General features: G+C 36.1%; 3 protein-coding genes across 5 annotated transcripts in view; 2 read left to right on the top strand and 1 right to left on the bottom strand.

Moving 5' to 3' along the window:
• LOC140148104 (cytochrome c oxidase subunit 5B, mitochondrial-like) overlaps window positions 1–8,131 on the top strand; it is a 15,330-nt gene extending 7,199 nt beyond the window's left edge. Inside the window, exons 2-4 of the mRNA XM_072169961.1 lie at window positions 4,764–4,837; window positions 5,481–5,589; window positions 7,438–8,131. Of these exons, the coding sequence (XP_072026062.1) occupies window positions 4,764–4,837; window positions 5,481–5,589; window positions 7,438–7,547 (293 nt within the window). The 3' untranslated portion in view covers window positions 7,548–8,131. The remainder of the gene's footprint in view (window positions 1–4,763; window positions 4,838–5,480; window positions 5,590–7,437) is intronic.
• A 12,942-nt stretch (window positions 8,132–21,073) lies between these two features.
• On the bottom strand, window positions 21,074–97,606 carry LOC140148102 (focal adhesion kinase 1-like). Of its 3 annotated transcripts, none has more exons than XM_072169958.1 (25): window positions 97,473–97,606; window positions 93,988–94,075; window positions 91,955–92,097; window positions 90,718–90,772; window positions 89,007–89,147; window positions 87,937–88,014; window positions 86,642–86,746; window positions 85,583–85,700; window positions 68,428–68,470; window positions 51,485–51,561; window positions 41,053–41,207; window positions 39,552–39,636; window positions 38,647–38,747; window positions 36,891–37,006; window positions 34,168–34,268; window positions 33,426–33,515; window positions 33,088–33,292; window positions 30,717–30,819; window positions 29,417–29,572; window positions 27,675–27,821; window positions 26,712–26,768; window positions 25,944–26,040; window positions 25,257–25,357; window positions 23,715–23,849; window positions 21,074–22,631 (listed from the first exon to the last, which is right to left on the bottom strand). In XM_072169958.1, exons 2-25 carry the CDS (start codon window positions 94,030–94,032, stop codon window positions 22,341–22,343), a joined length of 2,745 nt encoding a protein of 914 aa, XP_072026059.1. In that variant the 5' UTR covers window positions 94,033–94,075; window positions 97,473–97,606; the 3' UTR covers window positions 21,074–22,340. The 3 variants fall into 3 exon arrangements, with proteins under 3 accessions (XP_072026059.1, XP_072026060.1, XP_072026061.1); XM_072169959.1 differs by having other exon boundaries at window positions 25,944–26,037; XM_072169960.1 differs by lacking the exons at window positions 85,583–85,700; window positions 86,642–86,746; window positions 87,937–88,014; ... (3 more) ...; window positions 93,988–94,075; window positions 97,473–97,606 and adding exons at window positions 71,330–71,395; window positions 72,562–72,648; window positions 73,249–73,266.
• A 24,794-nt stretch (window positions 97,607–122,400) lies between these two features.
• LOC140148101 (membrane progestin receptor beta-like) lies at window positions 122,401–136,311 on the top strand. Its single transcript, XM_072169957.1, has 2 exons — window positions 122,401–122,575; window positions 134,303–136,311. Exon 2 carries the CDS (start codon window positions 134,573–134,575, stop codon window positions 135,590–135,592), a length of 1,020 nt encoding a protein of 339 aa, XP_072026058.1. The 5' UTR covers window positions 122,401–122,575; window positions 134,303–134,572; the 3' UTR covers window positions 135,593–136,311.
• Window positions 136,312–142,672: the final 6,361 nt, after the last annotated feature.

Here is a 142,672-nt window from a genome sequence, read left to right as displayed (position 1 = left end):
AATTTTACACGGCCTAAGACTGTCCTTTTTCACATAACGCAGACAAAGTAGGGCCAACTTGCCTAGAAATGGTCAAATTTTGGCAAGAAATATCTCTGTGTAATCCTATGTAAGTCCCATATCACATCGTTATCGGCGATCGAGGTTTTTTTTTCTCTGAAGTTTGGTTGGTACCCACCAGCGTCATGCATGTGACATGACACAGCTAAAATAATCGACCTGGAATCGGGGATCGTTAAAACGTCAACAAATTTCAAAACACAGTAAGCAGTAAACTTAATGGCGAGCGGTCCGAATTTTGAGCCATACAAGTTTACGTGGTGAACTAGATCTTACTCAAGAACTCTAGCTTCGAATTTGCACACGATAGTAAGTTACGCATTCGATGCTAGAGTACCGTAGGCCTACCTTACTATGGCTTTTTGGTCGGACAGCGGTGCAATTTTTACACCGGATGTTATTTATTTTGTCAATGTTGAAATTTGGATGAAAGTTATTTCGATGTCGATGAATCAACTGTATCTTTTGATTTGAGCAAGATTTGCGTATTTTGGACAGTCTAAAATTTTGCTGAAGAGTAATTTTAGCAACATTTTTGATGTAATCGCCTGTCGTGATCGGCTGTGTTTACTTCTGAACTTCCATTGCTTTACACGGTGTCATGCTTCAGCGAATCCGACTAGATTTTGAATGCAATGGTCTCTAGCCTAGAATGTGAAGCTATCGGTGAGCAAATTCTTGGCTCGAGTTCTCGAGCAAGCATGATCGTCCTCCAGTGCAGTGTTTTCTATCAACATAAATTCATGATCAATCTTCATTTATTAACCAGGTTTAAACCGGTCAAAACCTTAACCTGATTTGTATTCTAGAGTTAAATGAAGTTGATGTATTGTATGTATCATAAACTATAATCACTGCTTGGATAACAATAGAATACTAGAAGGTTATATATTTGTACACAAATACGGCTATACCCGCATGTTATCGGTTTAAAAACTTAGTCCTTATTTGCTGAGGACTTAGGTTGCTGTTGTCAGTCTCTCTAATTCACAGTGAAGCTATGCAATTTGATAGATTGAAATTCATAATATGCAATTTGATTAGGGGAAGGCTATTCCAGAGGGAGCATGTAAATTAAATGGAACAGCCATTTCAGAGGGAGTATGTAAATTAAATAGAACAGCCTATGTATTTTGGGATCATGTCAGAGGGAGTATGTAAATTAAATGGAACAGCCAAAGGTATGTTATTTGAATGGAACAGCCTTAACGCTTCACACATGGCATTTCCAATTATCATCATCTATAATTATTATAGGCCTAATACGCTATTGAAATTCACAATATGCAATTTGATTAAGGGAAAGCTATTCCAGAAATAGTATGTAAATTAAATGGAACAGCCATTTCAGAGGGAGTATGTAAATTAAATGGAACAGCCTATTTTGTGGCCAGTTCAGAGGGAGTATGTAAATTAAATAGAACAGCCAATGGGTATGTAATTTAACTGGAACAGCCTTAACGTTTCTGTCATCTATATTATTATAATTACGCTATTGTCTGTGAATGGGGTGGGGTGGGTATTATTAACAATATAATTCTCAGGTGTAATCTGTGTACAAACTCTGAGCCCTGAAGCTGCTTTATTTGATGATAAGAACGACCCTTTTTAACATTTGGGGCCCCGCCCTGGGCCCATAATATTTGACTTATGAGGCTCATGTACACATGTTGAAGTATAATTCTCAAGTGCTATCAGTAGACTCAAGCTGGGCACTGTAGCTAATTTATTTACTGAGTAACGGCCGGCCCTATGTGTTAGAGTTTGGGGCCCTGGGGCCCATAATATTTGACTTATGGGGCACATGTGCATATGTTGAAATATAATTCTCAAGTGCTATCAGCAGACTCAAGCTGGACATTGTAGCTGCTTTATTTACTGAGTAACGGCCGGCCCTATGTTTTAGCGTTTGAGGCCCTGGGGCCCATATTATGTGACACATGGGGTTCATGTATACATATAACAATATAATGCTGAAGACCTATTGGTGTACCAAATCTAAATCCTGTAGCTACTTTATTTGCTGAGAAACGACCGGCCATTTTTTTTAACATTTGGGCCTCTGGGGCCCCTAGCCTAAACCATCTGGGGCCAAAATGGGCAAAAGGCACATTTACAACTTCGGGCCCATACATGTGCCACATATGAGCCCTAGTGTCCTTGTAGTTTTATACATGTAGCTAGCCTTGTCAATCTGTTGCCCCTTAGTTTAACATTTGGGGCCCTGGGGCCCATAATATATGACATATGGGGCTCATGTATACTTGTATATATACCCCTGGAGCTATCAGTGTACTAACTCTGGGCCCTGAGGCTGCTTCATTTGATGAGAAACAGCATGCTTTGTATTTTTACATTTGGGCCCCTGGGGCCTGTGACCTTTGACCTCTGGGGCCAAGATGTGCAAAAGAAAAATCTACGGGGGAGGGCCCATAAGTGTACCACATATGGGCCCTAGGGCCCTTGTAGTTTTAGCGTTGTCAATCTGTTGCCCCTTATTTTAACATTTGGGGCCCTGGGGCCCATAATATATGACACATGGGGCTCATGTATACTTATATATAGAGTACCCTGGAGCTATCAGTGTACTAACTCAGGGGCGTGAGGCTGCTTTATTTGATGAGAAACAACATGCTTTGTATTTATACATTTGGGCCCCTGGGGCCCGTGACCTTTGACCTCTGGGGTCAAGATGTGCAATAGATAAATCTACGGGGTAAGGCCCATAAGTGTACCACATATGGGCCCTGGTGCCTTTGTAGTTTTAGCGCTAGCTTTGTCAATCTGTTGCCCCTTATTTTAACATTTGGGGCCCTGGGGCCCATAATATATGACATATGGGGCTCATATATACTTGTATATATAGAGTACTACTAGAGCTATCAGTGTACCAACTCAGGGCCCTGAGGCTGCTTCATTTGATGAGAAACAGCATACTTTGTATTTTCACATTTGGGCCCCTGGGGCCCGTGACCTTTGACCTCTGGGGCCAGGATGTGCAAAGGATAAATCTACGGGGTAGGCCCCATAAGTGTACCACATATGGGCCCTGGGGCCCTTGTAGTTTTAGCGCTAGCCTTGACAGAATGATGTGTTTGATGGAGGAGGAAAAGGAGGAGAAGGAGAAGAAACCATAGGATGGCAATATACCCGTCCATGCTTCGCATGCGGTATAAATATGATTTATTTAATAATTTTAAAATAAATAAATAAATCATTACGTTAATTTAAAGAAAATAGATAAAAAAACCATCCCTTCAAAAGCCAAGTATTTACCAGGAAATGTTAATGAATGATATGAAAAATTACTAGTACTATTACCTCTTAATTAACATATTAAACAATGAGGGCTGTGAGGAGTTGGGTATATTTTACATGACACATTGATAATAAATATGCCAATATCTCAAAATCAATATTAGCAACATCCGATATAACCCTTAGCTTGATCGTGTCATAGTTTGAAGTTGCTATAGGCCCTATATATTATATATAAGGCCTATAGCAACTTCAAACTGCATTTTCTTTAACCAAGAAAAAGTCAATTTTCGGCCTTGAAAGGCGATCTTTGGGCTTGAATGACTCATGCGTGTAATTCGCAATTTTCAAATGATGCACCATCCGCGATAATCAACTTTTGAAAAGCACCCGAAACAAGGATTTAACCCTTGGCTAAAACAATACCCTAAACAGGGATTTTAATCCTTTGATCAAATGTCATACCCTAAATTTCCTTTCCGCGTATTAGCAAATTTTGCAATTTTGCTACCCTTTTTTCCAATATTTCATGTTTTTGACACCCTAAATTGCGTTACGCGTGTATCGTGCCTACCCACGAAAAACTACCCTTTTTACGCGTTTTCATTATCGCGGATGGTGTACAGGCCCCAATGGGAGTGACCCCCCGGGCCATAGACTGAGAAAAGAGAGATGGGAAAATATCATATTTTTGCCGCACATTTTCCGATCCTAGTCGGATGAGAGCTGAATGCGATGTGATATTTGGAAACGAAAACAAAGCCAACCTCTCCTAAAAAAGGCTTGCCATCATTGGCTAACGAGAAAACCAGAAGGAAACTGCCTTGTGATTGGGCCGCCTGCCTGTTGCGACCAGTGTTCGATTTACCTGGATTAGCATAGCAAAATGCTACTCACAATTTTGCAATTGCTACTCAAATCTAAAAGTGAGTAGCAGTTTTTGCTACACAAAAAAATATACGAAAATCGATCACTGGGCCCACTGCATTTGTCTACAAACTTGCAAGAGCGAGAAAAAAGATGATAGATACAGTTATGGCAGGAATTCCCCTGAAAGTAGGAATGTTTTGGCGATGGTAAAAGTTATACAAAAAAATCCACAAAATATAGTGAAAATAATTGCTACTCACAATTTTGGAATTGCTACTCAAATCTGAAAGTGAGTAGCAGTTTTTGCTACACAAAAAAATATACGAAAATCGATCACTGGTTGCGACACACGCCGATCGAAAACCGCATGGCAATGACCTCCCGAGTCATGACTTTAAAAGTCATCTTATTCTTACAGATGCGACCATTCTTGGCATGGTTTTACAAGACAAGCATTCAGAAACATTATTCTTTATGAAATTCTAGCCCTGAATTTTAAGCATTTTAATAATTACATTGTAGCTTCACTGCATACTTAATTATCTCTTCTGTTTTAATATTTTCATTAATTACAGCAACTATCCCAGGGGACTTTGAACATGCTACAGGTCTAGACAAGAAAGAACAAGAATTAAGAACAGCAGAAAGTGTAAGTACATGTATTGTATAGTCCACTTGACATCATTGTTTATCAACAAAGGCGAGGGACTGGTCTATCGATATGCTTGAATGAACCGCTACACTGTTCAATGGCAAATGGCTTTCTCGTACTATATGAAATGTGGTGGGCGATTTAAAATGCATGTGTCCTGAGCAAACTTTAATGCGTACGTACACTACAGGGCAAAGAACAATGGAAATTGCCATAATTTGCGTGCATACTTCCGGGCAATGACATCACATGTAAAAGTGGTCTATTAGTCTCATTTCCCTATGAAAAAGAAAGCCACTAATCACTCCAATAATGGTATTGGTATTGTGATTTTTGATCTTGATGGGCTATAGTAGGCAAGAAATGGGCCTGAAACAAGGCCCATAGCCCATTTATTTTGATCAACAGGGTGTGTAAAGTGTGCCAAAAGGGTCCATAATAACATCATTGAAGAGATTCATCAGTTCTTGGATCCTAGCTTAACTGCTGCCTCGGTCATGTGCTCCAGATACAACAGCCTTCATGGCTCTCATGTCAGCTTTACTGCCCCCTCCTCCTGTCATGGATTGGCAGTGTCATTGACAGACTCGATACAACCAATGCACCAATATTTGTCTTGTTTTATTTTTTTGTTCTACAGGATCCATTTAAGTTGCAAATACAGACGCCGCCATCATCAGTGGGTGCAAGTAAAACTAATCCTAATTTAATACCTTCAGCGTTCACAAAACGTATAGTAGGATGTATTTGTAAGTATACATTTAAAAAAAAAAATACAATTAAAACCAGAGAACCAAGACTCGATCACCATCTTACTGCATACATGGGGAAAAATTGGGGTATTTGTGCTTTGCTTGTGCGCGATACTAGATACACTGCATGTATTGACTGCATCTAAGGAGCGACACAGTGCGTTATTATAGTGTGACTATCACGCAGAGTAGTTTTTGTTCGTTTCTGCGTATTGTCGGTAAGGACCCAAAAACTCCCAATGTTTTCCCCATGACTGTGCTATTAATAGCACATAGCGGTATATATGGAGTCCTGGTACTCTATTATAGTGTGACTATCACGCAGAGTAGTTTTTGTTCGTTTCTGCGTATTGTCGGTGAGGACCCAAAAACTCCCAATGTTTTCCCCATGACTGTGCTATTAATAGCACATAGCGGTATATATGGAGTCCTGGTACTCTATTATAGTGTGACTATCACGCAGAGTAGTTTTTGTTCGTTTCTGCGTATTGTCGGTAAGGACCCAAAAACTCCCAATGTTTTCCCCATGACTGTGCTATTAATAGCACATAGCGGTATATATGGAGTCCTGGTACTCTATTATAGTGTGACTATCACGCAGAGTAGTTTTTGTTCGTTTCTGCGTATTGTCGGTAAGGACCCAAAAACTCCCAATGTTTTCCCCTTGACTGTGCTATTAATAGCACATAGCGGTATATATTTGGAGTCCTGGTACTCTATTATAGTGTGACTATCAGGCAGAGTAGTTTTTGTTCGTTTCTGCATATTGTCGGTAAGGACCCAAAAACTCCCAATGTTTTCCCCATGACTGCTATTGCACATAGCAGTATATATGGAGTCCTGGTACTCTGGTTTTAATTCTATGGTAGAAACTTTAGTAAAATGAGCTTTGTTCTCTAGTAGAATATGACTACAGATTGGATCAGTGAAGTGATTGACAATGACAGACTTGAATCAGTTTCAAACTACAGAGGTTATAAATGCTTGCAATCAGTGTAGGGCTAATCTCTTCAAATATATGCAACAATAATACAAGTGTTCATTAACCGTCAATGTTATGTAGTATTTTCTGATGTGAGTAAAAATTTAAATAACATTAGTTATCAATCAATACTCCCAGAAATGCAATTTAATTTCTTTCTTCTTTGGACATGGTTATGCATGTGACAGTTACACAAACAAGACGAATGAGTCATAATGTCATAGGCTAATTAATTAATCTTTGAGTTATTGATAAAAATTGGAGATCCATTCCTATGTGTTACTGTTACTTTAGTTGGAGAATCACTCATTAATTTTCACCAGAAGTTCCATTTTAATGGGGTTTAGAGCGGGTTCACACTAGGGTTTGAAAGTAAGGTGTTCTAGGTGGGTATGCACAAAACAAGTTAAACAAGTGGGTACTCTTTGCTTTACCTCATTGTTTTGACCAGGTATAAAATAAAGTTAGACTTGTTTTGTGCATACGGACCTTGATCTCGCTAGACCCCACACATTGTATTGCAACAGCATGTGTAACTTGTATTTGGCATGGATAACAATAACTCTCGGAATGGAAAGCCCTGAAAACTGCTTTGCTTCATCAATATAAATTTCTTGCTTGAAAATGGAAAAACATGCTAATTTATCGCGTAAAACACAAGTTAGTGCGAACCTTGGTTTAGAGTAGACAAACTTTAATAATAGCGTTTGCAAAGTGTGAATGAATAATGACCAAAAACCAAAATTAAAAGTTGTCAATGTTAGACTCATTCCTCTTAAGTTAGTGCTGCATACAAGAAAGTGTTAACTCTTTGGAAAAAAAATTGGTTAATGTTACATTATACTCTTTTCTTTGATTCTCAGGTGAAGATGAACAGACTTTCATCAAATGGATGTGGCTATACGACGGTGAACCGCAACGCTGCGACTGTGGTAGATGGTTTAAACTAACACAAGCCGAGCCGGTACAGTAACCCCGACTCTTGCTCCATAGGCTTTATATTAGTGTATCATATTTGGTTAAATATGATATAGTGTAATTTACCAAGTTGTTTTGTTTGCAATGAAATTGAAATAAGGGCTTGTGGGTTGTAAAGCTTGCTGGCTTTAAAAAAAACGTTCATAGATATATGCTGGAATTTATCAATGGCTTATAATGACTAGTTAGGCAGCCAATGAAAATTGTATTAATTTATCAGTATATTCATTGGCCGCACTAACTGGGGCACAGTATTTTCTTGCTACTTGCCAAGGTATTTGTTGATTAAGAAGTGAATCTGATCTTATTCAATTTACCTTCATTAGGAGTTACTTAATACATTGTGTTAATGTAGCCTTTATTCAGTTTTAAAATGCGTTCAATTGAGCCAGGAATATTGATGGCAGTTTGTTTTTACATAAATTTATCCGATCAGAAAACTTCTTGGTCAACAAATCAGCAAGTGTTTAGTAGCTTCATAAAAAAAATCCAGGGGTGTGAGTGTTGATGTGATGAACAGTTTATCAACTTCATGCGTATGTTATTCAGGTACCGATTTGTTTTATCTTTGTATCCTAGGATCATTAAATCAGATAAATAATTTGCTGAAGAAGTTAAATCCCAATCACACAAAACCGTTGTGTTATACATATATTTTGGTCATCACAAGAATTGATGGACTCTGTAACAGCATGAATGTGATGACTTTTCAAAAAGTGGTTATAAGTTTTGCACGTGCGTTCACCTCAAAATGATTGAAAGTAACACAAATATTATATATATATCCAGGTTTGTCTGATGTGACATGTTTGTTTCTCACATAGATTATTGAATGCAGGAAACACAAATGAATTCAGTCTAATATAGCAGTGTGTACTATGGCCCATTTGGCTTCTACTACATGTAGGCAGTGATGTCGGTGTGTGCTGCAGGGAGTACATTATTGACTGGCATATTTACACACATTATCAAAGGTTGATGTCACTGCCTAGAAGGAGCCAAATGGACTATAACTAATTTACAGCCCAAGAAAATATTGATATGTGCTGGCTTCCCAGAGTGTATACCAAATTGCCTCTTATGTATTCAGTTAAAAGTAATGGTATAATATTGTACTAGGTCCAATTTGGTGTGAGACCTTTAGTTTCCCCCTAGACTCCACTGAAAGAACCCTGTGTAGACTTCACAGTGGCTATTGGTTATTTTGTTATGGTGATCAATCGCTGATCATATCACATATTTGTACCTGAAATTCACATTCTTATTGGCAATAACAAGAGAATTCAGTAATACCATTGTATTGAGGGTTGATAGCCAGAAGCCTTAACTCACAAAGGATTCCTTTGTGATATAAGCCTTTCTGGTTCTCACCCCTCGATATTATGTATGATGCAACTTAACAGTTGCTTTAATTTTGTATTGTAGCTCAGATGAGATTTCACCGACATAGCTCACCATCTTTATGTACACAAGTGGCAGGTCTGTGGTCTTAAAATCATAGTCTGCATTATGTAAATCTCTCAGGGCATATTTTGATGATGAGTGTTTGGAAGAGTGATATGTTTTTCATGATAGTAAATGGGTGTGAGACTTAGATGGCCAACCTCTGCTTGATATTGAATGATATTCATTATAGTTTTGGGCAAGGTTCTTCAGTGGTCTGCCAATTTGGCGCTGTTTGCTGCGATAATCAAAAAGAGCAGTTGGACACCGCTGAAGGACCTTGCCGAATACTATAATAGTTACTGTGTCACCAAAGATTTTACCATTGCCTTGTGTATATAGTAAGGATCTATACCTTTGAATGATGTGTGTTAGTTTCATCTGTGTGCTGGAAGATATCAGGACAACATGTACATGTACTAGAGAGCATTAACTCAAATATATTGGAGGGCACCGTGGTAACATTCCCGAGAAAAATCGGGTAACAGAGAAATTATGTTTTCTTTGAACTAACAACGTATGTAGAGATTAATACATATTGCATCTATGAGATACTTGGACCAAACACAGACTGTACGGGAACTTTTATCATCCTATGTTGATATGAATATTTTTGGTGCTTACGCCTTGATTGTTAGCATGCAATGAAAGGGTGGGGAAATGTCAGCAGTGATATATCCAAGTCAAATTAACCCAAGTTGAGTGATCTGTATTAGGGCAATTGCAAAGAGTCGATACAATATTTTGACCTCATGTGGAATCAAACTACAACAATTTACATGCGTGTGATTTGAGACAGTTTTCATTGGGCTAAGTTGACTGAAATAATTAGTTGTCATGAAGGAAGGAAACAACAAAGGATGAAGCTCAATGTCAATTGTATCGACATGTGATATCAAATTCTTCATGAATAACCAAATCCACAAAATGTGAAAGAAAATATTGTATGTTTCTGTTTGCCTAAAATATTTGTGACCAGATCTGATCCAATCAGGCTAAAGTCGGCAATAATGAAACTAAGATATAGGCAAAATGTGAGGAGAAAAAACAAAAGAAATATAAGAAAATGGATTATGTAAAAGGTTCATAACTTTGCAAGTAAGTATTCAAGAGACTTGGGGAATCAACCTCAGTAAGTGTATGTATTGTGCAACCCGTGCAAGTTATTAATGGTAAAACTCAATTTTCAAAATTTCCGACTTTGGCCTCTGAGTGGATCAGATCAGGTTACATTTGTTATCGACTCTGTAACATTTCCTGAACAAGTTCAAATTATAAATTTATATTTAATGATCACTTTAAAGTTTGTTGTCAGTATCTTCTCAGTACTCTCACCCCAGTACGTTAGTCATTCATGTTAGTATGCACAAATAAACAAAAGAGATATTCAAATTTTACACTTATTGTAAGGTGTGTCCTACATTTGTATCAGGTTACTTTGTGCAATTTTATCATAAATTATACAGCCCCTTTGTACACGTATTAACAATGCAAAAGCTATATTACTGGAATACTTACCCTGTGATTAAGCCATGATTGGCAGATTTATGAACAGATTGTTCATCAGAATATTAAAATTGCAGATCAAAGTGCTTGTCTTGGTACAACAATACAGGGTGTATTAAAATGATTGGTACCCATCAGTTATTATGGACAAGACTACCACAACAAAATGCAACATAGGAGCTATGAAAGGTCATAAAACTATAAATCCTGGGCATTTCATGAGGATCCAATGTTGCATATTGAAGAAGCAGGCTTGTCATAAACACCAAAAACGATGGGTACCAAACATTTTGATACAGCCTGTATAATGGCATTTGTCAAGTTTTATAAAGCTTTATGTCACTGTCATACAAGTGAATCACATTCAAAGTTGTATCTCCTTTGCTTCTTCCTGTTTGTTCGTTTCCATTAAGAGGCTTTATTTAAGATAGATAAAAAAAGAACCCCCTGCTTGATTGATTACATTGTAACTAAATTACAGGATAAGAGATTGTTTCATGTGTTTCCAGAATCAGTTAATAAAAGGTGTTAGCACGATGTGATGAAAGTATCTGTGTAATGTGTTATTGATGGTAAGAGTCTCACAGAGTTAATGCAAACTGGTATAGGCTGGTTCTGTTTTGGAAAATTTGGGATGCATTTGGGATGCCTAGAAGTGGAGAACTGGCTTATATTGTTGAAACCAGGGTCAGAAATTCTCATCAACAAAATTGCAAGAATCTAACTGGATTCTCGTAAATATTTTATTTTATCATACAAAATTATATGGCGAGAATCAATGGATTCTTGTAAAATTCCACTAGAAGAATCCAATAAGATTCTCGCTCTTGGTTGTGAATTTCTGACCCTGGAAATGGTTACGCTGAATTTGAATCTGGCCACCCTAAAAAAGAAACCAAAGGGCTCCACAGGATCATACAGTGGGCAAAAATTGCTTTTATTCCAATAATTTCACTTTCAAGTGTACATGTCAAATTATTTGGCTGGTCTCATGGAGCTCAAAAATGTAAAAGTTTATGCATACAACCTATAAATACAATGTGAAAGGGCCAAGGGCAATTTACTTGTTGCACAATATTTTAAAATATTTTAAAATTGTGGCAAATAGCTCTCCAAGTAAGTTAAGAGGTTTCAGAAAAAAAGAAAGTTTATACCATCTGGATAGTATATGCCACACAGCAGGGTTAACAGCTCTTTAGGATTCAGTGGCCTTTTTTTGTATCTGAACTACACATCGCAGTAACTATTCTTTTCCTGATTCCCTTGAACTTGATTAACAATTTGCTTTAATTTTTACAAAAATCTGAGCAACCTTTGAAGCTGGTTAACTACAGGTCCAACAAGCACAATGTTACATTTTTTTAAATCTTAAAGATCTTAGTTTGATAGGTTTTGAGTGAATTTTGAGCATGTTTCATATTTGCCACCTTTCTGGTAATAGAGGGGTATTTGGGGGTCCTTTTTGAGGGTCAGCTTTTATGCAAACAGTTCATTAATTCTCGAAACCTAATGTTACACACTGCATGTTCAACATGTTGCTATGGTATATTGTTCATTTCTTTGTTGTATTTACCAATGCATTTGCCAGCACAGCACAGCAAGTTAGTATGAATAGATGCCAAGTACTAAATTGTATGATTAGTGACCTTGAACTAGCAAAGGAATATCATTGTTTGATGCCTGCAGGTTAACCAACTCACAGTTATAATGCCAAACAGACCCTATATTTCAATTGAATACAACATAGAATAGAAATAATAGAATTCTACACTTGATGCACACATGATGGTATGATATTGAAACCGGGTTTCTTACAGGAAAAAATGTTCAATGTAGCTGTAACCTTTCCTGATCAGCTATCCATATTCACACAAAATATTTAAAAAAAGTGCAACTGCAGCTGTCGGCAGTGGTGGTAACATAACTTTTTGCCAAGTGGGGGTTATTCATTTTTGTTTGGAGGGGGCCAAACTTGAAACATTAAATACATTTGACAGGGGGGCATTGGGGTATAATAATGTCCCCCTGGTGCCATCATGGACTGTCATATATGTAGACTGTTTTGCAGAAGATGAAAATGATGCATATTACATTGTGTAGTGACAAATTGTGACAATTTGTCACAAAAGTGACAATACCCAATCCCCCCTGTTCAAAAATATAAAAAAAGTCCCAAGGGATCATAGCGAGCTATAAAAACTGGGGGGGGTATGCTGTTTTGGTTAAAAGAGGTCCATACTTAAGAGGGTACACTTTTCACAACCCCCCTGATAAAAAGGTCCACTTCCCCTAAAAAATTCTGCATACGGGCCTGGCGTTATCAAAGTTACATGGTTAGTTGTATAGTTTATACACTTCCCTGGTGTTATAATACACAACTAAACAGGTTCAAGCTGCACGTGGCAGTGAATGAGCCCCATGTGTAATGACACATTATTGGCAGTGATCCAACATCAACTGTTAATAATGTGTATTACTTTAGCAGGAAACTGAGAATGTGTTTAGGAACATTAGGTCACATTGTCGGATCAAAAAGATAAATGTTAATTTGGCCCAAAATGAAAAATGTGGTGTTTCTCAGTGAGCATGATGAAATATTTGGTTTACTCCCATGAAGGGGGACATTGAAATCCCTTCTGTGGCTATGAAAGTATGTGTTCCATTGTATTTTTGTCCTGACAACATTCATACTGTTTACTTTATTGAAAGCCATATTCATTATTGTAACATTTACTGACGAGGACGCCCTCAATGGTTTTTTTTAATTCTGTTTTTACATGATTATAATGTGCTTTAGTAGACACCCTGCAAAAATCTAGACTTTAGGTGCTGTAGTTTTGTCAAAGGTTGTTCGGCTCAAAATTAAAAGAGGACATATCTGACAGTAAAAGCTAACATTTTATGGAAAAGAAATATTTATCTATTTTCATGGAAATGTTACAATATGGCTTTAAAAGGTGCCCCACAAATGTGTGCCAAAAATTGCTTTCCCCCTTTTTGGTTTGCCAAAATTTTTCCCCCTTTCTGCTTAAACCCTCCCCTGATTAAAAAAAATGTCAACATGCAACTTATGTAAGTGCTGAACAGATAGTTTATTGGGTTGCAGGCCGGGGGGCACTCAACACAAATGACCATACGGGTATGCTCCCCGGAAAGACCCCCTTTTGGATTTACGCAGCAAAAGACCCCTATATTTGACCAAAATAGAGCTCCGAAAGACCCATGATTTTGATAATTTCAGCTCTGAAAGGTTTATTCAGGCTATTTTCAACCAGAAAGCCAAGACAAGAAAGACCCTTGATTTGTACTGTTCGCAGCTCCAAAAGTCCCCCCATTTTACTTGTTCGTAGCTCCCAAAGACCCCGATGTGCCCCCCCTCCCCCGGGTTGCAGGTATGAGAATTGACTATTTAAACAGGAATTCCCATTTTTTTAGTCCAAATCTCTGCCTTTTTATTTTTTTTTTGCCCGTTTTGAGCAGTTTTGTGCACTTTTCCCTGTTTATTCATTGAAATGTATTCTCATGACCGGGTTGGGCCACAACAAATGTCTGGTGTACTAAAAGGAATTACCTCTTGTCTGCCTATATGTAACCAGTGGTGGCACTACAGGGGAGAGGTGTCACGGGGGACCTTTCCTGCAAATATTTTTTGCCCCTCCCCCACCTTTAAGGCAAAAAACTCAAAATTACCAAAAATGCCCACTTTTTTGCAGCAATTTTGTGCAAACTTTGTTGATTTCCCCCCTGAAATTTGACCCTGAACCCCCTCCCCAGAAAAATCCTGGCACCGCCTCTGTGTGTAACATAATCATTAAAAGTTTTCAGTGATTGAAACTAATATAGTTTTGTCCAAATCAGATTCAAATAAATATACAGTAACAAACAATTGTTTTCACATATTGTATTTTAATTCTAGCTGCTTATTAAGATTCTCATAAGAATATGAAAGTATGTGTTCCATTGTATTTTTGTCCTGACAACATTCATACTGTTTACTTTATTGAAAGCCATATTCATTATTGTAACATTTACTGACGAGGACGCCCTCAATGGGTTTTTTTAATTCTGTTTTTACATGATTATAATGTGCTTTAGTAGACACCCTGCAAAAATCTAGACTTTAGGTGCTGTAGTTTTGTCAAAGGTTGTTCGGCTCAAAATTAAAAGAGGACATATCTGACAGTAAAAGCTAACATTTTATGGAAAAGAAATACTAATCTATTTTCATGGAAATGTTACAATATGGCTTTAAAAGGTGCCCCACAAATTTGTGCCAAAAATTGCTTTCCCCCTTTTTGGTTTGCCAAAATTTTTCCCCCTTTCTGCTTAAACCCTCCCCTGATTAAAAAAAATGTCAACATGCAACTTATGTAAGTGCTGAACAGATAGTTTATTGGGTTGCAGGCCGGGGCACTCAACACAAATGACCATATGGGTATGCTCCCCGGAAAGACCCCCTTTTGTTATTCCGCAGCTCCGAAAGACCCCCTATATTTGACCAAAATAGAGCTCCGAAAGACCCATGATTTTGATAATTTCAGCTCTGAAAGGTTTATTCAGGCTATTTTCAACCAGAAAGCCAAGACAAGAAAGACCCTTTATTTGTACTGTTCGCAGCTCCAAAAGTCCCCCCATTTTACTTGTTCGTAGCTCCCAAAGACCCCGATGTGCCCCCCCCTCCCCCGGGTTGCAGGTATGAGAATTGACTATTTAAACAGGAATTCCCATTTTTTTTAGTCCAAATCTCTGCCTTTTTATTTCTTTTTGGCCCGTTTTGAGCAGTTTTGTGCACTTTTCCCTGTTTATTCATTGAAATGTATTCTCATGACCGGGTTGGGCCACAACAAATGTCTGGTGTACTAAAAGGAATTACCTCTTGTCTGCCTATATGTAACCAGTGGTGGCACTACAGGGGAGAGGTGTCACGGGGGACCTTTCCTGCAAATATTTTTTGCCCCTCCCCCACCTTTAAGGCAAAAACTCAAAATTACCAAAAATGCCCACTTTTTTGCAGCAATTTTGTGCAAACTTTGTTGATTTCCCCCCTGAAATTTGACCCCTGAACCCCCTCCCCAGAAAAATCCTGGCACCGCCTCTGTGTGTAACATAATCATTAAAAGTTTTCAGTGATTGAAACTAATATAGTTTTGTCCAAATCAGATTCAAATAAATATACAGTAACAAACAATTGTTTTCACATATTGTATTTTAATTCTAGCTGCTTATTAAGATTCTCATAAGGCTAGATACAGTGTATAGGCAATATAACAAATAATTGATAACATTATCAATAGTGGCAGATACATTAGCATACAAGTAAAAATATACCAATTCCTAACAATATAAAATAAATATGAAATATAATCAAAAATTACTTGCTTCATTTTATATTACATTATAAACAGTTTGGACAAAAAAACAACAAAACAAATTCACCTAACAAACAAAATATACAAACAATAATTGTCTTTACTAACAACTTACAAATTGGCAAAATTTGCGATATTACATTGCAACAGAAATGTGATAAAAAATTATTTACATCTGACCAAAGAATTTAAAAGGGGATAAGCATTTTAATTTGGACTCCATTTATGACAATCCAATATTGCAGACTCAATAGCATTATGTACGGAGCTTTACAAATTCTCTAGTCCCTCTTTTTAACTCCTTGCATCCAGTACAGCACTGCATTATGATTGGTTAATCTGGTGTGGATACTGTAGTATTGTGAATGAGCCAAGCATGGTGCAATCACAGATTAATAACATACAGATATCGTTCCAACAGGCAAAGTCCAACATCTGTTAATGAGGGCTGATTGTTCCATGAAGTGCAAGAGACAAAAATATTAAGCCCTCATTGTGCCTGTTACGATGTGTTTTTCAATGCAGTCTTGATATCTTTTGCGCACACAACACTGCATGATTTTTTAGATGCAGGCGATAGAATGATCAGCTCTCATGAATATGCAAGAATTCTCATTGCATACAAAGCACAAAGACTTTACCTGTTGAGGTGCTATCTGTTTCTATTTATCAGTCTATGGGTGCCAATACTGTTAGATAAATGTCAAACATGTTTTTAACCCATTTCTACAGGACTATATTACTTCTATTGTTTTCCTTTTGCCAATGTAACATGTAACGGACAATAAAACTATTCTGAATAAATATACTGTAAAGTTTTAGCACAAAAAATGCATATCATTATCAAAGTGTTTACAATAAGTAAACACAAAGGGGGTCAGTAAAGACATCTGAAAGTACCTGAATAAACTTTAAAATAATACCCTTCTCTATCAAAATGATACGGTTCAATAGATTAAGTCTTGAAATAAAATCAACTACTCAGTGCCAGAAGTGGGTAAGTGCAATAGCTGCCATGTGTAGATGAGTACATATACTGTGTAAATTGTCAAATGTTCACATGGCAGCTATTGCACTTACCCACATCTGGCACTGAGCAGTCGAAATGCTTGAAATAGCACACTATGAAATGCTGCTCTAAAAATCTGTTCCTACAAGCCTTAATTTATAATCCAATGTGTACAAACTGGAAGATTGCAAAATACTTCTATTGTTTATAATCATAATCTACACTACACTACTCAACAAAATTGAAGGATCAGACTTATTTATTAGCATTTTTCAAAAAGCAATAGCATTGTAAATCAGAAGAGTATCATTTTATTCAGCGATGTTCAGGCAACAGAACATATGCACTACCAAATGCTGAAGTCTTTTGACACTGAAAACACTTTGGTCAGCACCATGAGAATGTAATAGAAAGAATTAGGGTTGGGATTTTCGGGTAATTTTGTGCCCGGTACCCGTTATTTTTCGGTAGGGGTACCGGTACCCGAATTTAAAAGTTTTTTTCGGTTTTGTAGTGTCCCTGGACCTAGACCTAAATGCTAGGATCATTCATGGTTGACCTAAAAAAAAAAAAAAAAAAAAATTTCAAGATGTTTTGTATTTTATCACTATTTTTAATATGAAAATTGATAATTTGTATTCATGTCATAGTCTATTAATGATTTCAAAATGCATTGAATTTGAATGCATTTTGAAATCATTAATAAAGTATGACATGAATACAAAGTATCAATTTTCATGGATCCTATAAATCTTGTTGAGTAGTGTACATACGGTATTGAATTAGGTTTGTATTGATGTTATCTTATATCATTTCCAGTGTGATGTTTCAAACAATATACATATAAGAAACTCATCAACAAAAACATAGATAAAACAGGAAAAACAGACTAATTAATGGACAGAATCGTAAACACATCTGAAGTAATGCAATTTCCCTCATTATCATCAGGTACAAAACCAAGTAATAGCTACAAAGGGATTAAATTGATCCAAATGCAATAGCTACCATATGGCAAATATTTTCATATCAAACAATTTGTCCTTTACCTTTGGACAGGAGCCAACCATTGTTAATCAGTGATGAATCCACACTTTTAAATAGCGTATACGCGAAAATAAAATATCAACTGTTCTGAATTTTATCAAAAATTTTCAGTCAAAATCAATAAATTTTGGCCCCAAAACAGCAGATTTTCCATGATTTTAGTAAAAAGTAAAAAAAAAAGAAGAGCAAAATCTGGGTCTGTTGGAGCGTAAAATGGTGTTTTTTTTGCGTGGCCTTACCAAAACTTTGGCATGAGGTAGCTTTTGCAGACAGAACACACAAATTTAATCCCAAGAAAATTTTACATATCCAACAGATGCTTGTAATTAAAACTGCAATGATTTTGCTTCATATTTCTCTGTGAGAATATACAAGAAACCATATGACTATAAGAATATTGTTTCATGTCTTATAGACTATTTCTAGTTGAAATCGATACACCCTCTGTGGAAGACATAACATTAATCTCCCACAGAGGGGGTAACCCCATTTGAAATTCACATTCCCTGTGTGTAAGATTAAGATCATGCATTTCATAGGGGGTGTATGGATTTCAACTGGAATAGCACATTACTTGAAAGCAAAAATGTAATATTATGTAACACAAATTGGGTTAAAAAACATGATAATATTCATTGTTTTGTGTAAAAATCACACACTTATAAAATATTCTGGTATCCATCAATCGGGTAATGTTTTAAATCATGTGTCACACTACGACAATGGTGAATAGCTGGGCCAGTTTCACAAGATGTAATTGCAAGAGTCCTAAATAAGGATATGTAATTTGTCTTAGTTTACGACAGAGGGACTGGTGTTTTGATACATTCAAGTAGCAATTACAATTCATTGGTTGGCCTTGTACAACCTGTGGATGTATTGGTCTATCCAGATGTACACTTATATTTCACCTTCATGAACAACAAGAAAACATGGTGGATTCCACCTTCTCTGTTCTCTAGTTCTATGGTCAAAACAGACAGAATCCTGATCAGCTATATTGGCTAAAAAAAGCAAAGGTCAAATTGCACACTAATAATGATATTTATCATGTAGATTTGACTGATTTGCAACATCAAATTAACCAACTTGATGTGTTTGAAATTGGACTGTGATAAACAAAAATGTTAGTTTGTTCTATTTACGACATTTACGAGTATTAGTCCACAGCTATGGAAGACGTAATTATTAAAACTGCCATAAAATTCATAATCGTCCACAATTTACCGATAGTAGTAATATATAGCAATTAATGAGTGACAGGTTTACTTGGGGTTGAGTTCAATTTTGGTACCGACTGTTCATGGCTGATTAAGTACAAGATATAAATATTGTTAAATATATGATGTGGTAAAGGAACCTTGTGATACATTTATCAAGATCCTGGCAGTGATGTGACGGCTTCATATATATGGAGAACCAGGGTTGGATCACTTGGGTTGGTCAATTGACTTTTAAATATACCAAGTAGTAACAGGAAAGAAAAATACCACTGTTCAAGTCAAGAGTACGCATTTTTACAATGCTCTATCTTTGGCCTATTCACTGTCGTAGTGCACGTTAGTAACCATTGGTTACTGCTCCAAGCCTGGGCTCATACACCTGTTCCGAATTTTGATATGCCATAGGTTTTGTGTTGTGATCATTTCGATCAGAGGTTCGTAACAAAGAAAGCGTGATCCAGTTGACCTAGCGACGGTCATATTCTAGCGTGCACTATGACAGCGAATACCAGCTTAAGTCCATACACCCTCTCTGGGTGCCATCAGCCTCACGCCTAGCGTTTTGATGGCATCCACATCACATGTATTTAAAATGTAATTGATATTATAAAAATACTGTTGATATTTATGATATCTTTTTTTTTACTAAACTTTAATTATATTTAATATGTAATATCTTGTTTTATGATATATATTGTTATATGTGATGGAAAAAAATAAAATTGAATTGAATTGACATGAGCTTAATCTTCCACACAGAGGGTGTAGATTTCAAATAGGAGTACTTAATCTCATTTGAAATTCATACTCCCTGTGTGGGATATTAAGGTCATGCCTTCCATAGGGGGTGTATGGATTTCAGCTGGAATAGCCCTTTGTAGCTTTTCCTGTCTGGATTAAAGGTGGGTGACCCAACTGACAGCCTCATCCCCTCCACTTTCAAAGTTCACATTTTGGTATCATGTGAAAGCTAATATTTGTTTCATTATTCCAGGCCTGAAATGTGTTGTTTAGCTAGTATGACTATGAATAAAAACATGATACATGACCCCATAAGTCATGTACTGTTCTATGGGTCACTGTGATACACATTTTTGCTTCTAGAATCAATTTCGCTCAAAGAATATTTAGGTGATAGGCCTCAATATAAGGTAGCAAACATCATGCATTGCAAAATGGATTACCCACCTTTCATCCGAACTAAATATTTTAATGCCCCTGCATCCATCAATAAGTATATAACAACCACAATAATATTAACAGAGAACATTTTAGTGGCTACATAAAGCAACATTTACATATAGTGCCACAAAGAACAAAGCTGATATAAACACACACATACAACGGTGCAACAGTCACAAAAGGTTGACAACTTGTTACAAATCATACGTTTACCATAACAAGATATTTCAGTCAGCTTGGACTTTTTCATCACTACATGATGATCACAATTATAGGCCAATAATCAGATGGTTGCCAGTGTAGCGTAGCCAGGACTTTCTCAGAGGGGGTGGGCAAGGCAACTTTCAAGGGGCGAGGGGCAATGTTTGACAAAAATGGGCTAAAAAGTACAAAAAAGGCCTAGAAATCTTAAATATCAGGGGCCCATCCCTCAGAAGGTGGGGGAGGCTTCTCGCAGGGGGTACAGCTGTCTCCCTTGCCTCCTCCCACCACCTTGGCTACGCCACTGGATGATACTTGCTTGCTTGCTCTTTCCATGTTTTCACCATTCATCAATTCACTGTTAACTTTCTCGAGTCAGTAACTTAGTTTTTATTGTATTTCTAAATGTAATGATGAGAAGTATATAAGAGTATATACCTTTTCAGTAAGGAAATGATGCAAGGAATCCAATTAGCATAACAGATTCCTGCTAAAATTAACAGTTTTTGAGAAAAATCTGAAAATTTGATGTTACTTAACCGACTCGAGGAAGGTGTACTGACTATAGTGTTTTATCATAAGGTGAGTACTTCATAGACTTATTCATTACACTAGTTTTGTGATGCTACTAAAGATATTAGACCCAAAGAGAACCAACTCAAAACTGTCCTGTCTTGGCTTGTCACACTTGGAGCCCAAAATAATGTATCTCCAGCATTTATTAACAAAGCCCAAAACCACACGATAATTTGTGTCTTTATGCTTTTGCATTTGACAAAGATTTGTATGCATAGTATTCAACGTGCATTGTTGGCACAACACACTCGACGCATAACTCAAACAAGCACACACTTTAAATCAAAGTTTACCGGGTGCACAATGACATAATCTGGCGGTACAGATTTTGCTCTCCATGAGTAACGCGCAAACATGGTGGAGTTGGTACTCTTTGGGTTTAGTCTCTTTGTGTGTTACTCATAACATATCAATAGCACTAATTGCATGAAGAGGTAAATAACTGACTGGAAATGTGCTATTCCAGTTGAAATCCATACACCCCCTATGGAAGACATGACCTTAATCTTCCACACAGGGAGTGTGAACGTCAAGTAGGTTACCTGTAATAGGTGACTCCATTTGAAATCTACACCCCCTGTGTGGGAGATTAAGGTCATATCTTCCATTGAAGGCTGGAATAGTCAAATGTGCTCTGGAAGGTTATATACCAAGCAGCTGTCAGAAGTCTTGCATCAAAAGAGCAAGTAAACTATTTCAAATCATGGCCATATTTGTTCATTATTCACCTACCTTGCAGACAATCTATTTATTGCTTTTTTATACAAGCAAATATAGCACCCATTACACATTGTATAACCATCACAGAAATGAGACTAAATGTGACACAGATCTGATCTATCCAGACCAAAGTTGGAACTTTTGAAACTTGAGTTCTAAAAACATCTAGAAACACCAGTACCAGAGTGAACAAGATTCCTGATAGGAATTGAAATATTTCTGAGTGAGTAGTATCATTTTATTGGATCTGAGGAAGAACCTTTATCAATCTAATGAACTATGAACGATCCTGATGAATCTGTTTCAAGAGTTGAGTTCATACCATTCCCAACTTGCTCAATACATAAGCTTATTACTGATGTTGACATCCCTAAGTCCATAGCAAGTTACAAACTTTTTATATGTCCATTTTCTTAGCTTATACTGCGTTTGCACCATATTTTTGCATATCATTGTCAACTTTGGTCTAATTAGATCAGCCCATGTAACAAATATCTCTCCATTTCCAGTCATCATGAACTCAATGCTTGTCTGGCAGATATCCTTGCCGTGTCTACAGCATCCAATAAGTTCTTGGCATCTACCGCCAGGATATGTCCTGCTGATAACATGCCTTTCTTATAGTCCTGATCTAGAGTAGTTGTGGCATATCTCTGTGCTAGTTTCATGGCATTGATGAGCTCTGCCATGTCAGAGCTGAGTACTTTGTGAGCCATCTGTATGCTTCTATGTGTGTCTTCAGGTAGACTGCTGTACAAGTTATCCACACTGGCAAGGAGTGTCTTCAGGGCAAGGCCAATGTCCTGTGAGGGTAACGATAATAGTATTTAGTATAAATATGCAGGTCTGTGACACTTATATTCATTCCCTGTATAAAAAGTGAAGTCACATCACCAGCAGTTGGAGAGTTTTTAGCCTAAAATTTAAGCACATGTGCAGACAGCTATGTTTGCGTACTGCTTCAATAGCGAAACTGACATACTTGCAATTTTGTTTGATTGACAGTTACTAGGCTTGATCATTCTTAGTTCTAGATCTTCGATTACAGATTACGATTGTAACACAATTACGCTATACAATACTCAGTCTTGATCCATGTCTAGCATAGTTTGCCCGCATGTTGGAGAGCCAGGCGACTGACTTCATTTGCGCAAATGTGTGGCTTATCCTAGAGTACATCCTTGGTACAACTTACTTCTGCATACATTTTATCATAAATAATACAACCTAACCTTATCAATTGTTTAAAATTTTGATGATACCACTGCATAGTGCATTCATGGCCTGCTGTCTACTAATGTTGTTATGGTTCGAACACTTTATCGGCATCAGCCAAATTTAAGTACGCTCGGAAGTCTCAGTTATGAGACTTTCCTATCTGGAGTATAGACCACTTGACATGTGACATCATTGCCCGGCAGTATGCACGCAAATTATGGCAATTTCCATTGTTCTTTGCCCTGAAGTGTGCGTATGCATTGTAGTTTGCCCAGGGCACATGCATTTTAAATCGCCCACCACATTTCATATAGTACAAGAAAGCCATTAAACAGTGAAGCGTTTAGACCAGCCCCTCGCCTTTGTTGATAAACAATGATGTCAAGTGGTCTATAATAATCTTAAGTCTGCTACACTTACCCTAACAAGATTGACATATTGGTCTGATTTAACAGCGTGTACCATATTGACCATCTCCATTACAGCTTTGACTATGTTGGTTGTATTAGTAAACACCTTATCACATTTATGTTGATACACTTACCCTGACAAGATTGACATATTGGTCTGACTTAACAGCGTGTACCATATTGACCATCTCCATTACAGCTTTGACTATGTTGGTTGTATTAGTAAACACCTTATCACATTTATGTTGATACACTTACCCTGACAAGATTGACATATTGGTCTGATTTAACAGCGTGTACCATATTGACCATCTCCATTACAGCTTTGACTACATTGGTTGTATTAGTAAATACCTCATCACCTGTCCTGTCTATGTCCATAGTAGGTGCGATCTATAAGAAATGAAACAAAAAAATGTTATTACATCATAATCCTTGTTATCTCAAAACCCTAACGCAACCAGGGACTAGACGAACACATCATAAAGCGACTGCAAGTGCAAGTATTATATGTGACATGATCAAGGGGAATGAGTCACATGTCAGCCCTGGTCGAAAATGAGTTTTACACACTGCTTCTAAAGAGGACATTTAGAGCTTTCAGAAACTGAAAACCCCATGTTGATACAACGTTTCTTTGCGAAGTTACGTCAATTTATCAATCGCTGAAAACAATATAAAACAAAAGAATTTTAACACTTTCTTTGCTAATATCTCAACATCAATATTAGCGACATCCAACTAGCTCATTTCCCTTGATCGTGTCACATATGTGATCAGTCTGTGTATTATCATCTGAACACATATAGGTACAAAAATAGGGACGGCGGTCCCAGATAGGTCGTCCGAAGATGTGAATAGTGCAGATACTACAGATAGTAAATATTCATGTGAAACATAATGTTTGCATTTGTGTGAAACCTTTTACCTCAGTATATGACCTTGAACACCACCAATACATGGAAGTTCCTATAATGCAGCTTTAGCTTAAGTTTGGTTGCAATTGGATGTGAACTTTTCATGTGAGACCAGATTTTGTATTTTTCAGCCTATTTACAAGTTGACCTCAAATGACCTTTGACCTCAGTATATGACCTTGAACACAACCAATAGATGAGGGTTCTCATAGTGCAGCTATGACACAAGTTTGGTTGCAATAAGATTTGAACTGTTCATGTGAGACCAAAAAGCCTTACACAATTGTTGGCGGACACACTGACCATGTTGACTGACTGACACACACACACACTCATGATGCCATAACGCGTCTTTTCCTTGAACCACCTAAAAACGTTGTCCGGCCAAGGTACACCCATGTGCATGTGGCTTGCTATCCCTCATAATGTGCCTACCACCTGACAGGTCTGTGGTTGAAAACTGGACCAGAGAACACAATTTGTCTCTTAATCTTCTTTCTTTTTTCCTTCCCCTTTTCCAAAAACCTCTAGGGTATGTAATGCTAACACACATAATTTGCTTTGATTGGCGATACAATAATATCATTGATTAAAAATACAGCAGAGTGATTTATAGTGTACTAAGCATATGCATAAACCACAAGCCTTGGCACACTTTACATTACTGGTCTAGGCCCCCAAAAGTCAATCCAGGTCAATCTCCCCAATGCTACTTCATTAGATCACTTTACAACCAAGATTAATGGGAACGGACACTGGACAACCAAGATAAATGGGAATGAAAATGGGCTGTGTATTTTTTCCACAAAATAATGATGTATACTTCTGCTAACTGCGAGGTGTACTTGGAGACCTTTTTATGAGTGTGCAAAATATTTCCTACCTTAGCGCTGACTGGTGTTGGAGGGGTCTGTGGTGGTACTGGAGAGTGTACTACAGGAGGTGGTGTCCTTCTTGGTTCTGGAGATGCTGTTGATGAGTGGTCTATGTAATTACACGAAAGAAGTACCGGTAATAATTAATATTTTGTAAATAAACTATGCAATTTCACACAAGTAAATTTTTTGTTTTTAAGAATTAGCAAACAATGTGCATGTTCCATCTCAAATGAGGCCTTATAAAAGGGATGAAATCAAAACTTGACCGGCGGTTTCGTCCGGTTGGAGCTGGTTGGAGCCGGTTTCGATTTTTCTAATCAATTGAATGCACTTCAAAAACGGCCCAGTTTTGATCTCATCCCTTACCAGGTACTAAATCAATAAGTAGATTAAATCATTCAAACAAATCAAATATTTACTGATCTTACATTATGAGTCGAGCTTTTGTCCACCATAAAACAAAAGTTTTCAGTTCTCGAGTACTGTAGATGCACAAATCGGTCTTTAATAATTTGACAGAAAAGCACAATAACTTGTGACATTGAACTTTTCCAGTTAAAATCCATTCAGGAAACCCCATTTGAAATTCATACTCCCTGTGTGGAATATTAAAGTCATGTCTTTGCTGGGGGTGTTTGGATTTCAACTGGAATAGCCCATTTCACCCACATAACACAATGATGCATACATACCAGAATGTGTGTCTGATCTCCTGTCACTTGATTGACTATCTAATGATTCCCTGTTGAATGCTTGATACACTGGCTCACTTGATTCACTCTCCAACTGCTATAAACAAATAAATATATAGCATGAAAGTAACATGTGAAACAACACTGTAAACCATGATATTTTCGCAGCATTAAAATTTCATTCTTGGGAAAGAACCCAAGATTTTACGACATACAAATTGTGTGAATTTGTACATTTCCATTAATCACAAAATTGTCATGCTTGCGAAAAATTTATGCTTTACCACATCAATGCCAGACACTCTTTTGATTTGATTAAAAAACATCTTAATTTTCAAGGATAGGTTAGTCAGAAGTTTGTTCGGCTTATATAAGGTGGAAAAAATAAGACTCACAACACCTTGTATTGATATAGAATGACATCCGCACAGCTGGGCGCAATACTTACGCTAGTTGTGCGTTGCATAATGTGTGACTGGCGCAGGCTTATGTGAATTTACGTGAGCGTGAGTTGGAACTTTATTGACTCGCGCAGTAACAAAAGTCAAATAATTTCCGCCTTATATAAGCCGAACAAACTTTACAAGAGGTGAATTTTGCCATCTATGACACAGATCCCAAGCCAGATAGGAGTATTAATAAGGCAGTCAGTTGATCAATAGATAATGTTGTTAAGAAGTGTTAGTGCTAATTGGCCTTTGATAAACAAATTGAGAAAATTCATTTGTAAAAAAAAAGACAGAATGACATTAAACTTGTCAAATTTACCTCTCCATTGGCGGAGAGACGTTTTCTCAACTCCACCTCAGCTTTCGGATCGGGTCTCTGTAAAATATATTAAAGCAATATAACATTAAATTTGTGTCTTGCAATCGCCAGGGATGTAAATGGGCAAAATATCCATTTCCTGAAAATCCATCTGGTCCTTGGACAGGTGGCTGTGGGCCTGCAGTATTGAACATTTAGGGGGGTTGTCTGGGGAATAGGCTGCAGGGTATCACTTCCCTCCTAAAAAGTTTTTGGCTCTTTTATGACAAATTATCGTCAGCCATTTCCGGATACGTATACTAACTACTACAGTATGCTATACAAATACTAGTACAATCCAACCTCTTTTAATCCGGCCATGATGGGACCAAGCATTGGCCAGATAAGTGAAAAAAAAAAACCCCACTTTTCTCTTCATTTTTTTTTTCTTCCTTCGTCTCTTCTTTCCTTTCTCAAAAAGCAGCTACGGAGTTAGGGTTAATTAGCCTAACAGTTCTAAACTTGTCCAATGGCGAAAAACTTACAAATTGTTATGAACTCTGTAGTAAAAGCCTATCCCACAATAAGCCTAACTGTCCCTTCATCTAGGCCTTACTTAAGCAGCTTTGTTGGACACAGCTATATGTTCAGCATAAAAATATGCTCATTTGTGTACATCCATATCAAAAGGATGCACTTGTCGGCTGCTACATGTGTCTCATTTCACATAATAACTAGGAATAAATACCAGACTCATCTCCGAATTGGAGGTCACTTCAAATTATCCCAAGTCACATGGTTTAGGAATACAGATAATATTTCTTATACAATTTGACTTGGGATGATTTGAAGTGTTTTGAATCATATACTTGATATGAGTCTGGTATTTATTCCTAGCTATTATGTGAAATGAGACACATGTAGCAGCCGACAAGTGCATCCTTTTGATATGGATGTACACATTTTTTAAAACCTGTTACCTACCAGTGAGTGTTCACTTGTTGCAAGCCAATGTGAATCAGCCTCACTCTCCATCTTTTGTTGCCTCAGTCTGTATTCCATACGTTCTATCTCTGTCTGTTTGAGATGTTCTTCCTGCTCCAACCTCTCCCTCTCCAGTTGTTGACGCTCCTAGAAATTGAAATCGGTCAAATTTGATAACAATTAACGACCCATTGTGCTTTGAAGAATGTTCTATGTTTAAATACTCTATACAACTTGGATACAGAGCAAATCCCCCCCCCATTCATTACTTTCACTCTATTCTTTGTGGAATGTTTATGATTATGTAGCCAGGTTTACATCTTGGAAAATGTATTGTTATACCAGTATTAATTATTATTATTTATATCAGGCTTTTGAGCGATACAATAAAACTGTATATTTGTACAATATTTGCAAAATACCCGGATGCAATACAATATTTTTTAAAATATTGTATGCGAATCGCGTACGTGTCGTGCGTTACCATGGTGACAGCACCAACACGCGTCGTGATACAACAGCACAACAATACAGACACCGTAACGGCTCACAGGAGATTTCGTACTGTATAAACAAGTAAAATTACAAACTTAGGCCTAATTCGCGACAATTCTGGATGATGATAACCTTAGGAAATATAATCCACATCTAGGCCTACAAATAAACCTATTATAATTATTCCGAAATTGTCTTTGGAGAGTAAAGAGCAGAAAACAAGAAGGTCAAAAGGTAAGCTTACATTACAATACACATTGGTTAAACCCGGTGGCTAGGTAAGCTTAAATTTATTTTACCGCATAGCAAAAGCCTGATATAAATAATAATAATAATATTGAATGGCTTATTTTCGTGTGATACAAGAATATATTGCACTCGATAGAAAAATATATTCTTGTATCACACTTAAAGCCATTCAATATTATATAAATATTCTACATTACTGTTCTTACTATCAAATACCACAGCTAAAGCAGTAAATCCAGTAATATGATGCTAGTACGTACTGTATAGAGGAAAATTAATATGAGGGTTTTAATTGTCTGCTTTTCACATCGTTTAATTTCAGAACTGTGTATTTAAAAGGCATTTGTACCCATGGGCTATAAGACGTAACTGAAAAATCACAAATGTGTACATCCATATCAAAACGATGCACTTGTCGGCTGCTACATGTGTCTTATTTCACATAATAGCTAGGAATAAATACCAGTCTCATTTCCGAAGTGGAGGTCACTTCAAATCATCCCAAGTCACATGGTTTAGGAATACAGATAACATTTCTTATACAATTTGACTTGGGGATGATTTGAAGTGACCTACACTTGATATGAGTCTGGTATTTATTCCTAGTTATTATGCGAAATGAGACACATGTAGCAGCCGACAAGTGCATCGTTTTTGATATGGATGAACACAAATGTAAGAAACTGCAAAACTGCTCCAAACACTTCAAATTGTGAAAAATTACAGAGTAGGAAAAATCCTTTTATTAAGGTTGTTGAAGGTCTATATACTTTTATTTTGGCATAGCTAGGTTTTATTACATGTTGCCATTTTGTTAGGCTAAAGAAATGGGCATATTTTTTATAACTTAATGAAACCAGAAAATCAGAGCCCACCTCTATATTCACATCCATACATGATGCAGCATAGGTAACAAGTTACTGAGTTACAGAGAGCAGGAATACATATTTGGGTATTTCAGTTAAAGAGATATAGTAGATGACTAGCACAACACTTACTGCCACACTGAGAGGCCTGAAGCTTTCATTGCCTTCACCCTTATTACCATGACTGTAGTACGGACCCTTCAATGTTGCTGTGGTCTGGTAATGATTGGCAGGCTCTTGGCTTGATGAGCTGGGGCCAGGATATGTTGGGAATCCTGGTCTTGAAGGCTGCAATATTAATTGTATAAAGAGAGTCATCAATATATTATGCATTCCAAAGAGATGGTTGACTGGGGAGACTGTTTCTTGAGAAACACACAGTGTCAACGCCCTGTATTATAAATATTTTTCATATCCCGCTCCATACTCCGTTGGTGATCAATATTCTATTGTTGACACAGTTAAAGAAACTTTACATATGCATTGTGATATACACGTGCACGATCGAATATTCTATACAAGCAGCTGGATGGGCTAAATGTGTTCTTTTATATAATTGTAATTCTCAAAATAAAATATATCACAATTTTAACTTACGATTTAAAAATCGTTACGCTAAAAATACAGTAAAAATGTATCCAGAGCAAACAGCAATGGCCTCTAATTAGTGTATTTAATTTCAAGTGAGTGTATTAAAAACAAAACCTGTGTTTTACCTGAAAACAAATCAAATTTCCTTGTAATAGCAACACCATATGGAATACTAGAGCATGCGCAAATCGTAATAATGTATAGAATAGAACTTGGTGGTGTCTCATATGATAGTCGTACTATGCTTAGCCTGAGTCGCTCTGCCTATCTCGAACAAAATCGCCATGCGTGGCTATTGAAAAATGAGAGGATTCGCCGTACTATCACGGCAATTTTTGACACAAAGATATAGGGATGATGACGCTGTGAAACATATCAAGATAACTAACTGGTCAGGGTTTTCTTTTGCTCCTAGCCTGTTAGTCATGTAACTCCTGAAGTTATCAGGCAGGAACTTTTACTCATCTGACAACAAAGTTACCCATCACCGGTATTCAGGCGGGTGTTAAAGTACATCCCTGCAATTGGTACAATCATGCTTTGTACTTGTTGCTTTTGCAAGAAACAATGTACAACCTGTACAAGTTGGTAGACCACTGGTTAGAAACCAAGAGGTCCCTGGTTCATATTCTGATCAAAGATGAACATTTTCTTCTTTGGCTGACTCAAGGGGAAGAATAAATTGCAATCAAGCATGAACTGCATGAGGTTTTCACAAGTGTACTATCCCTAATCTACTCCCTAAAAATATATGAAAAAATTATTTGCATAAATAAAATATAATCCAAGAATTTTGACAACTAAATAAATGGAAAGAGAATATGGTAAGCGTGTGATTTACCTTTGGTGGAGGCTCATCAGGGAAACCCCATGTTGCTGCTATCTTCCTCTTCTCATGCTTCATCATACTAACTTCTTGCTCTCTCTCTTCTTCCAAGATTTCCCTGTCAAAAGTAAAAAATAGGGTCACAATTAATGTAAGTTGAGCTTAAGACAAAATACATCCATGAGGATGGTCTACTGATGAGATTACCATAAGAACTACCAGTTGAAAAACACTTGAAGAATATTCAGAGAAAAAAAAGGCACAAGGAAAAATATCAACTTGGGTATCATTCATAGAAAAGGACCTTAGAATGAAGATTGGAGACATCAAAGAAATTGGACTTAAAAGAGTGTGGACTTAGAATAGCCAAAAAAGAGTCTCTCTAGCAGTCATTGGGAACCGGCTAACTCCATGAAGTTGGGGCACAAAGTGTGACATAAGGGTCAAAATTTCAAAATGACTTAATTCTAAATGTAATGTGTGTTTTAGTTACTTCAACTATCATACTTCAACAAAAAAAGTGATCTTTTTACATTGGAAAGTACAGAATTTCTGTGGAAGTGCTTTGTTGTTCAGTAGTCGAGGCAAATATCACGATGCTACATGGACACCATTTTATACTAGCTCTCTCTATTTTAAACATACTGTCCATAACATGTCTTAATAAAATACTTTTTATGATGTCCTACCATGGCAAATTCGCATAATATTACCAATTACACTATCTTAAATCAGAAACAAAAGTTATGAGGCATCAAAAATGAAGGATGACAGGTAAATCTATTCAAAATTATGTTTGATTTCTTTTTGTATCTAAAATTCACAAGGAATATATTTGCAGCTACCTAGGATGGTTCAGAAAGTATTAGATTCACAGCTGGTAGTTTATTTTAAAACTAGAAGTAAAAAAAAAACTTGCCTTTGTTGTAAAAATTCAACATAATTCTACCGATGCTACTTGGACACCGTGTCCTGTAGAATCGGTAGGATTGTGAGTTTTGCACAAGAAGTAATCATACTTTGTGGTAAAGTTATTTAAAAATTATATTTGGGCCTCTACGGACATTAAAAGTTGTAGAAAAATAAAACAAGGATACCTAAAAACTGGTGAATACATAAAACTGACAAAACTGTGTACCGATGCTACATGGACACCGTGTCTGATAGTGCATAAAAATTTGTATTGAACACATAAATATTTTACAATGTTTGCCTGCCCTCAAAAGTTAATATGTTTAGTTGTTTGTCATCTAGTTTCAAAATATAAGAAGAAATTACATAAATTTTAACTGTTTGCTTCCCAATGCTATACTTTGATCACGATGCTACATCCCGATGCTACATGGACACCGCACCATTTTTTCAAAATATTTACTCTTTGGTAAAATGGCAGCTCCTCAAATCAAGTTCCCTTGAAAACCCCTACCCAGTCACATCTTAAAATAAGTCCATTCATGTCAGTATGTGTACTGACCTTGCTGTAAGCAAGTATAATGGTTTGAAATCTCCCGATGCTACACGTGGACACCACGGTGACATTTTCTCATGAAATTTTAAAACGACTGAGAGCTTAGGCACAAATGCTGGTCAAATTTCCTATAAACACGTTTACATCAATAAAAACACAAAACAAATTGATTTGAATGATACATGTATGTGCTGTGGGTGAGCTGTTATACCGATGCTACACTTATTTTTCTGGACACCGCGTGTAGCATCGGGAAGCTCATTTTTGACATCCCATAAATTTTAATTGACTGGTTTCTGTTTTGTTTAAATGTACTTTTTAGTTACTACCAACATTAATTCATGTAATATTATGTAAAACTGTGACTGTTTGATGTTACAATTGAAATTATTTGTATTCCGCATACTTGCTTTTTCTATGTCACGTTTTTGCCCTAAAAAGTGCTGGACACCAACCACTTAATGGCCCGTAAAAATAAAAATATAATAGGTACAATTTTCAAGTAACTTTTACATGAAAGTTAAACATCATATCTATTTAGAAAATATCAACTGAGGAGAAAAGGTTCATATAAGAAATATTAAACTGCATTTATACTATAAAATTCTCCCAATTTGTAATGTGTCCCAACTTCATGGAATAAGCCAACCACATGAAATGGAATAGTAAGTGGTTTATCTAAATATGATAAACCACTTACTATGTCACAAAGGTTTGCGTATATAGTGCTTATATGTGTTATCAGCATAGTGCAATAAACACATAACATAAACAAGCACACACTTCCAAATCAAGTTTGACAGGCAGATGGTAACCTAAACAAGAGGTAGTCTATTTTATCAACCCCCTCGAGCAATGTACAAACAAGACAGAGTCCAAACTTACAGAAAGTCCACTAATACTTCATAATGTACTTACTTGAGTCTCATCTTGAGATCTTGGAAGTTTGGTCTCTTAGAAGGTTCATATGACCAGCATAATGTCATCACACTGTACAGAGTAGGTGGGCAACCAGCTGGCATAGGTAATCTCTCACCATTCTCTATCCTACCAATCACATCATTGTTCTTCACTCCCTGGAATGGCTTGATTCCAAACATCAGAATCTCCCACATACACACACCTGGTAGGAGAGGACAAACAAGTTGATTAGTAAATTACGTGGAGTGTAAAATGTGTCTTCGTAGTTTTACTTTCTACCTCCAAAAGTAATCAGTGCATTTATATGATGAAGAAGAAATAAGCAAATTGCTTACCAAACATCCAGACATCACTAGCCGATGTAAACCTCCTGAAGTTGATTGATTCTGGAGCCATCCACTTGATTGGAAGTTTACCTTTGGAAGCTGTATAAAAAGATATAACAGAAATGTTGTTGATATAAAGTAAGAATCCCAAAATTGCATTTGTAGCAATATAAAAATATTGTTTGTTCAACTTGCACTTTTCTTATCAGATTAATTAGTAATGATAAAGTTGTTTTATGACAACTCCAAATAATGTGGTTCGAAGTAAGAACGTGCCCAGAGGGAGGTTACATGACATGTACTGGATACAGTGGAGGCATGCAAGTCAACATTGGAAAGGTTTGGAAAACCAGGTCACACTTGCATAAATTCACATATGCAAAATATCAGTAAAAGATCAGGTTTGTTTGGGCCTTTTGCTGAATGTACATTCTAAATAGCCAATATTTTAGGCTTTTTCAACTCAAATTCTGTGATTTTTTTCTGGTTTCAGTAAAACAGAAAACGTACCACTTTATTCTACCCTTTACATTGAGTATGGGCTATTCCAGTTGAAATCCATACACCCCCTATGGAAGACATGACCTTAATCTCCCACAAAGGGGGTGTAGATTTCAAATGGAGTCACCCATTCAGGTAACCCTATTTGAAATTCACACTCCTGTGTGGAACATTAAGATCATGTCTTCCACAGGAGGTGTATGGATTTCAACTAGAATAGCCCAATCATGCTATACAACAGCCATCTTACCTTTGTAGTAGGAGTGATCATGGATCAATCTTGACAGACCGAAATCACCAAGTTTCACATTATCTTTGGCTATTACTAGTACATTACGTGCTGCTATATCCCTGTAAGACAAACAAAAACATTAACAACATTAGTAGAATTTCACACCAATGTATAGCTATAATATATAACGGAGTTCCTTGATATTAAAACCAATATGTTTCCCTCCTCAAGCAAGATATTGCGGGAATTGGTAGGGATTTCACCTGTGATATCGGGCCGCTTTTAAGGTCCCAATTCCACGCGATGGCACAATTGACCTGAAAGCCAACAATTTAGGGCAAAGATTTCAATGATAGGGCTATTAACACTTTTTCTCAAATTTCACACAGGGACCAGTTTATCCAAATCAGTGGTCAGTGAAAAGGACCGCGGGGTGGGGCATATCATCTCCCTGAAATTCAGAGATGGTGGGTCTTTGGGAGCTGACGGCGTACCGGTAAAAAGGGGAGTCTTTTTCAGAGCTAAGAATGGCCAAAATCAGGATCTTTTTTTGGCTTTTTGGTTGAAAATTGTCTGGATAAGAACAGAAATATGAGGAATGAGCAATTTATGGGTCTTTAAATTAATTTAGAGTTGAAATTGTTAAAATCAGGGGTCTTCAGTGGTCTATTTTGATCAGATTCAGGGGTCTTCCCAGGGAGCATGCCAAAACAGTCGTTTGTGTTAGGTGCCACCCCGGGGAGAATGGTCCCACTTAAAATTCAAGTCGATTTCAATGAAGGTCAATGATTAGGGTTGGTATTTTCATATCAAGTAGATCAGTGGTTTGGGTTGGAAATGTGAGAGCCTGTTCGAGGATGGTAACACTTATAGCATAAGAGTGCAAAAAGTGCAACACAATGTTTTTTGTAATTCAACCACACTATAGCTCAGAACAAATGTCTAGGGGACCTTGTCACGGTACCGTTAACCTGATTATATAACAGTTCATCCTGTCCCCCTTGATTAATATCAAATACATGCTTTAATAGTTGGCACTGCTCTCATGGAAAGCAAAATGTTTTGTATTTCAACGAGAAAAACTAGCGAAATATGTCTCCATTTCAAAGAAGAGACCTTGTCAGTACTGTAACCTCATTTACATGTATAAAAGTTCTGCCTGTCCCCCTTGATTAATGTAAATGCTTAAATATTTGCCACTGCTCTCATACAAGGCAATATTTTTCTTTGTATTTCAACCAGAGAGAACTATCAAAATGCATTTACTTTGAAGAGACCTTATCACAGTACTGTAACCTCAATTAGGTACACATTTCCTCCTGTCCCCTCTGATCAATATGTAAATCATTAAACACTTGGCACTGCTGCCACACAAGGCCCAATAGTATAGGACTGTTGTTGACAAAGCCGTTGTTGGCAATATTGTTGACAAAGCAATTTTCCTGATTGTCAAAAAGTTGTAGAAATAAAAAGCTCTATGTCAGTTACGTTTGCACTCAGGTGACAAGTCTAATTTAACTCAATTAATAAGAGGTTAAAAAACTAATGATGAAATATAGCTCTATAAACTGTTACCACTTCCTAATCATGAAATGATCATAATACAAAATACTTCGTGCGCATGGAATAATTTGGGAAAGTTTTAATTATCGCTATTACATGTGTATCTGTGTTGTATCCGATATATGAACGAATAACTCCTTTGTCGGCTTACACTAATAAACCACTGTACTGATCCCATGCTTCCTATTAGCACATAATACATAGGTGACAATTAACCTCTTACTTGCCGACTGACTGACAACATATCTACATTACCAGGAAGACTGGGTGTTAATATTATATTCAAAGAAATAAAATTAATAGGTGCTAGGGGTCTTCTAATCTATTTAATACTTCAAATTGGAACCAACTTTTAAGGTGAAAATGTGTTTGAGCGAAGCTATTGTTATATAACATAATACCAAGTGCATCTACACATTATGGTCTATAAGAGCACAGCGTTAACCCCAAGGATTTTAGGTTACATAGTATTGTGCCAACTATTTCCATCAAATATGTCATTCATTAATGTCAGATGGCTTGTAATATTTCTATGAATACTTTATGGTTATGGTTTCCTGTGGTCAGATGTGATGTGCAGTGCATGATCAGTAGAAATGTAACATTTCCTGTTCCCACTTAAGTCTGGTCCCAAGTCCAGAGACCTCAAAGCATACAAATCTACACAGAGATATACTGCATAAAGGTGAATTTTTCCTTATTAAGTCCCCTTTACAGAGTGATGTAACAAGAGTGGAGTGCTTATATTAAAATGGATAAAAGTAGGCTCCAAAGGTAACAGCACCGGTGTTCTAGCAATGAACTATTCCTGTTAGCTCTCAGTCATTGCATAGAGATGGTAATCAGTGGGAAGGACTTTTTGGTAATTGTAACATTTGGCAGAAAATCAAGTAACATGCTCTACATGTATATCATATGCAAATGGGAAAGCTACTTTATCAAATCATATATCGACTGATCAGTGCCATAAGATAATTTGGGTAACTTCCACTTCAAATACTCACTCCAGATGTGGAAGATATAGGTAAAGCCATAAACAGCGGCAGTATGGGTTTCAAAATAATTAACCATAGCCAATTCCATTTGGAAAACATACTCCCCCTGCAGAATACATTTCTTACATCTTTAAAACACAGGGGGTGTCAGATTTCAAATGGAATAGTCCAATAGATGCTTACCTGTGGACAAATTTCTTGCTTTCTAAGTATGATAGTGCTGTACTAAGTTGATATGAGTATAAAATGAGATCAGCAAGGTTTAACTCATTCTTGTGCTCTGCTAAAAATGATCGCATCTGTGAAATCAAATCAAAGACAAAGAACATGCTCTTGATATATTGACCAAAACTTCATGTATCTCTTCATCAGAAGTGAAATAATTTCAAGGTTATTCTTGATCCAAGCTTAAATGACTACATCTGATCTGTAAGATAAGACAAATGTGCTCTTAATACATTGACCAAAAGTTAATGCATCTCTTCATCAGAAATTAAATCAATTCAAGTTCATTCTTGAGCTGAGCTTAAATGACCACACCTGTAAAATAAAATCCAAGAGCCAAGACAAAGAATATATTCTTGATATATTGACAAAAAGTTCATGCATCCCTTTATGTGCATAATGACCACATCTGTAAAATAGAATCAAAAGACAAAGAACATGCTCTTGATATATTGACCAAAAGTTCATGTATATCATCAGAAATGAAATAGTTTCAAGGTCATTCTTGAGCTGTGTTTAAATAACCGCTTTGTAAAATAAACTCAAAGACAAAGAACTTGCTCTTGATATATTGTCCAAAAGTTCATGCATCTCTTGATCAGAAATTGAAATAGTTTCAAGGTCATTATTGAGCTGTGCTTAAATGACTACATCTTTGAAATAATATCAAAGACAAAAAACGTGCTCTTGACTATATATTGACAAAACTTCATGAATCCCTTCATCACGGATAAAATAGTTTCAAGGACATTCTTGAGCTCTGCTAAAAATGACTGCATACGTGACAAATCAAAGGCAAAGCCATCTTGATATATTGACAAAAAAAGTTCACGTATCGCTTTCATCAGAAAGAAAATAGTATCAAGGTCAAAATTATGAGATATTAAATTTGGCAAGAAACCACCACAAGAACAGGTTTACCAATGATTCATTCACTTATTGCTTACAAGACAAGGAAATCACCTGTTTTTAGACTGAAAATATTTCAAATTATGATGTGTGACTAACGGTTTTCCGGCAATACACACACCTTATTGAAACCAAAATAATTGTGAATAACCTTGAAGTTGAAGAACACATGCCAATATTTCAACAACTTTAATTGTTTTAAGTACCACAAGATTTATTTACTCCTCAATGAGACCAAAAAAAAAGAAAAGAAAAGAGTTTGCTTGTCCTTGTCCGACCAACCGGCTCAAACATTCCAACGGAAAAACTTAGTTTTTACTATTTGCATCAAAAATCTTGAATTATTTTGTTGAAAAAAACGAAAACAGCATGAAGAAGTTCATAAAAACTTTTTTTTTTCAATGTCTCAACATCATGATATTCATGTGGTGCTTCAACTTGGTCATACTGCTGCTTTTTGCCAAATTTTTCATTGCAAAAATACCTACTTACAATTTTAATAACTTATCCTTCATTTTTAAACAATTTTTTTGTACACTTTTACGGGGATCACTGTCTGGGCTTTTAGTAGAAAACCACATGTTTACAGAGTGTTGGATATAAATCTAATACTGGAAGTTACTTTTTTGCAACTTTGCTATGTTGCGCCTGGAACCGCCAGATTTCACCAGATGCAACATAGGGAAGTTGCAAACAAGCAAGTTCCAGTATTTATATAGATTTATTTCCAAAATTCAGTTTACATCGACTGGATGATTCACTCAAAACCACATGTTTGTATATCATGTTGTTGCTACCAACTCACCTCTCCAAAGTTTGCCAATTCCATGACAATCCATATGGGAGGCTCTGTGCACACACCAATCAGCTTCACTATGTGTGGATGGTCAAACTGTTTCATTATATCTAATGCATGAAAAAAAGAGAGAAAAGTTTGATGAGAAAATACTTCCAATCAATGAAGTTGAATGGAAAACATGTGATGTCAATGGGATATGTTGCTACTTTAATGTGTGGCTGCACTATAGTCGAACTGCTCTTTACTATCTAACTGCGAACATGAATGTTACTATCTAACTGCTGACACAGCCTTACAGTGGTTAAGTAATCACTCTCCAAGCGTGGAATAACCCAATACCGGCAACAGGTGGTCAATGGCTATAATAGATTCTTATGCTGTTTTCGGGAACCACCGTCACAGTACCCATGTGTCCGCCATTGTCCGAGATTTCTTATGTGTGTGTCCGCGTTTGCTCTCAGTGTGACAAGCATGATTCCATACAAATGCAGACACATTTCGCCAGGTGTGATTTCATCTTGTCACTGCCATACAAGGGGCTATTCCTGTTGAAATCCATACACCCCCTGTGGAAGACATGACCTCCCACACAGGGGGTGTAGATTTCATATGGATTGACCCATTCAGGTAACCCCATTTGAAATTCACACTCCCTGTGTGGAAGATTACGGTAATGTCTTCCATAGGGGGTGTATGGATTTCAACTAGAATAGCCCAAGTGATTTCAGATTCACACTTTACTCAACACCAGACGAGTAAGACGACCATTGCGATCATTATCTACCCAATGTCTGGTGAAGAGTTCAAATCTAATCATCCCCTGGGCAGGGATTTTATCATCACACCTGTTATCATTTCTAGTCATCGTAAGTGTTAATTTATCTATTCTATTGTTTCATCACATTACTCACAGGCCTCCTCCAGGAACTTCTCCCCTAGTGTCTCTGTGCTCTCTACCTTGCATGTCTTCACAGCCACTTCAAGCTTTTCACCCTCCTGTCAAAATGAAGAAAAAATACATATGTATTTAATACAAGGATTTATAAGACACAACTTGAATCTTAAGGTGTTGTATGAAGTGCAATTTAATCATATAGACCCTTAAAGATACTGCCAGGGTGTATGATCTAATGCAGCTAGAACGCAATGAACCAGATAAGAAGTAGAGAACCAAAGAATAACTACAATTTACCTGGGACGTTCTTGGTATTTAAAAAAAAACATATTTGGGTCAGTAATTCACACTGCATTGTCAAGATTATCTTTTCACTTGCTGCTATCATGGAAGCAGGGAAGTGGTAATTTTGACATCAATATACATGTAGAGAGACATTTTGTCTGGCTGCATTGGTGCTGGTCTGGCACTATTGTTACTTCTTCTGTATCTTTTATCTCTAATTAACCAACTGGCACCAACCAAACTGCAGGTATACCGCTGAAAGAGAGTCGCTAACAAAGATGACATTTGCATTCAGTGTATTGCTGCAATTGTCATACATGTATACTATACATGATTGTATAACAATTGCAATACACTATATAATTGCAATACAGACTATACATTGTATAGTCTGTCACGAATACCAGTGTCCTTGATGTTAATGTTTACATACGCATAGACACACCCACCACTGTCTGTGTTTGCCTCCAAACGTGGACATTGTGTTTTGCTATCTAACCGAGGACGTGTGTATGATGTTTTCATCGCCTAACCGTGGACTAAAATGGCAGATTTTTTGTGTGTATAGTACGAAACGGAATTTTAGCCATCACCCTGCGGACGGTAGTTTTTACACGTGTGGTCCTCGGTTTCAGGCAAATAGCGTTTAAAGCATCTAGCATGCATTTGAGGTCTTTTGCAGCAGTTTGAGACCGAGGACAGTCCTCGGTTGGAAGTAGGTCCACAGTTTAGGGTGAAAAATCTTGTGTGTGTCCTCGTTTGTCGGCGAACACGTACGCACCCGTACAATGTGTGTGATCCATCATGATAATTAGCTAATTACATGTATGTTATGGAACTTTGCGAAGTGTGAGGACATAACATTGAGTATTAACAGGTGCCAGAATGTGATCACAATGAAGCAGTCCAATGTGTATGTGTGTCCTTTGCCAGTCTGAGCTCTTGGCGACCTGTTGCGCAAAGTCTTCATGTGACACAATCTGATCAACTCAGAAATTTTGAAATTACCATTAGGAACTCCTCAATACTTAGTAAGCTTAATGATGATAAAATCTTAAGTCCCTGGCATACATGGTTGCAAAGTTATTAACTTTACATGTCCTTTTTATTATGTTTTTTTTAATTTTTTTGTTCCTTAATTTTGCCTATATCTCAATTTCATTACTGTCGACCAATTGGATCAGATTGTGTCAAATATTAAAATGAGCAGACAAACAAACAGACAAACAAACCTGGTCATTCCACACTCCTTTATGCACATCACCAAACTGTCCTTCGCCAATAGTAGCCACCAATGTGACCGATTCTCTCTGGATTTCATAGTCTTTGGTTGCAGGCAGTGCATAATCATCATCATCTACTATCTCAGCATAGTCATCTGATAACACTGTCATAGGAAGAATAAGAACAGATATTAACTTTATGATAATATTGTCCAAACAATTTAAAAATTGAATGAAAAACTATACATTTCACAAGTTATACACAGCATTAATAATGGGGTAGTCCATATTATATCTAAGCTAGCTTTGAAGTTCAGTGTGTTCTGTGTCAGCTTTGCGTTACTTGGTGTGTGTGATACTGTGTACACACACGATCAAAGTGGCGCGTATGTACACACAAGAAACAGTTCTGAGCCAACGCAGCACATTTCTAAATAAATACAATTTTCGGCAAAGTAAAAATAATGTTTTCATCCCACAGCCCAAAACTGATTTCAAAACACGTAGCTTATCATATAGAGGTGCAATCCTATGGAATAGTCTTGATGATAGGGTCACAAATTCAACAAATTTATTTACTTAAAATATGCCGAAAGATATTTCATTTTAATTCTTTTCAGTTTTGTTTATAAGATTTCTTATAACTTCTTAAATTCTTTCATATTTTTCACTTGTATGTAAATTTATGATCTTTTGTATCTCTTAACAATTCATTTGGTATTTTGTTTGAAGAATCCCTTGTAAACAGTTTTACAGGTAGCCTAATAATATGATCTTTTGTATCTCTTAACAATTCATTTGATATTTTGTATAACATATCTCTTGTAAACAGGTTTTGTTAAATATTTGTTAGTACTGTAGTTTGTATCCACGGCCCCAAGGAAGGAGAACCTACATGTAGGGTTGAAATGGGCCCTCCGTGGCTAAATAAAGTTGAATCTGAATCTGCTGAACTTCAAAGCTGGTGCCGGTGACTGGAGGTAGATATATAGACTATAGTGGGATATACATTATTACAATGATATTACTTTACACTGTTTCTGCTTTCAGTGAAAATTAATAATGCCTTTTCAAGTGGGCAAATGCTAAGAGAATGAGAATGAATGCATTTATAAATGCAATGTACAAATATCACTTTTCTCTAGATACTTGTGATTTTGTATTATATTACATACTGAAAAATGATTATCGCAATAAGTTACGGTTCAGACTCCATTATTATTTGACCACGTCCATGTTCCCAACATTTAGGATAATTAATATGAGATCTGACACACCTAATTGATATTGAAATATTCTAATTATATCTGTCATTACAGCAGACATTAAAGTGTCAATGACATAGACTTATAATCAAGTTAATAGTTAGTATTGGTTATTATAATAATTGAAAGTGGCACATAGATTAAGATTCTTGAACAAGTCAATCAACAGGCCTAGTTGTGATGCATGTACAATGTATGTACGTTGACCTATAAATGGAAACCATATGTAGGCTATTTTCTAACTAGAACATTCAACAATCTGGGATAGCCTTGAATAAGACATGTTTTCTACAAAATCAATTTTTTTTTGCCAATCATATATAAAGCTGAACAACCATTAGAACTAGCATCCTCAATAATGGGCTATTCCATTTGAAATCCGCACTACCCCTGTGGAATATTTAGCTGAAGTCTGCCACAGAGAGAGTATCAATTTTTAATAGAATAGACAATTGGGCAACTTCCATTTGAAATACTCACTCCAGTTGTGGAATATATAAGTAAAGCCATAATACAGGGGGAGTACAGGTTTCAAAATGATTATCTATGACCAAGTACATTTGAAAAACATACTCCCCCTATAGAAGATATTTCCAAAATCTTCCACAAGGGTAGTGTGGATTTCAACTGGAATAGCTCAATAGTCATATTTTCTTTTAACCTGCTTCAAGGAAATCATGCAGTTCAATCTCTGTGATCAGTGTCAATATTCAAACATTCAACAAATTTACTCCTAGCTAGTTTAAGTTAACAGCATACTAAGATCACCCACCCAAAGACCTACATTTCCGACATTCATTGCAAATCCGGATAACTGAATCATTTTTATTTTCCTACAATGCTACAAAACTACCAGCTTCCAACAGCTGTGGTTGCACTCTTTTCTTTATCTCTCATCTAGAAAACTAGGACAAAGTAATAAATTTGGGAAACTAGTTTAGGAAACTAGTGTCCAAATATGTAACATTAATACACTAAGGAATCAACCTGTTTTATATTTAGCAATGTTTTGTACTATAAAAAATATAGCCAAGAAACAAATTAAAAATCAAATAAACATTTAAAAGTCTTATAAGCTTGCAAGACTGATTTCCATAATCTTTCCCAGCTAAAATATTTCTAATGAAATTGCAATAAACATTTTGATCATCTTGCATGTACCAAGCATACCTCTATTGACATTATCAAGTTCAAGTAAAAGGCCAATTACAGGACAGGAAAACCACCATCACAACCATGATCACCAAATGTACCAAATGAATTTCCTAGCTAATAATACCCTTGAGACAAAATGTGTTCAGTACACAGCCTTTATACATTAATACAGCACATGAACTAGTTTTTCCTTCTTCATAATTTGTGACATCACATCCCAAAGTATTTATAATTTTGAATCTATCTAGGGTCCATTTCCCCTGAACTTTGACGAAGCTTCGCAAGTCTCAAAATCAATAATGACAAAAAATGCATCGTAAAATCTATTTCACTAAAATGATTAACAATCGGACCCCTTGTAACTGTAAGTAGTAGGGATTTACTACAGGGATCCTTCGTAAAGTTTATATAACAAGTAAAAGAGTATTCGTAACTTGTGAATGATTACTTGATTAAGTGGTTGCTAAACATTAGCTTCAAAACAACGGTTGCACATGACCTGAATTTATGACATACTTAGAGCATGTTCCAATTATCCAGTTCAGTAGAAACTGCCAACAATGTTATTTCTAATCAACACAGTGTGCTAAAATCAAACCTTCTCTTAGTAAGTTTTTACTGTATTGCATATTGCGCTATTTGACTGTACTGATAAAAAAAACCAGTGCAGTGATTTATAGTGTGCTACACACAGGCACAACGCTTAGACGTTGATCCACAAGCCTCAGCACACTTTACAGGTTGTCACTGACCACTACAGCCCAACATCATTCCATAAACCATTGAACAACAACACAAGGACTTGCAGCTAAAAAGCGCGCACTCTAGACATTCCACAATAGACCTTTGCAGCCAGAATCAGCTCCCAGAGTTTCGTACGGGTTACAACAAGACAATTAGCAGTAAGTTCCTTGTCCAGGGGAATTTCAAGCTAACTCAATTTTTACACAAGAGCGTACTAACCACCCCCAGGGTTCGAACCCGACATCTCTTGCACCATAGTCGAACACCTTATCGATTGAGCTAACTTGACTGCTGATAATGCTCAGTACTGATAATGTTTCAGTGGAAACGGCCAGGATAGTGGTAAAAGGTGCCTTGGTAGCGGTTCATACACAGTACAAGTTTCACACTTATACTTATTGAAGTATTTCCCTCTTCACTGACAGGATAGCTTTTTCCTATGCATTATCATTTTTTGGTTGTTACTCCAAGTCAATGAACTTACACTGACACTTCACCACATACTGAACCAGTTTAGTTTGTCATTGGTTGCAAGTTCCTTTAGTCTAGCATCTATTACAACATACATGGTGAACTGTTTTGATATGAGGATTGAGGAAATAAAAATCTGGGGCACATTTCACAAAATTTTAGATCAATTTCACCCGTGATTGCAAGTTTTAGTACAAGACTTTGAGACCTCCTTTCTAGTTGTTCTCATGTCATTTGGTCTTATTGGAAGGAATGATGAAAACAAAACCAAAACACAAAACAACAAATCTGGGGCAATTTTACAATCAATTTCACCTGAGATAACATCTTTTAGTGCAACAGGTCCCAGACTTTGAGACCTCCTTTTGACAGAAAGATTTGAGCCAGGTATACCAACTTGGTATGGGGAACAAAGACTAAGACAAAGACTTAGTCTTTGTTCCCCACACCAAGTTGGTATACCTGGCTCAAATCTTTCTGTTTTTATCCCGGGTTTTTATATATTCTAGGTATCCTCTTGTATCATCCTTTGATCCTTGGTGTGTTTTGTACCTTGTCTGTTGGAGGCACCATTTTCATTTTTTCATTTCATTCGGCTGCGAAGCAGGCGACTACAAAGTTTCTCCATGTACTACGATCTGAAGCCAAAGTGGCAATGGCATCTGGCAGTAGAAAGTTGTCGAAATCCCCCAACAGTTTTTGTACATATGACAAGTAGGACGTTCTTTGCCTTCCAGGTCTTCTTTTACCATGCAATGGTGTGTAGAGAGCATATCTTCTGCATGGTTCATCCTCCTGCATCCTCAGGACATGTCCCAGGAATCGTAGTTGTCGTGATCTGACAGAGTTGATAAGAGGCACAGTGTTGGTGATGGCATAGACCCTTTCATTACTAACATGGTCGGTGCGCTTGATGTTCAGCATTATCCTGTAACATGATGTACCAAAAGCGTTGATCTTATTTTCCATATCAGTAGATATCACCCAGGACTCACAGCCATAGAGCAATACTGTAACACAAGTGGTGTTAAACAGTTTGACTTTTGTTGCAACAGTGATTGTTGGACTTCTCCACAGATGCTCCAGTTTCCAAAATGCATACCAAGCAAGCGCCTTCCGTCGGGAGAGGTCACTGGTGCTAGAGCCCATCATGGAACCAAGATATTTAAAATCAGTGACATACTTGATGGGTTCTCCGTTATACTTGGAGTGGTGGCTGAGGATTGCAGTTGATGGTCATGTACTCAGTTTTGGGAACACTGATGATGAGACCCAGGCTTTCTGCTGCAGCCGCTGTTCTGGTCAGCTGTGCCTGTGCCCGCGTGGTTGAAGATTGAAGCAAGTCAATATCATCAGCGAAATCCAAGTCGTTCAAAACCTTGGCAGGATAACGCCTGGAGCGGCGCTGGTGTGTTTCAACACCGCTGTTATTCCCCTCGGTAGCCATCGTCAGCAAAGAGTCGATGAGAACAATGAATAGGAATGGGGCCAGAACATCCCCCTGCAATTCTCCAGTAGTCACTAGGAAGGGATCCGAGATGTTGCCATCTACCAATACGGCACTTTGCGAATTAGTATACAGTACACGTATTGCCTTTACGATGCTCTCAGGGATACCATAGTGCCGCAAAACAGAAAACATCATCTTCCTGTTGATTGAATCAAAGGCTTTCTTGAAGTCAATGAATGTTATAGTTAGTGGAAGTTGGTAACTATGGAAAGCCTCCATGATTCTGCGGAGGATATGCGTTTGCTGTGCACAGCTTCTGCCTGGTCTAAATCCGGCCTGGTTACTTCTTATTACAGGATCAACATGGTCCCTGATTCTATTCAGTAGGATCCTATTATACACCTTAGCTGCAACTGACATCAGTGTGATTCCTCTATAGTTGTTCATGAGGCTGAGGTCTCCTTTCTTTGGAAGGGGAACAATAACATTGGTAATCCACTGTTCTGGTGGCGTAAGCTTTGTAAAAACTTCTCACGCAGAATTTATGGATGATGTCTACCATAGCTTCACCACCACCCTGGAGTGCCTCAGCGGTAATCGCACAGTCCAGTCCAGCAGCTTTGTTTGTTTTCATTGCTTGAATGGCTTTTCTTGTCTCTTCCAGGGTAGGGGATCAGCACAAATAGGCAAGTCCTGGTCGGGGGTGGTGGGAGATCAGATGTTGGTGGTCCATTGTCATTGTTCAGCAGGGCACAGAAGTAGTCCTTCCACTCAGCAAGTAGTTCTTTGTCGCTTGAGGGGATTGTCCCGTCTCTCTTCTTCACTTTGGGATTTGATATCTTCTTCTTCCCCGAGATGTCATGGATTATTTTCCATGTGGTGTTGTAATTGCCATTTTCATTTGCTACTTGCAGGTCTTCCATCTGCCTGTGTATAGAGGCAAGTTCATTGGCCCTATATGACTTGTTGAGCTGGGTGTTGAGCTTTCTCCATACTTCTCTGGCATGGTGAGTTCTAACAAGTAGATATGTCTTCTTGGCTGCATCTCTTTCTGATCTTAACTTTAGGGTCTTGTCTGTCACCCAGCTTGGCATTCCACAAGGGCTACATTTTCCAACAACCTCTTCCGCGACTTCTTCGACTACTTTCTCAAACATTTCATACCTCTCAGAAATTGGTGACTGGTCGTTGTCGTCACACTGGAGGACCTGGAATCTGTTTGAAAGTTCAATCTGGAAACGGTTCTTAGTAGGAGCATGAAGCAGCTTCTTCCAGTTGTACTTAGGCCTCTTACAAGGTTTACCTTTGGTGGTTCGGAGACTGGTGTGCAGTCGTATGCTGAGTATCCGATGGTCTGAATCCAGCTCTACAGAGTTATTAGCTCTGCAATTGCGCGGGGAATTAACCCACTTGCTGTTGGCAAGGATGTGGTCCAGTTGGTGTTTTGAGCCCGTTGGGTGCATCCATGTCCAGAGACGACTTTTGGGTTGGGGAAATCTTGATTGTGAAGGACGGAGCTTGAATTCCTGGCATAAATTCACCAGTCTCTCTCCATTGTCATTTGTTGTGTCGTAAAAACAATGAGGACCGACCACAGCTGGATGAGATACATGGCTATCTTGGCCAATTCTGGCATTGAAATCACCAATGACGAGGTGGATGTTGTGCCTCTTCACCTTTTCAAGATGGTCTTCTAGTGGATTATAGAAACTGTCCTTTTCTTCCGAGGTTGCTGATTCTGTTGGGGCATAAATAATTGTAACCGTAAGCTGGGGGTTCTCGTTAAATGAAGCTGTTAGTATTCTTTGATTGATGGTCTGCACGCTCTCTGAAGACACCTATGGATGTGCCTTGACATTAGAAGTCCAACACCTCCCTGCCTCTGGTCTGTGGCAGAACTGTAAATAAGTACCCAGTTCTTGTCGTCTGAAAATAACTCGTCAGTGGGGGATGATGTAATAAGACGGTGTTCTTGCACACCGACAATGTCGACGCCTGCATCGCTACAACCCGTAAATAGTTGATGGGTTTTTCCTTGTTGGTGTAGTGTACGCACATTGTAGGTGGATACTACAAGTGGTTTGAAGGTAGGTAGACGAGACATATCGGGACCAACAGTCTGTGATGGTGTGCCAGGTTCCGCTGGCCCGTCATAGAGTCAGAAGAAGACGTCTGCCCAGCTACCTTCGATCTAGTATTTGGATATTTGTTTGTAGTTTTCGTAATCATTAGTTTGCCAGACTTATTTTAGTCCGTGTCTGGCAACTGAACGGGTGATCAGCCCTGAACAGCATATTTCCGGAGGCAACAGCAGCCGAAATCCACATATTTATAGTGGCACGCCCCTGGCCCGGAACATGTTGGCCAGTGAAGTTATTTGACCTATGGTGACATGTTCAACACCATCCTGTTGACCGTTGGAATGACATAATCATTCTCGTCCGCTCTTTAGCCGTTGAGAGTTGTACTCTTCATCCGCCATTGGAATAGGTGGTTCCAAACTATTTGAACCATAGCTGGATTAAATGAAGGATACTGAGTGGACACTGAATGGATAAAGACTATAGTAAAGTGAGACATGGCAGAACACCTTGGAACTAAGACTAAACCTACCAGAATACAACACATGGTCTAACCGCACTGTTCTCCAGCAGTTTAAGGAACAAGTCCAGCCGGCACATAACTCACAAGGTGCTCTTGAGAGACCAGTATTAACCCTAACCTATCAAAGCCATGAAACACTTCCTATACTCTTTATACAATATTCAGCACTAAACATGTATCCTCCTGGGAGCACCCAAAGGGAAATCCAACACCAGAAACATCACTGATTCTTTGCAACCGGGGTTGCAGGTGTTGGCAAAGGTAATTTTCAGCTCCCCGACACTGCAGCAGTGTCTCCCATTACCTACTTTGACCTCCTTTTGAGTTGTTCTCATGTCATTTGGTCTTTATTGATGCAGCCATGATGAAAACCAAGCCATGACAACAATGGTTAGGCCTTCATAGACAACCAACCACCAAGGGCCAGAACACAAAACAACAAGGTTTGATCCAAAAAGAAAATGCTAATATTCAGTTCTCTCCAGTAAGTTGGGTTTCAATAATGTGCCTCTTGGGAAACTGGAGGAATAAAGTTGAATTAATACTTTTGTAGAAAAATGAATTGCACGTATGCTCTGTGCATGCATGAGATTAGCTTTGTGCAAAAGTGAGCAAGTATAAATCCAGCTTTAAGGCATGTCAGAGTAGTCATGGCCTAACTGGCCTTAAGGGATGCCCTGCCAAAAATAGCCCAAAGTCCTTGACACTGAAGATTATGTCCAAAATGTCTAAATTCCTCTTTTCATCCCAATACAAATCCTATAAGCCTACAGCTAATGCTACTGCAACACCTTGTGACAGTGGCCCTAATCATCAAGTCATAATTGCTTTATGCCTGCTTTATTACTGTAACTCCTCGGTCTAATCTTTAAGGAACTGACTTCTCTATCAAATTATCATTGTACAGTGTGCACGGCCGTCCCGGAAAATTAAGGTACATTAAGTATTTCGTGGCCAAACTGAAACATGCGTGTTGCGTCCATGTAGCGTACTAAGTGTGTATGCAATGTAAGGCACGTGTATACTTTCTTTCTTTCTTCTGTATCGCACTATGTGCGAATGTGTTTATCGTGGAGCCACTAGCGTTCATTTAATTTACCTGTAGTATTCAAACAAACAAAATATTTTCATTCATTCTTCTTAAAATTCTAAAAAAAAATTCTTTTCAGTGCAGTGTGTCCTAGATTTAAAGGTGCTTAATAAATAATAAGGAGATGTACATTGTATGTAAAAGAATTCATCTAATTTCTATAATGACTGTTTGGAGCACACATAGGCTAACTGCATTAGTTGTCTGATGCACAAAAGGGTTAACTGCTACAGTTTAACAAAGGTGATCAACCTTTTTGTGCGCCAGGTAGCTAAATGCCGTTTCACTTGATGTGCACCAAGCAGTAAATACATGTCATGATACCAGATTGGCAAATTGTGACATTGTCTCACTTACTCCGTCAGCCCTGACAGGATGACGTTGGTTTCACACTTACGCCAGAAATGGTGGTTTCCTGTTTTGTTTTGGGTCGGTATATTTGTAGCATTATAGTCTGTGAACTTAAAATGACACCTAGAAAGTGCCGAACCATTTCACAAAAGCACCAAGACATTTCACTTGCCAAAATGTGCATTGGGCTATTTCAGTTGAAATCATTCATTCATTTATTCATTCATTTATTTCCATATATAAAAATATACAACTACATCAAAAATAAAGAATCAAAATCTACACTACTAGCCTACCCATGTGGAAGATTTTGGAAGTATCTACAACATGGGGAGTATGAATTTTAAATGGAATGAACACACACATATTAAGCAACTCCATTTGAATTTCATACACCCTCTGAAAAAGATTCATCTTGAATCTTTACAGAGGGATGGCAAGTTTTAAATAGAGTTGGTTAATGTGCTTACTCTATTTGAAATTCATACTCCCCTGTGGAAGATATTTCCAAAATCTTCCACATGGGTAGTGTGCCCATTTTGTATACCCATGCTTTAATTTTAATTAGCAGAATAGTAGACTGCAGATCCGTCGGATAACGATTTTTCAATGGGAAATGAACTTTGCTGCTTGGATGATGTCACAAAGAGGTTAAGGTTATTGAAAAGTGTGTTCCGACGGATCTGCACTCAACCGTCCTCTTAGTCTGCATTCATATTTCATACTACTTCAGTTTGGGGATGCTGCGAATTCACAGACTCCTCTGAATTCAGAGACCCAGTCATTGAAATCCCGTACCGGGTCTGCGATTTCACATACTTTTCACTTGCTTCAACTTTTGGCAGCAAATAAAACACTTAGGCAGTCTGTTTGGTACATTAGATAGTTAATGAGCTTTTCTGCTTCAAATTCATCTGTGCAAATTAAAATTCTATCTGTGCAATTTTTTGAGCACAGCAAAATGACGCAATAAAGCAGAAATATAACTTTGCAGCATAACTTTGGAAATGTTTAAACCACAACAATATAAACAACAGCATGTAAGCACCTTGAAACAAAACTAGATAAAAATGCAGTAAGAAGTTAGCAAGAGTATTTGAATTTACAGACGGTCTGTGAATTCAGGTGTTTTTTAATTCACTGCACCCCTGAACTCATTTATGGTATGTGTATGGGAGGATCTCCAATCATAACCCTAATCCCTTAACCCTAACCCTAATCCTAAAACCTAAATCTTAATCTCTCTGTGAGCCAGTCAGTATACCTTACTGGATGCATTCAATGAGAACATACAATAAATCATCTACTCACCAGATTTTGTTGGCTTCCGTCGACTCCCGCTGACTTTGACTTCGCTGTATCCATCCCCGTTATCCGACACTCGATTGCTGGAAAAACATGATGGAGAAAATCTTAAATGCCATTTCTTAAAATGACGGACAATGAAGTAAATAGATCCCATACTTGATTTCGATGGCATGATGTACTAAATGTTAAATGTTTGCTACTATCTGAGCTATGTTTTGTGTTACAACATTAGTCATTAATGTTCTAGTCAACTAATCCAAATGGTGCTTGCTCAAATGCAAGGCAAACAGATATCCAAAACCTGCAGCGGAATTCCTTCCTCTTTAGTTCAGTTCCCATCCACCATGACTGCAGGCAGAGCTTGCAAAATTATCTTCCAAATGTGATATCATCAATTTCAAAATGAATCAGAGAAATCCATACAAAAAATTGCCTCAAAGACACTTGAATACTCATCATCAGCAGTGCGTACCCAACGACTCCCACCGGATGAAATGCTGGCAAGTTTATCTGGTGTCACATGCCACATACAATCAAAACAAACATGTGTTTATTTGCATTTCCTGCGGTGAATCACAACAGGTACCCTAGGTACTGAATCACATTCGTAAAATCCGTATAAAGTTGAAAATGAAGAATCCCTGGATCGGTTGAAATGGCGTCAGTCATAGTAAGGACTCACCACTATAGTGATGATAGCACCTTATATATCTCAAGTGTAATTGGTGCCACATAGAGTCAAACGTAACAACGTCATCCATACAAATTTGTCAAGACAATTTCCATTGAGAGTAGTGCCTGGACACAGTGTACACAATCATAGACAGTGACACAATGGACAGTTACTGGATAACAGTTAGTCTGCAGTCTATATTGTGTCACTACTTCTAGTCAAATGTCTTAACAACTTCCATCTGGTAGGAACCATTGACAGGTTAACCAAATATGTCACCAAAAACTTGTTTTTGGTGACCTATGTTTGGTTTATATCATCCCTCAATTCCAATCAGGTGGGTGTCAAAATGATCCGATACCACTTTAGATATAATCAAAATCACAGCAGCAAAATTGATTCATTATAAGAATACTCCTTTGTTGCAGATCACTCCAGTGTGTGGAACGTCAAAATTGGTTTTCCAGCAAATATCTGCCACCTTACTACAGTCAATATCCAAATGCTGATAGCAATGATCTACAGGCATCTAACAGTAAGAGCTAGTAGTTTCTGAGTAAACCATGTCACAATCTGGTAGATCTATCTATCTATCTATATATTCTACTTCACAACAGCTATGTTAGTCTCTATAATCCATTCAGGATATCACAAAGCACTTTCCAAATATTCACACCAATGTTTGCCAAATGCAGCTCTGTCACTCAGTCGTAGTCCTGGCTATAGCTATAAATCACCTATAATAAATGTGCGTGACAACACATTACGCAAGTCACCAGGACACCTCAATAATATGTGGACAGATGTTACTTCACATGCGCAGCTAGGCCTCATCAACAGGTAACAATGTTTACAGCTTTGTCACTGCTAGCAGTAAGCTTTATGTTGATGCAAGCTTTGGCTAAGCAATTCCCAATGAGATATGACAGGAAGGCCCACTTGACAAACACTGCTGACAGTCCAATGGTTGAGTCAGTCACTTGGTACAACACTGTCAGCCTAATTGCTCTCATTTCCTCCGCCACAATTCATAAACGTCCCTTTGATATTATGTATTCCATGACAAAGGTGTGAAGTTTAGGGTATGAGTTTGGATAATGAAAGTATGCAAAGTTCACTACACAAGCTAATATAGATTAGTGAACTGTGCATTTGGACATTGGCATATATGAGATCTGTAAGTAGTAGAGTGACAGGCTGGCTGGTAGACCAATAAACCAAATTATAGCTCAACAATTTCAAAATGCAATAATTACATAGTATGGTAAAATCTGAGACGAATATTCGTCTCAGGGTAAAATATAACAGAGTTGAACACCCTTGTCAGACAATCATTTACAACCAAAGCAGTGGTGGTGCCACATGGGGAATGCCTCCCAGTCAGAACTCTTACCCTTGCCACTGCAGTAAAAACCCAAAATTACGAATATTTCAACTTTTTGCGGTAATTTTGCACAAAATTTGTTAATTTTGCCCCCCCCTGAAACTCACTTTACACCCCATGCCCTCCCCCCCCTCAAAAATTCCTGGTGGTGCCACTGCACCAAAGTAACTATTATAGATTAAATGGCAGACTCCATATTGGGCTACTGCGGATGAAATCCATACACCCCCTATGGAAGACATGACCTTAATCTCCCACACAGGGAACGTGAATTTCAAATGGGGTTATCTGCATGGGGGACTCTTATTTGAAATCTACACCCAATGTGTGAGAGATTTTAAGGTTGTATCTCCCATTGGGTGTGTATGGATTTCAACTCTTGCAGACGTGGAAACTATATGTACCTTCAGCTCTTTGCATTGTGTCCCATCTAAATTAAGCTGCATAAAATAAATCAGTCTTCCACACTCAAGCAATACAAATTGTACCTTCAATTAGACTAGGCAGAAGATGGTAAAACCATGCCCTCTGGGATACACAAATATTGTGCAATTGTGTGTCCTGCCAAAAATACAGAAAGCTTTATTTTGAACACAATGTACCCAAATTCAATACAACATATTGCCAACAGGTTACACAATGACTTATACAGTCCCTAGTTGTTCCATTTTAAATCATGTGGTACTAGATGGATTTCTGTGTAGAGCTTCAGTTTATGCTTCAAGATTCAGACTACAATGCAGAAGTACAAAGAATTTTAAGGGATGAGCGTTTTGAGCGTTTGGACAGTATTTTTTGTGGGACATGAGAGGACATCAGACCTATCGAATTGCATTCTGAATACGAAGAATGTCTTTCTGATATCAAATAATTGTCATTTTTTGAAATTCACGATATAATACAAATTTTATGACAAATTATTAAAATTTGATATTTTTCACATTTTTATTATATAACAGTCCTCGAAAAAAAAGTGTATGTAGCTGGGAGGAAAAGCTGACGATCAATTGAAAATTTTGACCTTTCATATTGAAGATATGGATTTTTTCCCCAAAAGACCTAATTTTTTTGGGTGTTTTGGGAAAAAAATCCATATCTTCAATACGAAGGGTCAAAATTTTCAATTGATCGTCAGCTTTTCATCCCACCTACATACACTTTAAGTATAAATCATCAGATTTATAAAGTTTACTTTAGTACTGTTAAATATCAAAAATATAAATTTTAATTATTTGCCATAAAATGTGTATTACATGGCAAATGTCAAAAATTATTTGATATCAGAAGGACATTCTTCAGATTCAGAATGCAATTCGATATGTCTGATGTGCTCTAATGTCCCACAATAAATACTGTCCAAACGCTCATACCCCATCCCTTAAGAATGACTCCAATTGGTTAATACTTCTGGATTAATAGCCTGCTAACTTACTACTAGACCTAATGGACAACCCATCCATAAACAAGAACACGTAAAAGAGCTCTGAAGATGGCACTCGCTATACCATTTTCCGCCCTGATGTGGCAGTGACGTCAGTGTACATTTCTACTCAATTTCTACCCAAGAACATAGTTTTGTTATGCAAAGCCTAAAATCCGTATCCACATAATTGTCACCACTTAAATTGTTTTCACAGTTACTGACTTAGCAATTTCCACTATGACAACTCAACAACTGATTGACCAAATCGGTTCCATCACTACGTTATCTCCTTTCACTCATCATCTGCAATCAACCAATACAGACCATGTTCTAGATTTGCAATCTGTTTGAATGTTTGCCAACTCATCGTACCTTTACATTCTCAACACATGGAAGGATTTGTCATACAGGCTTTGCACACCTGTCCCTCAACAACTCCAGCCTGACTCAGTGGACTACATTCTGGTTATTGCTCTGCGTGCTAGCCAAGGCTTCAACATAAAAAGTCCAAGTTTTCAGATATTTTCAAGAGCTATCTCAAGAACCACTGAACCAATACTAGGCTTGTTTGTACTCATTTTAGTGCATTTTCCATGTTGATTGCAAATACGGTCATGAAAATGAACAATTCCAAAATTTTTGAATTTTTGAATTTTTTAAACTCAATTTAATTCATTTCAAGCGGAACTACTTCTACCATTGAAGTACAAGACTATGACAGGATCCTAGGGTATTTTCATTCAAAATGCTGTATGTGAGAAGGCATTACGGTGACTCGAAGCTTCATAGGAATTGCCCTTGGTTAAGAAACAGTCAAGAAAACAATCTTTGCAATAATGCATAATAAACCTTGACATTTGGGAATCACTTCAAACTTGGTATATATCACAGTTGACTCACAAAATATTTTTGCAAGCAACAAAAATTATACTCAATCGCTTTTGCAGAAAAGCGATTCTCACGCATGATCAGTGTTTACTTCAGTTTTAAGAATGTCAAGCTGGTCAATCAATACAAATCGCCAAGGCAAAAATGACGTAGCTTGGGCAAGTTGAAGAAATCTCAACTTCCGAGCGATGTTGCTTGTCACATGAATGCATCAACCAATCATTTCCTACCAACTGGATTCATTATTTTGCTAGTGAATTGACCTTTCTCGATCATTAACTTTTGGAAATGAATTAATTAAAACCAATAATTAACAGCAATGATCTTCTAAAAGTGTATTTTGTGGCCTTTTGAATATTTCAATTGTCCCCTGCTATCGCTATTGCCATGATTAGTATAAATGCAAAAGCGACGAGTGATGTATCGCAAATTGCCCATCACTTTTCAAAAGCGGTGCATCGCAATCGCTCGCCAATAGAGTATAAATTCAGCTTGAGCCTTATAATGATGCTAAAATAACCCCACTGATTATTGAACATTATTGACAAGACAACTTGTGAGCATTAGCAAAGGTTTTGACATTTACCATCACTCAACATAATCATGATCATTTGATAAAAAGACTGATATTTTGGAACAAACCTGTCTTTACGGCAAACAGATTTTTGCTTTTCTCAATGTAAACTTCACACCACCACATCTAGAGAGGTTAGGTGTACTACTTCTAAAATAATTAAATGTATAGTGTGTTCCCTTGGGTATATGCTTAAGCTTGTTAGGTTGGAACTAACCACTTACAGATAATATTGACCCATTTCCCTTATTTAGTCTTAATTTATATCAACAAAATCTACAGAGGAAACTTGCAGTTAACAGGAGCTGAAAATTGTTTAATTCTTTCACACTAGAGATTTGTAATCTTCCAAGCTTGTGACAATCTGCAAAATTATGTGAAGTAATGTATTCTTAAATAGTACTGTACTGTTATTGTCACTTTATATATTAACCACTGGAGGGGGATAAGAGCAGGCATGAGAATGGATTTTTTTTAAACTGCCTGAAAAAGTGTGTGAATTTAGGCCCAAACCTGGCTCAAAAAATATATAAAATTGCGTAAATTTGGACAACAAAACTGCCTGAATTCAGGCAAAAGTCTAAAAATTCTCATACCTGTAACAGTTTTGTACCAAAATGTTTGTATCAAGAAATTGATAAACAACATTTATTAAACGTAATTTTAAACATAATTGTGGTCTTTTGGTGCTAGTTTGTGTGAACGCGTAACAAGAATTAACACAAATAAACACACCCTTCATGTGATCCACTAAGATAATCAACTTCTATTAGCATGGTTTACTGTTTGTTTGAAACCATAATAATATAACAAAGGTAATAAATTAAGATAAATATTTCCAAGAAAAGCAGCAACTTTAAAATTTAGTAATAAACTGTATTTCAGAAAATTATAGTACCTCCAAATTGTTGGCCCCTCACAAAATTCAATTTTACTGTCAATCAAAGATTGATAATTTGATACTATCCAATAATTTCATCAAATCATGATGACACCTTACATAGCAAAACACACATAATCCTTACCGAATGAAAATGATCATAATAAAATGACTCACTCACTGTGCTTCGTATCTGTATAACCTGTCACAATTCAATCTTGAGTTCAACATCAGGCTATGAGATGTTGCTAAGCACTCAGATTGACTTGTTCAGTGAAGTTTTATGTTGACTTTGATTTTTTTATTTGAATCAGAGGTAAAATTAACTTCAGTAATTTTTGTGATAAGAACAAGAAGTGATTGATTGGTGCCATGGCAGATGGAAACAAAAAATAGTTTCCTTGTAATGCTCATTTTATGGTACACCATAGAGAACAGTTGATGTAGTAATGTCAAACTTATCACAATTTTACTGAAAGATCAAAACATATTGCAATGTTAAATATTGAAATCCCATGCAGTAAATAATATGTGATGCGATCAAGCAAACTCAGTCGGAACTCGGAAATATTAAATTATGATATAGCAATGATATGAGCAATTAAAGAGTTTGCAAAACAACAGGAAGGAAAAAGAAATATTTGCTTTGTTTGGCTATATCTCAAAATCAATATTCCCGAGTTCCGACTGATTTTGCTTGATCGCATCACATATTTGACAATGACCCAGTTGATTAATACAAAAAGCTAGATATTGCTTTATATGCTTTAATTAATTAGTTATTAAGTTATTAATGGTAAAGATTGAAGGTTTTCAACAGGTTCCATGTCAGAGAAGTGTCAAGCCTGTCATCAGGATTAGCTCTGACTTCTTCAGAACAAAATTAATAACAGCTCTGCATAATGGGAAGCACGGTGGCCCAATGGTTAGGGCGCGAGCTTCATAATCGAAAGGGTTCGAGCCCCACCATGCCCAGTGTGTTGCGTCCTTGAGCAAGATAGCTTAATTCCCAATTGCTTCACTCCACCCAGGTGTAAAATGGGGAGCTGCTGGGGGTAATCACAATCTAAGTCGCTGAGAGTACCTGCGCACCAGTTGTAGACTTGGCGAAGCGGTAATGATTCTGATATATCCCAATGGCAATGGAATAATTGTTGAAGTGTGCTGATAATTAGACCATGCCTAGCTGAAGCACACATTAAATCAAACAACATTAGTTTATTTGTAGATACAGCTCACAAATCCAAAAAGTTAAAAAAGTCTCCCTATAACAATCCCCCCTTCTTTCATAACGCATTCATCGTATAATAAAGAAATAAAGAAGAGACACACGCAAAACATACCAAACCGACGATATGTGCATCCATAGTCCTGGCATTGTACCAGATCCAACAATATCAAGTATGTTCTCAATCTATCAATCAATGTCTGCAGCCTTCACCTCAGATATCATCAATGCTGTCGTCACCCAATCGCTAATGCTATCCAACTTTAACCAAGTCAATCTATGATGACTTGATGCCCTACATGTATATATAAGGCCTACAGGAAGGACAAAATATCACTAATATAACATCTATACCACAGGATATGGACACATCTTGGAATGACTTAAACTGATCAATCTGTGATGTTTATAAACACACACAATATGTATATATATACATGTACACATGTCTGACTTCCTTACCATTTGGTGACATTGCCCCCGCTTTCCCCAGCCTACTACAGCGTGGTCAATTAATAGCATGAATAATTTCTACTTAAGGTAAGAGGCCTAATGACAGGAAAAGGTATAACAATGTTTTTACATAACAAGTGCACACAGGCAGTACATGTACTGCCCGTGGGCATATATGCATATGTAATGCAATCAAGCCATAAGTCATTTGTCAAGCAAAATCAAAAGTCAGTTTTCTCTACATTATATGTGGCATTTTCAGAGCTTTACTTTGATGAAAACTCATTATTGGACTTGCGGTTCTAAAGATATGGTCGTTTTAGTGTTGCTCAGAACAATAAAATATGAAGTAAATTTTAAACTATACTGTGCCAAAAAGTATCCTTACACTTGGAAAAATAATCACAATTTCAAAACTGAACCATATTGGTTTTTTAATAGATGCACTATCAAATCCTGCACATTATGATACCCCATTGAATCAAATGTGATTTCAAGAAGGAAAGTTACAAGCATTTGATTAGACGAAGGTCCAGTTTGAAAAGTGACAAACTGGCCTATTCAAAACTCCACGGACTAGACATCTGGTTTGAAAGTGGTGAATGGCTAATTTGTGAGTGCCTTTAATTCAAAACAAAGGGAAAACTGAAACAAAGGAGTTGACAAATAAAATGAAAGTTATGAAAAGTACAGAGAAATAAAAACTGAAATAAAAACTGCTTTAAATAAAGCTTTGGTTTTGAAGAAACTGTATTGTCTCTTTGTTGCGCTTATTGGAATCTATTCGCGCCTTGTATAGGCCAGTTTGTCACTTTTATAACTGGAACTTTGTCTGTTTGATTGCTTGTAACTTGAGGTCACATTGGATCCAATGTGGTGTCATAATGTGAAGGATTAAAATGTGCATCTATTTAAAAAAAAAAATGTGACCATCCACCAAAACTGAGCCCGGATGTCTCTAGTGCCACTATTGAGATATGCTCCATTGAACTTAACAATAAACAATAGGAAACAAAGGATTTATTGACTGTTTTATTGATTTTCACTATTTAAATGTCAAGTACTATAGACATGATATACATCATTTTAAAGCTAATTTCAAGCAGAATATTTTGGTTGAATACAGGGTGTCCCAGAATGATTTGTACCGTGTTTGCAAAAATAACTAAAAATAGAAGACGGGCAGTGTATCGATTTTTGATACCAGCATTATAATGTTGGACATGTCTCCTACTTATTCTGTTAATTTCAGCACGCTACCTTTATTTGTTTTGGCGTGGCATGCAATAATGTAAAATCGATGAAAAACGACTCGCATACCTTTGAAAAATGGCACGATACGGTTAAATGAAGAACGTGGGATGTTTGGCACAGCATTTCGACGACAACTACTGTTGGGGTTGCGCCTTAAAGCTTGCCAGACAGCTGCAATGTTCGCTCTAGTTCTTACAGTCTGACGAGCACCTGAAGCTTCACTCTGCCGATTCCTGACAGTTCCATACTCGTCAAACTTCTTTACGTTATACACTATCGTCTAATGAATCTTCTTTGCGTCTCAACATAGCTGCTGGTTTGCCAGTAAGTTTTTGAAAGAAATTCACGCTGCTGTACAGTAAATTGAGGAGCTCTTTTCTGTTCCACAACCAGTTCGATCTCTGCAAGCATTTCAAATGACATGGACCTCACACCACAATAACTATATTTAAAACTACCGCCAAAGAGAGAATGGGATTAGGCCACAAATCCTTAATTCCATATAATGATTGCTTCGTAACGTCATAAATAATAGATAGATATCGGCTATTTAGTGGTAATATGAACAGGGCACAACTAAAATACCTGCATAACTTTTTCCAAATAAGTTTGTGCTGAACGGTTAGTAATGTTACAGATTTTCAAAATAGGTTATGTTGTCAAAACTTAGAATTCACCATTTTTACGCAATCTTCTATAACTTCTACTAGAAACGTCCAATTTTAAAATCTAAAAATCTGAGAAAGCTAAATATATGTAGAACTTAAAATGCAAAACAATATGACCATTCAACATGCCCTTCATACCTTAAAAAATCCATCTTTCCCGGTACAGATCATTCTGGGACACCCTGTATCTCAAAAATGATGATTGGCGACTTCAGGGCTCAGTTGTGCTGGATGGTCACATTTACCCCAATATGGTTTAGTTTTTAAATTGTGATTATTTTTCTAAGTGTAAGGATACTTTATTGGCGCAGTATATTTATCTCGATATCAATATCAGTGACAAACGAATAGCTTGATCAAATCACAAATTGTCAACTAATGTTTTGTAAGGAGGACAATGTCATGAGTGATTATGTGAAATTATTTGGTTATCAGTCATTTTTGGCCTTGCCCTTCTTTCTAACAGTTCAAATTAAATACTGAATTAATGAAACGGTGAAGAGAACTGTGAAATGATAATTTAATTTGTTGTTTATGGTCATGCTCAATGGGAAGAGTTTCTCACAGGGCAGGAGATACTGAATGGGATTTATTAGATATATTAAAGTTTGAGTGGCAAGTTTTCTGTTTTCTAAAAAGTCCAATTCCATTTTCCTTTTCAGGTTTCCAAATAATCCCTAAAATTCACCAACTTTATAGTTTGGTCAACTTTATAGAAATGCTGGCTGCTGGGCCAAGATGTCAACAAACAAACACAGATGTTTCTGCTTTTTGACGAGCCAAAAAATTGTTAAAAATTCATTGGATTTTAAGAGTACTATGGGCCAAAAGGCAAGAAAAGGAATTGAAGAAAATATCACTAAAATATCGGGTTTGCATGTGCCTTTTGCTAAACGTACATTCAAAATATAGTCAGTATTTTATGAGACTGTAAGTTTAATTTTGCAAGAATTTTCTGGGGTTTCTCTTATCTTTAAAAAAAAACTTTACACAAGGCACACAAATGAAAACATTTACCTCATCTTCTTACATCTATGACAAGGTGATTTATAGTTTCCTGTTTAGCAACTACCGTAAATTGCTTTATTTATAGTAAGTTTAAATCGTAGCTTCAACTAACTTAATACGTTACTACTAATCTAAAAAGAGAAAATAAAATAAGAAGCTATAGCAGCTGACTCTGCATAAATAAAACAAACACACACATTGTATTCTCAATTTTAAAATTAAGTTACTGAATCATGTTGACTAACGAAGATGATTTGCTGGAATCATTCATATCATCGAGGTAAATCCCATGTTTCCTGACGTATAGCAGGGAAATTGAATCTACATCTGATTGCGAAAATTCAACCATTTTGACAGTAAACATAAAACCTTATTTCAGCCTGCACCTCAAGCTACATTGCAGTGCACACCGCCAATGAAGAAACCAGTGAATAGTCTGAGCCAAAGTTTTACATAAATTAGCCAAAACATATATTCATACACCATCATCACACCACTCCTGCCTGCTGTCTGTTGCAAGTGATTCAGTATAGGGCAATCTTTTTGGTTTCATACCAGTGGTGTGATTACAAGGAATTGGAAATGACACTGCAACATATCAATCAGTGAAATTCAATGGACACAAGATTGTATTATCTTCTTGGGATTATCAACTTATAAACTTTAAGGGAAGGGGTATGAACGTTTGGACAGTATTTATTGTGGGACATTAGAGCACATCAGACATATCAAATTGCATTCTGAATACTAAGAATGTCCTTCTGATATCAATTAATTTTTATTTTTTTTATTTATGGCAAATCATTAAAAATTGATATTTTTGATATTTAACAGTACTTGAAGTAAACTTTATAAATCTGATGATTTATACTTAAAGTGTATGTAGGTGGGATGAAAAGCCGACGATTAATTGAAAATTTTGATCTTTCATATTGAAGATATGGATTTTTTTCCCAAAACACCAAACAAAAATAGGTCTTTTTGGGAAAAAAATCCATATCTTCAATATAAAAGGTCAATATTTTCAATTGAACGTCGGCTTTTCCTCCCAGCTACATACACTTTAAGAATATATCATTAGATTTGTAAAATTTATTTCGAGGACTGTTATACATGTATATATCAAAATTTGAAAAATATCAAATTTTAATAATTTGTCATAAAATTTGTATTATATCGTGAATTTCAAAAATTATTTGATATCAGAAAGACATGCTTCAGATTCAGAATGCAATTCGATCGCCTGAGGTGCTCTCATGTCCCACAAAAATACTGTCGAAAACGCCATAAACGCTCATTCTAGATCCTTAAGATAGCACTTACTATTTTAATCCTACATTGAGTACCCTTGAATGGTTTGACATATTTACTCAATGCTATACAACTTTTTAAAAGACATTTCCATACAAACCATAGTTCTAAAGACATTTTCTTAATATTTGGAAAATACAAAAAATATGTTTAAATTTATTTAGTAAGTGGGACATTGTTTTTAAGCCTCGGCCGTACATCTAGCATCTCACATATCACTACATACCATCTTTTTTCTGCTAAATATAGTGAACTAGCATATCTTGTCATTATAAATAAACTTTTTTCTTAACCATTTTCAAGAAAACAATCTTAAAATCATTTAGATTGAAGTGGCTCAACAGGTATACAGGAAAGCAGTGAACTTGTTAGGCTATTAAAATTGACCACAACCACCCACATATTAAATCCACTTGGTAGAAAAAAATAAAAATAAAAATGTATATCTCTATAAAATGGAAATGAGATAATCTGTCCAATTAACTTTGTTTACGTGTGTGTACAGAGGTATGGTTGCAGGGGTGTGTGTTGGAGGGGGACCTGTGTATTTATTTTTACTGCATAGAGGGGACATACTTGTATTTTTCACACCAAACATGGACTTCATGAAAACCGGAGTCATCCCCAGTTGTCAAAATTTCACAGCGCACCCCTCCCCCATTTTAGATACCGGTATGCCAAAAATTGACTGTTTACAAACAGGGACCTCTAGTTGGCAAGTAAGGTATATCTAGAAGTGAAGTTCCTGATTAGGTGAAAAAAATGTGTGGAAAAATCTGCAAAATGTGCCAAGTTAGGTGGAAGAAATTTGAACTGAGCACTTGTCTCACTGGTTGGCCAAATTGTCCCATGTTGTCACACAGTGCTTACAAAGATAGGTGGGGTGTGTGTACACACATGCATATATTACCGTAATAATATAATTTGTCCACCAACATTTCAAACAATCATTTCCAAATATATTTTATTTTGTAGCTTAGTAAATCTTAAACCTAAGACTCCTATGTACGGTGATAATTCAGTAAAGAAGGGTGTGTCAATTGTTTCTTGATACTGTGACAACCAATCACCTCTTTATAAATACTAGTAGTTGAAAGTGATAATAAATACAAGATTTTATGTAATTTGCTACAATCTGTAAAAAACAGGAAGACAGTATGAGCAGCACCAATTACTGATAATAAGCTAATATTGAAAAGGAACCCAGAGTATTTGGAAAATATCTTGTCTAAGTTGCAAACATGATTATCACATAAACAGTGTCTACTAATTAAATGAAAGAGTATCACTTGTTATACAAATAGCGAATCCGAATGGTCAATGCCCGAGACTAGTCTCAGGTTAAGGGTTCTGGTATGAGCGTTTGGACATTATTTTTTGTGAGACATGAGAGTACGAGGGGGTATCAAAAAGTTTTAGAAATCGCCCAGAAGTATGAGAGCTATATCGATGAAATTTTGTCAGTGCAATCACTGGTCCTTATGTACATTATGGTCCAAAAATGGTTTCATAAGTATGTTTACTTTTTTTACAGGTGGCACTAGATGCCAATAACCTGCTGCCCCAGTTACTGCGCATAAACTGCAAGATTGAGAAAATTGAGGCAAGCAGCGTTATTAAGATCCTGCATTTGAAGGGTTGCAGTGCCTAGAAAATTGATGATGAAATGAAAGTTATCTTCGGTGGTGATTGTGATATGTCACTGTCGCTTTTTGGAAAAGGAATTTTTATTTCATCACAGATTTTCTGGGCACTGTAACCCTTAAAATGGAACTTCATGCTGCTGCATGCCACAATTTTCTCCATTTTGCTGGTTATGCGGTTACATAGGCAGGTAGTGACATCTAGCTCCTGTAAAAAAAAGTAAACATACTTATGAGACCATTTTTGCACCATAGTGTACATAAGGACCAGTAATTGCACTGACAAAATTTCATTGATATAGCTCTTTCCCTTCTGGGCGATTTCTAAAACTTTTTGATACCCCCTCGTACATCAGACATATCGAATTGCATTCTGAATAGGAAGAATATCCTTCTGATATAAAAAAATTTTAGTTTTTGAAATTCGGGATACAATACAAATTTTACGACAAATTATTAAAATTTTATATTTTTTAAATCTTTGATATATAACAGTCCTCGAAGCAAACTTTATAAATCTAATTCACTAAATGTGTATGTAGCTGAGATGAAAAGCCAATGATAAATTGAAAATTTTGACCTTTCTTATTGAAGATATAAATTTTTTCTCAAAAAGACCTAATATTTTTTGGTATTTTGGGGAAAAATCCATATCTTCAATACGAAAGGTCAAAATTGTCAATTGATCGTTGGCTTTTCATCCCAGCTACATACACATAAGTACATACCATTAGGTTTAAAAGTTTACTTTGAGGACTGTTAAATATCAAAAATATCAATTCTAAATCATTCAGGATGTAATTCGATATTTTTAATATCTGCTCTAGCCTCTAGGTTTCATACTATCTGTGCTTTTTATAATATGTTTTATATTAATGTATTTAAGTTTGAATTTTTATATAATTGTCATTTTGTATATTATATTTTGATAATTTGGTTTGCCTTCTGGGTAAAAAATTTAAAAAAGTGTTTACTCTCAAGTTTCTTTCCCAGGTTTAAGACATTAATAAATAAACAACTAAATTTAAACCTGTCCCTCATAACAGCCCCCTCCTGAATCCAGTCAACAAGAAATGCTCTACATAGAGTTCATTGACAGCAAAGCACAGCAAATGTACCACCAAGTTCAACTACCAAGTGTAATGACACCCTAACTCATCCCCAAAAGACCCAGTCCAGCAACCTTCATACATTCCTACACAGAACCTACCACATCCTGTAGAGATGAGGCAAAAGAAGAGCTAGCGACAGTGCTAATGACCAATAAGGAAACCGGCACATCACACAGGATACTGAGGGTATTACCGAGTACTATGATACAACCTGATTGGATTATGAAAAATTTTAATATTTGAATCACTTTTTTAATCTTTTTTTTTCCTTTTTACTCAAGATACCTATTAATATTTTGGTATGTTCAAGAGAGAATGCTTATATGACTAGTTATCAACATTTTAGTTCTCAATTTATCTTGAAAGAGTTATATTTTAAAAACGTAAAATAAATTTCAAAGCAGTGGTGCAATATTGCTGTCTGCTTGTAAGAGTATCAGTGTCAATTGGTGTTAATTTGCAACAATTTGGTGTAATTATCACCTTCAATGGTATTTAGAATAATATTGACTATATTGTCTCACACTTTTTCCCAAGACTTTTGATTTAAGGAAGGGTACTAACCATACGAACAAACAATAACAAGCAAGGCTTGCATGGAACTTTTGTAACAACTGGTCCACTGTTTCAGCTTGGACCAGTTGGCAATTGAGTTGATTGTATCTTACAACTTGCCGACAGCATTCATTTACAGGTTGGATTTTGCCCACGGATAGGTGCTAACTTCAAGTCCCCACAGGTTTAAGTAATGAATGAAAATTTTAATCATCTCCTCTTACAAGGTTACACTCAATACTAAACCTTTAATTGATGTGATTTTTTTAAAGACTTGTTCTGAACAAAACTAATCAGGGTCCATTTCACTAAACTTTACAAAGCTTCGTAAGTCTCAAAATCATTTGTAACTTATGATGAAGTTCCATTTCACTAAACCCATTCGAAAGTAATAGGGATTTACTACACGGACCCTGCGTAAAAGTTACGTCTAGTATTGGGTATTCGTAACTTTACGGACAGTTATGTAAGTTAAGAAGGAATAAAAGTTTGTAAAATGGACCCCAGTTCACCTTAGAGAACAACCCAAAGATTGAAGACATCCTATGCAAAACTTCCATAGCTGATTACCTCCCTGAAGTGGGTCAAAATAGCATCGATGTTTTGGGTTGTTCCCTTACTTTCTCACCACAAATGGCACATTAGTTTTAACATGGGTTTTCCCCCCTCCAAAATTGATTTAACTATGGATTGACCCAGAGACCAATCAAAAGAAATTAGATCACAAAAAAGCAACACACACAATTTTCATCATGATTTAAGAAGACCATCTAGAAAATAACTTGCTCTATTGAACTTCAAAACTTCAGTCTTTTTTACAAATACACATAGATTAGCTTTTGTGTGGCAGTATTTCTACTCTCCTACTATGTCGTCTCTTCCTCTATGATGATGCAAGTGGTAAAACATCACTTGTTAAATGCTTGCCATCTGAACTCTCTTGTGCAACAAATTTACTGACTCATTGTGATGCAAGTAGGTAAGAGGCTACCTGTGCCACGCATCTTTTTCTGTTTGTTTTCCAGAGTATAAACCTCCACGTTGTCCCAACACTGAAAATCACCAAGATGACAGAACCAAGTCAACCTTTCTTCTTCAAGATTTATAGGAGATAAAAAAATGAGTTGACTTGTTTTTCTAAACAAACCTTCAAATACCAATCTTTTCTATTCATGCCTCACCATGGGTTATTCTTCTACATACCCCCTGAATCACCACTCTAGTCCTTTCATATCCCACCATAATTACTTGCTCTCATCGATAGCAATCATGGATATAGCAAACCATCATTCAGTATTTTGTGCTGTGAAGTCGAATCATAGCCAAGTATACAATAACTGGGTACCTGTCAGTTAATCAACAGTAATATGTCACTGATCAGATGTAAGCCATGTCATGGATGGCAATATTTCTAGTGAATCTCTCTTTATTTTCTTCTCCGTCTGTCTTCCAAACTTCCTGTGTCAATCTGCCTGTGTTCTGCCTGTAACTCTTTGAGTTTTATCTCAAAGTGAAAGTCAATCTTTCCCGGAGGATGGCCGGGGACAGGGGTGCTTACCTACCCAAATATTATTTGAGCACCCCTGCACCCCCAGTCCCCCTGGGAAAACTTCACAGCAATGCCACAGAATAATCAAGTGTAGTATGTGAACCCATATTCACTCATAAATTTAATACATCAATGACAATAAAGTGCGACATATTTAAGAAAAATGTTGCTAATCAAGTATGATAACAATACAATAAACAATATGACCAAGAGAGCTCTTCCATTTAAAATCCACACTACCCCTGAGGAAGATTTTGGAAATATCTGCCACAGGGGCAGTATGAATTTTAGATGGAATGAGCAACATTTTTGTTTTGTAACAGTTGAAGTACAAATACCATACCTGTCATCACGTTGAGGTAGCGATGGAAGAGCTCGGTCACCTTCTGTTGAGAGAAAGAAAATGAAAAAGAAATATAAAGTATTAATATTCTCAACCAAAAATGGAAAAAAAAGAGACAAAATACATGATTATAAAATCCCGTACAAAAACTAAACAAAGTGTTTGTGTATTCCATATAAATTGTTATTTTTGCAGTCTCTCACATCTACCATAGCCAAGGACACTGTGTTACTCGACACCGAGTATCTAGTACCACTTTGTGAAGCATGATGCCAATCAAAACAAGTGTCACATCCTCATAACACATTGTTATTAATTAACTTGGTATCGTATTAGATTAATGTAACAAAGATGTCCGAAGGTGATACTGATCTGTCCAATTTGTGGAGTGAGGGTAAAGGATTTTATCTGACTTTCCAAGTTACAGGCTAATTTCTATCAAAACAGATAATTACATATGCATGATGTGGTACATCTAGCACAGAGTGTTAATGCTAGACAAATGGCACTAATTCAACCTACTTTGACCCATACGATGTCTCGATATCTGTAAGACTTGATAACTATAGTGAAATACAGCCTTTCCTTCCAATCTGACCAAATCTAAATGATAAGTAACTTTTTACGATGGTGATGTGGATTTGATTAAATAACAATGAACTTACACTTCCTTCTTATGTACTTTTTTTGACCTGGTTACAGAATTACTACTTAAATTATGTTCTACTGTCATTTCAAACTTCCTTCAAAAAGTTAAAAATTTACTGGATATTGCTTCCTTTCATTTGTCTTCCTATCTCCATAAATGAGTCAAATGGGGTCTTTACCCTGGTATGTGATGGCGCACTAGATAAAATGGTTAACTAGGACAATGGTCAATGGATAAAGGTAACTTGGTTTTAGCCTAGTTATAGGATAGGATATTGGTCATTATTCAAAATTTTGGATAACATTTTAGGTTTGATTAGTCACCCATCCAAAATAAAATTGAACGACTGGTAACAATTACATATTTTGAAATATCTAAACTTTACCAGGCATGTGATTTGATGTGGCATCGAGATGAAGAAAGAGGACTACAGGAAAGGCCACCAAACTGGAATGAATGTGTTCAAACATTCACCTGTTCTTGTCAGTAAAATTGTAGATCATATTATTGCATATTTTTGTTTCACAAATCCAGGAATTTTCATTTACTCACAACTTTGAGTTTTCGCCATCTGGGCCGATGGCTTGATCATAAGTGACTGGCATGATCTGGTCCACTGCATCCACATCAATCACTTGTGATTTTACAGCCATCAGCACAGAAGGGCAGATGATCTCAAGTTGTGAGTAAAATTTCTGGATTTGTCAAACAAAAATATACAATATTCACCTTTTCTGCTACATTTCTTTATATTAATTTAGAGTCTCAACAAATTTCCTTTCCAAACTCTATAAGCAGCCATTTCTTCTACTGCTAAACATTTAGACATGCCACAAACATTGTATCAAATGCATGATGAAGCTTGATTCTATTTCAACAAATGGTAACACCCCTTTTAGATTCAATTCTTGTTATAGCTTGCAAAACATTCAAATGAATAACAACGATACAGCGATGATAACGATACAAAATGCATCCAATGTGAAATGATCAACACTCGGCAAAAGAATCAAAAGATATCATTGTGAAAAGAATGAGAAACCTGGTCTGATTTGATTTCCCAAAAGGTATCATTCAACAGTTTTGTCTATTGCCAATTTATGCAATTTCCATTACCATCAAATGAAAGACACAATCTTAATCTTCTACACAGGGAGTGTGAATTTCAATGGGGTTACTTGAATGGGCGATTCCATTTGAAATCTGCACCCCTGTGTAGGAGATTAAGATCATGTGTTCCATATGAGGTGTATGGATTTCAACTGGACGAGCCCATTTTCTTAATATTCTTTTCATTATTTCTCTTGTGTTCTTTTTTTGCCTGCTGGCTGTATCAAAATATTTGACAAGCCCACTGAAAAGGTGAAAAATACTGTATGTGAAAATTTTTGTGCTTCATTTCTTTTCGTACTTTTTGCGTTCCACACTGCTATCACAAAAATAACAACGCACAAAATATTCCTTTTGTGTATAGGTCACAGTTAACAAATTTAAGATTCGGCTTCGCGAATTGAAAACAACTTGAAGGGAAATGGTTCAAAATTAGCAGAGCGTGAAAATTAATCCCACAAAAATTTCCACTTTTACAGTATGTTGCATACAAATGATAACAATGAAATGACAAAAATAATTCAAACAAATGGTTATTAACAAAAAAAATAATTGAAAATTAAACAAAATGCACGATGCAAAATAATATGATTTAATATTGAATCATGTGAATCTGTAAAAGTACATTCATTGATCAGTGAAGTATGCATGAAGGCTGCTGTAAGCTGCAAATAAAAATCAAGTCAGACCATTGAAAATAAGAGTCATTATGCAAATGCAAAATTCATTTTAATACTTCAAAATGCAATGCCAAGTAAATATCCCATACGCATATTTTCATCAGTCAATACTACATTTGTCATACTTCTTGCACACATGCCAATATTTGATGGCAACAATGAGCTTTTCCCATTGAAATCCCCATACATACCCTATGGAAGACATGGGGGTGTAACTTTCAAATGGAGTTACCCATCCTGGTAACCAATAGTCCTGACTAGTAGTAGTACTAGTAGGTAGGAAGTTCATATCTGTATTTTTTTCCAGCCAATTATTATATATTAGATTAACATTTTCTTCTTTTCATGCAAAAATTCTTGGTCTTAATCAACATCAAGAACATTTGTTATGGAAAAAATAAAACTGACACTTCAAGAACAAATGCACTCACACACACACTTTCTTAACAAAAACACATCTTACGTCTGAACTGCAGAATTTCTTTCCAGAAGGGGTCTTCTGGAATGATATAAACTACATCTGATGGGTCTGTAATCGCTAATTTAACAATATTATTTGTGCACATATTGGGACACTATTTAAAAAAACCAATTCTTGAACTGATTGGTTTGTTGCTCTTATATTTTGTATAGATTTACACAAATAAATATTTTTCTTAGTTTATCAGTTTATAAACAGCTTATCATGCAGAAATTATGGTCATTATGAAACAAACATTTACTCATCTTTCTACTGTTAAAATAATTTCAAGTGCATTTTATGTATGGATATCAACACATTATGATATGAAATGATAAATAATGTACACAACATGTTGCAAGAGTGTGCTGCATTGAATGTAAATGTTTTCATGTATATAGTCAGGCTCTCCTTATGAATAGAGGCTACAGTCTACACAATAAATAAGAGAGTAGTTCATGACCTTGTTGCTAAAGTAAGGGCCAATTTCAAATATCAAGGTGACCGTAATGACTGCAATGGTGTTTTCTTACATTTGAGATATCAGTGACGTCCAATGCTGCACAAATATCCAAATTATAAAACTAAAACCAATGAAAGGTACAAATGCAAAAGTTGCAACCCTATTGGTTTGTACACATCATGTTTGTCATGAGGTTTCACTTTCCATCAACACCGTCAACCTTTACCATAGCAAGCCCTATTGTCCGCGGCACTCACCATGATTGAACATTTTGAATCTAAAGGTTACTAGTATTGTCATGTGCACAAACCAATAGGGTGCAACTTTTGAATTTGTACATTATCGGTTTTAGTTTCATAACTTATTCCTGCACCATTTGCCGTCACTCATATCTCAAATTCAAGAAAATATCCTTGTGGTCATTATGGCCAACTTAATTTTTGAAATCAACCCAATCCTCACTTTGGCTGTAAGGCTATGATTATTGAACTGGCTAGCTTGTTTATTGTGCTGAACGTATATGGGAATTCATGAAATGTTCTTGTCAACATCACTTCATATTTCCTAACACAATTTCTTCTGAAATCAATTCCACATGCACATCCGGATATGAGACAAATATACTGCGTGAAATCAAAGTCTGTGAACAAATATTGTATGTGATGTCTGATGTTGATACTGATGATACTTGGTGTTGCTAATGTATATATGTGTTGATACTGATGCCAAACTGACTAATTTTACAGTTAATCAACAAAAATTGTGTGTATACCAATGGCGGGCGATATCACTATCAATTTCTGCATTTTTTCCGTCTTCAAAGTCTCTAAAGATGGATAGTATATCTTGGTCCACTCCGCTGAAAGATAAGTGAGTTGTTGGTTGGTTTACAAAAAGTTCACTAAATTTAGAGATTTATGAAAATCTACAGATTAACACACGCAACAGGCTACATAAAATTACTCTTCATGCCAAAACATATACACATGTGAACTATGGTAATATGAATACTTGCTTTTTAACTTCCATACTACCATATTATTCTTGAACCAAATGTTACCCTTTCTAAAATTTACGCTAAATTTTCATTTTAATGAAGAAAAAATAAGAAATAAAAGTGTTGCATGATTTTCTATCACATAAAATAACACTGTCATTGAACAATGGTCATAACAAAATAACACAAGCTTGCGAAATGATATATAAAAAAATATAAAAAACAGCAAATTATAAATCATGAGGTACAAAGACAGACAAACAAAAGCAGAAAAAGAAATTTATATTATAGGTGGGATCTACATGTATTTACAATAACTGTATCTGTTAGTTGGTCATATGGTGAATCTCTATTACACACATACAGTACACATGATATGATGACAACAAACCAAAATTTAATAAACAAAACTTCTTCTTATATAACAGAATCAAAATAATTTCAGCATGAATGACTACTTACGTAGACTCATATTTATCGCATCTTAAATGCTTTGTTCCTACGCCTGTTTGTGTTATGTTAAAAGCTAAATATGGTAAAACCATGGAATTGTTAGTGCAGGATGAACAGTACACAGGAAATACTATACACAACTGCTTTGTGAACAAGTGTAATATTTTTCATCTAATATAGAAGCATTTCTTCTTAAAGCTTCAATTTCACAAATATATCCATTTAAAACTCACAACATCCGGAATGAGTAAAATATTAATGAGAAATGTTTTTTAACGAAACTCGCTACACGCATGTTTTTTTCCTTTTCCAGAAACCATATATGACTGCATGGATGTCTACAAGATGAAGAGCAGATTATAATACTAATTCAGATGTAGGGACATAAAAGCATCATAACACGGAATCAGACATCATCAGATACCATTCAATGTTGGCTGTGTTGACTGATCATGTAATTGACACTGTTTAATTTCTTTTAGAGCCTGGTACTGCCTTATGTGTGAAACTAAAAGTATGTCACCAAAACAAAAACGTCATCTAGAATTTGACCTCAATGTTCTGAAACTAACTATCAAAATAATAACATGTTTCAGTATTTTCATGTTTTGGTTCTAGAAATACAATTGCTATTTAAATTTTCTGATTAAAAATGGAGATTTTGGCATCCGTAGAAAGCTCATATTTTTCTCATAATCCCACTTAAATTTTAGGTCTGAAATATGGTATGTGTAGATGTTATGAATGAAAAAGTGATAGCCTTGATCATGCGTAACATACACCGTACACCATGATGTTTAAAACCCATACTGTTCTATGGGCCGTGTGACTATACCAAAACCGCTAGTGCGTAATTCAAAACTTAGGGATCAGATTATTTTGGTACAGGTCTCAACATAAGGTACAAAACACACTATGAAAATATCTGACCACCAACCGATAAATCTGATGGGATGATACAAAACAGTTGTGTGTACATAATATATTAAAACGTAAGAAGGATATGGTCTACTACATGGAAAACTGATAAAAAAGATTTTGGTGAAGGTTACACATGGAAACAGTGGAAAAACATGGTAACTCTATACTTAGCAGGGAAAGTAAAAAGTTAAACAATGAGCAACAATGGTACCAGTGTTGTATATGTACAACTTTTACAACTTTCACACACATGGGAGTTTAGGTATTGCATTGCACAGCACTACTTTCTCAGGCCAGTTTTGTTTGAAATGATGCTAAAAATAATTTCATCCCAAACAGTTTATTCAAATAAGGCACATGGATACTTCTGGTACAAATCAAATAAGCAAAAGATGAACCAAAATTTTAAAAGCTCACAAAAAGAAATTTGAATTTGCTAGCTAATTAAATTTTTATGCTATTGGAATTATTGTAATCATCAGGGTTATTTGTAAAATGTGAAGTGAAGTGATTACTCCCCGGGATTGCCCATGTGGTATCAGGATTTCACATTTAAGTATGAAGGCTCTTTCAGATGCATTTCTTGTAATAAAACAAGCTGGGGGATCATAATTAAAAACAGTATTTTGCACAAAGGATACAAAATCATACAAATTCAACCCACAAACATGGACTTTTGTATGAATTTAAGCTCATATAACGTGGATACACAGGCACTGTGGACATCCAAGGTTACAAGACCTATTCCAGAGGGCGCTACACACCTTTGGAGAGCATGATTTAGCCTATAGGTGCCCCGTTTGAGGTACAATGCCAGGTCCACGGTATGGTGATTAATTGTCAGATTTACACAATATCATATCAAAAGTGAAATGTCATATACGTTTAATGTCCTTGGGTATATGCCTGTGTGTAATCCAGTTGCGGGTGAATACGAGGGGGGGGGGGTGTGCATGTATGTATAAAATAAACATAAATAAACCCGAACTATTTAGAGAACAACGATCCTCTAGTTATATCATCAAAACAAATCAATGTACTAAATCTTAAACGGGACACTATTGAATGCTGGAATTTTTTAAAGAAAGTTTCTCTCGTTCTGAAATGCAAGTTTCCTTTGGACTCTTATGACTCTATACAACTAACGATCATCTGATATTGACTCCCTCTTTGTTTCACCTGTCTAACAACACACAAATAACCTGGCAATGAGCCCATATGGACCTGGGGAAAACCCCTGGCTATTTACTAATACTGTATACTGTACACTGGTGGGCAATTAACACATCTACCAATTTAATGTGTCTGCTTGATTCACAAGATGCAGGCATGAGAATGATCATCTATGAAAAAACCTGAAAAGTTTGAAAAAGCCTGAAAAAGCGCGTGAAATTAGGCTAAAAAGGCCCAAACGGGCTGAAATTAAAAGAAAGTCGGAAATTTGGACCACAAAAAGCCCGAATTCAGGCTTAAACCTGAAAATTCTCATGCCTGAAGATGGCTGCCAAGAATCAAGAATTCAAAATTCCCTGTATTGATTGCCTGTGCATCTATTCACTGTTTAGTGAGACACAAGCCCGCAATGAGTTTTTTATGGCCCCAGCACAAATCTGTTTTGTAACATTTTTCTCCATGTAAATATCATCTTGTTGCTGAATAAAATTTGTATAACTTGTACAACTTGTATTATATCATATACATATTAGATGTGTAAAAAAAGCGAAACTCCAAACAACACGCTGATTTCAACACACAGAAAATTACTTATTAGTGATGTGGATATCACAATCATACACACATGAAATGAAATTTTGAAACACTGAAACAAGCTCACATCATACGAAAAGATAAATACTGAAATTGAACGGCTTGCACAACACTATCCAATACTAAATAAAGTTGCAACTCACTGCAAATAAATATAAGTGCATCACTTTGCACTTCAAACAACAAAAACAAACAACATTTGACAACTTGGAAGCAAGCAAATACATATAGCAGTAAGCAACTGCACAGCATAATTGGCAGTCATTACACTGACATAGCATGTTAATGCATGGAAATTAGGCCACACTGGCAGCCATTGCACTGACATAGCATTTTAATGCATGGAAATTAGGTCACACTGGCAGCCACTGCACTGACATAGCATGATAATGCATGAAAATTAGGCCACATTAGGCTATTCAAGTTATCATCCATGTGACCCCTGATGGAAGACATGCGTTTAACCTTCCACACAGGGAGTGTGACTTTCAAATGGGATCACCTGAATGAGTGATTTCATTTGGAATTTTACACCCCATGTGTGGGAGATTAAAGTCATGTCTTCCATAGGGGATGTATCTAGCAAATCATGGCATGGTAGCTGTTCAACAACACTGTCATTGTTACAATTACACATGTATGTTGACTAATAAACATATGAAGCTCGGTTTCACTGAACTGTATGAGTAATTGAAATGATAAAAATGATCACAATTACAAACAAGTAACTTTTGTTTCTGCTTTCATATCTTTGTTGAAATGATATTCCCTGCATTATTTGGATCTCTGTCTTTATGTATCTCTCTATTTTAAATGATATCCATACATTCTATACCAGAATATGTGCAATTTTGCAACCTGGTTCAATATCAACTGTGAAAATGCAATTCTCGCTATTCACAATAAGGGCGCCGCCAGCGGTTTGCGATGTAATCGTGATGTATCATGGGAAAAGGTCGACATCCAAGTCCGCTGCAATACTGAATATTACCATGCTATTACATAGGAACATGTGACAATATTTTTTAGTTTGTCAAAATAAAGGTGTTACACGCGAATCAATACTCAATAATACTTAATAATGTGATTTGAAATGTGCACAATTAATTTTTTCTCTATCGATTTGGCGTGTAATACCGTTATATTGACAAACTAAAAAATATTGTCACATGTTCCTATGTAATAGCATGGTAATATTCAGATTATGTGGACTTGATGTCAAACTTTTCCCATGATACATCACGATTACATCGCAAAACCGCTGGTGGCGCCTTATTGTGAATAGCGAGAATTCATTGACTATGTACAATATAGTCATTACATGGATTGAAGCATTGAAGTAACTAACAAGCACATAATTACTCAGGATTTGAGTTTTCAACATTGTTGACAAGCTATACTTCTCTCCACAGAGAAGAAATTTTCAACAATTTCAGCTAACTACAAAACACCTTTCTTAAGAAACTGAAGGAGCCATATTCGCTGATCATTCGGTCATCTCAAAACGAAGTTTGTGTGCTTTAATTACTGTGTACACATTGCAAAGCCAATGGCGCATTGCTAGAAAAGGGCGAGAAACAAAAATGCTCATTTTGCACATGCATTTGCAGGCATAACCTCATTCTGGTAGCAAGACAGCGGATCCGTGCAAAGGCCAAATAGCAACAATTTGTATTTGCTTGTCTTTTTACTCAAGGACTAAATAGTGCAATCCATTCGATGAATAATACAAAAACCAATATCACTTAGACCAACATGCAAGTACATAAGTATATTAGTATAATTAATAGTTGTTATAATGCACGGGCCAATTCAGATCTGTTGTTTTGGATGTGTATCATAAACCATGCACAGGGTTATTCCAGTTGAAATCCATACACCTGATATAGAAGACATAACCTACAACTCCCACAGAGGGTGTAGATTTCAAATGGAGTCACCCATTCAGGTAAGCCCCATTTCAAATTCACACTCTCTATGTAGAAGATTAGCATTGGGCTATTCCATTTGAAATCCACACTACCCCTGTGGAAGATTTTGGAAATAATCTTCCACAGGGGTAGTGTGAATTTTATATGGAATTAGCACATTAGGCAGCTTCATTTGAATTTCATATACCCTCTGAGAAAGATTCAGCCTGAATCTTTCACAGAGGGAGGATGAGTTTCAAATGGAGCTGATTAATGTGCTAATTCCATATAAAATTCACACTACCCCTGTGGAAGATTATTTCCAAAATCTTCCACAGGGGTAGTGTGGATTTCAAATGGAATAGCCCGTTATGTCTGCCATAGCGTATGAATATCAACTGGAATAGCCTGAAATATTGTTTAAAAAAACCAAAACTTAAGCAACATGACTAAAATGCAAAATTCCATTTAAAAATGTGCATATTTATGTTTTCAGAACTTTTTATTTTGAACAGGGTCAGATGCATATGGCACATGATTGATGTTGTGGCGGTACTATTATTTATTATTATGGAAATGTCACTGTAACCTATAGTTCAAAATGGATAAATTTGACATTCAAAAATTATGAGCAAATTAACTCACACTTGCAAAAGCTATTAATCAAGTACATTTATATGTTTGCTTGCTGGTAATGAACTTTGAATTAAACTGAAATAATGTTGCTTATGACTGGGATCATTAAATGTTACAATAGTCAAATAATCATATTTAAAACTGTGAAAACAAAACAATACAAGCACATATTGAAAAAACACAATATATATGGCTCATCAGTTATATATCATGTTTTAGAAGTTAATATGAAAGCTATTCATTACGTTCATCACAACAACAACATTGCCACACACACACAGCCTTACATGCTGGGTAAAAGCAGGGTATTACTATTGCTGGGCTTTGCAGTTTCTCTTCAATAACTTCAGGAAAAAAGCAATGCATAAAATAAGAAAAATATTTGTGCATTTAATGCAGAGAAAATTCATATATCTGTGACCTGCTCCCACAAAATGAGCGTAAAGTTAGTTTTGAGACTTTCTGGCTTCTGAGTTGATGTCCTTTGTTTGACCTGTACAAGCCAGTAGTATGTCCTTAAAATAATAAATTTTGGATTTATAAAGCGCCTTTCTCCAGATCTTAGAGGACTCAAAGTGCTGTAATTTCGCTGCAATGGTGAATCATCACAATCAGATCGCATCAACTAGGTTGCTGCTGAATGGCGCACACCTATCCGCATTTAGATTGTAACATCCACCAATTATCTGTGCAGCTCCCCAAATTCCATTGGGTGAAGGGTGAGTTTTTGATAACCAAACAACTAATCACCGATTTTTATGCGATACAGGAGGAAACCGGAGATACCGGAGAAAACCTGCGAGAGCGAGCATGGAATCGGGATAAACCAAGTGCACATGAGTCCTTGGGCCGCGCCGGGGCTTGAACCCGGGACCTCAGTGGTGCAAAGCGGGGGGAATTACCCCTGCGCTAACTTGCCCTCCCTTCCTTTGTGAATACCCATTGTGCCCTGTTTACAAAGGAAATACTACCGATTTGCAGAATGCCTCATTCACACAGATATAAGTATACTGGCTTGTGCAGGTGTGCGTCAAACAAATAACATCATCTGATCAGCAGCCAGAAGGACTCGAAAATATGAACTTGTGACTTTATGCTCATTCCTTGGAAGCAGGTCACATTGGTGTATTTAATGCTAAGAACATCCACATACTTGGGCATTTAATGCCAAGAACATACACATTGTTGGGTATTTTAAAGCAAAATACACATTTTTTATGCGCAATATCATATTATGCAACCACATCAATCAACAGTGAAATGTAAGAAAGTTAAAAGTCTGCTATTTAAAGGCTCAAAAATCCTGATTGACTATGTACAGGAAAAGTAGGTTCAGAAAACTAAGTTCAAATTATCATAGTCTTTTTGCCTGAAGGAGTCAATGATGGAAGTGTTTTCTGGTGGTCCCTGTGATATAATATAGCATATATTGACCAATATGTGTGTACAGGTAGTTTATCACAGGTGCATCAAAATGTTGATGTCACTGACCAACTAAATTGAGCTGAAAATACTACAATAAAGAATCACAACATGTTTCCAACACACAACCTAATTTGTTAATTGATTAATTACACGAGTGACATCAGTGGCTCTATCAAACACTGAGAGTCATTACCATGTGACATCACAATGAATTTGATCTGAGCTCAAGGGCCCATGCCTATACACCAGTGTGCAGCCTTCCCCAGCCAAGCTGTAGGTCACTGCAGTGGCAATGCTTAAGCTCCCATTGAATGAGGGATTCCCCAAGCTGGGGGAAGCTGCACACTGGTGTGGTTTGAGTTATGTTACTAAAAAGTTTATAATCAAGGGAAAATTCTTTAAAACAAATTTTGAAGCCTAAAATATTAGTATTTTTACAATACACAGGTAAACATTGTATACATGGACAAAAACAGGCTTCCAACAAACTCACACCTAGCTATTCTTTTAAGTAAACAAAAATTAAGAAAACAGTGTCTGCAGAATTTTAAAACTTTCTCACACTTCATATCAATCACATAACGACTACTCAGTGGCAGAAGTGAGTAAGTGCTATAGCTGCCATGTGTAGATGAGTACAATATACTGTGTGTAAATTGTCAAATGTTCACAGGGCAGCTATTGCACTTACCCACTTCTGGCATTGAGCAGTCAAAATTTAAGAGCAAAAGAAAACCAACTGATTTGAAAAAAAGTGAAAGTCAAGATTGAGGTTATTTTACCAATACAGCACTATTTTCAGATCAATCAACGACAAAGAGAACCATTTCTGGAAACTTATTATGTTACATGTATTCTAACCAGGGAGCCAACTGTTACGTCTGTCTTCTTTATCTCAGTGATTGTCACTGTGCAAAGAGGGCAACTAAACACTGCCCTCTATATGAGCTTTGCTCCAAGGCAGTCCAGGCAGCACAAACCAAAATTTAAAAGAAAATAAAACAACACCATTTGTTTGCACCATGCAAAAGCAGGCTGCCCAAATGCTTAACAAATTATAAACAATACAGCAAAATGCAGAGAACAAGTAAATATACCTTCAATAACTATAAGTTAAATTCTTTTTCTCTCTCTTTTTTTTCATTCAAAGCAACCAACTGCTACTCTTGAAATATGTGCCCTATTTTAAAAGTGGTAAACATATCCCAAGGATTGGATAATAGATTAAAACATTCCTGACAGAAAGTACTTAAGTAATATTAAAAGTTTACAAGACATAATTGGTGGGTGGGTGCATTTAATAATAAAAGCATCTCCATGCTACCCCAGCATGCTACATGCTATATACATGTATAACACAAAATGGAAGTTATTGAAGGTAATTTACTTGTTTTGTTTTCTTCTGATCAAGGTACTTACACTGGGTATATTGGAAGTAAGATTTGATGTCTCTAGGTACACCAGTGAAAGCTATGTTATAAGTAAATAGGTAAATAGACAGCAAAGAGATGACACGCAACTTAGTATTCAAGATATGACACACAACTTAGTATTCAAGATATGACACACTACTTAGTATTCACAAGATATATTTGACAAAAATAACCAATCATTATCTGTTCATTCAAACTTGAGTGCACTATAAATCTGACTATGTAAAATTCTACAAACTGAACACTTAGACACATTCAGTAAGAGTTGTTAGGTATTAAGTTCACTAATTTCTTGCATATTAAGTGCATGCGAGCTGCATCTACTAAAAAAATTAAATCGCAGGTTAATTTGCACATGTGACATTTGCGATGCACATCACAATCGTCTTATTTGAAATACATGCTCCTGTAAACGGGTATAAACAACAGAATTGCTTGCCTAAGTTTTTATACCAAAGATGAAATTGTGCAGTAGCAGTACATTTTTGCAATTTCACCACATGGTTAACAGCTTACACGTTAAACCTTATTGCTATATCCATGCTCTCTTTTATCACCACAGAAATCAAATAGATTTGTAAATTAACGAGCAATTATGAGCAAACATCATGTAACAATAACATATCACTTGCTTGCTAATTAGTAACAGATTTGTAGTTTCTTAAAGACAACATCCAGCCAATTTCTGATAAATGTTAAATATAAGACAGAAATTCAAGAATAGCTGAATCACAATGGTATTTACCACAATATACACAGTAAAAGCATGAGATTACAACTTTTAATGGTAATAATAATAATAATAATAATAATAAGATTGCGACGCCACCACAGCTTCTTCATTCAGCATAGTATTTACACTCCTCCAGTCACCTGACCACTCGGTGGGTGGTCAAGTGACAGCAGATCGTCATAGATTGCAGGCAGGTCATATCCGACATCCGTGTTGAGTGTGGTTCTTTGGGCCTTTAATCTCTAAGGCTTCTCTGATCTTTCGGTTCAAAAGTTATCCTCCCTGCCGATAACTTCTACATTGTCCAAACTGATGTCATGTTTGTGATTTAATGTATGTTCACCGACTGCTATCAGCGGGGCTGTGGCTCTAGTATGTTCCTTGAACCTAGTGGCGAGTGCTCTTGCCGTCTCACCAACATAAGTGTCTGTGCACTACGCTGAATGAAGATGCCGTGATGGTGTCGCAAGCTATGTCGCTGCTTAATACAGACTCTGAAAAGGTAATTTTTTAAGCTTATGCCAACATGACAAGAGGCCAATATCAGCCTACATGCTGCTAATTATAATAATAGCGACAAGGCACACATCCACTCAATTGGTAGCTTGATGTCCGTGTCAAAGATGTCTCAAGCTTGTGTGATAAGCAAGCTTATAAAAGACATGCAAACATGTTAGGTTCACCTATGAACAAACATAAATGATGCTAACACAATTCTCTAATATCACATATAAATTTCTTTTGCAAATACTGCACACACATAATCAATCAGCATGCTGCAATATTATATGCTGTTGCAGTGTGTGTATATATGAGAAGTAAGAAGTATATTTGTGACCTGCACAGTGGGGAAAGTTGAGCATAAAAATGATCACACATAGTAAACAGAGAGAAATACATCAAGAGATGTCTTCAATTGCAGACTACTTACTATTTGACACTAAGATTGGGCCTGTGTCGTCTGCTAACAAAAACAAGTGTTAACTTAATGTCAGCTTGTAGCTATAATAAACACATCCCCAAAAAGTAATTACCCCCTTGTTATGTGAGGCAATAACTCAAAATCTATGCAGCCAATTTTAAAACTGAAGTGCCAAAAAGAAGCGAAGCTTTGTTTTGCAAATTCTGATGCCTTATTTGTCTTAATAGCCCAAAATTTGTTGCCATGGTGACCCTTTGAATGAAAAAGATGCAGATTTAAAAGTTGCCCCTAAACTCATTATTGGAAATGTTGCTTTTGGTGCGTAAGTACATGTTTGTCACTGGTCACCACCGGTCATCCTTGACCAGTCATGTAGAGAATGTAATGGTAAACTGACTTGAGTATCTATCTTTTTAGTGCAACTTTTGATTCTGCATCTTTACATTCAAGGTATCACCATGGCTACAAATTTAGAGCTATCCAGGCAAATGAGGTATCAAAATATGTATAACTAGAATGAGTTTCTCTTTGCTATTTCAGTTTTAAAATAGGATGCACAGATTTTAAGTTATTGCTTTTGGGATGTGTTTACTAGAAAGGGAAGCAGAAGTACTTCTTAGCATTCTAACACATCCAAACTCACTCATCATGGGTTCCAAGACGTACTTCTTTCCCCATGTTTAAGTCAACCCCAGATATCCATCACACGGAACTCTACTGTCAGTGCTACAAGAATACCCACTATAGTTTGGTTCACCTCAAGCTTGATAGTGACATCAATATATACACTAAGCCAAAAAAGAAACTTATAATTTTTCACAAGGTCATATCTTAAAATCCTCTCCATAAAAATGAACAAAAATTGCACACAGGATTACTTCAATATTCTACTATAAACACTGGTCAGTAACCAAACAGTTGTCCAACTGACACAACAGCAAAATGCACTGACATGCAACACCTTCCTGGACCACATTCACAGCGCAACAGATTTCTTTGGCTGGGTTCCAATTATTCGCCTGTACATGAACAAAAATTACTCACAGGATTACTTCAATACTCTACTCTAAACACATGTCGGTAACCAAGCAGTTGTCCAACTGACACAACAGTAAAATGCACTGACACGGAACAGCTTCCGGGATCACATTCACAGGCGAATAATTGGAACCCAGCCAAAGAAATCTGTTGCGCTGTGAATTTGGTCCAGGAAGGTGTTGCATGTCAGTGCATTTTGCTGTTGTGTCAGTTGGACAACTGCATAGTTAGTGACATGTGTTTAGAGTAGAGTGTTGAGGCAATCCTGTGTGCAATTTTGGTTAATTTTGATAGACAGGATTTTAAGATATGACCTTGTGAAAAATTATAAGTTTCTTTTTTGGCTTAGTGTATTTTGCAGGGGAGTACCAGTGTAGCATCAATGCAGTACCACTGCTGGTACTGTCTGTGCAGTAGCAGCATTGGTACTTTGTAGGTGTGTACTAGTAAGGTACTTCGTCAATGGTGTGCCTGTCCAGGCGGCTGCAATAGGAATCTTGTTTGGTAGTTTTTTTTGTTTGGCACAAAATAGAAGCAAATTATTTGGTTTTTGTTCATACCTATTTCGATAAAGTCCAGCCTTGCAGTTGTATACAGTTAGACAATTTGGTGTACAATTGGCACTGGTACTGTACTATATTTTACACCTATGTACAGCATTAATGAGTCTTAATTACTGAAACATATATACTCCATTGCTACTGTGCCATGGACTTCCAGTCTTTTTAAACCTATGATGAGCAAGTCTGGATGTGATAACTATGTATTCTAAAATTTTGATAGTGGTCCTTTGATCGATTTTTATTGCTTTTAAAAGCCAGAAAGTTTGACTTGACAGATTGCTCTAAATTTGTTTTCAAGGCAAATCAATAAAATTAATTGTGAATAGACCACTTGGGCGTGTCAAACATACAACAAATATTGGCAAATCCTTAGGCAATTCAAAAATAAACCATAGGTATTATTTTCAAAATAATTATGTCATGTACAAGAATGGATTAATACTGTGTACAAATCAAAGAGATTAGACCCAGAGAGACCCAACTCAGAATTGCATTATGCGAAACACCCACCATCTTGGTTTGTCACACATGGAGACCAAAATATTGTACATCCTGTATTTAATGTCAAAGCTCGAAAACGATAATTTGCGCATTAAATATTCAGTGCTACAAGGGTAGTGCATGTAGTCTTTAGAGCACATTGTTGTCAGAAAGAATCAGATGCTGATCGCAAACAAGCAAGCACTTTCAATTGCCTTTCCCGGACGCTAGGCGACTAACTCGGAGGTACCATGAGCGCAAGGTGGAGTTAGTTCTCCTTGGCTCAAATTTCTTTGGCACAAATAGTAATATCATCCCACAAGTGTACTGAATTTGAGCTGTGATGGACACACCAATTTAATGTATCAATATAACAAGCCTGTAAAAGTAGTAACAACAACAGTTAGTTCAGTGTTTGATGTCCAACCATGTTCAAAGCCATTTGTTTCTGACCTGTAGAAAAAGAACAGATATTACTTAGGTCAGACTGAGGAGTGGAATATAAATAGGCTTACCTTGTTGGGGTCGAACAATAAGAGATTGTTCTGTTTTGAGCACCATTCTACAATAACCATCTATCAAGTTAGCCATGTCTTCTGCTATGTTTGGTGATGGTGTCGTTACAAACACAGCCTGTGACAAACAAACAAAAACAAACACTTTTGTGAAGATTATATACTCACCAAGGTGACTGAGTACAAAACAGAATCACCCATTTGCATGTTTTTATACCATTGCTCACTTGAATTGATCGGGGTGGCAGTTAAGATTTACTAAATTTTGACATTGTTTAGCACATATAACACAAAATGTTTACAATATATGTAGAATGTTATGAAACAAGATTTCTTCATTCTAAAATTGCTGGACTCTATTTGAAGGACTGTTTTCTATGAAACGTAAGCATGCGAAGCAATATCAAATTGTGTACAATTGTGTATGAGCAACATAGCGACTGGTTGGTCCAGTGGTTCTTGCTTAGAATGCAAGAGGTCCCTTGATTGAATCCAGACAAAAGCCGTTTTTATGTTGTTTTCATGTAGAAGTAATAAAGTGTACATATTGGAATATATTCTGTGCCCTTTTTTCCTGTATAGGTGTAAGTAAGAGCCATAGGTGTGACTAAGGCTGCCGACATCAATACAATACTTACACCTCAAATAAGCACACATTACAGCAATTGCAAAATGTGGTGTGATCAAGCAAAATCAGTCTACAGTCGGATATATTCAAGTTCAGTTTCTTATAGGACTGTAAAAAGCATTTGCTAAGCTACATGTACATTTGGCAGAAAAGTCCATTTAAATTGGACAACTAATTAACAAGATATGACCAGTTTAAGATTTTCCAAAACAATAGGAAACAAAAGAACACATTTCCTTTGTTTGGCTATATCTCGAAATCAATATTTTGCTTGATTACATCACATAATATCATTGCCAGTCTGGCAAAACCTGTAACTCCCAATAGCTGCTATGTGTAAAATATGTACAATATATTGTATTGTACATATTTATTTAACACATAGCAGCTTTTAAAGTTAAACTCCTAAAGCTGGCCAGCAACACACTTACCTCATTACCACCATTTATTTTGAGTTGTAAGAGACCTTTCTTTTCATTGTCTGTGCTTAATGACTGCACCGATTGAACCTGTGTAAAATCTGCCATTTTCGTTGGCTGAAAATAAGGAGGAGAATGTTGGATTAAATTTTGTCAAAAACATGTCAATTTACAGGACACCCAGTCAAACCTGTCATCATTTGGGTTTCAAATGGCAAGACGTGCCTTGTATTCCTGAAATAGAGTAAACCAAGGGATGATATCAAGACTTGAACAATAGCAACAGGCGGAACCGCCCGAACTGCCGATTGAGTTTTGATTTCAATTTCCAAGGAATCTGAGTACTAATATACTATAGACCACTTGACATCATTGTTTATCAACAAAGATGAGGGACTGGTCTATCGATATGCTTGAACAAACTGCTACAGTGTTCAATGGCTTTCTTGTACTATATGAAATGTGGTGGGCGATTTTAAATGCACGTGCCCTGAGCAAACTGTTATGCATACACACACTGCAGGGCAAAGAACAATGGAAATTACCACAATTCGTGTGCATACTGCCGGGCAATGACGTCACATGTCAAGTGGTCTATAGGATAAGCAACTTGTTTGTGCAAATGAAATCAGCCACCTATCTCTCCCACATACAACGGGCAGAGGATGCTAAACTTGGATCAAGTCTCAGTATAGTGTAGTGAAATTGCATTACAATCCTAATCTGAAATCAAAGATCTAGAAACAAGTATGATCCAACCTTGTAACTGTCAATCAAACAAAATTGTGAGCAAGTCGCTTTCACTAGTGTTGAAGCAATAACCAAGTATTGTCGTCTGCACAAATATGTAAATTATAGGCTAAAAACTCCCCAAATGCCATGGAAGTGACTTCACTTTTTAAAAAGAGATTTAAAATGAGTGCAAAGGCCCTGGTACCCCTTACCGAATACTCTTGATGTGTATAGGCCATATCTTGCAATCACACTTAAAACTCCATTTTGTGGTATAATTAGACATGAAGATCCACAGGTTGAACAGCTGTTACTTCACATGACTCTCATGTACACAGAGAGCTCATATTAATAGAGGTAATTTCATCGACAAAATCTGAGATTTCTTCTCTTCTGTTTTTTCTTGTTATTATGCAAGTGGAAAACACATTTCTATGTTACAGATTGCAAGTACAACTCAAGTAAGTAATTCTTGTGTAGGTATGTTAAATTGTAAAAAAAGCATTTTTGAAAAACAACTTCTAAAGACCGGCACCTAAGTCTGTGGTCCCCTTCTGCTCTGCTTAGATACTTACTTTAGCAGCTTTGTCAGTTAGACAACTGATCCCATCATCAGGACCAATAACTAACTCTACAGATATACTCCAACCAGTCTGAAATGAAACAAAGTGAAATTAATTATGTCATATGGGATTTGCAAATTGCACATCTTAATATTATTATTTACATATTGTTATCTTATCATATTTAACACCTTGATACCAGTACCAGTATGTACTGTGTACCAGTATTGGGTAATACTTACATCAATGCAATAAAATTTACTCTTACAGTGAGTTGGAGTCTTCAGGTCAAATTTGTTCAGTTTTCATTATTTTGCTTATATTGAATACAGTTTATTTCTGCATTGATCTTATAGGAATTGAGTCAACAAAGCCACTGGTCACATTTATATTTCCATATATTACAGTTGATGAGTTGGAACAAATAACAGTCAAAACAAAAGTGTTTGCTATTTCCCCTCTCCCAATGAAAATCATGCACATGGGGGTAAAATAAAACCTATTACAATGAGCCTTGGGATCTCACTTATGGAACCCATACCTTTCCCTATGAGTGTTAACTGATAAGGCTTTCCATTCATGCATTCAACTGTTTTTATTTTTTTTCTTGTATTTCCAGATTTACCCACTAAGAAACCAGACTATTACATCCTTGAAAGCCAGGTTAAATACTTCCCATTAAATTGAATTGTTTTCTAACAAAACACTGACAATTTTCTGATGAAAAATCCCCACCCTCCCCATCCCTTATAAACACCAATCTGATGTTAACCCTAATGCCCCAAGGGCTTTTTACCGATCGGAAGGGAAAGAAGGAATAAAGAGAGAAAGTTGTTTGCTCTGGGTGGGATTCGAACCCCAGACCCATCGCATGCCCAGACCTAGGTCGCCGTCCGGTAGCCATAGGTCTTTCGCTGGCACGGCCAATGAAAGCGTACCTTAAGAGAACTTACAATATGCAATGATACCAATTTGTATTATGTACGGCTATGGACCGATTTCCAGGCGAGGATTTCAGAGGACGACTCCAAAATGGTTACTACAATTTTCCCAAGATTTAAGTTACAGAAAGAGCTCCTTACCCCAAGTGCACATTTGAATTTCTCATGATCAAATCTATTTATTGTCATGAGGACATCAAAGAACTTAAAGACACACTGTTCCTCGTTCAGGTTGGCAAACTGTTTGAAGTACTGGAGGATCAGCTTGCGCAGATTCTTTGGCTGTAAAAAAGGTACACAAAACATATCATCATTATATCAAATCCAATATTTTAAGGGAGCACGGTGGACTAGTGGAAAGGGCTTTGACTCATCATCAGAAGGTTGCGGGTTCGAGCCCCGGGGACGCCATCGTGTTGTGCCCTTGAGTAAGGCACTTTATCTCGATTGCTCCTCTCCACTCAGCTGTATAAATGGGTACCGGTATTCTTAAATGCTGGGAAGGTAACAAGACTCGCTGTGGAGGAGGTGCAGCGATCTCCCTATAGCAACATTACATGGAGGAATTGGCCCAATTGCCAATGAAAGAGAGATGGGCACTCCGATCACTGTTTATATACAGGATTGCCTCCTTTACCTTTTACCTTAACTTTTATTATTTTGCACATTTATAACATCTACTAATAATATAGCTATGTGACTTTACAATACTGCTAGTACCTGGTACTACAAGTTAAACAAGTATCTTTCCCAGTGTTCTTATCAACAATAAAAGTTCAATTTTGGTTTACCTCAAGTAAGGCAGTGACGTAGGTGTGTATTTCGCTGCTCACAGTACTTGTATCAAATTGTACGCATAAGGTTAATCATGCAGAGCATACACTCGGGTGTGAAACAAGCTTTCTGTCTCAATCAGAGGAGCTGTTTATATTTTTGTTATCAAAAAAACTGTTAGATACTGTACATCTGTGTAATTTTTTATTTCCTTTAATATTTCTGTTTGTTTCTATTCAGTCTTGGCTGTAATTTGTAAAGTTGCTTAGACCTATTAGAGAGATTAAGCTTGGTATAAATTGTGTATGTATGTATGCGACGACTATGCGTACATGTACTTGTAAGGGCAGCTTGTTGGAACACTTGTGGCGAAACCGCAAGTACGCATTGACGTCAGTAATGAACTTGAAGTGAAACCAAAGTATAGGTTTTGTGATAGTTTAATAATACGATCATTTTAACCAGTACTGAATACTAAGTATTTCCAGTACTGAAACTTGCACAACATGCCAGTTCAGTTTCAAGTGACACTACGTATACATTCCCTTCCCATTTGTTTGGATTTATTAGGTACATAATAAGGGAGGCTCAATAGAAACTGGAGTTAGGAAGAGATGGCACCACCATGATTATGGCCTACCGGCTTTACTTGCAAGGTAGTTACATTTCCCGGTGACATTTCATGATACAAGGAGAAGGAAAGTACAGGGTGGTTAAAATCAAATGTTATATATGTCAATTTCAACTACAGTAAAGTATTTCTTGGCCAAACTGGAACATGCGTGTTGCGTCCATGTAGCGTACTAAGCGTGTATGCAATGTAAGGCACATGTATACTTTCTTCTGTACCTCGCTCTATTCGTGTTGTGTTTATCGTGGAGCCACTTAATTTGACTGTAGTTTAAATGGTTTCTGACATCAAGTCCAGAATCACATGTTAGTTTCAGTACTATAACCAAAACAACCCAAACCAATTCAATGTGTAATTACTGGTCTGATCTTTTTAAATCCAACTAGAAATTTTTATCAAACAGGAAAAATCGTTTATTCTAAATGCACTTTCAAAAGAATCACCTACCTTTGTATTGTCTATTACTGACTTGGGTATAAACCTCTTCAAACCTATCTCTTTCCTGTACAAAAGAACAAAAAATAAAATATCAAAACGATGGTGCACTATTTGAAGGAAATCCAATACATACTGGCCATGCAGCTTTTAGCATGTACCACACTGTATTATGCATGTATGTACTATCTTCTCCTGCCTATATGGATAGCAATTTAACCAATCAAGGATTCCACATATGAATAATATCACCTTATGACCTACACGATGAACCAAAATAATCTCATCTTCAGTGGCAAAGTTCAATAACCTTTATTCAGCAATCATAAATCATAAGTTGACCTGAAGTTATGGGGCATGAGTTTTGTACCTAACACACTCAAATGTCAGTTTATGCATGCAGATGCAAGGTCTTAGGCAGGAGTTGAAGGTTTGGGTGTGTAAATTCAAAAACCTGGGTGTGAAAATTAATGATATTTGCACATAGTATAGGCTATGTGGGCAAAAGTGGGTGTGTATTTACAAATGTAGGTGTGTAAAACTCTCCCTACACGGCTTGCTGCATAAGCCCTTGTGCAGAAGCCTATTGGGGTTCAAGAACTATGTATTGACAGATGAGAATATTGACTGCTCAGTGCCAGAAGTGGGCAAGTGCAATAGCTGCACTGTGAACATTTGGCAATTAGGCCTATATTGTACTCATCTACAGATAGCAGCTACACATGGCAGCTATTGCACTTACCCACTTCTGGCACTTAGCAGTCGATATTTGAGATCTGATTGCCAATGGAATCAAGGCTAAAAAGCTATATTCCTGGAAGTAGGAAGTCCCACGCATGGACACGCAATGAACCTTTGTTGGTGGTGCTTCATACATTTTTGTCTGACTCATTTGTAGACTCAATACATAGTTACGTGCAGTGTTCTCACAAAGGATGTTAGGCAAATTTGACCATTTATTGAGGGTTTTTTTGGCTAAAGGAATTTCAAATGGAGTCACTCATTCAGGTAGCCCCATTTGAAATTCTCACTCCTTGTGTGTAAAATTAAGGACATGTCTTCCATAAAGGTGCATCTGAAATAGCCCTATGAGATTGTTCCCATCAAAATTTCATCACCAAAGAACTTTGATTTGGTCGGAGACACAAAATGATATACCCATTTGACGTAGCTTTAAATGCCTAAAATTAACCCACAATGGCCTGGATGGATGGGTGTCACTATTTTACACTTTACTTCACATACTTACTCTAAGTAGTCAAAGTTAGCCTTCTTATCCAGAGCAATTTGTGGCATATCTTTAAAGAATCTCCTCATCTCCAGACACCCTAATTGAAGAGCTAGGTCCTGCTCTACGGTCTCTGCTACTTCATTCATGTAATCATTTCGCACCTACAAGGGAAAAAAGAAAACCAAGAAAAAGTTGAAAGAATATTGTCACTTCATATATAAAAGGCCTACTTTACTAAGCAAGATTTGTATTTTGTATTGGTATTCCATGCCATATTTAACTAAAGTTGAGCTTACTCCCGATTCGAGAAAAATTTAGCACTAATTTTTGGGAATTAAAAAAATATTATCCTGTTTTGCTGAATGAAACATACATGTAGCTAAATCATAATCCTTTAGTTAGTACTAACTTGAAATAAAAGTTAAATTTTAATATTTTTACAATTTGAGGAAAAATGGGCCAAAAAGACACAATTGTGCATGTTTTCTTACAATTATAATTTATAGTCACAAAAGTCTAAGATTGGGCATGATTCTAAGCATTCAAAATCATGGGTATAGGTTAACAGTTTGGTATAGGCTAAGAGGTTGGTCATTTATTTAATATTTTATGCTATATTTGATAACTGGTTATGAAAAAGATTAGAAAATGTTATTTTGTCAAAGATTAGAATGCATAACTTGAAATTAATCTTGTACACGTCTTTGTGCTAAATTGTCAGAGCATGTGAAAACCACCCTAAAAACAAATGTTTTCAGCCCTTATTTCCAAAATTTTATGTTCAAACATTTTATATCCAAAATTTTATGTTCAAATTAGACTGAAATTGTTCGTTAGAACTAACTAACTAAAGGATTAGGATTTAGCATGTTTCACTTGTCAAAACAGGATAATATTTTTTTAATCTCAAGAAATTAGTGCTGTATTTTTTTGGAATCGGGAGAGGTGCAGCCTATTGACAGCTTACAGAGATGTAACAGATCAATATCAATCTGGATGCAATTATTATTATATATTGATTTTTGCATATATCCACATATGTATGGCCCCAAATCCGGATTTCCAGCAATATCCGGAAATTTACATCTCAGATTGGCAGATTTCGGTGGAGGGGCAGATTTTTTTTAAAGAACTTTTTGAAAAAGTGGACCTCTTTGAGGGTGACACACAGAATGTGTTATGGGATGGTTTTTGAGGATTTTATGACAATTTTGAGTGATCTTCGGCCAATGTTGGTGCTTTGGGGCAATGTTTTAGGTTTTGGGGTATTTAAGGGGACTTTTTGGACCTTGTTGGATTAGGGCACCCACCCTCCTCTGCCAATGTGTGTTGGTAAACATATTTGTAAATAATCAAAATTTATCTTCCATTTCCCCCCTTAAACAGTTGATATATAATCCTGGTGTAGTTTACTTTCAACATTACCGCATAAATGCTGTTTATATTTAATATATCATTTACTAAAATATAACCAGGAAATATAAAGTAAACAAATTTGTGTGCAGTCTCAAAAGTTTCACGGGTCAAATGATAAATTGGAAATAGAGAAAGTATTTTCCTAATTGTTCAGAATTCAAGGTACGTGATGCATGGTGATCATTGAACACGTAGAAGAGGTGCTTGCATTGATGACAACTGGGTCAACCATCTTGTTGTCATATATTCTGACGATCGGCTAACATGGTTGTTTATCACTTGTGCATTCAAGCGTGTACACTCGATGCAAAGCATATAACTCTGAACAATAAAGAAACAATCCTATCTTCAAATGTGACACGATCTGGTCCATGGAGGCCAATGGCGATAAATTGGAAATAAGATAAAAGCAAAAATATGGTGCAAAAACAATAAAATACATAAGAAAATGGACATCATAAAACTTTAGAACCAAGTATTCTAGACCTTGGTGTTTTCAGTATATGATAGACTAATGTTTCTATAAGGTAGTAATTATATTTACTAAAAATGCCTCCTTTGGCCTCCGTGGACCAGATCATGTCACACATAGTTAAATACAACTGCATGTATTTATAATTAAGAAATGCATGTACCTGATCATAGAAATAGAAGAATGTGGCCTTGTCCTTTTCCAGCATTTCATGGTAGTCCTTTGGCAGGTAGCGTACTCGAAGCTCATATCTGTGCAAACAAGTAACACATTTTACAGTAAAACAAGTTCATTTAATTGATTAAGTGTAATCACATTGCAACTGTGTTATTGTTTAATAATTTTTGGTATACTTCACTTCTTCACAAACTTAACTGTCAATTGTGTACATCACATTTGCTGTGTATTTTTGTAAACATCAATAAAATCCAAATGAGGAAAGAGGCTTACGCATTGTACAGTGGCACACATAAACATTCAAACATTACAAACTAACATACAAGATAATGTTGCTTATAATCACAATTCTACATGAATGATATTCACAATCAGTGGTAAATGTTTAAAAATATCTGCATCATACAAATTATACCAAGAGCTATATTCTTCTTCATCAAGAGCTCATGCTCACAAATATATAGGGCATGATATATATGACCTAATTACTGTCAAATTGTGTCATCTTTTTGTTATCATATGCACAGATGATTTAAGCTGTTATTATTCCAGATTCCATAAAAGGAATATATGACCTCATTAACAACAAAGTTGGTCATCAAATTATTTTGTTTTGACATAACTCAAGTTTACTGTTACAGTACACCATTAGTAGCCTAGCAGGTTAAAACAACACAAGTAAACACAAACAAGGTCACTGCTTCTTTTGTCTACCACTCACATGACCACAGTGTATAAGTGTATCCACAACTAAACCAAACACAATAAAAACACGATACGGTAAAACTTTTTGCATGATTAATTTTTTACGCTTTCAAGATTTCTAAAAAGGTTTCTCTCCTATAACATTTGCAGAAATGAGAAATGAGCATCTTGACTTTCTACAAAAGCCCTCTGAAAATTACCGATTTTGAGTTTTTAATTTTAATTTCATTAAAATTTAATAATTAAAACAAAAATAAGATAAGATCACGTTCCTGATACTGAATCAGCACAAATTTCCCACATACACTGTGCTTACAAACGTAATGAAAGATTTAATTTGATAGAACTCGTAGATTCCTGCCATTTCATATTGGTTAGCCAATTACACGTACTATTGATTATTTTTATTATTTTAAGTGTCAGTTTTAAAAGGCTATTGCACTCTGTCATGTGAAATAGTCACTTTTCATTGCACCTCCGCGAAGCTACCATGGCAATACTCATACTGTCAAACATGAGTTATATGTTGCTGGGCGGTGATGACCACCTCGACTCGCCAATGATAGGTTTGGGTGCTGCTTCTAAAATAAATAGTTTATATAGTTTTTTAATTTACTTTTTTTTCTTGGTAATTTATCAAATTAAGAAATAAAAGGAATTTTATTAAAACAAGTATTAATTATTCGTTCAACAGAAAGAATATTTTCATTCAGGGAAGTATGATGAACTGTTCTGAACATTCAACTCGGCAAAACCTTGTCCATATTTCACCTCATGAAAATATTCTTAACATTGTACTCATAAACATTAAACATTTATGTACCCACCATAGATATACAGGAAGATATAAAGTGATCAAACCTATTTTAATAGTCTCTTTCTTTTACAAACTGTGTTTCTATTAGAGTACATGTAACTTCATCCAATTTTGCTACATCTACAAAAAACTGTACAGTAGCCAATAAAAGGCCAATAGAAACTGATGGCCATCACTGTTATTTTTTGCCTACTTAACACCATTATTTCTCTGGCAAATATCCTCTACAATGTATGAAAAAGCCGGGCAATAAACACTTTTATAACTGACATAACAATGTACCTATAACTTGTGTGAATGCACAATCAATGGCAAAAATTAAGTTTCTCCTGTAATTATAAAATAGCATCACAGTATTAAAAGGGCATTTCGTGATCCACAGCATCATCCCCACTTTGCTCCAAAAGGGTTGAGATTTTTATACTACTGGACACCTTTGGCTACAAAATGTGTATGTACAAAAAATTTTCTTACAGATTAATTAATTTAGCATAAATATCGTAAAATTTGAATTATGTTCTGTGACACCAGAACGAAATTACAACACTTTGTCTATGGAGCAGTGTAACACATAATCGTGCACAACTCGCAAACGCAAAACCGGAATTAAGGCAGCTGTGTACATGTACTCTCAGACATGCATGTAGTAAAAGTGCCATAACTTTGTAATTATTCACACAAGACATATAAAAGTATACATTTTTATAAAGGCAATACATCAATGAATCTTAATATAAATACAGATTTGGTGTAAAAACAACAATTATGAAGAAAATCACAAAAAATGAATTTTTGGCAATTTTTGTTCGGTACATCATAACAAAAAACACTCTTTCCAAAAATTTTTGTTTTGTTTTTTTCTTAATCTTGAGACACCATTCCAAAAAAGGTTTTTTTAGTTTTTTGATATTGGCCTTATTTTTTGAGATATTGACCATATAAGGCATCAAAATGAACTTTTTAAAATTCACAAACGCCTATTTGCACAAAATGATGCCTAAAATCGGGAATAGACCAAAATATAAAAAAATGAGAAAACTGTTTCTTTAGTCGATCATGCTTTTTTATGATGAGCATAATTGCTTACCTATAGATACTGTATTTATTGAGTTATCGTGTACCTAAATCGTCATTTTACCGAGAAAATGAACATTGAAATAAAGGCCGTTGAAGTTTAAAGTGGTCACATTTTGCACTTTGATCGAAGCTCACAGGAGAATGCGGCAGTTCTCGTTTTCTACCTTACATTTCGTGAACATCAGGTAAATCCACAGCCCCTTGAGAAGTTTGGGCGAAATCTATTCATATCTTGATGCTTAAATCGGGGGAAAGAACTTGAAAAAATTCACATTTTATCAGCTAAAACGGAGCCATTTGACCGCTAGGTTTTTTATGAAATCAGTGCTTCCGTGGCGCTTCCATAAGATGCGCCACGCATACAGATAAGCGTTGCGTATGTGTAGCGTATCTGTGCGTTAACATATTGCGCGTCTACAAACGCGATGCGTTGTTATTGCGCAGATACCCGATGGTACAACAAAGATTTTCTTTCCTTTTAAATTGCGGAAACGAGTGAAATAGTGAAATAAAATCCATAAAATAGAGCAGTTGGAGTTTGGATTTTCTTTCCTTGTATTTATAAAAAACATAACAAAGTAAATACATTTCAAAAAAGCTCAATTTCGCGAAAGAAACAATGTCTAGAGTACACAGCCGCGTTAACAGAAATTTTGGGAATAAGATTTTTTTTGAATGTCTACTGAAAATGTCATATTAAAAACAGGATGCTAGGATCACAAAATACTCAACACCTTCATCAGGGCTATTTTCCCATACATTTGCTTCTCCGCTGGAAAAATAGCGTTAGATTAATATAACACGCTGTATCACTAGATTTGCTGTACTGCTGAAGACTACAGTTTAACAGAACTTTGTCTGATTCCACTTACTTCCATTCAATGGCAGGATGTAGCTTTTCATATTTGCCCTTGACTTGGCCTACTGTAAGATCCCGATGTAACCAGTGACTCTCTTCTGACAGTGTGTGCTGTAATCGTATGGCAAAGCAACTCTCAAAAACACGCTCTCCTCTGGCTAGCTTACCAACCACTGCATGGATGACACTCTGTATTCAAAGTCAAAATTAAGGAAATATTGTGGTTATGATGTAACCCTACCGGAATGGTACAGTATAACAATTGAATCGGCAGCTATGTTAGAGGACAGTTATAAGATGTCAGAGGGACAGGTCTCTAGTTATTCGAAACTTTGACTTGACCTTGACTTGGCCTATAGTAAGATCACGATGTAACCAGTGACTCTCTTCAGACAGTGTGTGTTGTAATCGTATGGCAAAGCAACTCTCAAAAACACGCTCTCCTCTGGCTAGCTTACCAACCACTGCATGGATGACACTCTGTGTTCAAAGTCAAAATTAAGGAAAAGTTGTGGTTATGATGTAAGCCCAACCGGAATGGTATACATTTGTGACACGACCTGGTCCATGGGGGCCAAAGGAGGCATTTTTGAAAATTGAGTGTAATTATTACACTATACAATAGGCTACCATTTACTGAAAACACTAAAGGTCTAGCATTGTACTAGGTTCTAAAATTATGAAGTTTTATGATGTCTATTTTCTTGTATGTTTTTGTTTTTACTCCATATTTTTACCTTCATCTCAGTTTGAAATTTGCCGCCTTTGGCCCCCATGGACCAGATTGTGTCACATTTGTAACGATTGAATCTGCAGCTATGTTAGAGGACACTTTATAAGATGTCAGAGGGACAGGTCAGTAGTTCATTCAAAAAATTTGAAAATGAGAGGTTTAAAAAATTGTGTTTTCCAAAAATTAGAATGCATAACTTGCAATTGGTCGTTGTACAAGGCTTTAGGGTTGATTGTCCCAGCATATGGAAAAAGTCCTAAAAATGCATGCTTTTGGCCCTTATTTCTCAAAATTGACCAAATATTAAAGTTTATTTCTCAAAATTGACCAAATATTAAAATTTGACTTTCATTGTCAGTTACTTAGAACTAACTAAAGGATTAGCATTTAGCTCATTTGGCAAAACAGGATAATATTTTTTTAATTCCAAAAAATTAGTGCTGTATTTTTTTTTTTTTTTGGAATAGGGAGTCTGGGTCTGAACATGCATGCTGAACTTGACCACAACATTTGATATTGTAACCTACTTCTTTTCCAATCTTAGACCAACATTTTACACATACAGTGCACAGACAATATTATCTTTCAGCCACTCTCTGAATGCAAAGTCAATTTTGAGTTTCCCATCAAATATTTCAGAAAACAAGATAACTTTTTAATTCTAATTTGTAAAAAATTGTAATAATGAATTTCTAAATCTTCATTATCTTATACATTCAAAGCAGTCCTCTATATGTCAATTAACCTAATAATAAAGAGTTTTTTGCTCATTTTTTTAAGTTGAAAAATCATGTGCATTTAAAATTTGAGCGTGAATTTTGAATGCGGGCAGTGTACATGTAGTTACCACTTCTTATAAACCTTAAAATGTAGAATTCCCAACATTTCCAAGTTGATATCTGCAGATATGTATACACATATCTGTAAGAGATTATACAAACAGTAAATCCATCCAGCTCTTAATAATTAACATTTAATGTTAACATACAATGTACTGTGTATCCAAAACATTGATCACTATTATAATTACCTTGATATCTGTTGTCTCGGCACATTTGACGGAATTAAAGCTGCCATTGGGCTGGAATATCTTCAGTGTCATCTTCTCAGAGGCCTTGGAAGCCATGGCGATTGGTCCTCTCACGCCTGCCATCAAACACAAAGAGAAAAGAAAAAATTGTTTATATTAAAAATAGTGATGAATTAATTGCTATGAAAAGACCCTGGATATTGAAGACAATTTAATTCATAGTTAGATAAAATGCTACAAACTGAGTGATTTTTTAAAAAACAAGTCAAAGACAATTAATTACAAGTGTTGACAATGCAAGTAATTATATTTGTCACTGACAAATTGCGATTTCTTCTAATTAATTTGGAGCCAAATGTGTTACAAGTTCCATGGTATTTTAATTCAACTGACGAACGTATACTGTTAGCCTAATCATGAACATATCCTTGCTTTTCCCGCTTGTTGACCAGTCGTCCAGTATGTATTTTATAAAGCACTAGTCATGAACATATCCTTTGTTTCCCGCTTGTTGACCAGTCATCCAGTATGTATAGAGCACTAGTACAATAGTCTGTATCCCCCCATGCCTTTCTTGAGGCATTCAAGTAAAATCAATGTTTGTGATTTTCTCAAAAACTCAAAAACTGCTCATTTTTGCAGGAATCTGTTATGATAGTTGGATTCCTTGCATCATTTCCCTTCAGAAAATGTATGAAAATGTAAACTTTTATATTACATTTAGAGATGCAATAAAAAACAATATCGAGGAAGGCATTTATAACTGACAATATAGGCCTACTCTAGAAGTGGTAATTTTCTTGAGGGTTTTATTTTCGCGAATTTTGCTATAGAGCTCCAACCGCGAAAATAGCACCTCACGAATATACAATAATAGCTAATAATGTATTACAAGTATAGGGAAGCACTAGGTAATCGCGAAAGTAACATTCGCGAAAATGTGTCTCTCACTGCAAATCGCGAAAATAACTGTACGGGAAAATTACCAATACAGTAGTACTCATCAAGTTATCTTACACATTTGTAATGAAGAGAGAAAGAGAGATTTAAAGTCAAACAAAACCTAGATATGTGTAATTCGCTGTCCATCTGTCCGTAGCATTATTATCTCTGGACTGGTCATCGTGAGGATGATGACTAAACTAATTGATCATGATAGATTTTCAACATGTCAAATTCCATTCTACATGTACAGAGATACTGTACTCAATGCAAGGCCTTAATATTGACTGGTGCACAAATGACCAATCACCAACTGGTGACCAATGTACACTGTATATACATCATGGCATCATCCATGTCACAAATAATTGGGCCAAATTTCAAACATTACATTCAAGGTGCACACATTCCATGAAGAAAACCCTACAATCACTGCAATGGTGCATAAAAATTTGTATATCACATTGTGACCCATCCTGGGGGTGCCTGGCTGGGTTTTCCCCTATGGTGTCAGGAAATTTTGCAAAAAATAGGTCAAAAACACCCATTTTTCCTGGTATCTGGTCATATTTTTCACTTCATCTGGAATTAATGGATGGGGGAGGGGGGGAGGGGCTGAGCACCCAGACCAAAATTATTGAGTGGACTCAGCCCCCACTGGTTCCTAAGCATATGTATTATGTTTTGCAATATAAAAAATACATACAAATACATGTAGGTCCACCTAAGTATTCTTGGAAGTATACATACTAAAAAATTAAATGTCATAACAAAATGGTTGATTTTTTCCAAACAACTTGAATTGTGTCCACTCCCTCCCCACATCCATAACTTTATGAACCACATAGATATGTACGCACATATTTAGGGAACAAACCAAAAGATCGATGACGTCCTATAAACGTAACTAGTTTCGTTTCTCAGCCGACCCCCTCCCTCCCAGCCAGAAACGTAATAATGAAATGTTGAAAATTTTGACATAATAATAATAATAATAATGACACATTCTTCAGACCGATGTTTTTGTACAAACGTAATTGCGTATTTTTACCCCCTCCCCCCTAAACAAAACTAGTCATCGATCTTTTGGTTTGTTCCCTTAAGCAATTTCCCACTTCAATGTAAACAAGAACTGCCCGAAGAACTGTGATCCAGAACATTAAGATGGAAAATACGCACAATGTGTTCATCATTTCCACTACAATTCAGATTTCATCCATCATTGATCATTTATCTACAAACCTGACAGTTTCATTCTCATACCCAAAGCCTAAAGTCGCTGATTCACATTCACAAACACACAATTTCAAATGACCTATTGAGAATTGCTAACCAAATCCTTATACCATTGATACGACTTCTGGTTTACCAATTTTGATTCTGGTGTAAAAAATAACCGAGGTATATTTTAACCGATTTCTCTGGAAGATCGATGATATAAATATTTAATTCATTGGCACTCAAGTATCTGATTGCTCTCTTCCTTGCTTCATTTAATTCAGGTTGACTGCACACTAGGCCTCATCATTTAATATACTTGGTGTATGTGATGAGTATTACTGTGGATGGTATGATTCCAAAATTATAACGCATCCATGCACTGGAGCCCCGATTCCCCAATAAATGTGAGACTTGTGATCCTATAAAATATAGACATGATAGAAATGGTGTTGGTCGTAGTATAGGTTATCGTTCTTAGTAACACTAAAATGAGTTCTGCTTTAACGTTTTCCTAAAAAAGAATTTTCATCTTTTTATTTTCCCACCATCCTTAGGGACCATTCACAAACACTTGTTAGGGGGGCCTAATGCAAAAAAAAAGGGAGGGGCTGAACCGCTGAAAATTTTTGACCCTCCTAAGGGGGTGGGCCCTGAAAAAAATGACCACAAATTTTCCTGGAAAAATTGAGTTTATATGTTTTTCTATGGGTTTGACCCATAATTTTCATGACAAAATTATCATGGGGGGCCCTGAAATTTTTGAGGTCTGTAAAGAGGAACCCCGAAACATTTTTGTGATGACATTTTTTTTTGGCATCAGGCCCCCCTTACAAGTGTTTGTGAATGGTCCATTAGCTTCAAATTCTTCAAGAGGTTCAATAATTATAATCTAATGATACTGACATACAACAACATTTGAAGGCTAGTTTGGTTATGATAAAAGCTGAAAGCATCCAACCCCCATCAATGCTCAATCTTGAACCTATAGAAAATGCTGTTATTTAAAAATAACAGCATTTTCTATAGGTTCAAAATTGCTGTGAGGTGGCGGTTTCCAACATCTCAAGGAATTAAAATTTAAAATACAATATTTACTGCATTTTCACAATTCAAAACTATGACAAAACAATGACAAAAACACATCAATATGTATATATTTGTCTAACTATACACATTTCTAAGTTTTTGGAAAATGTGACTATGAAGTGAAAATACCCACTGACTGACTTGACATGTATACTGGTACATGAGATCTATGCATCAAACCCCCCCCCCCATCAAACCTGTGATGTGAGAGTAGCTCTCACATCCCTGATCAAATGGTACAATATGCTCTGACGTACATCATCATGTTTAATTTTGTATGTGACAGTGTGCCAAAATCCGGGGGGCACTCAACTTTGGAGATGACGTGTATGTAGGGCTGTTCAATGACCCCATATTTTTTACATTTTGTTCTCACCGAATGCCAAAAATCATGCTCTCACCCAATGACCCCATATTTTTTACATTTGCTCTCACCAAAGTATTCTAGCTCTCACCGAATGCCCCTTAGTGCGAAAGTGCCAGCCCTACACCTATATCCATTTCATATTGAAGTGCCCCCCAGGCTAAAACCTGTGAGTTTACAAAAGTCGTGGTCACATTTTGAGTTACACTTACGCTAACATTGATCAAAATTCCACAAATATTTTCCCTACTCCTACCGCGTGTCCACACCTAGCCTACTCCTAGCAGTACGCCAACTAGTTCCAACAATCATTCACTTCTGGTCGGCGTAAACATTGGCTACCACTTCCGGTGTTTCTGTGACCTTTATCAACCACGCGATTTGTAATTTCTTAGTTCTGACCAACAGAAGGTCAAACTTACTCTGGGTGCCAGGCGTAACCTGCGTTTACATTGCAACTTACGCCTGGCGGAGATTACACCCAGCTCGCTACTCCTGACTTTTGTCAGGAGTAAATCGTCGGACGTACGCCTGGCGGAACTTACGCTGACCATCGCTCACACTGCACCTACTCCTGGCAGCACCTACCGCTACTTCTAGCAACTTGCGCCGACCAAGTTCCGCCGGGCGTACGTCCGACAATGTGAACACGACTATAATTGCTTGATAGCCATGCAGTTTCCAACCATGTTTCAAACATAGTGTTGGATTTTAAACACAATCATTGAGCTGATAAATCTTTAATAAGGAGGGCAGGTACTTGACAACACATTGCATTTTCATCACATGCACATATGACACCAGCCTCCTCACTCAATCTGTTGATTATCCCCTCTAATGGGACCTCAACATCAAACTCCATCACTACACACCACTAAAAATGCAGCAGCCCTTGGCTGCCTCTCGCACTGTGTCTCGCACTACACGTACTATTGGGGTCATTATTTCTCAATTCACCCAATGGAAAACACCTCACCCCCTTCAAATTTGTTCAAAATTGGTATACAGGGTGATTTTGGCTGGCAAAGCTCAAATTTCAAATTTGAGCTTAATCAGACGTATGGTTTAAGCGCTATGCCCGCCCATTTTGGCGATTTCTGCGAAAATGGCACACCCATCAATATTATGTTGCATATCTCCGTAACCGTAATATTTTTGTTTACTGAGCTAAAAGCATGCAGGTGAAAACATATGTATTTAATGCATGTACATATAGGCCTATATACAATTGGCCTATATTATAATAGTATCATGTGTACAATATACTGAGCCTACATACAAAATTACAGTTTTTCAACCACATGCTTGCTTTATGAAAGCCTAGCAAGAAAACAAAAAATATTACCCTCCAATTTTTTGATATTATGTAGACAACATATGGAGGTGTAATTCCAACGCAAATTCAGCTCGCGGTCACGTGGGCAACAAGGTCAAATTCAAGGTCAAAGTACAGAAAAAAAGGTCATATTTTTTCCTCTTCCTCCTACACACTAAATGATAGTAGATTTGGATTCTTTGAGAGATTAGCTAAAAAATGACACCAATTTCAGCTCAGTAGGACCTACGGTTACGGAGATATGGTCGCGAAAATATTGATGGTCGCGACTTTTTTCGCGTAATCGCACAAAATAGGCGGGGCATAGCGCGTAAAACCGTACGTCCGATTAAGCTAAAATTTGAAATTTGAGCTTTGCCAGCCAAAATCACCCTGTATACCAATTTTGAACAAATTTGAAGGGGGTGAGGTGTAAAATCATATTTTTTTTGGGTGATTTGAGAAATAATGACCCATTGATCTGACATTGTCGTCAGTGAAGCATTTAAATTACAACATCAATGAGCATTGGGCATGATGCGAATCCAACTCTTCAATAAAGAGGGCAAGCTTGCATACATGCTTAGAGGTTTTTAATTGATGACAAAAATTGTGTTGGTAGACGCATTACAAATTGCATGTGTTATGAATCCAAAGACTACATTATTACTTGCAATGGTATCTGTTATCTTGTGCGATTTTGTGCACCTATGCTACATGTACGTCAATTATATAGCCAAGTTTCCCCCTCCAGAGAAAGAACTATCACTACATGTTGCTTAATCCAAAATATGTGATGTGCATCTTCCCTTTTGCCTGTTTCTGTTCAAAATTAACTATTTTAACTAATTAATTTTTGGCACATTTACGAACTAATATTGCTACGTTATATGTACACTGCTAGTGACATTTGATGTTGTAATGCAATAGCAACCTGCTAAAAAGTAATTACTAATGAACCTTTCTGTTCTATAGTCATTTTTATGTTTTTCTAAACCATTTTTGTACATAGGTCTACATGTAAGGTACTTAAAAGGTTAGCACATTGCCTTTCATGTGGCCCGGATTACTAATTATGTATTTGTGACCGAGAAAAAGAAATTGAGGGCCTTTTCTATACGCCATCTCAAGTGTAACAAGTGGAATTAGGGTTTTACACAATTTGCAGCCAGGTTCATCTGGAATATAATTTTGAAATTGGGAAAGTAAAACTGTCCTAAATGTATGTAATAATGGGCTGTTCCTGTTGAACCTCTAACCAACATAAAATTCACTTCACACATTTCAAATCAAAATGGGCCTCTTCTTTTAATGTCAACCCTTTCATATTAATAGAGATATATGGGTCTGCAATGAAAGACTTGTTTTGAAATTGAAGTCAGAGAAACTATTAACTTATTATTCATCAGGAGTCATGTAAGAGGCCTAGTGTAGCATCAGTGTATGATTATATAGTAAACCACCAGTCAATTAAAGCTAATATTGCTGCATTGTTCAATCACTGTGTAATTTCCTGGGAATGAAAGCGGTGTTTAGAGAGTATCATGTATGATAATGCGACAAATTTAGACATGTCACTATCATCATTTGTTACATCAATCATTTTGTTATTGACAAAGTGATTTCTACGTTGTCTCTTCTAGCTTTGAATGACCCTAACTACTAAATAAATAGTGATGCAGCTAAGGGAGGAACCCCATGCTATTAAGTATATAAATACATGTATGCATTGTAAGCTATTATTAATTTTATTAAGGTTGTACAATAATTACGAGCTATGGGGGAGGTTAAACTGTGTGTGGGGGGGGGGGGGGGGGAGCAGTGTTCGAAATAAGTACTTATCCTCTTGTCCTCTTGTCCAAAAATCACTGGGGACAACCATATTGAGCTATGTACTTATCCCTGGACAATCACTATATTTTACCTCCAAAAGTATGACACATTATGGGGACAACCAAAATGTATTGAGGACAAGCAGAATTTATGCTTTAGTTATCCTCGAGATAACCTCCAGATTTTCCTTATTTCGGACACTGGTGGGGAGAATTTTGTTGGCCAGCCAAAAGGGGTAGGGGAAGGGGGAAGGCAAGCAATAATTGGCAAGCCGGGAGGGGGGAATTTTTGGAACACATTCATGGGACAACTTTTATATAAAATACTCTAAAAAGGTTTACAAAAAATACGGAAATGCACAAAAGGGAGAGGCAAAGCTTTTTTGGGCAGGCCAAGAGGGGGAAGGGGCAAGCATTTCTGGCATGCTGTTTGGAAATTTTACCCAGGGCACATCCCCTCAGACACACCTTGTGTTGTGCAAGCGAGATGCGATGGAATTAGATATTCATGACAGTTTCGGGTTTTTTTTTTCAGGGATGTCCTCACAAAAGTAACTTTATTTATCGCAACCTATATCATATCCACTGCCGTACTCAAAATATTGGCCAGCCCAACCTTTTGCTTTGGAACCAATATTCTAGGTCTAAGCAATATGTTTAGATTTTTCACAAAATTACCTGAAAAATAACTAATGCAAAGTCATTTGCTGCAGAAAACAACCAAATTTACAAAAATCTATTCAGCGTTCAAATTTACATGGTGTAGCAGAGCAAAATGCTCCCTATTTTGGACAACAAATTTCAGCTTGTAATTTGTATAGCAATATTTTACAATGTGGACATCTACGCTTTACAATATCATCACAAATTACTGTAAACAATGTTTTTGTTAAAAATTGCTATGCAAATTTTCAACGGAAATTGGACCTTAAAAGCCAACATTCATTTTGAGTTAATCTCAGAATCTCCTTTTTTGACATTTAAGGGGCATTTCGTGATCCAAAGCCTCATCCCCCACTTTTTTAGAATCAGATTTTTATACCACTGGAAACCTCTGGCTACACAATGTTTGTGTACAAAAAAATTTCTCGCAGATAAAAGTCATTTAGCAAAAATATCGTCAAATTTGAATTACAACACACTGGCCAATTATTTGTAATTGTTACAAGTATACCTGATTGTGTTTGATTTTTAGCCAAAATTGTATGCAGTAGACAGGCACTTTATAAAGTAAAATATTCAAAAGACAGGGACTGCCTTTTGAGGAGAGCAAGAGCAATCACTCTCTACAGCTCTCCTAAATCTGATATGAGAGTGATTTTTAGCTCTCCTTACATTCTATTGTAAATGCCCGAAACAGCTCTCCTTGAAGGCTCCAGAGCAATTTTATGCTCGCCTGCAAATTCCATAAGACAGTCCCTGAAAAGACAAGCTCTACAATCAGTGTTGGAATTAAGAATTTTTTTTATTTCCAACGCTGTCTACAATACTTTTACATTGAAAAGACATACACATGGATAAAACATGGAAGGTCTCTAGTATTTCAATGGATAAAATAAAACGAGTCTGTTTTGTTGGTTGGCAATTGATTTTAACATTGATCACCTATTGTACTTTTTATTAAAGTCAGTGTGATTCATGTTGTCCCTGCTTGCATCATGACCATGAATGTTTCACCTTTAAAATACTATCATGCATCATAATTATTATGCATGAGAACATAATGTCTTCTGGTTGGCACACACAATAATGTTATATTCAAAATTAAGCACTGGGCTATATTAATAGTATACTGACGTTCAATATCCAACTTGCCATGCTTGTACATGTCCCGGGTACATGTAATTTTGCTTACAGTACATGAAGTGATGATGTAAGATGCATTTTCTCATGATATTGGGGCTGCCAAAGATTGTTGATACATGTACATGTCCGTACGCAGGGGGTGCGGGGTCATAGCCGCACCCCTCCTCCAAAGTAAAACAAATCTGGGTTTTTTGGGGGTCAAAAAAGGTCCACATTTTGGGAAGGACCACTTTTCACAAAATTACCCCTCCCCTCCCCCGGGAAAAAGTTCCACTTTTCAAAACCTGCACCCCTAAAAAAACATGTAAGCCTACAGATACAGGCCTGTACATGAATAGGCCTACAACCAAACCATACACTCTGTCTGTAAAATGAGCAAAGTATACTGTAAAACAACTTAATTTTGCTAGCAATTTAATTTCGCTAATTTCACTAGCACCTTCAATTCGCTAAATTAAATTGCCGCTAAATAGTTCATTTATAATGGTTTTACATAGCAAGAGGATTCGTGAAAAAATTGCCACAAAAAGATGACTTCTGCTGTGAAATTAAAGTGTTTTACAGTGTATGTAATTATTTTTTAGAACAATAGAATCCAGGACCCATCATAAATCCATTTACTAGTATGTTAAACCTGGGGGGGGGGGGCACTCCCACTTTGGAGGTGACGCGTATTCATTCATTCATTCATTCATATTTTATTTCCATAAAAATCAAAGACATTACAAAAAATATATAAAAACACGGTGCGTATGGAGGAAAAGGCTGGAAGACCAAAAAGGTCTGAAAGTTAGCCTTTCCCTGAAATCAAATGAAATTAACAAAATAAATCAACATTACATAACATAACCAAAAGACAAGGGAAGGGGAGAAGGGGGGGGTGCTCAAAAAAAGATTAATTATATTTAGAGATCAGTTTTGTTTTGAATTGATTACGGAAATGTTTAACAGATTTTGAAGCTTTCAGATTTTTATCTAAAGAATTCCAAAGAATGGGACCTCTTGTAATGATAGCATGATCAGAAAAGACTTTCTTATTTTTGGTTAGATTTAGGTCATTTACATATCGTGTCTTGTAGTTATGTATGTCAGAACGCTTGGTAAAATAATTATCAAATGAACAGGGCAGCTCATTTATAGAGTGCCTGTACATGAATGTACCTAATTCCAGTGTGTACATATCTTCAACTTTTAATATGTTATAATTAGCAAACAATGGCATTGTGTGGTTCTATAGTGAACGCTTTGCCACCGCTCTAATAGCCCATTTTTGAATTTTTACAATTTTATTTAAGTAAGTTTTACATGTATTTCCCCATAAAAGTACTCCATAATTCAAATAAGGCAATATTAACGCATACAATAAAGTGTAAATAAAATACGACTTGGAACAAAATGTTTCAATTTATTCATGACACCGACATTTCTTGAAATTGTTCTAGATACGCAATCTATATGACATTTCCAAGTGAGACATTCGCTCTATTAGTACACCAAGGAATTTAGTTTGATGCACTCTTTCTAAAGCCGTGTGATCTAGTGTGATTTGCAGGTCTTGATTCATCGATGTCATTTTGGGTGTGCCAAGTATCATGTAATTTGTTTTGGTAGCATTAATTGACAATTTATTAGCTTTAAACCAATTGCTTACTTCCTTTAACTCTTCATTAACAAGGTTTGTCTGGCGTTCTACGTTTTTATGGGAGTATAAAATGGTGGTATCGTCTGCAAAAAGGACAAATTCGAGTACTTTAGATGCATTAGTTATATCATTAACATAGAGTATAAATAGAAGTGGCCCCAGGATTGATCCTTGTGGAACATGTACATGTAGGACTGTTAAGACCCCCTTTTTCAGCGTCGCTGTCACCCAAATAGACCCCATTTTTTTACGAACACCGAACACATGCTCTGTCACCCGAAGACCCCCTATTTTTCCATTTGATCTGTCACCCAAAGACCCTCATAAGTTTAATTTGAAGAGCAACTGTTATTTATTTTGAAAAAACAAAGAAATTTGAAGCCATTTACTTAGAACTAGAAATTCTATTTTCAAGGTTTTTGTGGCGCTGTTTCGCTCTCACCCAAAGATTCCATTTACAAAAAGGTCATGTTCTCACCCAATGACCCCATATTTTCTACATTTTGCTCTCACCGAATGCCAAAAATCATGCTCTCAACCAATGACCCCATATTTTTTTAATTTTGCTCTCACCGAATGCCCCTTACTGCGAAAGTGCCAGCCCTACACCTATATCCATTTCATATTGAAGTGCCCCCACCCCTCCCCTGGGTTAAACCTTGCTATAGGGCCTACATCCCTGATCATTCCTCTATCCATGAGCTGAGTTACAATGATAATGTGAAAGAATCAAAGAATGTCTGTCCACCCTATCACCACAAAATATACAAACAATTGTGACTTTGTATAGCCCACAAACATTAATTATTATCACTGTTATGCAATGATACTTGCATCATTTCCAATTGACACCAACAAGTCAAAACAGTTCTGTGGATACTGATGCACCTCAGGCACTCAGCATACATACATGTACATGTCAATTGATCAACATACATGATAAGTCACATCACAGTCATGGTCAGTATGGATTCATAGCACCAATATGCACTGAATCATCACCCATATCATCTGAAAGCCAAGTGCATCATAAATTCATGGTTGGGAAAAGCTTCAGCAATATCGTAAGGCCTGGCAAAAAAAAATACAATTGCGCTATATCAGGTGCAAACCACACATTTTCAAGCTCGCTTTTTTACTAAACTTTTGTTACTTTTTCAAGGGCGCCTTTTGACTAAAATTTTGCCCTTTTTTTTGCGCATTTGGAGAGTCCCTAGACATAGCTCGGCAATTGCTAGGATCATTTTTGAACATCGTGAACTTGTAGACAATTGATATATCTTTTTCCCTATAATAGCTTTGTATCTCTTGCCATATACATGTAAGACAGTATTAATTAGTATTTTGTAGAAGTAGAACTAGATTATTGTTGTATTGTTCTTGACTATACCTGCAACTGTATGTTGGGTTTAATGTCAATAAAATTGAATTGAATTGAATTGGTTGCTTTTTGTTATAATTTGTGTTCACTTCATAAATCTTGCCATTTCAAATTTCTAATCATACTTTTATATTTATATTACATGTAGATTATGAAGTAAACAAACTTTGCCCTTTTTTCATACAAAATGGTAATCTTTCTGTGATTTTTTTCCAAACTTTTTCAAATCGGGTCACCTTCCTTTAATATCTTACATGTGACTTTAATAAATGACTGATGACTCACCACTATGGGCAATTTGTACAGCACATTTTACATAGATGCCGGGTGTAGATGTGATGTTGTTGACTGCCGGTATCACATCAAATTCTATTCTGCACCATCAAGTTGACACATTGAACCAATTATGTTTTTTGACTATTTCTTTTTTATGGAATTAATAATAGTTCACACTTCACAAATATTTGACAAATTGAATGCCTATATATACAGTTACACTCATACTACAAAAGTCATACAAAAATGTGTGCATTATACATGTAAATACCGTATTGTTTGTAATAAACGCTCCCCCTCTAATAAACGCCCCCCTCCAATGTTTCTGTGAAAATTGACAAAAATGTGAACATTTCCATGACATATCGTGTAGGTAAGCTTAAAACTTGCATCAGTCATGTCAGTCACGATCGCTAAATTGAATGGACAAAACCTATTATGACTCAACTCCCATCCATTTCATTGCCTAATTATGGTAGAATTTCACTAATTCCATGCACTTACAGGTGTAATTTTGTTGTATTCCCCACGAAAATATCATTTTCCGTGGGCGCCGCCATCATGTGTAGTGTAAATCCCTCCTTTTAATAGGAGCACCATCGGGAAATTGAACACAATTTTAATGCTTTTTTCACTGACAATTCACTTCCAATAAACGCCCCCCTTTTGGAAAAATGCAACGCCCCCGGGGCGTTTATTACAAACAATACGGTACTAATTAGTACCATGGGAATTATCTGTTTCTGCTTCTCATCACCATCTACAGTTTACAAAATGTCAACAATATAGTAATTATTATGTACAAGTTTTGGTCATGTACAATGTATACAGGGTGTGATGGGTGTCCCAAAAGTCCCTACCATTTTTAATGTTCATAACTTTACATGCACATACGTAATATTCAGCAACCGACAGTAGGGACGTGCCGCTGAGATTTTGGAAGTGGACCCATAAATATATACCAATTTTTCAAGAAATTTGGACCCATTGATATACCAAAAGTCAAAATTTTCGGCCGAATTTAACCAAAATTGTCTTAGTTTTTGCAAATTTTCCCAAAATTTTGGGAAAAATTTGACAATTTTGGCTAGATTAAGGAAAAATTGGGCTGTTTTCCGAAAAAATTGAGAAAATTTTGAAAAAAGGACCATTCATATACCAAAATAGGCTTTGAAAAAGGGGTCATTGATATACCAGAAGGCCGAAAATGCTACCCATGTTTGCGGCACGTCCCCGTATGGTCATTTTTACTGAGTACCCCGGGATTTTAGTACCCAAAGACTGCAATTTCACTAATTTTAAAACACAAATTAAACAATGCTCAGTCATATTCACTAAATTCAGATATTGATTTTGAAAGTGTATCATTATCATATGAGACACATACACATACACCCCCATTTGTCAACAGGGCATTGTGTACACATTTTAGAAGTGAGAAGCATGGGGGGGGTAGCGGGTGGACGAGGATATTTTGTTCTGATTCACTGGGGCAATTTTTTGCACGTGTGTGCAAAAATGTCAATTTTTATTATCTTTATGCCCGGGAGGGGGGCACTCGGCGTAACTTTTGGTAGGTGTATGCAGCACGGAGTACTGAACTTTGGGAACTAAGAACTGATTTTCAGGCAAAACAGTGATGCGTTTTTTAAAAAGACTTGATTCAGACTATGAGCAATGATGAGGTTACATGCTGCTATGTGTAAAGGGCTACATGCTGGTGATAGCACTTTCTAATGGCGGAAATTTTGATCACAAGAATTTATGTGGTGGAATAAACACATTTAAACACAGTTTTTGGCAACAAATTTCAAACAAATTGATATTTTATGTGGACTAAAATGCAGAAGGACTTCTATTAATCAAGTTTGGCCACAGAAGACATTGGTGAGTAAGTTTAGTTTAGTTTAGTTTAGTTTAGTTTTTATTTAGCTTTGCAACATATACAAAAATACAGAAAAATGGTAAAACATCAAGTACAAAGCATCAAAATTTAACAACAATAATAAAATGTGCACAAACCACAAAATGCCATCCCAGATTGGAACGGCAATTACGGCATACACGCCACAACACCAAAAGTTGCAAGGCAAGGATAGCCCATAAAAGCCTGGCTACGTATGCTGTATGCAGGCTTATTTCCAATGGAGTCCCAAAACAAAAAATGGCTGTGGACGTGGAGGAAAATAGAAAGAAAAAATTTAAGAGACATTTGGACATAAGCCTACATACGTATAAATTCTGCAGATTCCTGCTTCAAAGCACTATCAGCCAGGTGTTTTTTGACAGCCTTTTTGAAAGCCATCCTGTTGCTTATGGACTGAATTTGAGGCGGCAAGCCATTCCAATCTAAGATGGCATTATAGTAGAAGGACTTGTTGGCAATACCTTTGACTCTGGGCACAAAGAAATTAAAATTACTAGATCTGGTACGATGGGTATGAGCACTTGAGGTTCTAATGAAGTTGTTTCTGAGGTATGGTGCACCAGTATAATTGAAGATGTTGAATACGTGGTTAAGCCTTAATTGTTTAGCACGGTCCTGAGAATTTAGAAGTTTAATGGAGTTACGTGTCAACTGATCAATGTGGGTCCTGGGAGACAAATTTAGAATAAAGCGGACTATTTTGTTTTGGGTGATCTGTAATTTGTGTTTAGCTCTGGTACTGATACCAACAAACCATGCTGAACAGCAGTAATCAAGGTGACACTGTATGAGAGCAGCACACACATTTTTGCGAAGGGTTTGATTGAGATAGTTTGAATGCCGATAAAGAAACTTAAGACGCCCAATGACTTTCCTGACAAGAACATTAACCATGTTGTCACCCGAGAGTGTTTGATCCATTGTGATTCGATCAAGATAATTAATACTATCTTGGGAGCAGATAACTTGCCCGTTATAATTGATGTTAAAATCAGTGACTTGTTGTAAAAGTTATTTGTTGTAAAAAAAAACCCAGCTGTACATTTGTATGTGGATTGTTAGTAGGTACCATACCATTTTCCGCGCATAGGGTTATAGTGCAAGATCAGAAAAAACATTAAAACAAAATATAAATTTGAAATTTGAAAAAAAAAATATACATTTAGGTCTGACTTTTAGGTGAAATCCATTTCACCCCTGTCCCTAATTCCCTTTTTGGGGTCAGGGCAAGGGTTTTAGGTTAGTTAGGCTTGTGTGGGTTTGTATATAGTAGGGTGCATCTATAGCCCCCCCTATTTTAAAAATGTTAACCCTGATTTTTGTCCATTATGTGTATAGCATAAATGTGTTCCACTATCAAAATAAATACCTCACACAAAATTTCATCGAAATCGGACCTCGTCCTATGGGGCCACCGGCCATCAGAACATTTATGATAAGCTATATCACAATTTAATAAGGCAGCTATTTTAAATCATATACTTTGTGTGGTTTATTATAGCTGCCGTATTCTAAATACTGCTAAGTGCATCAATTTAAAGATATTTTAGACCATTTCCAAAGCATTTGCATATTTTTTTTTGTAAATGGCAGCTATGTTTGCAGTCTTGATTGCTGTATCAAGTAATAGCTGCCTTATGTAAATCCTAAAGGCTAATCCAATCCGCTTCTCAGGTGCTATATAAAGATGTCTCCTGTAGGTTTAACTGCAAGGAGTTTATTGACAGCGAGTGCACATCGCTCATCTGTGGGCACTACTAGTACGGTACATCACTAAACAGTGCAAGGGGCACCATCTCTCCTGTCAAGTACCATCTACATGTAGGTGACGCTTCAAAGCTTTAATTGCACTTGAAGAAATGGCTGGATTCACAGTCTGAGCCTCATGCATACATGAGCAACTTGTGAACAGATTGAGGTCATGCCATGGGACATCATCAGCTGAAGTGCAGGTCAACCACCACCAACTGTAGATCAGAGTGGCGAAGATAACATGTATTCCCTCACTTTTGGCACTTGATGGGCGGCTGTTATGGTACCTTGTGGCAGCTGTGAAATCTGGGCTTCAAGCAAACAGATCTTTATGTAGCTTTGCCATCCACCTGGCTTTGTGGAGAGCTCCAGCTTCCTTGAATTTACCTGACATTAAATACTGCATCATCAGCTTCCTAAGAAGAGGATGCACAGCTAGACAAACTCAAGATTTAATTTGGTGAAAGATGTAAACAATGATAAAAACTGTGATGATAAAGTAATTAACAAAGTCACAACACATAACTATAATGAATGTTCAATTAAGTGCTGTAAGGTAAAAGATAATGACATTGTAAATGTAAGTGTAGTTACTTCTGGTATTAATGAAAACAGTTCCACTCTACGTGAAAAACTTCTTGCTAAAGATGACTTATCTGTTTTGAATGAAAATGTAAGTAGTACTAAAAGTAGGCCCAGTAATTTATATTTCAATCCATGCAGACTAAATGAAGATAATCAATATTTTACTAATGACAATACTTGTGAATATTATACTAATGAAGAATTTAATCAAACATTTAACTTTTCAGAAAACAGTTTTTCTGTTCTAAACTTAAATATACGTAGCATGTCTAAAAACCTTGATAAATTGAAGGAGTATTTAACAATTATTAAACATAAGTTCTCAGTAATTGCAATTCAAGAGACTTGGTTTAAAGCAGACATGTCCCTTGACTATTATAACTTATCTGATTATAGCTTAGAAACAGTCAATAGAATTGATTCTCATGTTGGAGGTGTAGGCCTCTATATCTCAAATAATATTGACTATAAATTAAGAAACGATCTTAGTTCTCAAAATGAAATTTATGAATCTTGCTTTATTGAAATACAAAGGTCTAATAGTAGGAGTTGTATATAGGCATCACCATCACAGTATAAATGAATTTAACAATCAACTTGAAGTTATCTTAATTAAAATTGCTTTAGAAAATAAACTGGTTTACTTAATGGGAGATTTTAATGTAAACATTCTTAATGAAACATATATTTCATTAACATGATGTATTCTTACTCACTTTATCCACTTATACTTAGGCCAACACGTATCACAGATAAGAGTGAAAGTTTGATAGATAATATATTTACTAATGATTCTAACAATATTGGTGGAATTTTAATGCTAGATACAAGTGATCACCTTCCTAATTTTACAATAACAAAAACAAATATTAACTTAAAGAAAAACCATTTTCAAAAGAAGATTAGAGACTTTTCGAATACTAATATTAACAACTTGAAAACTTATATGAGAAATTTCGACTGGAAAGCGTTTATAAAACATGATAATGTCAATAATGCCTACAATAAATTCATTGAAATCTTCACTAGTATGCTGGATAAATATACACCACTTAAAAAGAAAAATAATAAATCAAAAACCAAATCAAAATTGCAGTGGATAACAAAAGACTTAATTAAAATGATCAACAAGAAAAACAGGCTTTATAAGAAATACATGAACAAAAGAACTTCTCTAAATAAGACTAAATATAAAACTCTAAATAACAAACTAAATTAGCTCTTGAGAACTGCTAAAAAGACTTATTTTTCATATCAATTAGAAAAGGAGAAGAAAAACATTAAAAACACTTGGAACATATTGAATAATGTTCTAAAATAAAAATCATAATAAACCATGTAATAATGAATTCAAGTTGAATGGACAAATTGTAAATAACCCTGATCAAATTCCAGATCACTTTAATGATTTTTTCATCAATATTGGCCCTAATCAGATTTCACAAATACCAGATACTAATACCCACTTTTCCACTTATCTCTCTAATCCTATTCAAAGCAGCATGTTCTTCACTCCAATTACAGAGGAGGAGGTGATTGAAGTGATAAATAATCTGGATACTAAAAAAAAGTGGGGGTCATGATGATATTTCTATTCTAATTATTAAAAAACTTGCTGATGAACTAAGTATTCCTCTTACATGTATTTTCAATATGTCTTTAAAAAGTGGCACTGTTCCAGATCAACTAAAAATTGCTCGAGTTATTCCAATTCATAAGAAAGAAAGTAAGAATATCTTCACCAATTATAGACCAATTTCAGTTCTGCCAGGATTCTCAAAAATCCTTGAAAGACTTGTCTTCAATAGATGTATTTCATTTTTAAATAAGCATAATATTCTTTTTGAAAATCAATTTGGTTTCCGTCCAAAGCACTCTACTAATATGGCGATAACTAAGCTTGTTGACAAAATTGTAAATGCCGCAAATGATAATCAAACAACTGCTGGCGTATTTTTGGACCTTTCCAAGGCATTTGACACTATAAAGAATGATATCCTCTTGGATAAAATGGCACATTATGGAATAAGAGGTACTGTCTTGGATTGGTTCAAAAATTACCTCACTAATAGAAAACAGTTTGTTGATTACAACAGCCATACATCTGCAACAAAACCAATTAATTCTGGAATGCCACAAGGTTCAATTCTAGGACCTTTAGGTTTCATAATATATGTAAATGACATTCTGTTCCTGAATTATCATTTATTCTCTATGCAGATGACACAAGTGCTTTTACATCACATCAAAATATTGAAACACTTAATAATATTATGAGTAATGGTCTAAGTAAATTAAGCACATGGTTTATGTCAAATAAACTTTCTCTTAATCTTAAAAAAACTAATTATACGCTATTTGGAACTCGTAATAAAACTAATCAAGTTAATGACAAATTTAAACTTTCACTTGATAACACAGAAATAAATCATGTAAATGCATTTAAATTCTTAGGTGTTACTATTGATCAATATAACCTAACTTGGAAAAATCATATCGATGAACTTTCAAAAAAATGTTCAAGTAGTATTGGTATTTTGTACAAGGTAAAAGATATCTTCCTGAAACTGCACTTGTAACCCTTTATAATACACTGGTCCTTTCACATATTAACTATGGTATTACTGCCTGGAGTAGTGCAGGCAATGTTGGTAAAAATAAGCTCCACATATTACAAAAACGTGCTCTACGGGCAGTTAGTAATAGTGAGTACAGAAGTCATTCAAATCCACTGTTTATCAAATATAATCAACTAAAAATTTTTGACTTATGTTTAAACTTAATATTGGCACATTCATGTATAAATACAACAACAACTTGTTGCCACCAGCATTTTATGTTTACAACTAATGCAGATAATCATAATTATAACACTAGATATGCTTCTGACTTTGAATATCCAAATAATAAGCTTGAATTTGGCAACAAATCTATTGGCTACCAGGGTGTAAAGATTTGGAACAATATCTCAAATCATGTTAAAAACTCCAGAAATCTTAACTCTTTTAAATGTTCTTATAAGGACTCTCTTATTTTAGATTACAAAATGTTAGAGTAATGATAATGGAGTCTGGGACTTGACAGGCCTTTGGCTTATTTCCCAGTCCTCCTCCACTATGTTTTCAGTAATTGTACTATATATTTCTTGTGATTTTATTGTACTTTGCATATGTGGAAAAATAAATTATGTTATGTTATGTTATGTTATGATAATCATCTCTCTTCATGTCATTCTGTGTTTTCAGGATTTGCAGTGCTTCATTTCTGCACTCTTCTATCATGCTTAAAACACTGGCTTGCCGAGATTGGCAACATTCAATTGCGCAAGCCGCTGATTACCTCCATGTGGGAGCAGGTCAAAGTTCTTGCGAAAACCAATGATTTACACAACATGCAGTACACTTTGCTCTTAATGTCATTTATATACGTTTATTGTTGACCTTTGACCTTATTTGGTTGACCTTTGACCTTTGTTGACATTGAACTCTGTTGACCTTTGACCCTCATCTGAATATCCAAGAAACAAATCCCATAGCAGAGTATTAAAGTTAAGTTTCATATGGCCCTCTTCTTTCCATTTATGTATGCATAATTTGCGTTATGAGATTGGTGTGTTATTAGAGTGCAAAGTTCACTTTACTACACGTTTCAATGGGCAAGCCCATTTTCGGACTTCAAGCCCGTGGTGGCCCCATAAGACAAACTCCGAATTAAATAAAATTTGGTAGGGATTAGTTTTGGGACAAGTGGAACATGTTAAGGGGGTACTACACCCCTCGATAAATTTGTGTCTATTTTTGCATTTTTCTCAAAAACTAATAACACAATGGTAACAAAAGTTATGTATATTATAGGGGCAAGGAATCCAATTACTACATTGGAATTTCAGTTACCCAAGACAAACGGTTTGTTATTTATGATAAGAAATAAGGTACCGCTAGGATGTACCTTGTTTTCTATCATATATACTACATCGCTTGTCTTGAGTCACTGAAATTTCAGTGTAGTAATTGGATTCCTTGCCCCAATAATATAAATAACTTTTATTACCAGTGTGTTATTATTTTTTGAGAATTATGCAAAAATAGTCACAAATTTACCACAGGGGTGTAGTACCCCCTTAAGGCTATGGACAAAAATAATGCAAACTATGGGGCTATAGAATAATGCACCCTAATATATATGTAGTAAGGTTTGGGGTGGGTTAGAGTTTGTGTATTGGTAGGAAAAACAAAATAACAAAACAAACAAAATAAATAAATAAATAAAAAACAAAATCGATTTTCTTTTCTTTTTTTTTTTTAAAATTGGATAAAATAACTTGAGTCGGCAGGGTTTTACACGGTCGGTCGGGATACCGGAAACCAAACTTTATTTTTATTAGGCCCTATACAACTTCCTTTATCTACATGTACCGTAAAATGGGGTGACTTTGGACAGTGGGGTGACTTTGGAAAGTAATAAGTTTTATATTGATAAATCATGATTTTGGAAATAAAATATAGTGGTTGTGCAGGGGATAAGTACACAGCTCAATATGGTTGTCCCCAGTGACTTTTGGACAAGAGAACAAGAGGATAAAAGTGCTTATTTCGAACATTGCCAACAACATCCTCTATGCTCCTACCCACCTCATCTACTTCCGCCCTCTCCATTGCTCTACTCTTCAGGTCGGGGTGACTTTGGACATGCACTTGAACACAGTGTTCGAAATAAGCACTTATCCTCTTGTCCTCTTGTCCAAAAATCACTGGGGACAACCATATTGAGCTATGTACTTATCCCCTGGACAACCACTATATTTTACCTCTAAAAGTATGACACATTTTGGGGACAACCAAAATGTATTGAGGACAAGCAGAATTTATGCTTTAGTTATCCTCGGGATAACCTCCATATTTTCCTTATTTCGGACACTGCTTGGACACTGCCCAAACCCAGGGGTGACTTTGGACAAACTTTGCGCCCCCACAATTATCGGAAAATAAAAATAAACTCGAGCTGACTCTATGGGCATGAACTGTCCTCTATCGGTACTTGCCAAAGCCAACATGAAACTCAGAATTCTACTGATCATTATAAAAATATTTACGACAATACATCAAAATCGTCCAAAGCCATCCCGTGTTACGGTACATCAATAACAGAATATTGATTTAAATCGCATTGAATACATCTCTACATCTGAGTTTGTAGTTCCATCACTGAGCGATCTAGCGAGTGCGATCGGTTTCTAGCCAATCCTTTTCTTGCGTTCGGTGAAATACCAATCGCCAGTCGCTCACCAACAGAGTATTATTAAGACGTGATGTGATTCATTGGCATTGCAGGGGAAAAATATTTATTTACAGGTCGTCGACACTGTGCGCTACGCTGTACCCGGTAGTACGAGGAACCCATACCGTAGTAGCTCTGCACAACGGTATGGGATGAAGTGTATACAAGAAGCTAGTGTAACATTGCACTAAAAAATACAAGGCTCCTGTAGCTTAAATAGTTGCATGTTTGTCATAATATTAATTACACAGCTTATTGTACTTCTTGTCTAAACTCTTATGCTTGTAATTGTAATTAATACCCCATTATAAATTATTTATCCAGAATAAATAAAAATTCATTAACACACGATCCACATCGGCGCACCAAAACTGAGATGGCACGTACTTCAGTGCAAACTTAGATAGGGCAGTACCAATACGAAAATGTCATACCGATAAATGATGTGTCTGTTTTGCCCGTTATTTAAGTTTGTGTTGCGAACTAGCGCTATGCCACATTACTTATATTCAATAATATTGTACTTTTTTTATAGTTTTTTATAGTATACTATTATACTAGCATGATTAGACTTTAGTGCACAAGCCAGTCATTTTAAGTTGAACTTAGTCTTAGAACATGTAGAAGATGAGTGAGTCTGAGACTGAGGCGCTAGCCTTTATATAAATCATGGCGAAGTAAAAAAGGCAGCAAAAGCAAAGCAAAGCAAAGCAAAGCAAAGCAAAACTGGTTTTGTCATTGTCAATCATACCATGGCAATGCATGGACGTACTAAATAAGACTTATTTTACGTGTCCATGATCATGATGATGATGATCATACTGACATTCACAATCAATTCATCATTCATGTTTATAATCAATTCATGAATTGACTATTTGCTGGCATGCATGCCCTTTATTCACCTTTGTCAGTTTTTGGAGTTAATTTATTTTATGAGTCAAGAATGGTCTAAAACTTACCTTCAAAACAGATCAATTCAATCGGTTCTCATTATCCTTGAAATAGGAATAAAATAGTGGATTCCAAAAACTGTTCCCTCTTGATGTCTAAATACCAAAACACAGGAAGTACTGCACTCTCAACCAAGAAAGACGAATTCTCTCTGTGTATGAGGGTCTGCCAGGGTTGCCAAAAATATTCAGCCCAAATCGCAATTCAAATAATCAAAAAGTAGCCCAATATTTTTCTTAAACGTAGGTCTCAATTGAAAAGGAAATGAGCCAAAGCCGCGAAAAAATCTTCAAACGTTGCCCAATTGGGCCTCCTAATCGTTAATTTGGCAACCCTGGTATCTGCGCCCTTGTATTTACTTGTTTCTAAATTCTCAATAATATTTCCCTATATTAAAGAAAAATATATATTTACTCAAAATATTTAAACAAAAATGCCATGTTAGTAAAGAATTAAAGCAAACATACTGTGTGTAGAAGTTTTTAATACTTATTTATGCACATAAAGGCTATTTAACTTCATCAACATTGAACTAAACCATTAAAATCACGATAATTAATTGATATCCTCATACCTAAAGAATAAAGTCATCTATCAAAGACTCATTTTTCATTGATGTTTTGATGTTCCCCTTTTGAATAATCATCAAACCAATGTAACCTTGTTAACTATGATCGGATCGTTTTTATACTTATTATTTATGCATTTCAAAAATATAAATGCAAAAATATAAATAGATAAAATACTTTTAATATTGGCAGATTGGGATGACTTTTGTAACTGAGATGATGTTATTATGTCAAAGGGCAAAGGTTGAATTCCGCTTTCGCCGGAGCTCCGGCCCAAAATCTGGAGGTGTTGGTAACGGTATCGATTTTTTAGTTGCCCAGCCCATGTCAATACAGAGGAAAGGTTGGGAAATGGAGCAGCAGTTCTTATTTATATGTAGCACGCTTTAACAGGTTACCAGATCAAGTTATATGCTATAAAAAGGTAATTCAAGTTGTAATGTAAGTTTGCTATTTAGAGATGGCAATGGGCGTAGCCGACAGAGAGTGACCGAGCGAGGGCATATTCGGCATGACATACCCACTGCACATATTAAAAATAAAATGTTCATCAGTGCAGTGCAGTGATACGTGACATTCATGTATTGTTAACACTTTTTTTTATCCATTGTATCCAAGTGCAGTGACCATGTCATGTTCCATGGTTTAGTTCAAGTTCTTTACGGTTAAACACCCCAGGTGTGGAAAAAAATGAAGAATTTGGTGTGTGTGTCTGTGACTGTGTGTGAATTTTTCAATTTTTTTGTTCACAAATCACATCTTTTCACTAGTTTTGAAGATCAAGTTCAAAGTTGTAGTCTAGATCCATAAAACCTAGGCCATACGATAGGTTACTTACAAGTCAGCGGCAGCGCCTTTACCGGCGTTTCCGCTGAGCTAAGGTAACATAGAACTGTACCATGAAAATCTATTGTCTATTGATCAGATTTTAAATTTAAATTAATGTAGGCCTATATGTTTTAATGAAATTGTGCAATCACCAATCCACAATTGCACATACATGACACGCAAGTTATGCATGTTGGGGGATTGTTGCGTGGTAGAAAATTGGCCTGGAACATCTCAATCTCAAGTCAAATACATAATTTCATCAGTTTACCACATGTACCGGTAATAATAGGTATTTCAGGCCAAAATAAAGTGACAATGCTGGTGGAAAATAACTACCACCACTGCAAAGAACACACTTTCCGAAACTCAAAACTGTTTAAATTTTTCAAATCGGCCAAGTAATTTTGATGTAGCGGTTGATTTTGTGACGCAAATGTAGGCAAAAATGGGGAACAATTTTGAAAATAATTTCTTTTTATTTTCTTTATTTTCTAATGGCACCATCAAACTGATTGAAAATTCAAAGGTTTATTTTTTCTAATTTTAACAAATTATCATGCCATAGTATTATTATATCATCATGTTCAATCTTTTCCAATAAAATTTTTAAGTGTTTTAATTAGCTAATTTGCATAATTATTACTGTAAATTTGATGAGAATTCGTCATTTAGATATTTCTTATCATTTCTACCATTTTCATTCAAAATTCAAACTGGATTTAGACAGAAAACAAAATTAAAAGCATGTAATTACATGCTCTGATAAATTTACAATCTAATAATTAACAAAAATATGCATTTGTTAAGAAAATAAATCACAAATTTATTCATGTTTGAGAATTGGGTGCATGAACATACCTAAAATTGGCAACACCGGTCATGCTTTGAGCCCAAAGTACACCGCAAAAAACAAGTTTCTTTCAATTGGAGAGCTATCCTCTGATGAATTTTCTTCAATTTTTGGTATTTAAATAATAAACTATACTATTTTAATAAACAATGATATTTATTTATACTGCAAAGTTTTCATTTATAAAATTCAGGTGCAAATTTGGAACCTGTACTATCTTTGGATCCCAATATCCGATTTACAAATATCAAATATCTCAATAAAGCTTGTTATTCCCTCTCTCATAAAATCAATGACTAAAAGTAACATTTTACCCCAGAGCTGACCTGTTTAGCTAAATAATGAATGCAGTACTGGTTTTATGGCAACACTGAGCTACACAGCTCAGTGCTGTGGGATTTAGGGTCTTAACTGTAGGGGAGATTGGGGTTAGTTGAAACATTTTTCACAAAATCGTCTTTTTAACGCAAACCGATTACTTTCAAGAAACACTAACCATATCAGTATAAACATATATATATACATACATGCTACAAATACAGCCTTAAACTTTATTGGACCTGCTTATGATTATTCATATAATCCAATTTAAAAATTTGAAAAAAAGTGTTTCAACTAACCCCACCCCTGGGGTAAGTTGAAACATAGGGTGGGGTTAGTTGAAACACGGCTTGTAAAAATTTCAAAATAATTATTATTGTGTTGTTAGGATTATACTTCCCTTGAAGGCACCCTTTAACATACAATCAGTGTGAAAAATGAATAAATAAATATGTGGAGTGCGGGTCAATACTTTGGACACAAGGTGACGAGTGTCACCATGGACCAAAATATGAGAAGCCTAAAATATTATAAAATGTACTTTCTGTGTGCACTTTTTGCTTGTATTATTGCTTTTTAACCATATTAAATCAATATTGAAGAAATGGTAAACATGTTACAAATTTTAAAAAGTCAAATTTTAACCATATTTTTCTATGCGATTTTCACGTGTCAACTAACCCCACCTCAAAAGTTTCAACTAACCCCGATGCCTATTTTAATACATTTCAAAGTTCATTACACAAAATAAGAAATACAATAAAACTTTTATTTAACATTATTCTGGGACTTACTACTAGTGCTTATGATACTCAAAAAATAATCCCCTGAATCTTCAAACAACATGGAGATAACGCATCTTTTCTGAGGGGTATAAAAATTAGTCAGTAAGTAAAAAAACAGATATTCCTTTCCCAAGCCAACACTGGTGGGGCATCAGTGCTGTTGCTAATTTGGTGGATGACCCTTACTAATACCTATTACTAGGTGCCAGTATTTTACCAAATTATTTTTTTGTGTCCGAAAAAATACAATGTTTCAACTTACCCTGCTGCTCCAACTAACCCCAATCTCCCCTATGGTCAATGGAGTATCACTTTCCCCCCAAGGTCACTTTATGACTGAACTGCCTAGTAATAGGCCTAAATGTTGGCAATGTATTTTTGGGTTTTGAAAATGAACTTGGAATTTGGATTCATGAACTTTCCCACCGTGGAAAAATTTAGATAAAAATTTTATATCTATTTATTTTAACAGTTTGTATGTGTCCACGGATTTTAATAGGCAAAAAAAGTGAAAGTTTTTTTTTTTTTTTTTTTTTTTATAAATTTTATTAACTTTTCTTTTGAAAAACTGAAGATATTTAATGAAATGTTGGAAAATACAATTTCCTGCATGTTTCCTCCTGTCTGGTGTCTTACCTGGCTGACCGTTCCGATATGATTTTGTATTTAATCATCCTCAGTGTCTACACAACTTACAAAAAACAATGTAAACATTGTTGAACTTAATGCAGTACGTACGGTATTTAAGGGGGTACTACACCCCTGCCCAATTTTGTGCCTATTTTTACATTTTTATCAAAATTATAGCGCATTGGTGTCAAGTAAGAAATGTATATTATAGGGGCAGGGACTACAACTACGGCACTGGAAATTTTATTTCAACACAGACGACAGAACGTGGAGTTACAGTCAAAAATGAGGGAAAACAAATATTTGATCAATAAATCAATAACTACTTGCCTTGAGTTGCTGAATTTCCAGTGCAGTAGTTGTAGTCCTTGCCCCTATAATATATCTTACTTGTTACCAATGGGCTATAATTTTGAGAAAATGCAAAAATAGGCACAAATTCATGCATTTTGATATCATAAAATTGAATATGACAGGAAATCAAATTATCAATTTTCATATTAAAAACACAAAATATCATGCAATTTTTTTTTAGGTCAACCATGAATGATCCTAGCATTTAGGTCTAGGTCCAGGGACACTGCAAAACAAAACAAACAAAAAATTACCCGAAAATCACACCCTTAATCTATAGACAAGTAAACAATTTATTTTTTTGGCCGTAGGAAATACAACTTTATGTTCTGGAGATTGTTACTATTGTAGTCCACCGTTGTACATCTAATAAGCCCATCACCCTCATTCGGCAGAGATAATCCTGGCAAAAAAAGTTGCCACACCAAAGCATTCATTGGCCAACATTCCTTCCCCGCTCCCCTATTGCAGTGTTGATTTGGACAACATTGTCTTCATTTCTACATTACAGTCTCCCAGGGGCGTCTATTCTTCCAGAAAATCTAAATTATTCCCTCACCTTACCGCGGTGTCCCATGGGGCATTACAAATGCTTATTATTATTATTATTATTATTATTATTCCCCATCTGAATCCCAAAATGGACCCCAAAGGAACATTTTATGCTCGTTGTTACCCATGTACCTCCCGGGTGCCACTCATATACCATTGCATGTTGTCATCACTGACCAGACACTTTTATTTTTCACCCAAAACACTGACATGCCCAAGGGCTGAAAGGTAACCCTTACCACTGACCTGCGAAAAAAAAAGGATACCCAAATCACTGACCACAGCCATGGTGCAAACAAAGGTACCCATATCACTGACCTTACATGTCCCAATGACCCTTTTCACTGACGAAGGTAGAAAGCAATATTTACCTAGTGTATTTCCAATCCCTTTACATACAATTTCTGTTATAAAATGAAATAGCCTGGAATATCATCCTTAACACAAAATTGTGGTCATACACAACAAACAAGCTGCAATCATTTCATTGGTATCCAATTAGTACAAGTACATCCTGGGAAGATCATACACCAACAGGTTATTTGTAGTGGAAAAGTTTTATTTCCTATTCTTGGCAATAAATACATGAACCATATTAAATTCACAATACTTTTGCATGATGTATAATCCATCTTGGTCATTTGTGGTGTATGATCCCTTGGGATGATCACAGTTTTCAATGACTAAAGTACACACAGAAATTGTATATCAATATTTGTAAAATGTACATACAAATACACACTCACCAGGTCTATTACAATTGGTCATGTGTGTGCCGAATTTTGCACCCTCTGGACTGGTGTGTTTTTGAATGGTACACAACCCGCGGCACACAATCGGAAGTAGAAACCCGGGAGTAGAAAGCAAGAAACATCAGCAAAAGCGATGAAAAACGTGATTGCATTTTCTTAATAAGAGTTCAGTGCTGAATCCCGGGCCGAATCCATGATCCGCGCTAAGCTCTGAAATCTGAAATATAAAGCACTTTTTTTCCCCGTTTAACTTCTGTTTTTCGCGTGTGACAAACAGCGATGGCAAATGTCACTTCACGATTTCCAAAAGGCATGGTTCCTGTCATATCTGGTTCAGCAGTCAAACGTATGTCGTAATCCGTTCCGATTACACAGTATCTGTACCTTGTACAAAATTCGTATTCTCTACGCCCGTCTCTACGCAGCCCGCTCGGCAGCATGCACAAACATCACCGAGTTTTAATCATGGTACAAGACCGGGCACAAGACTAATATATTACACTTACAGACCCGGAAGTAAGAAGTTGTTTACAATCAGGAACGAAAACAGCGGCTGACGTCCAATGCTGGACTTTGATTTTTCATGAACCCAAAACGCCGACATATCTATTGTAAAAAGGTACCCTTTTTCCAGAAAACACCAAAATTGAGACCCTTTTTCGCGTCCCGCGCTGGACGTGGCCTATGCTTAAAAAGATACCCTTTTACCGCGAAATTTTGGTCGGTGATGACTTCATTGACGGTTCAACTGGCACCCCCGGGATGTACCTACATGTACCTTTTCTTGTTCCTTCCCGTCATTTTCACGGTAAAGGGTGTAACTTTGGATTTTTAACATTTTGATCCGTAGTGTTCTAATAAAGCCACAGAATTCCATGATTTTTGGCCACATAAGTCATCTAGTTAGCAGCTACAATGTACCTTGGGTAGCATTAATCATCTTTGGGAGTTACTGCGTTCAGTTTTAGCAGGCTTAAATGTACTTAATATTGCCATTTTGAAAAACTATAAAAAACAGGGTTCTTCAGCTAGTTCATGGATAATTTTTCTTATCCTGAAAGTATGGTCATATGTTCAGTAAACACTGCCACATTAGATTTAATTGTGAACAGCCCTGTATTTTTGAGAACCGGACTTCGATATTTGTCGTTTCGGAGGCTTCATTTTCCGTTAATAATTGTTAACAAACTTTGTGGGTATAGCTTTGGTTCATAATTCTTGGTTATTTCTTCACTTCTTCTTGATTCATAACAGTTGATATCTTAACTTGAAATGGGTAACAAAAATTAGTCGATTTGCAAGCTTTTAAAAATTTTATAAAATCTTGACTTCAAAGAGCCGATTTTCCGTTAACTTTTTTGAAGCCTCCGAAACAAACTGTTCAGCAAGCTTGGGCAAATATAAATAAAAGAGCTCATCCAATCTATTTATCAAAATGTAGCAAAGTAGATCCTCAAGTGACTTGTTTTTAAAGCGTGGAGATATATATCATTGTTTGAAAATGGGACCCAATACAAACTTTCCGTTAACAATTGAAGCCTCCGAAACAAATGAAGCCTCCGAAACAATAATAAGATTAATTATTATCTATACATATCTAAATTGGTGTTTCATACTGATATCTGCATTGTAATCGTTACTTGATATGTGCAGAATGTCATAAATTAAAAAAAATGTTGGTATTATGGTTAATGTTTGAAAAATATACTGATAGAATTATACCCAAAAAGCCTGTTTCGGAGGCTTCACATGAAAAAAACACCATACTTAACAAATGGGTGAAAAAGTTAACATGCTATAAATCTACAATATCTGCCGCATAGAATCATTGATTCAATACACACAAGAAAATAACAGCTTAGATGATCCCAACAGTGTTGTTTTCAAAAAAACCACTTCTGCAGTGTTTAGCCATTGTTAACATGAAGCCTCCGAAACAAAAAAAATGACTTGCTGTGATAATTCAATTTTTGTCACAACTGAAATTCAATACTTAGAAGCAAAGCATGAAAATTGGTAATTGCGATATTTTTTACCTATTTTTTCATGTCAACTTGCAGTAGTTAGCCAAATATTTTACTTTTATGATCACCTGTGTTGTTAACTGAAGCCTCCGAAACACAATATCGCTTGAATTGCCAATTCTAAAAAATAACTCCAATTTCTGTGAAACTTGGCTGGGAGGTTCCTTTTATCAAGTAGTATTTGTACATGAAGTTAGACATTCAAATTATTTTAGGAACCCAATTAAAACTTAAAAAATATGTTGAAGGTTGGGAAATTTCCATTGTAAATGACACTTTATGTTAAAAAATTTCAAAACTGCAATTACAAACATAGCAAAACATGGTATAAAATGTAACTTATATCTGTTGACTTACTTTGGAATGGGATTTCACATGTATTCCAGCTTTCATGTCATAATTTTCTAAGCTTATGTAAAATACATTTTTCTTAGATTTTAACCAAAATGTTATGGAAATGTCAATTTTTTATTAGAAATCAAAAGGTTTAAGCCTTGAAACATTATTTTACTGGAATTTAAGTTGCTCCTATGCATGATTTCAGTAAACAGAAACATATTTAAGTGGTTTGAAATTTTGACCCTAAAAATCAAAAGTTACACCCTTTACTGTGAAAATGACCATATAGTATTTGACCGACCCAGGAACTTTTTGTGCGACTGTTTGGCTTTGAGTTAATTGTTATATATTCTATCTTCCCTACAAACATCAAATTCTTCCTTAGATGGTACATTGTACAGTCTGGACACTGAACCATTGCATCAAATGACTAATGGTAAAAAGGAAGACAGACTCAGACTGTCAAACACATCTAGGTTCTCTATTATTTTCAGCTTTTTTTCTTTTTGTACCCGGTACTTCACTTACTCTATATCTATAGGAAGTATAGGATCTTCCCAAATTACAGCTTTTTGCTAGCTGTTTTCAGCTCTTTTATATGTGGCGACTCACCCCTGATTTATAAAGCAATACAGTAGCAGAGTCTGGAGATTGTCACTGAACTACTGCATCTAGGGAAGGATAATCAAGGATTTGGATCTGAAGTGGAGGTTTAATACATGTAGGGAAGACAAACTTATATTCAGCTAATTGGAAGTTCTGTCTCCCTTTAGAATCCCAAATGCTTCTCTATAGACCAACTCCCTTAACGCGGCTGTGTACTCTAGACAAGGAAAGAAAATCCAGATTTGTTAACTCCAAATGCACTATTTTATGGATTTTATTTCACTATTTCACCGCTTCCGCAATTTAAAAGGAAAGAAAATCTTTGTTGTACCATCGGGGTATACGCGCGCCACAACGCATCGCGTTTTGTAGACGCGCAATTTGTTAACACACAAATACGCTACGCATACGCAACGCTTATCTGCATGCGCGGCGCATCTTATGGAAGCACCACAGAAGCACTGATTTCATAAAAACCTTGCGGTCAAATGGCTCCGTTTTAGCTGATAAAATGCGAATTTTTTTTTTTTCTTTCCCCCGATTTAAACACCAAGATATGAATAGATTTCGCTCAAACTTCTCAAGGCGCTGTGGATTTACCCGATGTTTACGTAATGTAAGGTAGAAAGTCGAGAACTGCCGCATTCTCCTGTGAGCTTCGATCAAAGTGCAAAATGTGACCTCTTTAAACTTCAACGGCCTTTATTTCAATGTTCATTTTCTCGGTAAAATGACGATTTAGGTACACGATAACTCAATAAATACAGCATCTATATAGGTAAGCAATTATGCTCATCATAAAAAGCATGATTGACTTAAGAAACGGTTTTCTCATTTTTTTTATATTATGGTCTATTTCCGATTTTAGGCATCATTTTGTGCAAATAGGCGTTTGTGAATTTTAAAAAGTTCATTTTGATGCCTTATATGGTCAATATCTAAAAAAATAAGGCCAATATCAAAAAACTAAAAAAAAACGTTTTTGGAATGATGTCTGAAGATTAAGACAAAACAACAATTTTTGGAAAGAGTGTTTTTTTGTTATGATGTACCGAACAAAAATTGCCAAATACTCACTTTTTTGTGATTTTCTTCATAATTGTTGTTTTTACACCAAATCTGTATTTCTATTAAGATTCATTGATGTGTTGCCTTTATAAAAATGTATACTTTTATATGTCTTGCGTGAATAATTACAAAGTTATGGCACTTTTACTACATGCATGTCTGAGAGTACACAGCTGCCTTAATCTTTTGTGTGCATTACATGTAAATAGTATTCCCAGGCAGGGAAGAATTACCGAACCAACTCTTCCCTGTTTTATGCTAAAACATTATTTCCCTCAAAATCATTATTTTTGGGATGGGAATGGGTAAAAGCCAAGGGAAGGGACTGCTGTACCCATTATCCCTAAATGACACTTGATGAATTCATCTACCCTGCATGGCAGTCACTGCCAGCCAGTGTCCTGACCATCTATTTCATCCAAAAAAATGTCCATAAAACATAATAATACATGCTTCAGTTATAGACTTTTCCCCCAAATGACCCCTTTTAATTTTGAGCCAAGGCTAAGGTAAAGCAAAGAAAATTGGAATTTACTACCAGTGCCAATTAATGTTACCAATGCATGTCACTCCGTTGGTTGTGCTATGGCACGATCCTTTGATACATGTATGTGTATCCCCCGCACAACATATACATATAATACTGTGACCCTGTGTTATGAATATCGTGTACTGTACATGTTCGAGTCCCAGGGTTGGACTTTTGACCGGTCAAAACCTGTTTTGCCCACAAAGCGGTTAAAACCAGGTTTAAACTGGTCAAAACCGGACAAAAGTGGTCAAATCTGGTCAAAACCCGATTTGTATTCTACATTGTAGAGTTAAAAGAAGTTGTCAATGTATCATACTTATGTATCATTTATATATAATACATATTACTCGGATAATAATAGAATAATATGATTTATTTATCAATTACTTTTAAAATAAATCATTAATTAAGAAAATATATAGATTTACGCACCCACCTGGCTAGGGTACGGTTTTTGCCGGCAAAAACTCATAGTCAGTCAAATATTAAAAAGTAATACAGAAAGCTCATAAACAAACAGTAACACACAACTTTCAATGAATCATTCAGCATATTTTTTGTCTCATTTAGTCCTTAAAAATAAAATAAAAAAGTTTTGAATTTGACAAGCCGCATTTCAGAAAAATGCACTAGTGAGCAATGAAAACCCATGCCTTTTATAATTTCTTATGTTACTTGTAAAATTTTACAAAATCTGGCCTTTATACACTCTTGAAAGAAAGTATTTTTTAACTTATAATTTGTTTTGAGATGAAAAAAGTGATCTATTTATAAAAACTGTTTTTGCCAAGTGGTTAAAACCATACTTAAAACCATGGTATTTTCCACCTGTGGCAAAAACCTGTGAACCCTGGTACTATTACCGTCTACATGTACATGTATATCATTCATGTTACTCAAATTATTCAAGTTACCTACAAAAAGTAATGTTACGGCCTACAGTGATATCAATTTGTTTGTTGCACTTACAAGTATGATGGCAACATTTTTGAGAATTTGTATTAAATTAAATGTCAAGTGAGGTAAATTTTCAAACTTTTTCCTTCATTTTAAGATTTTGTAGCATAAAAATGGTTTTGACCAGTTTTGACCACTTTTTAGCGGTCAAAACTAGGCGGTTTTCAGTTTTATTTTAAAAGATAAAAAAGGTTGCAGATCAATCTGTCAACAACTTATGTCCTCAAAGATACCAAGAGCAAAACGAAAATGGGAAGTAAAATTAAATAGTAGCTTTTCAGATGATGAATGGAAGATATACTCTTTGTTGCCATTTAAATGTACAATGGATACAAAATTACGGTGGTTTCAGTACAGAATTTTAAATGGAATTCTTACCACAAATAGGCCTACATTTATGTTTAAAATTGGCAAAAGAAATGATAATATTTGTACTTTTTGCAACGAGGAACCCGAAACGATAATTCATCTTTTATCAGATTGTAAAAAGGTTAAACCCATTTGGTCTCAGCTCGAAACCTGGTGTTTACAAAAACTCGGTATACCTATCACATTCAACCGAAATCATATTCTTTTCGGGACAGATTTAGGAAAACTAAATAGTGCTATCAATTTAATTCTCATTTTAACTAAGTTTTATATATACAGAAAAAGATGCCAAAATTCAACCCATTCTTTTAAAAGATTCAAAATACCGAGTTTATCAAAATAAATGGCAGGTTTGGAAGGGACTTTTCAACTAAACATTTTGTTCTTATTGTAAAAGCTAGACAATTCAAATGCTATATAAATATGTATGTGGGGGTGTGTGTGTGCTGGTACTGTTTATGTATTGTTTAATATTTAAAAAAATACCTGGTGTATAAAAATCAAATTTCTGTATTTATCTGAGTAAACTATGATTGTAAAATGTACACTGGAAAAAAAGAAATTACCGTACTGACGCGAGTATAGTCCCACCCCGTTTTGGGTGAACATTTTTCAAAATTGGGGGTGGGACTACACTGATTTCAAAAAATTTTTTTTTTTTTTTTAAGGGTTTTTTTTTTCGGTTTTGTAGTGTCCCTGGACCTAGACCTAAATGCTAGGATCATTCATGGTCGACCTAAAAAAAAATAAAAAAAAAAAAAAAAATTCAAGATGTTTTGTATTTTTAAATTTGTATTCATGTCATACTCTATTAATGATTTCAAAATGCATTGAAAAATTTTTCGAAAGTTTGGGGGTGGGACTTTACTCGAAGGTGGGACTATACTCGCGTCAGTACGGTAATAAAAAAAACAAAAAACTAGGCGGTTAACCACAGGGTTTAAACCGGGGGTGGTTTTAACCGGCCAACCCTGTGTTCGACTAATGTTTCCATCGTAATTAGCTATCTCAACTCCCATATTCTGGAGGAACCCTGAAATAAATGGGAGTTTTTCATTGCTATAGGGAACCACGCCCTTCAGTATTTGAATTGAATATATATATATATATATATATATGTGATAGTTTGATACATTTTTTAATTTGTTTCTCTTTTTCTTTCTTTAATTCTTTTCACACAGAATTTTTAACAGACTGCTGATCTTGGACAAGTGCAATATATTTGTTGTCACTACTTCTGCAATTATAACAATCAAGTTGATATCATTCCAAGTAGACCTACCAACTCCTTTTATACCAGGGTATATTCTCCCATATGTGTGTGAGTGTGGACCAGAACACTGAATGTAGAGCTTCTCGACCAAGTCGATGCGACACCATTTCAAAATATTTTCATTAGTACCCCGCCAGATTCATGCTAGCTTGTATCTGCGATATATGAAGCTGACGCCATGTTGATCCAAGCACCTGATATCCTCGCTGGCTTTCAGACATCCAAAGCCAACCTCCCACCTACACGGCACGTTCAGGAAGTACCAGTCCTCTTCCGTGAGCCCCATGTGCAATCAGGATACCGCGAACCCTACCACCCCTTTACGTACTACCTCAAGAGTTTCTTTCAGATCCATAATGAAAGTCTCAACGTGTGGACGCATGCTATCGCCTTCTTCTGCATCATGTACACCAGCGCTTCACTGTGTCTTACTATGGATGTGCTTAACGACCGCTACGCCCAGGTATTTCTCGTATTCTGCGCTTGCAACTGCTGCTACTTGTTTCTCAGCATGGTCGCTCACCTCTTTCAGTCGCACAGTGAGCTGACGCACTACACGTCCTTCTTCATGGACTATGTAGGGGTCAGTATGTGTGGTGTTGGAAGCGGGTTGGCACACTTTCACATCGTTGCGCATCCATCATTCTTCCACTTCTATGGAAATTACTACATGCCAATCAACTGGATATTTTCGCTGCTGACTTGTCTCTGCTGTGGGTACGCCAAGTACAAGTACAAGCGTCCTTATCCGTATGCGCGAAAACTCTGGCAGATGGGTTCGGTCGGAATGGGATACATCCACATTACCTTGCCTATTGCGCATCGTCTTCTAATGGACTTTTCATCAATATGGGACGATAACAGCCTTCGACATCATTCCATTCAACTTATTTTCTTCCTCTGCGGTGCCTTCTTCTTCGCTGCTCCTTTTCCTCAAAAATTCTTCCCGGGCAGATGCGACATTGTCGGACACGGTCATCAACTATTCCACGTCTTCATGGGGCTAATGACCTACATCCAGACCAAAGGAGTGTATCTAGATTTAATTTCACGTCGCGACATTTACTCCGAACTCTATACCCCATCACTGTGTCTTATTTATGGTTATTTCTTCGGTCAGCTGATTGCAGGATTTTTCATAGTGCTTTTGCTAAGAGAGGGTGTGAAGGCTAAAATTAAAATGGAGAAACGGTCGTGATGTAAACGTTGCTGGGCGATGTTCATTGCATCCCCTTGTAGGGTAGAACAGAACATAGAAACCATGATTGGGATTGTACTTAATTGCAATATGTTTATATATAAAGTAGATCATGGATTTTAAAAGGTGAAACAGATTGTTTTATGTTTGATATGTAAATATTAGATAGAATTGCACTTATAGATGCTAGACATTTCTATCCACTACTCATGGATTGGTTTGTCTTAAAATGTGCTGCTCTCCCTCAATTGTCTCTACGCATTTTTGATTTTCTGTCATCATCTGTCTGTCCCTCTGTCTTTCTCTCTCACACTCTTTGTCTGCCATTGTCTCTCAGGCTCTTTTATCTATATCTCATGCATGCTCATCTCATTTTCATTCTCATTACTCTCACTCCGTCTCACATGCTCACTCACTTTCACCCTTGGGTTTCCATTCTTTAGCTCAGTTCCTTCATATCTTAGGCAGACTTCTCGAGAGTTCTCATTCACCCAAATAAGCAGAGTTATAACGAGTCGCCAAAAATTCAGGTTGAGTCAAGTCATTTAGACTCATTCTAGGCTAGCTTCAGTCATGTCAAGCCACTAAATTGGAGTCGGAGTCACCGAATATCACTTGAGTTAGTCACCTCATTTCACCTTGAGTCACAAGTCACTCATGACTCGTTACAACTCTGCAAATAAGTGAATAAAGTACCCTGTCAGGACTGGAAAAATGACGATTTAAACATGAATATATCTGTGGGTACCTTATATCTGTAGATATCAATAAATCCAAATTGACACTACACTTGTTTTTAAGAAACATTACATACACATACAGGGTGTATTTCGTAGTATTTGTACTGTGCAAAAGATATTGTCTTTATATATTTGTTGTGCAAATATGTGCTAAATTATTATATGTATGTTATTGTGTACACTATTACAGAAGCTTTCAGCTGTGTGTGTATTGCAGTGCTGCAAGCGCATGTTATTCTCAAAAGACAAATGCATTTATACATTAATTGTAAATGGGATAATGTGTCCTTGCAGATTTTCACCAAATAACAAAGTCATATTTGTGATGTGAAGTTGGAATATATACATTTCTAAATCAAAGTAAGATGATGTGAATTGTGAAGCTTGTGCAATTAAACCATTTATCTTCTTATCTCATGCATTGTAGACATTTGTAAAGTAAATTTCCTAATTGTTCAGAGTTCAATGTGTCAAGGGTGAATGCAGAAGTGATGAACAGTCATACTATATTTTTCACCCTGATGTGGCAGTGACTTCAACGCGTTGAGGCAGCTGATTCACTCGTATATCGATGCGGTGTATTTAGGCGTGTGCATGCATATGTCAGCACTTTGAGCTAACGCTAGCGATTTGAAGCTGTGCCCAATGAAATGTGTACAAGTCACTGCCCCCTCATGGTGAAAAATGACGTACCAGATAGCATCATGCATTTCTGCACTTGCTACAACGTAGGAGAAACTTCTATGACATGATTCTTGGTAGCTCACTGGCTGATCAACAATTATGACAACAAATAGTTGACCGGACGTTGGTCACCATACTCAGAATTCTCAACAATTGGGGAAATTTACTTTGAGAACACATATGAAGCAAAAATATGAGCACGTAATGATTTGTTGAAAGTTCATCTTTTATAATCTTTGCTGTGGACGAATATTGAGACACTTCATTTGACCTTAAAATACCAAATACTTCAAAGTGACAACATCTTAATTTCATATCCAAAGATTATATTGTCGTCTTATATACTTTGCCAAATTTGTTTGAAGTAAACCTATGCATTTTTGTTTTATACATTTAGGAGATATATGCTTTAAGTTCAAATTTCATGGGGTTTGCATCAACACAATGTTGCATTTTTGAAGGGCTATGTGTACATGAAGTATATGTAAAAAACTTGGGAAATGTAATATTTTCGACTTTGGCCTGGGACTCTAAGATAATTTACTACTGTAATCTGATATTCAGAATCCCTCAGTCAATTAATACCCAGTGGCCCAGCCTGATATTGAACCAATCTAACATATAAAATACATCAGAGCTGAGTACTCTTACACCGTACACTCAGACCAAAGCTACAAGCTGGGGCTACAATTGTAAAACAGTTGGTTCAACATCCACAATTTGCATTGTGACCATTGAAATGCACAATGATGTGGTTAAACTACTGGGTTAAACTAATGGGAAACAATATTGCAAAATCTACATTCCATCTTGTTATCATATGAAAGTTCAAAGTTCTGAGTTCCTGTTAATACCAGAAATGTAAACTTAATTGTGAAGAAATCATTATGTACACAATGATTGCATTATTAAATACTGACCCACTTTTTACATAGAGTGTAGATAGCATAGCTCAGGTACATAAATAATTGACAAAATGTTGTTTGTTTATATACTTTGGTTCATACCAACTTCGGTAGTGACGTCAATGCATTTTTCGCGGGTTGTGCCATAAGCGTGCCGACAAATCACCCTTGTACACGTGCGTGACACTCTGCGTGCGATTCAATACTGCCGCCAGCGACATATTGTACTAACGTCACTACCGAATTTGAGGTGAACCAAAGTATACTTATTGCCTTTCTCATGACAACTGAACGGAATCGGGGTGGATTTCTTTTACATTTTAAAACCACATATTGCAGCTAAATGTATGCATCACATCTCATAAACATCATGGGTGTGACTGTCTGATTTAAATTGACTAAGGACTGGAGATTTACAATTCATAATGCATCAAAGTATAGGTGACTTCTAACAACAGAAACCCTTGATGAGTGTATTGTACTTCCGGCAACTGGTTTACATTTGATCATGTGCTTTCACTTGCGTACCATATATTGGAAATTCTTGAAATCCACCCCTGATTATTCATTTGCCATTGCAGACTTTTAAACCAAAAGCAGACACAATCTGTATATTGTTTTTATATAATTTTGTTTGAGTTTTTTTGAGTTATTCAAGATTTCACTTTTGTTAGAGCCTTGTAATTAAGTCACATATTAAGGGTTTTGTTGTCCATATATATATAAAGCTGATAAATTTGTCACATATATTTTCATTTAAATGTATTTATTTTTTAAATGTGATTGTCTACATTGTACATCACTCTTGTTTGGTAGAAGACTGTTTGGTATTGCATGCTTTGCACATTGGCCCCTCATCATTATGGTTACATTTAACACACTGCTATAGGTATTTAAAGTAATTCTTGGCCCAGGTGGAATGTACCTTTTGCATCCAATCACCGTACGTACTAAACATCTTCTGGACCGCGTTATACGTGCTTGTGTATCACTGAGTTGCTTACAAGCGTGCCGACTGCCTATTATTCCACCTTGGCCACAAATTATTTTAAATACCTGTCTTCTAGATGTGGTCTTGAAATCAGGCTAGCAGCAGTTTTAAACTGATTTTCCATGTACTGTTGCTCCTTATTGTACATGTAGGTGCACCTTCAAAACACTGTCACATTATGTGTACAACTGTACATGTATGTAACTTCATAATATTTTATAAAATAATAAACTAAGAGTAAGAATAAACTTCAAATCTGCCTTTTTCTAAGTGTAAGTAATCTAATTATAACTATGATGGAAAGTGTTCAATAAAATATTGATCTATGCGGTATTCATATCCTAATTCAAATATATTTTTTGTGCGCACAGATAAATAATCCAACATGTTTAAAATCAATGGGTAACAGTGCTGTAGTTCACTCCTTGCACAGTTATCAAGTTTCAGGGTAGCCCCTCATATTGAATGTTAAATGAACCAGTCATGTAACATGGCGTAAAGAAGGGTGACAAACCCGAGGCTGTGTTCACATACCAGCAGAGTAGCCATGTATATTTAGAAGTGATTGGGCCAGACTCCACCATGTAATTTTGCTGCTGTGGGATCGCTACACGTACCTCAAGTCGGTTTCCTTCCCGGCATTGAATAAAGCCGGTACCCATTTGTACAACTGGTTGGGTAATAGAGGTGAAGAGCTTCACATGTTGATGGCACAGGGATTTGAACCAACAACACGGAGCTACCTTGCGATTATGAGTCAAATTCTTAGACCGCTGCCGTGCCTCAACATTGTGTAAAGTTACATAATTCTGAGCTCCTTTTCTGTTGCAAATTTGAGGCTGTACCCAATATATGGCAGAACTGAGCAAGGGGTGAATTAAACGTAAATTGCAAATTTATGTGAAATACTGGAGTACATAATTACAGCAGAACAAAAACCTTGTTCTTTTGGAAACAAGGTAACTTAAAAAACTCCCAAGGGTGAAAATAAATGGACTACAGGCCTTGTTTCACACCTGTTACTTGCCTACTGCAGCCCATTGTGAATAAAAATCACCAGGCTACACTTTTTTGTCCTGAAACATATAGCGTGTCACCATAGAGTCTACATACCTAGAAAATACAAAATGGTTAATCAAAATGAGGTCCTCTACAATTTGAGGTCAGAATTTGAGCTAGCCTATATTCTTGTTGAATGGAGGCTATTGGACTAGACCTTTGGATATTAGACCATATGTTGGCTTTTAAAATACTCACTGTTATTAAAACAAAAGTGAACCCTGTTTTGTAAAAATGAGTCCTGGTTGTCACTAAGGACTCATTTTTTTCCAAAACTGAATCGTGGTAAAAAAGCTCTTATTTTCACTTATTGAGATTATAAAAAGCTATGCATTGTGTATAAAGAATAAAGTGATTTTAATTAGCCTACACAAAGTCTGTCACCAAAGTCAGTTGAGTATTAATCTATATAATGTGATGGTGTTACCTTTAACCCCCTTGGCACTACCTGCCGATCTAATATTGCCTCTGATTGGTCAATTACATGATATCTTCATTTTAGTCACCAATCAGAATGGAGTTTTGCAGATAATTCATCTCAATTTTTTTGCGTGGTGAAATTATTGTAACAATGTTGCTGATTGGTCCAATTGATAATGAGAACTTCTTTTTGACCAATAGGCAGGTAGTACTCATGGGGTTAAAACAAGATCATGTAGAGCAATTAAAATGTTAAAGCAACATTGTGGGATTTCAAAGCGCCGTATTGGGTTGAACAGTTGTAAATGTGTCATTGTATTTGTGCAGTAAATCAAAACTATGAATCCATTTTAATGATCATGTTTTAAAATCATTGTACACGAAAAACTACACAATGTATAAAATAAATATCAAAACACTTCCATATTACATTGTATATAAAAATTTATTATAAGTCAAATTACAACCACATTTTTATAAGGACATTAATCGTAACGTAGTAAAGCAGGTACATGTATGTCAGCAATCAGCTCAAGTCACTGTCAAACTCTAATACCAATGATACTTGTAATTTATGTTGTCTTTTAAAAAAGCATGAAAGATTCAATTTGGGCTATTATTACAGTTGAAATCCATACACCCTTTTGGAAGATGTGACCTTTTAATCTTTCACACAGGGAGTTGTGATTTTCAAATAAGGTTTACCTGAATGGATTCATATGAATCTACTTGAAATCTACACATATCCTGTGTCGGAGATTAAGGTAATGTCTTCCATAGGGGGTGTATGGATTCCAATCTTGCCTTTTGTTGATTTTCTGATGGATAATCAGGCTGCAGCACTGTATTTCTATGTTTAGAACTAAAAGGACATTTGAAAGGTTGCATTAGACAATGATTCAACAGAGGGCTGTAAAATTATCTCTACAAGCAGATTTTTGTGTAGGGGTCCATATTACCCCAGGGGCCATATTACCCCAAGTGACCCTACATTGTATGCAGTGTCAATTTCAAATTGATTAGATCAATCACTAGAAATGGGAATATAATGTACTTCTCATATCAAGACCTATCAGAACTGATGTATTTACTGGCATTAGGCCTCATTTTATGAAATGGAAAAGACAACTTGTAACCACAGTTGATTGTCACTTAATTATGTTTCCTAAGATGTGTCATTTATGTATGTTTAGTTTTGTAAAGTGGACCCCTGGTGAGCAAAACAATTATTTTAAACAAATAGCAACTGATATTTTGTAAATGTACAGACATGTATATGTAATTGTGTACAGAGCTGAGTTGCATTGCTGTGTATTGTTTTGATGTAAACATTTATACTATGTACATATAAACAATGCCACCTTGCTTGAAGCAACAACTATATGGCATTGAATACTAAGTGCTAATAGTAACTTATTCAAAATGTATGTATACACACACACCAATATTATTACAAATATACAATAAAACTTTGGTATGTAAGATCCATTATCCTTGCAGTCTGAGAGCTGAAAGGAGAGATAGTAATTATGCTAGTATAATGCTGATGTGGAAACGATTGGAAAGGTATGTGTTGAGTGCATACTCCCTTATGCAAGCCCTAGCCTGCATGCACAATATTTCTTATAGGAAAATTAACTACAGTATATCAGCATTGTTCAATGTGCATTCATTATATGGTACTCTACTTGAATTTTATAGTCTTGCCAAGATTTAGACCAGCACAAGTTTGACATTATAGGGACCATTGAAATAAATGTTGACTATGTTTCATATAAACAGATGTGTGTGAGTGTGTTAGGCCATCTTGATTTAATAGTTGTCTCAAAGCCCCCATGCGTGCACGCAAAAGTAAAATCGCACACTTTTTGCACGTTATTCCCGCTGGACTGAGTAAGTTCCATTTTTTCCACTGTTTTTTTTTTCTTCAAAAATCCACCACAAAAATTTTACTTCTGAGTTCTGACATCATCAGATGTCAAAATAGCCTGTCATAAATATCAATAAAATTCTTCATCTTGAATACAGTGAAACTATACATGTGTATTCCCTGATGAATTCTTGTAAAAAAGCCCATCCCACATTTTGATTAAAAAAAACAAATTAAAAAAAAACCTAAAAATAATGCATTCTGCAACTTGGGAAAGGCTTTGAGACAAACTATTAAATTAAGATAGTCTTATATAATGTGTACTATGTAATAATAAATTACACATGGGTGTGAAATTATACATATTACAAAATGTAGATAACTGTGTGCATAAAAAACCTAAATACATAT

This window comes from Amphiura filiformis, chromosome 3 (genome assembly GCF_039555335.1).
Source record: "Amphiura filiformis chromosome 3, Afil_fr2py, whole genome shotgun sequence".
NCBI lineage: Eukaryota > Metazoa > Echinodermata > Ophiuroidea > Amphilepidida > Amphiuridae > Amphiura > Amphiura filiformis.
Note: the sequence above shows the minus strand (reverse complement) of the source record. Positions and strands in the feature narration are given on the sequence as shown.

What these genes read in the sequence shown, in the direction of transcription:
- LOC140148102 (XM_072169958.1), bottom strand. Translation starts at nt 94,032, where the DNA reads ATGCTGGAAAAGGACAAGGCCACATTCTTCTATTTCTATGATCAG. An exon ending in ACGGAAGCCAACAAAATCTG is followed by an intron (nt 41,208 to 51,484) that starts GTGAGTAGATGA and finishes TTCCTATGACAG; the next exon opens with TGTTATCAGATGACTATGCT. An exon ending in TCAGGCCTCTCAGTGTGGCA is followed by an intron (nt 27,822 to 29,416) that starts GTAAGTGTTGTG and finishes TTCAATTTCTAG; the next exon opens with GAGCGTCAACAACTGGAGAG.
- LOC140148101 (XM_072169957.1), top strand. Translation starts at nt 134,573, where the DNA reads ATGTTGATCCAAGCACCTGATATCCTCGCTGGCTTTCAGACATCCAAA.